This window comes from Carya illinoinensis, chromosome 8 (genome assembly GCF_018687715.1).
Source record: "Carya illinoinensis cultivar Pawnee chromosome 8, C.illinoinensisPawnee_v1, whole genome shotgun sequence".
Classification (NCBI taxonomy): Eukaryota; Viridiplantae; Streptophyta; class Magnoliopsida; order Fagales; family Juglandaceae; genus Carya; species Carya illinoinensis.
This window is the reverse complement of record NC_056759.1, coordinates 30,314,000-30,425,884: the sequence shown is the minus strand read 5'-3', so window position 1 is coordinate 30,425,884 and position 111,885 is coordinate 30,314,000. Positions and strand designations below refer to the sequence as shown.

Below are 111,885 nucleotides of genomic sequence, written 5' to 3'. Positions count from 1 at the left end.
GCAACTTCATCTCCACCTTCACCCTAAAAAACTTACCCCAATTGATGCCATCTTCAGCCACATCAAAATCAAGCGACCCACAAAAGCACCAATTCGGACTATCAATCTTTCATCGTAAGTCCTAGTGGTAAGTTATGAATTTGCAGCCAGAATGATTCACGTTCGAACTGCATCGTACTAGGTTGTAATACCCTATCATAAGGCAAGATCATGAATAATAGATTAACAAAAAGCCAGGATTTCCCATCCAATATTCGTTGTTTATCATCATGGTTGGTGAAAGTGATAATAAAAACATTTTTATCTACCTCTTGGAAAGTTGCACACTTAGTACTTATTCTTCAAATTTTACCCATGGTGTTAGTCAAATTACTCCACAAGTCTTCAATCCCTCATCCATCTGAGTAGGGCTATGCAAAATTTTGACATTTCCAATTCCATCCCAACTCTGCTCCAATTCTGATTCCGACACAGTCAGAATTTTTGGAAGTCAAAATCGGAGTCAGAGTAGCTCCGAGTTAATGTCCGGAAGTCGGAGTCGGAATCGGAGTGGAGAGTTGCTCCGAATTTTGACTTTGAATTTTGACTTTTTGCCAAATTAAAACAGGACGTCGTTTTGCATCTGTTTTAATTTTTTTTTTAATATACCTCTTCATTAAACGACATTGTTCCATTTAAATAGGAATGGTGTTGTTCGCTATGGCCCGTTGGCGTTGCATAATGCCATTTCACTTAAATGGTTCAACCTGTTTTACTTCTTGAATCTTCATTTCTCTTCAGTCTTCATTTACCCCTCCCCCTCAGTGCCGCTTCACCCCCTCGCCCCGAGACCTCACACTCACAGCAGCACAGCCTCGCACCGTCACACAACTTATCTCAGCCTCACATGATGGCCATCATTTGTCTTGCTCATACACAACTGAGACGCATCTTGCCAACTGGTCACTACTGACTCAATGTCGTCTTCGGTCTTCCCAGTTCCCACTTCCCAATCGGTAATTTTAGGATGTAGTTTTTTTCAAATAATGTAATGTAATGGTCCCTTTTTCTGCAATTTAATTTGTTGGTGTATGAATTTAATTCACTATACGTAATTGGGATGGAAATGCAGTAACAAAATCATTGTTATACGAATGTAAATGTGGTTGCATGCAAACTGTTTGTGCAAATGCCTCAGGCCTGAAGTACACTTTAATTCGGTCATTTGATTTTATTGGGGGAAAGGTTGAGAGAATTTGTTGGTTTGACATTATTGTATGATGCACAAGAAGGGTTTAGTTTGTTTTTTGAATATCAAGAACGAGTTGGGTTTAATCTTTTTTACTTAATTAAAAAAAATTATTCAACTTTTATTGTCTCATTTTTCAAAACTTAACATCAAACAAATTTTTATAATTCTCAAATATTTTCACCTATTGGTATGCAAACATGCCTGATTCTTCGAATGCTCACCAACATGATAAAGTACATTAGATCATTTTTTCTAACTTCTCTCCTAAGTATTTAAAACAATATTTGGATCTCTTTTATTTTTTTATTCAAATCAAGGAAGTATTATATCCTAATCATACTGTATTGCCAAGGTATGGATGTAGCTTTAATTAAACTTTAAACCCATGAACACATGTTGGTATATATCTGGCCACGTTCGAATCGTATTATTATCTGACACGATGATGTAATTGCACCGGATATGGATGCTTTAAGCAGTTGTTCCTAAGTTGGAGAGGTGACATGCAAAGAAAACGACAAGATGCACCTCATTATAAAGATGCACCTCATTATCTATGTACGTCAAATATGGGTGGCAGCCTTTACAAAAGTCGTTAGTCATAAAATGCCAAAGATCCAGTTCCTTCTTTATGTCATATCGATAAAAAAATGCACCCTTCTTTTTGAAACACAAGGGCCACTTTAGTTTAGTCACTAGAAAAGTTACATCCGATATGTTTTGAGATGCTAATTAATTCTTTCTATCCAAGTATAAGCAGGTTCTTTATAATTTCCCTAAGTCCGGACATGAATAAATGCTAAAATTATAATCACTATATTATATTATTACATATTATCCAACTGATTATATATATATATATATATATATATATATATGTATGTATGTCTATATCTATGTGTCATCATTCAGGTTTATAAAAAGCAACTTTTAATTAATATTACTTGTATTTACGGCTTTTCTTTAATTTTATTTTATTTACAGTACTTTTAATTTTTTATTTAGCAACTAACTTCCCGTTTTTAATTTAATTTTTCATTTTCTTTGATTTCAAATAGTATGGATGCTAGACTTAATGGAAGTAGCTAGAGATTGTGAAGACAATGCCAATCCTCCTACACTGGCAGGAGCTTCCACCCCAATGACGGTATGTACTTCCACCCCTAGAGCCACATCTAGGACAGCATCTAGACTAGCTATTTCTTGTGCAAGTAGTCGACTCCCAGTAGATATAAAAAAAGAAGATGAAGATATGTTCAATAAAGAGGAAGAGATGGCAGATGTGCCCATTGAACCTGATCAACCACCACGGCCTTCTAAAAAACAGTCATAGACATGGGAACATTTCACTAAAATTCCTGGTGATTGTGTGAACCCTCAGGCAAGATGCAACCACTGTGGAAAATATTGTAGTTGTCATTCGAAGAAGCAAGGCACCAGTGTATTAATAACACATCTTACTAGTTGCCAACAGTATAAGATCGCGAAGGGATTGGCGGCCACTGGCACTGATCAAATCAAGCTCAGTTATGAAACTCAAATGGCAACTGATGGTGGCCCTTTACATGTTAAGAAACTTATAATCGCTCAATATAATGGAAAGATGTTGTGGGAATTATTTGCAGAGATGATCATTACTGAGGAGATGCCTTTTACCACAGTTGACAAAAAGGCTTCAACAAATTTGTGCGCTGTCTTGAGCCACGTTTTCCCATGCCTTCACGGTATACGGTTATGTAAGATTGTATGAAGAGACATGTGAGGGAAAAGATGGAAATGAAAGAGATATTTAGTCGAACTGGCCAAAGAGTGTCATTCACCACTGATATATGGACGTCCATACAAAATGTGGGCTACATGTGTATCACAGCCCACTTTATTGACAGTGAGTGGACGCTGCATAAATGGATAATTGGATTTAAAGATATTGTTGATCATAAGGGTGCATCGTATTTAGGACTATGGTATTAAAAAAATTATTTGTATCACAGTTGACAATGTTAGTGCCAATGACACTGCAATTGAGTGGTTCAAGAGGAATACAACGGTAAAAGATGATATCCTTCATGGACACGAGTTTCTACATGTTCGATGATGTGCTCATATCATCAATCTCATTATTTTTGAGGGGCTGAAGGAGGTTGATGATTCAATTACCAAAGTTCGCAATATTGTAAGATATGTGAGGGCTTCCCTCCAAAGGCTTGGCAAGTTTAAGGCTATAGCATAACAGCTTCAGATTCCATCTTCCGCGATATTGTGTTTGGACATTCCGACTCGATGGAACTCGACATATATGATGTTGAAGGTGGTGCAGAAGTACGAAAGAGCGATCCAAAGAATGGAGGTCAAGGATGGGGGTTTGAGGTATGCTTTGATGGAGTCTACTGGGGGGAAGAAGGGGGTCGGTGCGCCAGATGCAGTTGATTGGAATCATGTGAAGTCTTTTATTGATATTTTGAAGTTGTTTTATGATACAACTATGCAAATATCTAGATCCAAATATTGTACTGTGAACTTGTACTTCGACAAGCTTTCGAGGATTCATGAACACCTGCAACAGAGTTATACTAACAGTGAGGGACTGTTATATGCTACGGCTATGAGGATGAAATCAAAATATGATAAATATTTGGGGGATATTGTAAAGATAAATAGATTATTACTTGTGGCTGCAATCTTTGACCCCCGATATAAGTTAAAAATTATATAATTTTTCTTTATTGACATCCTTGGGGAAGAGAAGGTTGAAGAGTTTATTAGAGAGCTGAGAATGGATATTGATGACTTATATAGCCACTATAACAATAATGGTCATCCTATTTCAGCAAGTGGTAGCCGTAGCTCCTCACACCCGAACAGTTCGACATTTTCTTGTGATTACACTGCTTCTACTGCAGCTATTTTATCACCATTGGTGCAGCGATATCGTCAAAGGCGTGCATCGAGAAATATTATGCAGTGTAGGTCTGAGGTTAAACGCTATTTAATGGAAGATGTCGAGTCACCTAGTGATACATTTTAGTTATTAACTTAGTAGAAGGTTCATTCCACTAAGTTTCCTATTCTTTTCCGAATAGCCCGAGATCTGCTAGCTATTCCTATCACTACGGTTGCATCTAAGTTGGCGTTTAGCAATGAAGGTCGTGTGTTGGATGATTATTAGAGTTCATTGTCAGCTTCAACTGTGGAGGCCCTCATTTGCACACAAAACTGGCTATGTGAAATGCCCATTGGAGTAGATATCATTGATCCCGAGAACTATAGGCTTAAATCAGGTAATTTTATAGTTTATATGCTTTTAAATGATAATTTAAATATTTGTAATGTTTTAATTATTAAACTTCTAATTCTTATGAATTTTTAGATATACTTGTGAACCCTAGCATAGTTGCGGATGAGTGATAATTGCGGATGAGTTACAAGTTACATGGATGAGGAGTTGTGTTCATGTATTGTAGTAATGCTATTCAGGTACTATATTAGTATTTTTAAATCATTTAAAAAATTATTGACCATTTCATAATTTATACTATATTTTTTAAAAATATTTTCATATGTATTATTTTGCAGATAAAAGTTTATGAGAACGAATGCCGAATAATAGTGGCTACTGGCTTCAGCTTTAAGAATCAAGACTTTGTTCCTTTATTGATGTTCAAGAATCAAGACTTTATCAATGTTTAATTACTAATTTACTGCTTTTTGATTTTATAATGTATGACTGTATAGAATTTAATCAATGTCATTTGTATTTAAGTTTTTTTTTATTTTATTTTTTTACATCATTTTTTTTTTTAATTTGGAAGTCAATTAGGTTCTTGACCTAGAATTTCGCATGGGCTTCGGAGTCAGAGGTGGGCTGAAGCCCAACAATACTCCGATCGGAATTCGAAATTCCGATTGGAGTTCCGACATCATTTCAGAGTCGGAGTGAAAAAATTTTCCCGACTCCTGTAGGAGTCGGAGGTCGAAGGTGACCATTCCGGCTCCGTCGGAGTCTAAGCCCACCCCTACATCTGAGCCATACTAAACACTCCAAGTCGAGACTAAAACCATACCATACAAGGATTATTGCTCACCACCTCTAGAATCGCTACCAGAGATTTAAGAAATGAATAGTTATTGTGAATGTTGAGGTATATTATGAATAGTAATGAAAAAATAAGTAAAAAATAATAATAGAATATTGAATGGCAGTAAAAAGTAATGAATAGTAATAAAAATAAATAATGAATAGTAATAAAAATAAATAAAAAATAATAATAAAATATTAAATAATAGTAAAATATGTTAAGAAGTGTTGAACTATCCTCAATATTCAAACACAACTATCTATCTCGCTCTTTGGCCCACCACTTTTTTAGGCCTCAAGAAAAACATCTTTATAAAAATTTTCATCTAAAACATTTTAATTTTGAGCAATACTACACACAGTTGTAGAATTATAAATGCTATGTAATCATTTTGAAAAAGAGTAGAGTTTACGATTAAAAAGTTAGTTTTTTTATATGAGTCTTATATTAAATTTTTTTTTAAAATAACTGTACGTTACTTGTTCAACTACGACTATAAATATTATTTTTTTTTAATTTTTTTCGTTGCAAATATAGTGTATAGATGCCTAATATTTGAAGAGTCTTGAGAAAAATGTTGCCTCGTTTAACGCATGCTTAATTTGGGCACATGTTCTCTACGCGTGGTTGGTCTCTAATCTCTATCTCGTTTTGAAGCGATATATGTCATATCGAAAGTGATTTGACAGATGTTGAATATCTGAAGGTTGTGATAAGAAAGACTTTTATCGTATTTTGGAGTCTTGATTCGAGCGTTTATATAGGGATTATATATGATAGCTTATACGGCCATTGCGTTTAGCATTTTTATTTGAGAAAAGATCATATAAAAATAAATTTATAAATTAATATAATTTAAATTATAAATGGGACTTACAAAAACAATTATTTCGTGAGATATCACGCGTTTTCCTTATTTGTAGTCTTTATCTCTGGCATTTAGGCTTTAATTGATTTTTGTGGCAAATAGTCTTTTTCGACCACCAAACATTGTGGCAAAAAATCCTTTTTTCTTGGCGCCTTTAATTGTAGTCTTTACTTATAGAATTACTTTTTTATTTACAGTCTTTATTTGTAGTCTTTAATTGATTATTTGAAATTTATAAATATATGTACTCTTTAAGAGAGCAAATCTATCTATATAATATTAGAAAATGTCTGAATTAAGATGATATTTAATGATATGCAATTGGCTAACGCCACCCACACCGACCAAAACTTGTTAAAAGGAAAATTACTAATGGCCTTTTATTGAGAAATAAAAGTCCTTAAATCCTCTAAAAAATAATATTGATATTTTAATTATTTAGAAAATAATATTAATTACAAGGCCTCCAAAGAAGAGACTTTCTGAAAAAAGATAAAAAGACTTTAAAGAAATAAAAACATCTAGTAATACTATTTTTGATTAATTTATATAAAAAATAATTAACGTTATAAGTTTATATATATAAGAGAAAAGAACTTTTTTGGTATTTACTATTTATGTTTACCATAATAATTTATTACACTATTATATCAAAATAAAAAAGCTTCTAAAACCTTTGCATTTGCCCTTAATTAATTTTAATTGGACCCTCCTAGCGCCGAGCTAATACAACCACCTCCGAACTGTAATGTTGTACGATGAAACACATGGCCTGTCTACGTGCGTGGTCAGTGACTCCTGACTAGACACTGGCCTGCGACTCCGGGTAGTGCAAAAAGTACTTAATGTTTTCAATTTCCACAAAACAAAAACGATGGAGAAATGCGTGGCTTCCGCAGGGCCACTGCTGGTTTTTTTTTTTTTTTTTTTGTCTTAATAAAATTCATGGAGAAATGCGTGGCTTACATGTTTTTATTATTATACATGTAAAAAAATTCAAACGAAAACTCCAGAACCATATCATGTAGGGGGTCCACCTGTATGCATGAATTTCTAATTGATATCTAAGAAAAAGCTACGAAATCGGACTTCTCGTTCACGTGATTAGCTCACTGAATACGTCATCCCCCTGCGGGTACTCCAAAATCCAAATGGCTTTAAACCCCTTCCACTGCCTATATATTATCGACATCGTCAGCATTGCATACTCATTCTAACGTATCTCTCTCTACTTGCTTTCTACGTGTGACAGATCAATAGGAATGGCGAAGTCACCAGAGGAAGAGCACCCTAGGAAAGCCTTTGGATGGGCAGCCAGAGATACCTCTGGGGTCCTCTCTCCCTTCAAATTCTCTAGAAGGTACTCTTTGTCGATCTTCATGATCAATTTGTTGGAGCCAAACATAAACGAAATCGGATAATTTTCTCATGACAAATGTTCTTGGCCAAAAGTATTTTCATGTCCACAACAGGAATATTATCAAATAGCAAAAATTCTTGTTTGTATTTTCAGATATTCGATCCGACGGTATAAAATTTGAATAATTACAATTTATCTTTTGTTACTTCTTTTTCATTCTTTCGTTGTTCTTAATTTTTTTTCTTTCGTTATGAATTCTTGGTAATTGGTACTAAAAATATGTTGTCTGCAGGGCAACTGGGGACAAGGACGTAACGTTCAGAGTTCTTTATTGTGGGATATGCCACTCGGATCTTCACATGCTGAAGAATGATTGGGGTTATTCCACCTACCCACTCGTCCCTGGGTATGTTCTCTTGCAATCCTTGCATGTTTTTATAGGAACTGAGTGGCCTAAAACAAATTCAACACAAACTTATCGCTTTTGATGCACGAAGTAATTATTTTTGTTTTCCTGAAAATGAAACAACATTGATTCTATGATTTTGCTAATTAATTTACTCTTTGCTGATATTACATGTGTCCACATCAATGGATTTTCATTCTTGTTCTCTTCTCTGGCTCTGTAAATCTTTTCCTTTTCTCTAAGTTTGCCAAGACCACGTAACCGCATAACTGAATGATTCGCTATTTTCTTCTTAAATTTACCAAATAAATGTACCAAATCAGATGCATTCTTGTCCTAGAAAAGGTTCTCAAGTTCTTTCCCCTAACTTGACGGTGTTAAGTGAAAGATCATAAATATTGATGTAAATCTCTTAACATTTATTTGTCGGATATGTGTCTCTAATTTCTTCACCGGCGCCATTTTTCCATCTACCTGTTGATATTCTGTCGATGTCTACATAGTGAATGGATTTGACTTCCGATTCTTTTTCGCCAAATTCATACTAAAATCATTTTAACTGAACTGCATGGTGCAGGCATGAGATTGTGGGTGTAGTGACAGAGGTGGGGAGCAAGGTAGAAAACTTCAAAATTGGAGACAAGGTTGGCGTAGGCTGCGTAGTTGGGGCCTGTCATTCGTGCAATAACTGCGCAAACAACCTTGAGAATTACTGCCCAAAATCGATCCAAACCTATGGATTCAAGTACCATGATGGAACCATCACATATGGAGGCTACTCTGATATCATGGTCGCGGACGAGCACTATGTGATCCGTATTCCGGACAATCTGCCGCTTGATGGTTGTGCCCCTCTCCTATGTGCCGGGATCACAGTCTATAGCCCCATGAAATTTTATGGGCTTGATAAACCTGGTATGCAAGTGGGTGTGGTTGGCCTTGGAGGGCTAGGCCATGTGGCTGTGAAGTTTGCCAAAGCTATGGGGGTTAAGGTGACAGTGATCAGTACCTCGCCAAAGAAGAAGAAGGAAGCCTTGGAAAAACTTGGTGCGGATTCGTTTTTGGTGAGCAGTGACCAAGATGAAATGCAGGTACATACAGAGTTGCTAACGATGTTAACAATCACAGAGTACTACATTTACTGACCCATGACGATATTTGTGCTTGATTGGTTTCTAACTTCATCAATAATTAATCAATTTTTATAGGCTGCCCAGGGTAAATTGGACGGAATCATTGATACGGTTGCCGCAATGCACCCTCTCGCACCTCTACTTGGCCTGTTGAAGTCAAACGGAAAGCTTGTCTTGGTTGGTGCACCAGAGAAGCCGCTTGAGCTACCAGTCTTTCCTTTAATCATGGGTAAGCATTATCATTAGGGGATTTGAAGTTTCGTGCAATGTGAAATATTGGAGAAAGTAATCCATGAGCCATTGACATGCTTGCTCTCTTTTTCATATTTTCTTTTAAGTGTTTCTTCTAAGTATGGCTGCTACTATGCATTTCCCTTCCGAAAGATCGTGTATTGATGAGAGTTTTGGATTGACAGGAAGGAAGACAGTGGGTGGTAGTCTTACTGGAGGAATCAAGGAGACGCAAGAAATGATTGATTTTGCAGCCAAACACAACATTACATCCGAAATTGAGGTTATTCCAATGGATTACGTCAACACTGCCATGGAGCGCCTCCGGAAAGCAGATGTCAGATACAGATTTGTCATTGACATTGGGAACACATTGAAGTCCAACTGACCTTCTGTTATGAGTGTGTCCAATATATTTTGTTGCAGGATAGACGTTTTTAATTTCTTAATTCACGTTGGCTTCGAATTGTAAGAGATATATTAGGTCTGAGTACTTGTTTGAGTCAATAATGTCGGTTGAGTTATATTTTAATAAAAACCATCTCTGCTAATGTATTTTCCAAAGTTTGTAAATACGAGTTATGTAGAATAAAATATTTTTAATTTTAGAATACATAACAAAATATGTTATCAAAATATCATAGCGAATAGTTTCATATAAGTATTCATATATAAAAGTCATTTGGTTTAACATAATTAAAAATCATCATATCATATCAGAGGATAATATCAGAATAGATGTCATGTTTAACTCATGTGATAAGGTTATGCATATCTACGGTTAGTCAAGCAGAACATTTAATTATTTTGCAACCAATGTGATGCACTTAAAAAAGAGATCACTATTATATTTTGTGGTAAGGCCGAAGGTTACTATTGTTTATTGAGTTATAAACAACTTAATAAACAAAAAATATATACTAGTTTATAAATATGAGTTATTACATAATACATAATAAAGAATAAAACATTTTTAGTTTTAGAATGTAGAATAAAACATGTTATCAAAATATCATAACGATAGTTTCATATAAGTATTCATATACAAAAGTCATTTGGCTTAACATAACTTAAAATCATTATATCATATCAGCAGATAATATCATAACATATGTCATGTTTAACTCCTGTGGTAAGGTTATATATATCTGCAGTTAGCCAAGTAGAACATTTAGTTATTTTGCAACTAATGTGATGCACTAAAAAAAGAGATCACAATTATATCCCGTGGTAAGGCCAAAGGCCACTATTATATTCTGTAGCAGAGCTATAAATCAAAACAAAACAAAAATGTTGGTACCAACACATTAGCAAAATCAAAAATATCAAATCAACCATAAAACATAAAACATATTTGCTTAACAGTATCAGAACCTAAACCATAAAATATTCACCAAAAAGTTAACATCCCAAACAAGCATATGCCAATAACTTTACAAATGAACCCCAAACCAGCACAAAACCCACTTCATTAACGAAATCCCACTAAACAATTAGCATGCATAAATTACTCACAACATCTAAAGAAATTTACTATCTCATGAAAATTAGCCCATCCTCCTCGTATTTGCTTAACCATTTACCTCTAACCTACTTTTATTTATAAACTCATTCCTACAATTGAAACAACCATAGTTGCTAGTCTAAATAGTCATACGTAACAGTCCAAACAACTATACTCATCAACCCAAATAGCCACCTATCAACCCAACAAATCACATATCAATCCAAACAGTCCACCTCTCAACCCCGGCAGCCAACAACTCAACCCAAACAGGAGCACAATCCAAGTCTCCTCCACTCAGAAATCTACAAATTTGAGACTTCTGACATATCAAACAAAAACTCAACAAGAATTAACACCATTTACACATTCTACCATTCAAACATAACACATTTAAAATTCTAGCAACTTCCAAACATTCATATCACACACATAACAATGTAAAAAATGTGCCTAATATTCTGAATATTGTAACTAATCACGTGCGATGACCCCTTGGAATTAGATAGTGAAACGATGCTGGTCTAGGGCGTTAGAGGTATCTTTGGCAACACTTCAAGCAAGGGTATGCAATGTCATGACCTTCATTGGTTTGGCACTAATAGATGAACATAAATTTTTAATTTTGAAAGAGTAAGAACAGTGAACAACAGAAAACCTTTGAGGGTAGAAACTCTAAACAAAGGACAGAGAAACTCACCAATGTTGGCAGTGTTGAGTGGTGTTGGCAATGGAGCCCACAGACCAAGGGGGTGGCTTATTAATTGTACTGTGAAAAATGTCACTAGGGCAGCAAAATACACACACCATGAGAGAGAGAGAGAGAGAGAGAGAGAGAGAGAGAGAGAGAGAGAGAGAGAGAGAGAGAGAGAGAGAGAGAGAGAGAGAGAGCGGCAGTTGGAAAGAGGAAAAATCATATGAAGGGTCGAGTGGCTCCTTACCAACAAGACGAGACAACCAAAACTGGCATTGGACAGCAGCGATGCACCATGTGGAGGGAGTATTCTGCAATGGTGAATTTGTGAATGAGAATTTATGGGCCACAGAGAGACAGAGAAGGGACAGAGGATGTAACGGAGATGGAGTTATCGTTGTGGCAATGTACGGTGGTGTACTACGGTTGGAGCAATGGTGGTGGTGGCAGATCTGTGTGAGGTTAAGGGGATGGCTGGTCTGTGTTCTCTTGTGGCGACTTGCGATAATGCTTAGTGGCTGAAGGCAGAGAACTCATGAGAAAGAGGAAAGGCAGATTGTGAGGGAAAAAAAAAAACAACAAGATGCTTGGTGGGATGGATTTCAATGACTCGCGGTGGTCTAGCATCATCGTGAGAGGGTGTAGTTTCATGAAGCGTCTTGACGAGGTGATGCTTGAGGGGAGAATCTATGGTCGAGTGGCGTATGGGGAACATGATAACTGGAAGGGGAAAAAACTATAGGGAAGAGAAGGGAAAGAACTCGAGAAGTGAGGCATGGAGAACAATTGTGGGGAATAAGAGAATTTGAGAGAGTGTGAGGCGTGAATGGGTGAGGAAGTATTGGAGGAGAGAAAACTAAAGAGGGAGGGAAAACCCCTTGGGGAGTGAAAGAGAATGAAGAAGGAAAAAAGGTTACTGAGAACATCCCTACATTCACAAAGCTATCGAGAATTTTATTTCAGAGGAGGTTAAAATCATACACAGTAATTTACAAGAGTTTCACTCATACAAATCTCAACTCTCTCTCTCTCTCTCTCTCTCTCTCTCTCTCTCTCTCTCTCTCTCTCTCTCTCTCTCTCTAGGGCCTTTGCTTTCTCACAATATTGCTCTACCCACATTTATAGTGTACAGTGCTAGAAACCCTAGTTTGGTAAAAACAGGATTCTTCACTCGAGCGGGTGTTGAGCGAGCTCAAGTGAACAACCAATCTAATATTGGCTTAATCAATCTATCGCGTGGCCCCAAGCGAACTAACTATTCGACATTCACTCGAGCTACAATCCAGTGCACCTAGAGCGAACCCTCTGCTTGAACTTTGCTCGAGTGTCAAGTCGAGAAATAGTTGAGCAAACAATCTATCTACACTTTTCCAACTCACAAAACTAATCAAACTCCACAACCCGACAATCTCCAACTCGGAGATTGATTCTCCACATGACAACCACCGTCTCCAACACAAGCCCTATCACCTATGCAACTCTCGTCTTCAAGTCAAAAGATGAACTGAGGTTGAACTCGACTCCAGTCTATCATGTACATCATCCTCAGTCAGCACATCTACTTGGCGACTCAGAACTCTTACTACACTGGAAATACTCGGTTGATTCAGCAAACATCAAAGACCTTGCTGTTGACGTCCCCATCTCTAATATGGGTGACTGATCTCACTTCCTATTGCTAACATGTTTTGTCTTTAGTCGATATGCTCATTTCTTGTGCAGTCTTAGCTTCCTTCCTGGAAGTACAATCAGCTTCTTATCAGTTAACTCCCACTTGCTTGATTTCTTGTCTCACAATATTTCCCATTGTACCATGGTTCACCACCTTTTGTCAGCAGGATATAGTTTACAATAGGTGATACATTCAAGGTCTGGTTGTCCTAGAAGCTCTGTGAACATCATTTGTTGGTGTAGAAATCGTTGGAACACAAGATGCATTGTCCCTATCTGTCTTCGCTCGACACCATGGTCTCGAGAGATTTCCCTATGTTTACATGAGGAATAACAAAACAGACTCTCTTTTGCTTTCCCATTCAAGTCGCCGAATCAAGCCTGCTTCTTTGTGCCCATTATTTTTCGGCACATCACTGGACCTTAATGTCAAACACAAAGTGTTAGTTCTCTTATCATGTGTCAAGACCACTCACCTTTGTGAACATCCATATTCCTACAGAAAACACTATTACACGACTGCTATCGTCAAACTGTACCACATTGATTGGAATTTTCTTCAGATTTGGAATGTGTTTGTCTTCATCAGCCATGTACAACTGCCCAAAAGCACCAGTGCTGTGGAACGAAGCACCTAAATCCAACACCCAATCATCAACCATACTGGACATTGCAAGAAATAGAGCATCATGTATTTTTTCAGCCTTCACGTTCACAGTGTCATCCTCAGTTTGTTTCTGTTTCCAACAATCTCTTTTGATGTGGCCCAGCTTGCCATAGTTCCAGCAAGTGATGAGCTTAGGGTTGAGCACCGACTTTTCGGAGTCGATATTGTTGTCCTCCAACTCCGACTCAGACTTCTATAGACTCCGCTCCGACTCTGACTTTTATAGACTCCGCTCCGACTCCGACTCCGACTTGTCGGAGTTAGGCTTTTTTATTGGACTTTTTTTCTTAATCCATTTGATATTTTAATTTTACAATTTTGGACTCTAATTAGCTTTGGGCTTCCATATCAATTTTTTTTAAATATAATTTCTAATTTCTAATTTATTTAACCAAATTTGTAAAAAGAAATTATTTACACAAGGATCATTCATCCTTAGATCCTTAGAACTTGATGCACACATTAAAATCTTAGACACTACAAAATAAAAAAAAAAAAAAAAAAAAATTCAAACTTGCAACAAGAAATTTTCCAACTATGATACACACATTAAAAATACATAACCAAAATTAAAAATTAAAATTATTTATACAAAATTACAAATTAAAAATCCATAACCAAAATTACAAACTAATTATCCATCATCATCCATCCTCCCAAATTATCCAACCAACTCATGGCTCATCATCCATCAAGTTCTAATTCCATCAACAAGTTACAACTTACAACAAAAGAACCAATGCAAATTGTAATGAATTTCATTCAAACTTGTGCATGAAGAAAAAAGAACAAAATTAGTATTACATGTTATAAGTTATTATAGAATCATAGATTGATTACTATAGTCTATACATTAGTACTACATGGTATGTTAGGTACATTAGTGTTACATGTTATAATAATATAATTGTATTATTTTAGGTACATTTGTTCATAATAGTATTTAACTCATTATATAAGTTATAGTTATATAAAATATATATGATTAATGTATAAAGAATATAGATATTTTTATAATAATAATTAACTCATGCTAGTATATATATTATTGAGTTTAACTAATTATATAAGATATAGTTATATAAAATCTACATAATCAATACTTTAGTTATTATACATTAGTATTACATGTTATTATAAATTTATTATTTATATATTAGTGTTTATTCATTGGTGTTACATGTTATTATGCATTTTAGTATTCATACATTATTATTACATGTTATTATATTTATATGATTACTATATAGAAAAATACATATATTTTATTAAATATGTATAATGTCTGAGTGAAGTCGGAGCAAAGTTAGAGCGGAGTCGAAGTCAGAGCGGATCGGAGTCGGTTCACCTCCTCTTCTGACTCCGACCTTCATTGGAAAAAAAACTCTGACTCCGACGACTTCGACAAGTCGTCAGAGTTGGAGCAGAGCCAAAGCAGAGTCGGGGTCAAAGTCGGATCTTTAGATTTTTGCTCAGCCTTAGATGAGCTGCTTGAATCTCGACTTACTTCTGTACCAAACCTTTCATGTCCCTTTCCCTTATTTTCACCACTCAGGGTAGAACCAGTATCAAAATACTCCCCAAAGTCTTTCCTGAGTACCTCCTTAGCAAGGATCATGTTACGTATGTTATCGTAATTCGATTTCGTCTTGTAGGTTGAATTACTTACTACCATCCTTATGGCCTCCTAACTATTTGGCATCGATATCAATAGATCAATGCTCTCATCTCATCATTAAACTCAATGTCTAAATAAGACAATTGATTTGTGACTGTATTAAATTCACTCAAATGTTGGGCCACAGATGTACCTTTTTTCATTCTTGGATTGAACAGTTTCTTCCTTAGATGCACTTTGTTATTCGTTAACTGCTTTTCATATATACTTGACAAAAACACTAAGATTCGATGTGGTTCTCTCCTTAATATCATTGTGCATGAATTGGATAGGATGAGCTGAATAATCACCAGAACTTGTCGATCCAACAGATTTCACTCCACATCATCCATGCTTTCTAGGTTTTGTCCCAACAGAGGAAGGTTGAGCCTTTTTCTATAAAGATAATCATCGATCTGCATACTCCAAAAACTAAAGTATGTGCCATCGAACTTCTTAATTCCAAGTTCATGTCTTCTCCAACCATCGTTTAGCCTTGAACTCCAACGTTGAAGCTTTGATATAGTTTGTTGTGAAAAACACCACACACACACACAACGATAACGAGATATACAATGAAATAACTATGAAAACACAGGAATCAAGTGCACACACACGACATATAATATTTAACGTCCTTTGGCGATGTGCCTACATCTACCAAGTTGCAGAAGATTTTATTTCTGAGGAGATTACAATCACACAAAGTGAGTTACAAAAGTTTAACTCTACTCATTCAAATTTCAACAGTCTCTCTTTAGGTCTTTTGCTCTCTCACAATATTGTTCTATAGTGTTTTTGTTCCTCTTAGTTCAATGTGATACCATATAAACATAAACATAACATATTTGTAGTGTATGGCACTAGAAACTCTAATATAGCAAAAATAGGATTCTTTGCTCGAGTAGTTGTCAAGTGCTTCAGGAGAAGATAACCAATCCAACATTGGCTCGAGCAGTCAGTAAAGCGAGTCTTAGTGAACTCTCTACCTGGACTTCACTCGAATGTCAAGTCGAGTGAACAATTTGTATGCACTTTTCCAGCTTACAAAATCAATCAAGCTTCATAACTCAACAATTTGTTTAAAAAGAAAATAAACTATACTTAAACACAAAATATAAATCCATAATAAGATCAAACTGAAGTACTCTAAAAATTAAATGAATGGATCATGACCAACCACAACTCACTCAAATTGGACTCTTGACACCATAACCTGCAATTTTGCTTAGACATCAGTTTAATCACTAAAACCTTCTGCTAAATTTTTCTTCAAATATCTTTATTGACCCGGCCAAAAAATAAAAAAGAACATCTTTATAAAAATGTTCACTTAAAACATTTACTATCTGGAGTAAAACATTTAAAACATTTTCGTTTAAAACCTTTTTTTTTTTTTTTTGAAAGGTGAAATACTGTTTCATTCATTAAAGAAGTAGACAATTAGAACTTTTGACCTGTAAAATACAAATCAAATTCTAGCATTTTCTCGCTTTCCAGCCCACAAATTTCTTTGCAGCTGATAGGGTCTTGTCCAAAACTTTCAGACTAACAGTCTAAAAGACAGACCTCCAGACTAATCGTCTGAGAGACTTAACTCTTTCTGTCTAAGACAGTCCACACAACTCCCCCTCCTATGGAGTAGAGTACAAAACTCTACGGACCCTCGGTCCTAGAGACTGTTTCCTACTACTATAAAAAAAAAAACTAAAAATTGAAAATACAAGAAAAATATTCAAAAACAAGTGATACACTGAGCAAACTATAAATACATGGGCTGAAGCCCAGCCCAGCCCAACAAAAGCCCAGCCCATCGGGAGAGCCACTTAGGGTTTTATCGCTTATTCCAGCTGCTCCCTCTCCATGCCGCGTTCTCCCTCCAAGCAAGTGCAGAGGCCACGAAAAGAAGAGTTCTCCTCCAAGCTCACGGCTCCAAACACAACCTTATACATTAAAGCAAAGTTGAAGGAGCACAACGGAGCCCTCCTCCTTTCTTTTCTACTGTTGTGCAGTACATGAGCTGCTGTGCCGACCACCACGAAGCACTGAGAGCACCACGAAGCCTTTCCGATGTGACCCAAAGTCGCTACTCGTACCACTAACTCTCTATTCTTTCAAAACAGAGCAGCACACCTCTCTTTGTCTTCTTTGGCTACGGATGTTCCTCTTCTCAAGGCGGTGCCATAGTTAGGGAGCAAGAACCTGTCACCCTTAAACCACCATAACCCCCAAGCACTGACGGAAACTAAACCAAAACAAAAAAATTAAAAAAATTGATAAAAGAGAAAAACGTAAAAAGCATGAAAACAAAAGAGGGTCCCCCGGCTCCCCCCCAGAAAGGTTTTTCTGATAAACTTTCTAGAGAGAAGAAGACTTTCTCTCTATCGGATGGGATTCGAGAGTTTCGTTTAAAACCTTTTTAATCTTAGATTTTGCGAATGCAGTGTATTTCGAAGAAAATACCTAATATTTCGTCCTATCGGCTATTCCGAAGAAAATACCTAATATTCCGTCCTATCAGCTATCAGGTAAAAAAGTTGTCTCGTTTAATGCATGCTTAATTTAGGTGCATGTTCTGCACGCATTGTCAGGAAAAAAAGTTGTCTCGTTTAATGCATGCTTAATTTAGGTGCATGTTCTGCACGCATTGTTAGTCTCTATCTCGTTTTGAAGCGACATATCATATTAAAGTAATGGAAAATGCTAGATTCCCCGTTGGGGGATCCCGCTGGAAGTTACTATTCCTAATTTTTTTTTTCTTAATAATTAAGTAAAAATTATTTAATATTATTATTAATTTTTTATATTTTTTTAAATATTTAAAAACATTAAAAAAATGATGTGAAAAAAAAAAACAAAAAAAAAAAAAAACTTTTGGCCTAGCGGGAGCTCCCAGCGGGAGCCCCAGCGGTGGCCCTAGCACTGCCCTTAAAGTAATTTCACCGATGTTGAATAATGTGAAGTGATGATTACTTGCAAATAAAATTTAACATATAACTCATATGACGAAGATAATATTTTTTCAAAACACAAAAAAATATTTTAAATAATATAATAAAAATTTAAAATTATTTTATAAAACTAACAAATCAGACTTAAATAATTATAAAATTTAAAATTATAAAGATTTTTTCAAAATAAAAATTGAAATTATTATATGTAAAATTAATACATAAATAAATAAAAATTCTATCAAAATATTCTATAGATTAATTTTAACAAATAATTTACAGAAAAAGATAAGAGATTTATTCAAAATACATAGAAAAATTCTGAATAATATTGCTTAATAATAAAATTTAAAATTATTTTATGAAGTCTACAAGCTGGATTTAAATACCTGTAAAATTTAAAATTATAAAAAAATTTTTTAAAAAAAATTTTAATTATTATATGAGAAATTAATATATAAATAAATAATAATTGTACCAAAATTTGGTTACATTCAAATTTAGAATCAATTCTAAATTTGAAACTAAATATTCACTAACAAAGTTACAATGAGCATAAATATATGATTTAAAATAAAATAATTAATATTATTTTAAATAATTTTAGAGAAAGTAACCGATATCTCGTACTAATTTCGATCGGTACCATGAAGAATGTGATTTTGGAGTCTTGATTCGTTGCGTTTATACAAGGATCATATATGATAGATTATACGAACAATGCTTTTAGCATTTTTATTTGAAAAATGCTACGTAGGATTATATAAAAATAAATTAATATAATTTTATGTAATTTGTTAAATTTATTTTATAATAAAAATAATTTTAACTTATTTTAATTTATTTTTATATAATTTTTTTACTAGTTAAACCATTTTTTTATTTTTATTTTGGTTTATATAAAGCATTCAGCAGTTAGTTATTTTAAGATATCACCCGTTTTCCTTATTGGTAGTATTTTATCCCTGGCCTTTTATTTATTTTGTTGTCGCAAAGAGTCTTGTCGACTACTAAGCTTTGTGGCAAAAAACCTCTTTCCTTGTGGTCTACCGTCTTTAATTGAAGTCTGTATTTATGGCCTTTTTTTGTCTTTTCTTTTCTTTTCACCGTCTCTATTTATTGTCTTTAATTGATCATTTGAAATTTATAAATATTGTCATGATTCACTTTTACATATATTTTTACTGAAAAGTTATTTTTAATTTAATTAATATATTAGTTTATTTATTTTAAATTAATATATTTTAATTAGTTTTTAATTTATTTGATGTAGTGTTTAATTTATTTAGTCGTTTTGTGGTTTTTAAAATTATTTTCAGCAGATCAGTTTTGATTTTCAGAGTGAGGACTGGACCTCATTTCTTTTCCCTCATCTTTTCTTTTTCTTTTCTCTTTTTCATTTTTCCTTCTTTTTCTTTATTTTCTTCTTCTTTCTTCTCCTTTCTCTCCTGCGTACGCCGAACAGCTTCTTTTTCTCCTTCTTGTCGCCGCCCCTTTGACCGCCCAGTTCTCCGCCGTCTGGCCACTCTTTAGTGCACCACCACCACCATTCTCTTTCCCTTCCACCAGAGATCATCCCCACCAATTTTCAGAGCCATCGGACCAGCCGTTAGCTGCCACGAGCCCCTGGAAGTCACTGCACCTGCTCTGTTTTTTCCCTTGTCGCCGGTTGCTTTTGCAGCCCAGAACCGCCGCTCTCCGGCGGCGTGGCCTACACCACCTACCCAGTTTTCTTCCCCTCTCACCGGTGAACATCCCCACCAAGTTTCACCTGCATCCGAGCCACCGTTAGCCACCACGAGCTCCTCCAAGCCATACAGTTTTTCACCGATTCCGGCGCCGTCGCATCACCTCCGGCCACCATCTCTTCACAGCTTCTTCCCCTACCTCTTGCCGACCTAAACTACCCATTTCCGGCCTCGATCCATTGCCGGAGCAGCTCCCACGAGCTCAACTCCGTTCAGCCCCTTTTTGGCCTTCGACCGCCATTTCCACCACCACTCACGACCAAAACTCGTTTCCTTTAGCTTCATAAATATCTCAAGGCCATTCCCTATCAATCCCGAGCCTTGGTTTGTCCCCGTTCAAAAGTGGGTAATTTATTACCCACGGCCACAGTGTAAATTACACTATTATGTTGCTTTTCCTCCACCGTTTGCAACGCCGCGAGCTTTCTAAAAATACCGTATAGCGCCGTAAGTATTTTTCAAACTCTACTTTTATATTTAAATATATTTTGCTCATTCAATAAATATTTATCTGTTGGTTGGCTGATTCCGGACTGAGTCCGGGGAGTTCGGAGATCAGATGGTTTGAGAACGGAGTGCTTGGTTATGTTTGTTTGTGATTTGGTTAATTATTCATGCCATGAGGCGTGCGTTGCATGTTGCATATTTGTGCATTTTATTTTATTTGAGAAAATCCCGTTTTATTGGCGTAAATGGTTTTTGGGTGCGTGTGTCTCACGAGCCCAAGTCGGAATGGGTTATTATCTCGGTGGAGCTCCTCTGGTCACTCGGGAGTGGATAATACTGAGTGACATCCCTTGGATTGTCGTAGGGCGATGACCGGATCGCACGATACGGTAACGCTGTCGTGATGACTCCATGGTCCCTAGAGTGGCGGGGACTAGAGAATGGCCTGGCTAGGTACGCGCAGGGCGCGAGTCTGGGCATCACTCGTTTAGGTGTCACATGCGTAGTTGTTACCTGCGGTGTGGCATAGAGCCAGGGTGTGCGGATGATCCCTAGGGGAGATCATGGTGCATGCATAACCGGTTTGTTTTTATAGTTTTCGGATGTGGGCCATTTTCTGGAAAAATGGTGAAATTTGGTTTTCGAGACTTCTAATCCATTTTCTAGGAAAATGGTGGTTTGGGCCATTATCTAGGATAATGGCGAGGTTGTGTTGAGGCTTTTGATCTGTTTTCTGGGAAAATGGTGGTTTGGGCCATTATTTAGGTTAATGGCGAGGTTGTGTTGAGGCTTTTGATCCATTTTCTGGGAAAATGGTGGTAGCGGTTTTGGGCCATCATCTGGAATAATGGCGAGGAATGGTTTTAATGATTATGTTTTTGGGCCAAATGGGTTTTTGGCGTGCGTGGAAAAATTATAATTTTATGGGGCAGGTGCATTGCATTCTTTCATGCATATTGTTGAGTTTAATATGTTTTTATCTAGTGGTGTTTGGATTTTACTTACCTGCGGCACCATTTTTGATTTCGTAGATTTTGGTGCAGGGTTCGAGGATGAGGAGGAGGCTGAGCCCGAGGATGCGGCTCCGCCGGGGTTCCGAGTTAAAGTTGAAGTTTTGTTGTTTGGTTTAAAACTATATTTGTGTTTTGTAATATTTTATTACGTATGTTTTAAACAGCTTTGTATTAAACTAAGAAAAATTTTGGTACTTAGTTATTAACTTTGCTATCCGCTGCGTGTTTCTCGTGCACATTCGTTGTTTATATACACACTTGACACACGTCGATAGGGTGGTGACCCGTGATATCATCATCCAGACGTCTCAATTTTTCCGTGTCCGTGCGTGGGGATTTGGGGGCTTCACAGATATAATTACTCTTTTAAGAGTATTGGTATTGGATTAACCATCCTATTCTTCAAAATTTAAACAATATCTAACTTTTTTACTTTTAACTAATCACTCAAAACTTAAAAAGTACGTTAGATTATCCATCACATTCTTCATAATAATAAAATATTATTATTTTTTGTTATTTATATTTATTTAATTAATTTTTATTTTTTTAAATATTTTTATTTTTATTTTCATAATCTCCAATAACTCTTTTATAAGCAATATTGCTTAAATAAATACATCGATGACTCATATAGTAAGTATCACAATTCTTCCAAAATTACATGACAAATTAAGCATCACATACAAGGATACATGCTAAAAATATAACGATTTTGATGCATTTAGTTACACAGCAGTATTCACACCAAAAGTATCTACTGCATCGGCATTCACACCATAATTATCAAAGTCATGCTTCAATGCGTCATTCTCTACAAAGTCATGCTTCTGTTTCTCTCTTTTTTCTTGTTTGTCAAAGTAGTCTTCTTATTTCTCTAAATTAATCAAAAAATCTATTAGCATTTTCACAATGAAATCCAAACCATAAATGTGAAAAATACAATATGAGCCCAACCTCTAACTATGAAGTGTTACAACCCGGTAGAATAGAGTTGCTTTTTGTTACCAATACAATACAACTTTCATTTGGCAGGTGAAAGTAATTACTGAAGTCCAATTAAGGAACTATGAAAGGGAGAGCCATGACATGACTCATCTAAAAATACAAAAGAATGAAGATCATGCCATCAAAACACATAATTTTGAGAAAATACAAAATATAATTAAAATGTCCGTAGCCAAACCATGATGATGCTTAACTCATTAAGAAGAGTATGCCCTCTTTCCTCAGCTTGTCTGGCAGCTGTATCAATAAAAATTACAATGTCACCTAACATAAGCTGCAATAATGAAAATAAGTCAACTATTTTATCATTAAAGATAAAGCCTCACAACTGGAAGCTTAAGTTCAGGGGCATGTTGTGACATGGAGAGAACATCAGTGGGATGATCCTCATCCCTCCATTCTTTGTTGAGTTCGCGAATGAACTCATCATTGAAAAGAAGTAGAGACAACTCTAAGTTTTCAAATCCACCAACATCACTTATAGCAGTATCCCTTGTTTTATATGCTAAAAAGCAGAGACATCACTCAGAGTGACTTAAAAGATCACTAAGAATAAGAATGTGATTGTGAATTGAAAGATCACAGAGATTAGAGGCCCCTTTACCTTTCTTATGCATTAAAAGGAGGACTTGTTTTGGTGGAACATAGAACTTTGGCATATGCTCATAGCATAATTTTAGTTCCTTATTAAAAAAACATAAAAAAAATATGCCCATTTAACTTTCTTTGTGGATGTCTCTCTACAACACACTTCATGTTCACTAATAAAATTTCTAAAACATTTGTAGAAATATGGATTTGGGCTATTCAACGAGAAAATGATTTGGGCTGTACAATTTCTCTATCACCTAAAGAAAATGAATACGTTTTGTGAACTTCTTTCTCCTAGATGAATACTGGACATTTTTATCTGAGATTGTCAAAAAGTTTCAGTGACATCCACTAAAATTAGTATATGGATGGAGTTTTGAAGATCTGGGTCGAAAACATTTTCATATCTTTTGCACCCTTTTTCTACACCATTCGACCAAATGTAGAACTTTTCAAGTTTTAGTTAGTTTTTTTTTTTTTCAAGGTTTCCCGTCTCTAGATCAGCATTTTTTGGTTTAAAAAACGGAGCTTCAGAAACTCCTTTCTTGGAGGCAGCCATTACTATGCAAATGTTGCCTGAGAGACTTATCTAAGAACCATCAAAGAACCAAAAAATTAAGAAGATAAAATGAACCCAGATGAAAAATATACACGGCATGAACAATGTCACCAAACAAACCCAAACAACATCAACAAAAGTAAAATCAAGGCTAGGGTTTTGGATTTTACCGTGTTCTTGAAACTCAATGCTGGAGAGAAGCTGTCGCGGTGCCATGTTGGAGAGAAGGAAATGAAAAGGAAAGAAGAAAAGTCGCGGGAGAGAAAGAGGGAAGAAGAAGAGAAAGAAGAGAAAAAAAAACTAGAATGAGAAAGAAGAAAGAGACGCGGGAGAGAGAGGAAGAAAAGAAAGAAGAGGAAAAAAAAACTAGAAAAAGAGATAGAAGGAAGAGACACGGGAGAGAAAGAGGGAATAAAGAAGAGAAAGAGGGAGACATGGGGGAGAGCCGAAATTAATAAACAATCGATATGGACTTGCTACAGAACTTTTCATCTTTGAAGAAAAAGATAAAATTATTGTAGCTCATATTTGGGATGAAAAGGCATTAGCTAATTCAATGTGGGCCAATTTTGATGAAATGAATTAATTTTGAAGATGAAAAGCACTTTAAACAAACTGATGTGGATGCTTTAAGATGTAAGAAAGTACACTGCACGATTTGAATAAAAGTATTCTCCTTGATCTTTTCATTGACTGATCAGTACAAATATATACAGATCCTACAAAAACTATTTTAGGAAATAATTACAACACATTTAAACTATACAAGAATCTCGGCTAATATTTACACAATCAATTTTGATATGTTACACATCAGAGAATTATTCACATGGCTTGATTTGAGGGTAGAATCATGAACTTTTGATTTGAGCTTTATTTTGGCAATCTTCCTTTATACACCCCTGAAAGATTGCGCTTTTATCAGTAAGACGAATCTTGTTGCTAGCCTTTCGACCATTGTTGTGATAAGGCTTGGTCAACAGATCAGCAAACTGATCTTGAGTGTGAACATGAAGTGTCCCACTTTAAACAAGTTCTATTACAGAGTGTAGGTCAATCTAAATATGTTTCATTATGGAATGTTTGATCAGATTAAACCTTAAATGTGTGGCGCACAGGTTGTTACACAACAGCAATGGTGGCACCTTTAGTGGAAATCCAAGTTCATGGAGGAGGGAATTCAACCACATTGTTTCAAATGCTGCATTGGCAAGGGCACAATATTCAGCTTCCATCGATGATCGTGCAACAGGGAATTGTTTCTTTGAGCTCTAAAAAAATGAGATTTGAGCCGATGAAACTGATGTAAGCTTAGGTAGAGGTTCTGTCATCAACATTGCCTACCCAGTTTGCATCAGGAAAAAGTTTTTAAAAATGAATTTGCATTTTTATTAAGCTGAATACCATGAAAGATGGTTTGTTTCAAGTAACAAAGTAACCTCTTTGTAGCTATCCAATGTGTTGGGATCGGCTTATGCATGAATTGAGAGAGCTTATTAACAATAAACGAGATGTCTGGATTTGTCAATGAGAGATATTGAAGGCTACCTATAACATGTTGAAATTAAGTACTGTCAACTGATGTTGTGCCATCAATCAATTTCAGAGAATTAGTTATGGATAAAGGGGTGGATGCAACTTTGGCTCCAAGCACATTCATGGTGGACAGTAGGTCACAAATGTATTGATGTTGTGATAAAAAGAGGCTAGCTCAAGTGGAGATAACTTGCACTCTTAGAAAAAACTTAAGAGTGCCCATGTCCTTTAGTGAAAAATTTTCTCCCAATTGTTGAATAATGGAATCCACAAACAGAATGTTACTGCCAATAATTACAAGATCATCAACGTAGACTAGAAAATAGCATGTGATGGAGCCATTTCTATAGAGAAACAAATAAGAATCAGCCTTGGAATTTTGAAATCCAAGTTGGAAAAGAGAATTTCTTAGGGTAGTGTACCATGCCCGAGGAGCTTGTTGAATCTTGTAAATTACTTTTCTCAACTGACACACATGATTAGGCTTATTCACATCTTTGAATCCTGAAGGTTGCATCATATAAACTGTTTCAGTGAGGGTTCCATGCAAGAAAGCATTATTAATGTCCATTTGCCTCAACTCCCACCCATTCATCCTAGCTATAGTTAAAACACATATAATCGTGGCTAGTCTAATGATTGGACTAAAAGTACCATTGCAATCGAGTCCAGGTTTTTTATTATAGCCTTTTGTCACAAGTCTGGTTTTAAACTTATCTACCAAACCAATAGCTTTTCTTTTTACTCTAAACACCTAGTTACAGCCCACTGGTTTACAGTTTTTTTTTGGGAGGGAGGGTGTGGAACTAAATCCCAAGTTCCATGTCTCATAAGAGTAGTAAGCTCATTGGACATTGCGTCATGTCACTGAGGATGAGTCACTACTTGACTCACACAAATTGGTTCAATAGCATGAGGAGTGGGGTGTTTGGAAACCGAATGGAGTTGTTTGGGCTTAAAGATATTATTTATAGACCGTGTTACCATTTTGTGAAGGCGAGGCTTAAAATGCTTACCTAGAGGCGATTTGAGTTGGCGTGAGCATCTTCCAAAAGCCCAGGTGGTGGTGCCGAATCGTGATGTGGTAGAAATGAAGATGCTTGTAGGGGCACATGCATGGGTTGAGAGGGTAAGGAGATGAGGTATTAGGGTACACATGTAAGGCATAAGTATGGGCTATGGGGGTTGGGTTTTGGTCTGTCATGGACTGAAATGGGTTTTGGGTTTCATTAAACAACACATGCTGAGATATATATAGGTTTTTTGTGTCTTGAGGTGCAAAAATATGTAACCATTTTGGGTTTGGGAGTAGTCAAGAAAGAGACATGAAGTGGATTTGGGCTCCATCTTGTGAGTGTTGTAGGGCTTTGTGAGTGGATAATAGAGGGACCCAAATTTTTTTAGTTTTAGATAATTTGGTTTTTGTCTAAAAAGGGTCTCAAAGGGAGATTTGCTGTTGAGAAGATGAGTTTGTTGCCTATTGATGAGATACGTGGCAGTCTGAAAAGTAATGGACCATTAGGAAAGAGAGAGGGAGGCATTAGAAAGTAATGTGAGACCAGTTTCAACAAGATGGCGGTGACAACGTTCAAAAACTCCATTTTGTTGAGCTGTGTAAGGGGTTGTTGTATAGTGGCTAATGCCATGATTTGTCCAAAAAGGTTTGAGAGTTATGAATTCTCCACCATGATTTGTCCAGAAAGGTTTGAGAGTTATGAATTCTCCACCATTGTGGGAGTAAAGAGTTTTCATTTTGGCCGCAGAAAAATATTTGACACACCTGATATTTTGTAGCCATGGGGTAAAACCACATGTATTTAGTGTAGTGGTCCACAAAAATGAGGTAATAACGTAAACCATCAAGACTTGTAGAAAGTGCGGGTCCCTAAACATCCATATAAATAATTTCAATAGGACCATTGCTTGAAAGACTAGTGGCGTGAAATGGTTGTTTATGAGCTTTATTGATAGAACAAGAGCTACATAACATGGACATTTTATTTTTCGTTGTAGGAAGAGAGAAAGTGGTAACAAGATTTTGAATAACTTTGTAGGAAGGATGTCCAAGACGCTTGTGCCACCCATCAAGCAATCTCCATTCATGCACATTAGCAATCATTTTTGAAAAATTGTCCACTAGTGATTTCGGAAAGATGTAGACACTGTTCCCACATGAACCTCTTAATAGGATCACCCATGTGGTCAGTTGCTTCCTAAGAAAATAAGAGGAGTGAAATTCAATATAAACAATATTTTGTGTTGTAAAATGGTGAATTGAAATCAATTTTTTTTTTTTTAATGTTTGGAACAAAAAGAGTATCACACAAAATAAATGTCCGTTTGGGTCAGTGTATAGCTAAAGAACCAACGTGTGAAAGAAGTCAAACTTGAACCATCACCCAGAACCACTTCGTCAGTGCCATCATATTCGGAATGAATAGATAGATTTTGGAGATCACTCGTAATATTGTGAGACAGCGGAGTCAAGAAGCCATTTTTGCTCTTTTGTTGTAGAAGTGGTTGCACTATTTGTTGTAAATTCATTTTACTACAACAGAGGATAATTTTTGGCCGTATGGCCCAACTCATCACAGAGTTGGCATTTGCGCTTGTATGCTTGCTGGCTGTTATTGGGTCGACTAGACCCATTTTAGCAACGTCCATCACGGTTTCCATTTTGGGCTTGCCCTTACCCAAATTGGCATTGCTGCCTAGATTGCTTGTTGAAGCTCCTCTATTGTCCTCTCTATGAACCGGGCTTCCTAGTTGTATAATTTGCAGCTGCTACCAACTGCTAGGTTGCAACTTCAAGATGTCACAAGTAGCTTTCATGGCTGACAAGGAGATTGTGAAGCTTTTCAAAAGCAAGCAACTTTTTTTCGCGCTCGAATCGGCACTGCAATCTCCCGAAACTCAGAACCTAACCATTCAAGACATAAACTGTTAGGTCATCATCAGAAATTGGGTGATCTATAATGGCAATCTCATCTACCAAAGCCTTCAAAGTATGCAAATAATTGGAGATGAATCGATTTCCATACTGGATTAAGGTGAGTTCCTTTTTTAATTGCATGGCGCGTGTTCGTAATTTGCTAGCATACAATGTATTCAATTTCTTCCATGCCTCATAGAATGTTTTTGCGGTGGTTATGCGTGGGGTAATGGTGGGAGATGTGGAGGCAAGGATTACACTGAGTATAAGTTTATCTTGCCTAATCCAATGGGTTTTGTGTAAGGCAGATATGGAAGGGTCACTCGGAGAGGGGCATTTGGAGATACCTGTGACATAATCAAGCAAATCATAGCCTATAAGTAAGGCTTCAAATTGAGCGCACCAATAAGGAAAATTAGAAGGAGCCAATTTATCATTGATCTGAGCAGTGATATATAGAGCAACAAGAGTATTTTCGGTGGATGAATTTGGGTGAGTATTGAGGTGAATTTGGGGTTGCTCTGGGGAGGAAGACATTGTGGAGTTGGGAAGGGTTGTCTCGTTTGAGGTTGGCTCTACTTATACCATGTAAGAAAGTACCCTACACGATTTGAATAAAAGTATTCTCCTTGTTCTTTTCATTGATTGATTAGTATGAATATATATAGGCCCTTACAAAAACTATTTTAGGAAATAATTACAAAAAGACATTTAAGCTATGCATGAATCTAGGCTAATATCTACACAATCAGTTTTGATATATAATAGATTAGAGAATTATTCATGCGGCTTGATTTGAGGCTAGAATCATGAATTTTTGACTTGAGTTTGATTTTGACAATCTTCCTTAATATAAGAAAGCAAATATATCTATATAATCTTAGAAAATGTTGAAGGAGATGTTTACTGGTATGCAATCCTAACTCTCATGAATAATTCTAAAACTCATACACTATGTATAAGTTTAGTCAAATCAAGAATAAGGCTTAAGTTAGTCAATTACCTACGGCCACCCACATCACCAAGAAATTCTTAAAAAGAAAAGTCGTTAATGGCCTTATATGAAGAAATAAAAGCCTTAAAATCCTCTAAAAAAATAATATTGATAGTATGCAATCCTAACTCAAATAACCCATAAACTAACTCAAATACTATTGATGGTGGCTTGTGGTGGTTTGGTATCACTGTGAGAGGATGAAGTTTGATGATGCATCTTGACGGGAGAATTTGGGGTCAAGTTGCACATGGGAAAGATGACAACTGGAAGTAGAAAAAACTGCAGAGGGGATAGGGGAAAGAACTTGAGTAGTGGGGCACGGAGAACAATTGTGAGGAATGAGAGAATTTGAGAGAGCGTGGGGCGTGAATGGGAGAGGAAGTATCGAAGGAGAGAAAACTGAAGAGGGAGGGAAAAACTGTTAGGGAGTGAGGGAGAGAATGAAGAAGGGAAAAGAAAATAAGAGAGAAAAGAAAGAAAAGAGATCCGTGGGCCTAGGTGTTACAATATCCCCCTCTTACAGAAATTCCATTCTTGGAATTTGCTAGTACCTCAAGCAAGGCCTAAACACTTATTTGTCACATCCATTCTACACTTATTTTAATCCTCATTCGTGCACATAGTATTGGTTGTCATGCTCTCTAAGTCCAGTTCACATCTAGGAATATAAATCTCAACAATGAAATTAAAAACCTAATAATAATTCCACCCAAATCCTTAGCTTGACTACATATAGAAATAGTAAATAGAACTCTCCACATAATATATTAACCTGATACAAATATCAAAACAAAACTCTCCAAAGTTCGTGGCCTTTAATTTCACACTCGATTCATAAAGATATTCAACGCTTACCTTTATTGTACATCTCACCTAATCTCATACCTATATCAGCTCTATTTCCTCAATACCACATGCCCATGCTTTCTACTTTCGCTATCTTTTACCTCGGAATCCATAAAAAGCTCCCATTCTTAGAAATCCTCAAAGTTGAAATCTATAGCCACGAGATTTAAGTCCTAAGTGATTTCAAGTCACAGTTGATATTCAATCACCACTATTGTTTACTCTCAACTCATCGCACTACCAAAAACCACGCTTTCATTGTGCACTCAGATAACTTCACAAAAATGTCCAAAACTAGGATTTATGAATATGACTCTTACCACACTTTGATAACAATTATCTTGTCTTGATTTGTTGGAATGATGACTTGATTTCCTATTGAAAATAACGTTAAGAGATTTGGCTTGACTGTGGCTCGAGTGAACTTTGGCTCAATATTTCACTCGACATTCCGTTTCAGTGAACACTAGACAGATTGTTAGCTCATCATTAGCTTGATAGTCCGCTTGAGTGAACTTTAAGTAGATTGTTCGCTTAACACTTACTTGGTACTCAGCTCAAGTGAATGCCAAGCAGATTGTTTGCTCGACACCTTGCTAGAGCGAATGTTCATTAACTATGGTTCTTGTACCATTAAGTTTAAATAAACACGTTTTTGCACAGTTCTGAATAGTGTTGCAACCAAAATAGAGAGAAAAGATAGAGAACTCATTTTGTGAGATTTTGAGAGCCCATTGTTGTATTGGAGCTTTCGAGATTGAGGAGTGATTTGTGATACTCTCTTATACTTCATTTTTGTGAAAGTTAATTCCTTGAGACCGACTCTACTAGTGAATATAGTCTTGTTCAAGCTGAACTGCCAATGGTGTTTGCTTCCACTATTATACTTCAAATTAGTCTCTGATAACCAATTTATCCCAACAAACTAATATTAGAGTGATAAGCTCCTGAAGATCTTGATGGATGCCTATGAAAAAGTTTGAAGTGGAGAAGTTTGATGGTCAGAATAGTTTCTGTCTATGGTGCATCTAGATGAAGGCTTTGTTACAACAACAAGGCTTGGGAAAGTTCTTGGATGAGAATGTGTTAGATAAATCTTCTACACCGACAAAGGAAAACGAAGAGAAAGCACATAGTATTATTCTGTTGTCTCTTTCCGATGAAGTATTGTGAGAGGTCATTGATGAAGAGTGTAACGCTTCGATCTAGGAAGGGTTGGAGAGTTACTATGTTTCACTTAAAATCATATCTCACAATGCATATGTAAACTCCAATTTCTCAATTACAAATAGATCTCATTGTTTTAAACCAATTACTCCAAAGTAATTTACTAGGAACACCACAAGGTCTCAAAATTAACATCAACATTCCAAAATAACAAGTCAACATAGCAAAACAAATCTATTGAATAAAATTCTCCAATGCCCAATTTAACGCCTTGGTCCTGCAGGGGTCAGAGATCTACTTCCTGTAACTTAAAACACATTTTAACAATCTATTTATGACTCCAAATTTTCAATGCTATATAAAAGTTATTATTTCAAACCAACTACCTCAATATAATCAACCTCCCAAAATACGAAGTCATCAGAACATGACAAAATTACTTAACGAAAATTGCCAATACTTAAAGAAACTTTCTATGCTTAATCCATTGTGCTTAAATCATCTCACTCATGCTCCGTAATATTGATCCTCAACTAAAATATTTAAATTATCTGAAAAATATTATAGAGATAAGAAGTGAGTTGTCAAAAACTCGGTAGGTAGAGAATATATACTAAGTATGTAAACATGAGCATTTACAAAGTTCAGAATGCATAACAAAACATTTTTATTTTCAGAATACAGAATTAGAACATGTTATAAAAAATATTAGAGTAAAAGTTTAGAAATATTCTTATTCAAAAGTCATTTGGCATATATATCATCATCATATGCCCATTTGGTAAGGTTGTGCATTTGCTGATAGCCAAATACAACATAAATCACTTTGTCACCAAGGTGTGCACTCAAACAGAGACCACTATTATAACTCGTGGTAGAACTGTATATACTATTATCACCCGTGATTGGGCCGCATGCTACTATTATTACCCGTGGTAGGGCCGTAACTGAACAAAGTGGAAATAGAATAAAATTCAGAATTAGCAAGTCATGTCAAAGATTTTTCAGAAGTCAAGTCTTATAAAAACAAAGAACTGAACAGAATCATATCATCTTTATAATCAAAATAGATCCAAAGCATATTCACATAATCATGCACAAATATTTATATTCGCTCTTTTTGCATAGCTTAGAAATAGAATATAAAACATAAGCTCATCTCTACACTAGTAATAACAAAAATGCTTTTTCTTTCATAGAGTTCATGAGTAATGTAGAACAAATAACAGAGGTTGTTTTCACATTTCTTTTAAAAACAAACATGCATATTTTTTAAAATCAATCTCATTTCATTTTCTTTTTTTGCAAAATCTAATATAGGAACTCCACCTATCTGGACTCTTTAATTTCTCTGAATTTCCTTAAAATAGTGCTTAGGGAATTTCAATCATCACCTATAAGATAATCACTTAACCTGAGTAAATTTTCGATTGAACATATATTTTGTAATTAAAACTCGAGATATAAAATTCTATATTTTTTCCTAAATGTCTAAAATTCTCGAAACCCTAAAATATTGACTCTCCCCAAACTATTTTGATTTTCACATAACTTCTCCAAACAAAGACATGATTAAATCCTGTGATCGTATTACTACATTAATTGGTCTTATAATATTTGTCCATGCAAACATATGATCTTGACCCCAAAATATATACAGTAAACTCATGGTATCCCACCGTGGCCCATAAATCTGTACAGCCCATAATGGGGCATAACCCATAAAACTTATCTACAAGTCATGGCCCATTTCTATATGCACGGCCCAATACCTAAATACATACCACCCCGTGTGTGTATGATTGAGAGAGTGAGAGAGAGAGAGAGTGAGAGAGAGAGCTTACGTGGAGAAAGAGGACGGGGACTGAGTGAGTTAGAGGGAGCATTCCGTCAGCAACACAGAGGACCAGCGGCAGTAGTTGGGCAACGTGGGGGTGGCATTCGAAGAGGTTTGACAGTGGAAGGATCATGGTGGCTGAGTGGGGCGTTGGTCTGTGGGTGTTCAGATGGCGAAGAAGTACTCTGTTTTTGGTGAGGGAAACCGAGACTTTCGTGCATCGGTTGGGGCCGAGTGCGGTGATTTCCGTTTGGCGTTAGTGAGGTTGGTTGGGCACGAGGGAGCTTCGGTGCCGGGTGGTTCTCGCTGCAAGGTTCTGGCGACGGACAAGGTCTGGGCGGCTTGGGAGCAACTACCATGCATGGTGCTGTCCCTTGGAGGGCTTGCTGTCCGGCGTCGTATGTTGTTGATGGCGGTGCACGAGGGTGGTGGACGGTCTTGCGTGGGCAGGGCAGCGGTGGTGTAGGGCAGTGGCTTGAGTGCACGTTGAGATGGCATGTCGATTGCTTCCTGGACGTGGAGGGCAGTAGTGCAACTATAGCTTGTGCCATGTATTTGGGTGGCTGCCGGTTATGGAAGGGGATCAAGGCGGTGCTGCTGGACGTGCGTGGTGGCTTACAGTTGAAGAAAAGAAGGGCTGTTGTGCATGGGATTAGAGGGAGAGAAGGAGGGCCACGTGGGGTGGGAATGTGCTTGCTGAGGGTTGTGGTGGTTGTGCCGTGCTTGATGAAAAATTATGTAGAAGGTGCGACAACCCTGTAGCTTGGGGAGTTCTACGTACATGAGGCTATCCATGTGTATATATAGTAGACGAAACCCTAGGAAAGGCAAGGTGAAGGCATGACCGTGCATACACGCGTGCATGGAACTTACATGCAAGTAATTAAGACGTTGAGTATTTGGGCTTGGGCTTTTTAGCAACATTTCTTGTGGTCACTATTAAATTAAAAACAAAGGCCCGCTCGGCTTAAAATAGGCTTAAATAAGTGGGTTGCCCATACATATTAATAAAAAAAAATATAATAAAAATTCTAGAACAAAGGCTTGGTTTTAAGGCTGGGTGTTACACTCAAAGTACTTTCTTTGTAGTAAATTCATTATGCTCACATATCCTTACCCATACTTTCTATTTTTGATTCTATGTTGAATTATCTAAATCTTCTGAAAAATATTGTGGAGATAAGGAGTGAGATATGAACAACTCAGTAAGCAGAACATATACAAGTATGTAAACATGAGTTTTTTCACAAAATTCAGTATGCAAGACAACATTTCAATTTCAGAGTGCAAATCCAAAAACATATTATCAAAACATCAGAGTGACATTTCAAAATGTTCATATTAAAAAAACCTTTGGCATAACATGGCTTGACATCACTATCTTATCATGTTATATCATATCATATTAGAGATCATGTTTAACTCACATGGTAGAATTGTGCTATTCCTGGTGGCTAAACTAGGCATTATCAGATTGTGAATATTTTCCTTCTTTATTCTCGAAGCATTGATTGTGCACAAAGGAAAGACTACGTAGAAAAACCACTTTGTTTCCAAAGTGGGTGCATTAAGAACAAAGATGTTGGTACCAACTTGAAATTACCCAAGTACCACTGGTTCTACACGTTAACACTCAATACAAGTTGTTAGCATCGACTAGTAACCAATGTATCTTAATAACGTTAACACACTTATTTAGTTACGAAGGAAAGCTTTCTAAAGAACTTTTTAAAGATAAAACCCTACGGGACAACCAAACTCAGGAAAGTCAATTAATTGATTGTAAGAACTACAAGTAACCGTTTACAAAACCTTTGTAACTAGATGCGTTTACTCAAGACATGCGATCCGTTTGTCTTCTACCATAGTAGGTCTTTAGAACCTCTAACCAAATTCAGGAAAGTCAATTAATTGATTATAAGAACTACAAGTAACCGTTTACAAAACCTTTGTAATTAGATGCGTTTACTCAAGACATGCGATCCGTTTGTCTTCTACCATAGTAGGTCTTCAGAACCTCTAACACTCTCCAACCGTTGCCTTTTCTACTAAAACCTCCAGTGGTTGAATCTCAAATAAAACAACTCCCTCTTGGAATATACTCCCCCTCAATTCCACAAATTGAGCTTCTCGAAAAAAATCCTTTATATCGGAATTTTCCTTTGCACGATCCCTTGAAGTTCTACCCAGATCCTCAGTCTCTTGATCAATGTAAATATGTGCAATTCAAGTCTTGAGAATAAATCATCAGCCGACTCCTCTATAGATATGTAATGCTGTCATTCACTAGGAGAAGGACTTAGCTGACAGGTTTATCCAGTATCCCAGTCAGATATGTTTCTAACAACTTGCGAACACCTCGAACTGGATTATCCTTCTGGATTCTATCCAGTTCAGATCGGCTTCAGTTTCTTCAATACGACTTGCGTCTTTATCTCTTCAACTGATGCTTAGACTCTAAACATACTTAAGACTCTTGTTCACTCTTATCTTATAATACAAACAAGATGTGATAAGAGTTCCAATTCAAATACTTATTCTTATCGGATCACTAGAATCCAAATAGATTACATTTATGCCTAAGATCATACGCATATAATCCTAGCCAAACATAAATTACATTTACACAAACATGTAACAGAACCAGAACCATCGGATTCGAACCAGAAACAAAATCATAACAAAATCAGAATGTCATCCTAAAGGTTTTTTAGATGGCACATCATATCAAAATAGAATATTGAATAGATTCATATCATTTTCACAATGTTAACAACCATATTGCTGGTAAATTGGTTTATCACCAAAACAAAATCGCATACTAACTTCAAGAAATAATTAAACCTAATCCCACCTAAGAAATCAATTTCCTCATAGACTTGGGCTCATAAAAAACTAACACAAAATCATGCCTAGAGCACATGAACATCCAAACCCATTAGACCATAATACGCATAAATGGTCTGGAGGTAATTGCACACATTGACTAATGATAGAGGTAATTGCACACATTAACTTATGGTGACATTTACTACAATGGCACAATTACATACGGAGGCTTCTTAGACACTATGGTAGTTAATGAGTGATACATGCTTCGATTCCCTAAATACATACTGTTAATGTAAGTCAAGCTCCCTTAAATCAAGTAAAATCATATCAAGGCATGCATATCTTGCAGTAAATTCCTAGCAACTATCCTGGACAGTATATATAGTACAGCTGACTTCACTTTATTTCTTTCCTTTTTAGTTGCAGATATTATTTCTTTCCTTTTGAAAATATTTGGCCATTACTTGGCTGATTAATTTTGTGTACACTATATATATAAAATCATCTTCTTGGCTCTGGTAACATTGAAAAAGCCAGATCCTTCTTCAAACTTTCTTGGTATTAGAGCATTATTGCTCACGCTTGATCCTGCGGAAATGGCCTCTTCAAACACTACCACTCCAGTTGTTTTCAAACCACCAAATATAGCTCAACTCATATAAGTGAAAATGGATGGTGGAAATTATTTAAACTTGACCTCTTAGTTTTTACCAGCACTAAGAAGTTATGATCTCTTGGGCTTCGTGGATGGATTTGATCTGTGCCCGGAGAAATTTGCACTTGACACTCAAGGCAAACCATCAATTGAAATCAATCCTGCCTTCCTTCTCTGGAACAAGGACTAGTTCGTTCTTGGATTAATCAACTCCACACTTGCTAATCAAGTCCTACCATCTGTGTATGGTTTAAACTCGGCAACGTAAGTATGGAATACTTTGGCAAACAAATACATCTATCATGCTCGTTCTTGGGTTAGCCATTTGAAGCATATTTTACAAAACTTGCATCAAGGAGAACAAAGCTGCAATGAATTCTTGAACACTGCCAAGATGAGTGCCGATCAACTGGCTGCTGTTGGGCAGCCTGTTGGTGAAGAGGATTTGATCAACTACATTATAGGAGGTCTCAATCCTTCCTTTAATCCCTTTACTGTCTCTTGCTCTTTTGTTGTACAAGATAATATGATGAGCCTAGAAGATTTTCAATTAGAGCTCCTGTCTTATGAGATTCTTCTTGAGAATCAAACTCGGCATCATAGAACTATGGAGCAGCAGAATTTTGCTATGGTGGCAGCCTTTAGAAATCAATTTAGGAATGGTCTAAGGAAGTTTAAAAACAACAGCAAATTCCCTCCTAATCAGAATCAATTTCCATCGAAAACTACTCTTCTCTTGCATGTGTACCTTGTCAGATCTACGAAAGATCTAGCCATAATGCCTTAGACTACTATCACAGGATGGATTACAGCTATCAAGGGAGACATCCTCCCTCTCAACTTGCTGCCGTGGTGGCACATAAGTATGCACACCATGAAGACAACACATGGTTTCCTGATAGTGGAGCCAATTAGCATATCACGAATGACTTGGAAAATCTCACTCTTAAGGAGACTTATGGTGGAACTAAAACGGTAACTGTGGGTAAGGGTAATGGTCTTATAATCCAAAACACAGGTTCCTTCTCTCTAAACACTCCACAAACAAATTTACTCTTTAACCATGTTTTACATTGTCCCGATGCCATGACCAACCTTCTTTCCATAAACCAACTTTGTGTTGATAATGATTGTTTTTTCATTATAATGGATTCCTATTTCTTTGTTAAGGACAACAAAACAAGAACCACCCTGCTGGAGGGTTTGAGTAGAGACAGCCTCTAACCTATGCATCTCAACAAAAATACCATAAAAAGGTGTCGTGCACAAGTAGCTCTTTTTGGTGTTAAAACTAGGACATCCTTTAGCTCAAATTACTAAGTGTGTCATAGATTCCTTCAAGCTTCCTCTTCAAGGGTCGGCCTCTCAAGAATATCTTTGTTGTGCTTGCCAGTTAGGAAAAGCAAAAAAACTTCCTTTCAATGATTCTAATAGAGTGTCTCTAGTACCTTTGGAAATTATTCATTCCGATGTATGCGTATCACCTATTAAATCTCAAGGTGGTTGTCTTTATTATGTAATTTTTATGGACGACTACTCTCGATTTACATGGTTGTAGCCTATTTCTCATAAATCATATGTTTATTCTTGCTTTGTTAAATTCAAGCTTTTAGTTGAAAATTTGTTCTCATGCAAGATTAAACAATTCCAACCTAACAATGGTGGTGAATTAACATCCAATCAATTTTTCTCTTTTCTAAATTCAAATGGGATTCACCATCGGTTGACTTGTCCCTATACATCACAACAAAATGGAATTGTTGAGCGTAAACATCGACATATCATGGAGATTGGCCTCTCTCTTCTAGCTCAGTCTAATATCCCTTCCTCCTTTTGGGTTGATGCTTTCTCCACTACTATTCATCTCATCAACCGTCTTCGTACCCCTACTCTAAATTTTGAGTCAACCTACAGTAAGTTGTTTAAAAAACTGCCAGATTATTCCCAACTTAGGATGTTTGGGTGTGCATGTTATCCTTTGTTAAGAGCATATGCCGCAAATAAACTTGCCTTTAGAAGCAAACAATGTATATTTTTAGGTTATTCATCCAACTATAAGGGATATCGTTGTCTTGATCCAATATCAAAAAGAGTTTATTTGTCACGACATGTGGTATTTGATGAGCATTTATTTCCTACACAGAGAAAGATGGACGTCTCTCAACCCTCTAGCTCATCCCAACGTGATCCTCTTTATTTTCCCACAAGTCAAACTCTGCGTCTACCATCCTCACATTCGGCTGGCACAATCCTGTCTCCAATCATAGTAATCCGTTCCTCCATCTCTCAATTGCACCTTCCTTTTTCAAGCCAACATCTCATCGAAAATCCCTCACTCATAAATCACTCACAAATAAATAACTCACCTACCCCTCACTTACCTGTACCTCACTCACCAATAAATCACTTGCACATACCTCCCTTCACGTAAAATCAATCCATCGTACCTTACCCAAAATTAACTCACCTACCCCTCACCCAACCATAAATCCCTCCACTAAAAATCAATCCACCAAAAATCTATCTCCCCTCACTGAAACATCCTCTTCCATCCTTCCATCTTCGGATACAATCTCCCCTCAATCAAACTCTTCCCTCAATCTCAAGATTCCCTATCCTTCCACACTTTCCACACCTGACATTCCTCCCCCTGCATGCATGACCACTTGTTCCCAAACCGGCTGTCTATGCCCCAAATCTTTCCCTGATTACACTTCCTTTTATTCAACAAAACATCTACTTCTTGCTCTTAATACAACCATTTCCTTACCTGACCCCAAAACCTTTTCTCAAGCCATAACTTCTGATGAGTGGAGAAATGCCATGGACCAAGAATACGTTGCGTTGGTGAAAAATAATACTTGGACTCTTTGTCCATGTCCCACTGACCAAAATATTATTGATACTAAATGGGTGTGTAAAACTAAACAAAATGAGGATGGGTCTCTTGATCGTCACAAGGCTGATCGGTTGCTAAGGGTTTTGAACAAGTTCCCGGCATTGATTTCTTGGAGACTTTTAGCCCAATTATCAAACCTACCACTGTCCAGCTTGTATTGGCCATTGCTGTTGATTTTGGTTGGAACATTCATCAATTGGATTTTTCCAATGCATTCTTACATGGGACTATTGATGAGAAGGTGTATATTGAACAACCACATGACTATGTTGATCCCCACTTTCCTGATTATGTGTGCAAACTCAATAAGGCTCTCTATGGCCTTAAACAAACTCCGATAGCATGATTTAAACGGCTTTCTCAGTCTCTTGTTGATCTTGGTTTTGTTGGTTCTCATGTGGATCACTCTCTTTTCACTTTTCACCAAGGTGGTATTATCATTTACATTTCAATATATGTTGATGATATACTAATCACAGGTTCTAGTGATGCTTTCATTTCTTGTTTAATTACTATGCTTCAAACAGAGTTTGCCTTGAAGAATCTCGGTCCCCTTGCATTTTTTATTGGCATTCAAGTAGTTCGAGATGCTCATGGTCTTTATCTTCGTCAAAGCAAATACATCATTGATGTGTTTCGTCATGCTAAAATAGCCAAGCTCTATGCCTCCCCTTGTGTTGCAGGCAGCAAACTTTCCTCTCATTCTGGTGAACCTCTCCTTAATATCACCAAATATCAACAAATTGTAGGGGCTCTTCAATACTGCACTCTGACTCAGCCTGAGATTTCATGCTTGGTCAATCAATTATGCTAGCATCTCCATTCCACAACCACTGCACATTGGTCCTCTGCCAAGCATGTCTTACGGTATTTAAAGGGCACTATCGATCATGGATTATATTATACTCGGGGTTCTCTTCACTTATAGGCTTTAGTGATTCGGATTGGGCAAGTGATTTGGATGATCACTGATCTACTATGGGTTATCGTGTTTTTCTGGGTCCTTGTTTGGTCTCCTTGTGTGCCAAAAATCAATCCATTGTTTTCTAGTAAAGCACGGAAGCTGAGTACTGTGCTCTTGGCATAACTGTCCTTGAAGTTTAGTGGATTCGGATGGTTCTCAAAAACCTGTCCATTTCCTTAGTTTTTCCTCCTATTATTCATTGCGATAATCTTGGAGCTATTTCTTTAGCCTCTAATCTAGTTTTCCACACCCGTATGAAGCATGTTGAAGTTAATATTCATTTCATTCGGAAGAAAGTCCACAACAAGGATGTTGCTCTTCGTTTTATTTCCACTGTTGACCAGTTGGCAGACCTCTTTACCAAGGGACTTTCCTCCACTAATTTCTATTTTTTGTGAGACAAGCTCATGGTTTATGAGCCCCCTATTCACTTGCGGGGGGCTGTTAACTTAAGTCAAGCTCCCTTAAATCAAGTAAAATCAGATCAAGGCACGCATATCTTGCAGTGAATTCCTAGTAGCTATCCTAGACAGTATATATAGTACAACTGATTTCACTTTATTTTTTTCCTTTTTAGTTGTAGATATTATTTATTTCCTTTTGTAAATATTTGGCCATTACTTGCCTGATTAATTCTGTGTAAACTATATATATAAAATCATCTTCTCGGCTCTGGTAACATTGAAAAAGCTAGACCCTTCTTCAGACTTTCTCTTACCACTCAATGCTAGTGCTCTCCTTCTTTGTGCTGGTATAACACTTTACAGTCATATGAGATATTATGGGTTAGCAGAGCTAGGTAAACACATTGGGATTGTTGGACTAGATGGACTTGGTTATGTGGGTGTTAAATTTGCCAGGGCTTTTGGAGCAAAAGTGACTGTAATTAGAACCTCCACCAATAAGAAGGATGAAGCTTCAGAGCATCTTGGTGCTGACTCAATTCTTACATAGTCATGACCATGAACAAATGCATGTGAGTGTTAGCTAACAACATTTTTCTCTAGTTCTCCTCTTGAAAGTCTAATAATATTAGAGTGCAATTGTTAAAAATATTAAAATTGTATAGGCTGCCCAGAGTACGTTTGATGGTATACTAGATACCGTATTTGCTGTGCATTCCATTCTACCCTTAATTGGTCTATTAAAGTCTCATGGAAAGTTTCTTATATTGGGTGCATAAGAGAAGCTGCTTGAGCTACCAGTCTTCCTCTTCTTATGGGTAATTTCCTTTTAAGTCAGCCACTAACTTTTCCCTTTGTTATAACTTGAAATTCCATCTTGTTTATATATAGCTATAGAGATAATAAGACTTGCTTTAATAGGAAGAAAAATGGTTGCGGGGAGTGCCACTAAAGGATTGAAGGACACACAAGAGATGATAGATTTTGCTGCAAATCATAACATCATAGTAGGCATTGAGGTTATTCCAATAGGCTACCTTAACAAGGTAGTGGAGCCTCTTGCTAATGGTGATGTAAGATATAATACCGATTTGTCATTAACGTTGGAAACAGCTTGGCTTCTACCAACCATTGAAGAATACCTTGATCTACATGTGGAATAAGAAAACATTTTCCTATTTCTATCTTCTTAAACTTCTATTACAGTGTAATAAATCTAGTTGTTCTTGCATGAGATTTAAATAATTATTTTTTTAGTTTGTTTCTATAATATGGCGTTACATACTCTTTAATATGCTACATACGTTGAGTCATTAAATAAGTATAGGGTCCATAATTTATAAGTTCATCATAAGAATCAAAATTTGAGACCAACCAAAACAAAAAATTTTTCAAATATAATATATTAATTAGAAATAATGCTAAATGCGGTCCTAACTTGTACAAACCTTGCACATTTTCTTTAAAACATAGTTGGGTCCACATATGCATATTCTTTACAACCTACATATTACAAGACACTACAACAAAAATTCATTTTTGGGATGATTTGTTTTTGGGACGAAATGAAAATCATCTCGGAAAATGAGATGTAGGGACGAAATTCAAATTTCATTCCAAAAAGAAAAATGATGGAAGGTGTGTTCGAATGGTAGGGATGAAACATTTCGTCCCTAATAAAATAACCATTCGAACATAACAAAATAAAATGTTCGAACAAAATAAAATAAATATGCAAACGGATGTTATATATGGTTGAACGACAATTGATGCGTTAAGTTACAAAATTTAGCAAGACATTGACTTAGTGTTTGAACAACATAAAACAATGTTCAAACGTTAACATTAATCAATGTACAAACAGATATTATATATGATCGTATAGAAAATTGGTCGGCTAAGTCACTAAATTTTGAGGGAAATTGACTTATCGTTAATCAACAATGTTCGAACATAAAATACAAAGTTTGAACAATAATTTATTGTAGAAATATATATGGCGAGAATGGAGAAACGTTTGAATTGTATATATTCCGTTCGAATGGCGAAATTAATTTTATAAAAAATTTCAATTAAAGAATATATAATAGAAATCAACAATTAATTTAGGAAAAAAAAAAGATCATTCATAATTAAATTAATTTTACAAATACAAAATATTGCCTATAAAGAAAAGTAGAAAGATATAGAGATGGGCGTGTCTCAACTGACTTAACTCTTTAACGACATCTTCGACTACAGCTAGGTGTGTCTCTAGCTATGTTAGTCGAGTACTGATCATGACCTGAGTCATAGATATGACATCAATGTCTGTACATAAGTCAGAGATGTTAAATCCTCTTTGAAGCTTGGACAATAGAGCAGAGGGTGATTTAAATCCTCGTCCTCCATCTTACACCATCTACACATTGCCTCTGTCACCACCTTCTTAGGTTGGGAAATTTTCAAAGATGGTAAACTACTCTTGCATACCCTCTAAGCAAAAGTTTTTACTCTATTGTGAACCTGCAGCTTCCATATTTTACTCCACATTCTTCTATGCTCCTCTCTATATGACACTTCTCTAGGCTGCCTCTCATCACCAATGGACATAAATAATCTATAGGCATTCTTAACACAAAACTGTCCACTCTTCTCATGTTCCTAAACAATACTATCTGGTCTATTATCATAAGCTAGCATCATATTAAGAACCTCAAAAGCTTCCCTTGGAAGTAAGAATATTTGCATCTTCACCATATCCTACCTTTTTGTATGGCCATCTATCATGTCAGATACTTTCCAATTCAGCTGAGTTTGAGTAATTGAATCTAAACTGGGACTAGTTTATAATTAGGCAACCAATAGTCAAACTAAATGTTAATAGCCTTTCCATATTTTACCCTCCATCTGCGCCCTTGTAGTAATAAGCTCTTAGCTTCCCATATACCCCTCCACACATAAGAAGGTGTTGCTCCTAGCTTAGCCTCTCTGAAAATGGTAGAAGGGAAATACCTTGCTTTGTAAATCTTGTGAAGCAAAGAGTCTTCTACCTTAAGAATTAGCCATCCCTACTTTGCTAAGAGTGCCATATTAAAGGTCCTCAAATCCTTAAATCCCATACCCACATGAGCCTTTGAAACACACAATTTCCTCCAACTAACCCACCTTATCTTATTTTCCTCTTTCTTTGGCCCCTCCAAAATTTTTCTATTAAGCTCTCCAACTCAGTACACAAAGAACTGAAGTTTGAAACAACAAGTTGTGTAAGTGGGAATAGAGAGAGCTATAGCTTTGATAAGCACCTCTCTACCCCCTTGTGATAGAAGTTTCTTCTTCCACTCTTGTAGTTTTTGCCACACCTTATTCTTTAGCACAGAAAAAGCTTGATATTTCCCTCAACCCACCATGGGAGGGAGTTCCAAATATTTATCATAATTTTAGTGCTGCTGGACTCCCCAAAATTGCATGATCTCTGCTTGTTGACTAGGAGAGACATTTTTGCTAAATACCATGGAAGTCTTATCCCTGTTCACCATATGTCCAGAAGCTTTTTCATTTACCTCCAGCAGATGAAGAATATTCATATTGGTTTGTAAAGTGGCCTTGCAAAACAAGATACTATCATCTGCAAACATAAGATGGTTAACTTTTGGTGCACCCCTACACACATGAATCCCCTCCACTACATCTTTCATATCAGCATTCTGAAGAAGAGAAATAGGTCCCTCAGTACATAGAAGGAAAAGTTAAGGAGAAATGGGATCCCCTTGCCTTAAACCTCTAGAAGGATAGATTGCCCCATTCACTAGAATAGAAAATGAGATAGATTTCACACAATCCATTAACAACCAATCCACTTAGCTCCAAACCCCATTTTACTCAAACTGCTTTAAGAAAGTCCCACTTTATTCGATTGTAAGCCTTACTCATATCAAACTTAAGAGACATAAATCCCTTTCTTCCTTGCCTCTTTCTTCGAATAAAATGCATTAATTCATAAGCAATAAACATATTATCAGTTATTAACCTTCTAGGTACAAATGCACACTATGTAGAAGAAATCAGATTAGGAAGAACACCCTTTAGCTTGTTTGCTAGCACCTTTGATACCAACTTATACATGACATTATAAAGGCTGATAGGCCTAAAATTAAATGCCAACTAAACATTTTTCTTCTTAGGAATCAAAGTAACAAAAGTGTGATGTAACTGAGAAGGAAAACTGCCAGTGTTCAGAGCATGTAAAATAGCATGAGTAACATCCCTTCCAACAATAGACCAATATTTTTGATAGAATAAAGGAGCCATACCATTTGATCCAAGAGACTTTGTAGGATTCATTTCTTTCAAAGTTGCATCAACTTCTGCTGTAACAAAATCCATCTGGAGCTTTTGCTTCATCTCATTAGTAACTCTACCAACCAGATTGTCTAAAAATTGCAAACAACCCCTCTTAGTAGAAGCTGTAAATAGAGTATGAAAATAGTTGAGAGTCACTTCATCTCTTGCCACATCCACTTGCCAACTTCCAGTAGCATCCCTTATAACCTTAATCATGTTCTTAGCTTTTCTCTATGTAGCCTTATGATGGAAAAAATGGTATTTCTATCACCCTCAATCAACTATAAAGCCCTTGACCTTTGTCTCCACATGATTTCCCTCCTTTCCAACCATTTCTGAACCTTAGATCTAGCCCTTTTTAATTCCTCTCACCTATGATCCCTAAGATCTGAATCTTCAAGCATTTTTAGATGCAGCTTAGCCTTTCTTAGATTTTTTTGAACATGGCCAAAATTGTTTTTATTCCATCTTTCTAACTTTTCACCACAACTTTTGATCCATCTCATCAGCCCCTCCATTGTTCTCTCCCCAGAACTACCCACCCAAGATTCTCAATCACTGTTTTACAATTCTTATCCTTGACCCACATTTCCTAAAAATGAAATAGCCTCTTCCCTCTCCTCTAATATCTATGAAACTGCAACTGCAACTTAATTGGCACATGATCAGAATACGCCACACTACCATGACTTACACTAGCCATAATATACAAAGCCTTCCACTTTAGATTAACCAAACATCTATCCAGTCTCTTATTATACATTGATCAGGTTCCCTTTTATTACACCAAGTGAATGAATTGCCCTGAAAACCCAAGTTTAGTAGCTCACATTCATCAGTTACTTCACATTGATCAGGTTGACCATACACCCCAGTAAAGTACCAAGGTTCACAGGCAACAATAGAATCATGAATAGAGGCATGAATGTGACTTCTTGAAAAATTCATAATAACCATATTAACATCATTCCTCCACAAAAGAGCAATTCCTCTACTACTCCCCTCATTGCTTACTACCAAAGAGTTCTCATACCCCAACCTATACTTAAGTTTCTCTATAACGTTTTCATGTAATGTGGTCTCTTGTAAAAACAAGACCTTGGGACCTTCCTCTTTGACTAAATCAGAGAGAGCTTGAACTCTCAATGGGTTCCCAAGCCGATGGGAGATCCAACTAATAAGAATTGTTGGGTTTGACAAGGCTGTTCAATAGCCTCTACCGATATCACATTAGCATGATCAATGTCTTGACTCATACTCCCTAAAACATTTCCTGTATCTCCTTTGGCCACCTCTGTCAACTTAGTCCTCTTGCTTCCTTCATGAAGTAGAATAACACTACTACCGCCTTCTAAGGGATGTTTTTTTGCATAAGCTCACAAACTGAGTAATAGAACTCTTACTTGGATTACAAGCACGTTTTTCCAAGTATTTCAAAAGGACCTTCTATGTGGCAACACAGAAAGTTGATGGGCCGCACTTTCAGTATTAACTTGGGCTTGAGAAAACTTCTCATTCACCAGGCCCACCAAAACTTTTTCTACATTTACAACATTCACATTTCCGTTGAGCCCACCACCCTCTGAAATTTGAGTAACAGACATACCATAATCAAGTCTCTCCTATACTTCTTCAATCGCCTCCCTAACCTCATTTGAATTCAAAAGAACATCCACCTGATCTACTCCTTCAACATTGCCTAATATTCCACTACCTATAACTGAGTTCTCCAAAAAATCAGCACCATTACAATCTGAATTAAAAGCAACCTTATCTCTACCCTCCTCCACCACTTGCTTCCCCATCTCCAATGGGTTGCTCTTCACTGTCGAGCTATTCCCTGACTGAGAATAAACATGAAAGCAATGGCCTCCTACATTTGCATGAAGCCAACTTCCAAACTAGTTATTTTGATCCTCCTTAGAAGCAGATTTTTTACACTCTACTCCATCATGAATAGTTCTTCCACAATGTAGACAGAAATGCTGCATCTTTTCATATGTAATTGGAACCCAGGTTTCCACCCTTTCCAACTTAACAGTGCATCCCTTGGCCAGCTGCTTTTTCAAGTCCAATAATATTTTTACTCGTAGGAACATACCCCACCACACATCATCTGCATCCACCTTCACTTCCTCCACCACCCCTAAAGAATTTCCCAGCCTCAGACCAAACTCCTTTGACATCCCTACTAGAGGCAGATTATGGAACTGGATCCACAAGGTTGCCATATCAAAGGACATCTTACTCAATGGGGTATACCCATCAAACGCATTCATCACATACATGTTACCATCAAAACACCATGGCCTACCATTCTCCACCTGATTCTTATCTGCATGGGTAGCAAAAGTGATAATAAATATGTTCCTCCTCATTTCTATAAACGTAGCGGGTTTACTAAGCCTCCAAACCTTAGTGATAGTAGTTTCAACTATATCAGCCCATATCTTACTTATCAAACTATGCTCACCCTTCTGTATGACCTCTGGTATCCCCTCCCCCTCAATGTCAATAGCCTCACCTTCTTCCTCATTCAAGTGGAAATTCTCCCACATCTCCTAGAGTTCTTCCATTGTAAAATATCAAACTCATGCGTCAAAACTCTCAACACCACCTCTATTCTCTAGAGAGAAAATAGAGAGGAGACTTTTAGGATCTTAATATGTTTTGACAACTCACTTAACAAAGTACTTAACTTAAAATAGACGTATACAAAATCTAATGATGTAAAATTTAAAATATTCTCAAGAATAATATAGCACAATATATTAGATTTAAGAAAATCATATAGCACAATTGATTAGATTTAAGAAAATCATATAGCACAATTTATTAGATTTAAGAAAATCATATAGTATAATTGATTATATTTAAGAAAATCATATGGCACAATTGATTAACTTTAAAAAAATCATGTAGCACAATTAAATCATATAGCAAAAAAATAATACCTGAACAAGATGATTATTTTTTGTTTGATATATTATTGTATCAAGAATTTTTGTTATGTATTACTCTCGTGTCTTGTTTGTTGCATTGAAATAGACCTTAGACCCATTCGAGAGTTGTCAATCCCATTGAATGGTTAATTGATAACTTTTGAATTGTCCAAAGTGAACAGTTTGAGATTGTAAGATCATTCTCGCAAACTATATAATTGTATCTACTCGCATCCGACATTATGATTTTGGTAGATTCATCCCTTGTTGCTCTCCAGATATACTGTTTTGGCGATGGTGCATCAATGTGTTACTCATCGAGGCACACAACCAAATGAGTATATTTGGAGACATATAGGGAGATGCTACCAAAATTTTGTTGGATGTGACAAATAAGAGTTGATAGGTTGGCGACTATTATCTTACAATCCCGAACAAGATAGGACCAACTACTTGGTGAAAGGAAGAAATTACACAATATGTTAGATACATGCTTTCTTGTTTATGCCCACGCGACTGTTTGTAATAGGGTATTAGGCATGGATTAGAGTTGGATGTGAATAAATGATTGCTTGGGTGAGGATTACAATATATATGTTGAAGGTGTTAAGAAATTCATGGAGTTTGAATCCTATATATTTGATAGTGACAAGTGTATTAGATGCCCACGCCAACAATGCAAGAATTTGTGTTCTTATAAGATAGACTTGGTGAGAGAGCGTCTGTTTGTCAAAGGTAATGACTGTAGTTATATTGATTGGGTCTTACATGTTGAACCATATCTAACATCATTCGAGTCTCCACATGAAAAAGAAGACATCGATGGAGATGTACAGCTAGAGGCCGGTTGTTGGTGATGAATACGATGAGGATATGGAGCAAATGCTGGGTGATATTGGTGCAGGAATGTTTATGGATAAAGATGATACGGACACATCAAATTGAAATGATGCAGGCCATCATACTTTTGCACGCTTGTGGAATGATTCACAATATGAGTTATATTTAGGATGCAGAAGGCACAGTAAGTTGTCATTTACAGTTAGAATGCCTCACAAAATAACTATGTGCTGACTATCTATTAAGGCTATTAATATGTTACTTGAGCTGTTTAAAGAAGCATTTCCATCAGATAATATTTTACCTTGCAACTTCTATGAAGCAAAACAATTGAAACAAGGACTCGGGTTTGATTACAACGTAATACACACATGTAAGAAAGATTATATATTATTTTGGCGCAAGAGAATAAGCAATTGAATGAGTTTCCCATTTGCCATGAGTTAAGATGCACATTTGAAAAAAAAAAGTGCTACGAAAGGTTGTAGACCAGTTTCCATTGATACCTAGATTACAACGGTTATTTATGTTACATGCAACGGTTGTATACATGACATGGCACTCATAATCTAGGGTCAGGAATGATGGTGTTTTGTCATATCCTGCTCACTCTCAGGTTTTGATAGAATTTGATTTGCAACACTTATGGTTTGCTGAAGAACTTTGTAATGTGCGACTTGGGTTGGCAACAAATGAATTTAATTTATATGGGAACATGAGTACTAGTCATAGTACTTGGCTAGTTTTATTTATGCCGTATAAATTACGACCATGGAAGTATATGAAATATCCATATTTTATAATGAATTTGCTCATGCCAAGTTCGAGAGTATTGAAAAATGATATAGATGTACACTTACAGTAATTAATAACAGAATTGAATGATTTGTGGGAGAATGAGGTCCTAACATCAACACGCAAGTTGTTCAAGATGCTTGTTGCCATGTTATGGATAATAAATTATTTTCTTGCTTATGGAAACTTGTCAAGTTGGAGTATTAAGGGGAAATGACATATCTAACTTGTAACAAATATACCTAATCTGAATGGCTTACGTATGGGAGGAAACTATGTTTCATGAGTTATCGTTGATTTTTACCTTATAACTATAGATGGCGTGAAAATTTTAGAATGTTTAATGGCACTATTGAATGGGGGCACCCTTCACCATATTTGTTTGGAGAAGATGTACTTGCACAATTTATAAATATTAGTTGTAATGAATTTGGTAAAAGGTAACATAAGAGAAAACGAACTGTGAATGAGTTGAATGGGACAAAAAATAGTATATTTTTCTAACTCTTGTACTGGTCGACGTTAAAATTGCAGCATAATCTTGATGTTATGCATATTGAAAAAAATATATGCAAGTTGTTGGGAACATAGATGTCAATTGAAGGCAAAATGAATGATACATTAAACTCATGGAAGGATCTAAATCAGTAGGGAATAAGAAAGGAAATGCACTTGCAACACAATATTTGCCTGCCTGCATGCCAATCAGGTGGTATGCATTGTCAAGGAATGAAAAGACTACATTTTGTTAGTGGCTAATGAAGATTAAAGTACTGTACGGTTACGCCTCGAATCTAACAAGGTATATGCAAACAAATAACTAGAAAATTATTGGATTAAAAAGTCATAATTGTGGGTACTCGACGAGAGATGTGCGCATGGTTTTGACTGAGTTGGATGTATTTTTTAAAGTCCTATATGCTAGAATGTTGAATGTAGATGTTTTAGATCATATGGAATGAGAAATAGCTATAATATTGTGTAAGCTGGAGAGTATTTACCCACTATCATTCTTCGACATCATGGTTCATTTAACCGTTCATTTGTCACGTGAGACTTGACTTGCAGGACCAGTCTAATATAGATGGATGTATTCCATTGAAAAACTCTTTGGGAAGTTGAAACACACAATGGATAACAAGGCCCGTCCAGAATGATTAATTGCAGAAATATATATTGACAATGAGTGGCATACATTCTATTCCAAATACTTCCACAAAGTTGATATGAGGTTTTGATCGATGGAAAGAAACTTTGATATTGATCAAGCAAGACAACAAAATGGATTTTTTGTATTTTCCCAAGAAATATGTCCACTTGGTGCAATGTGTAGTTATGATTTGTGTGGAAGAGAGTTAAAAAAAACCTCAGTGGTACGTGCTAAACAATTGTCTTGAGATAGAGAGCCACTTGAAGTAAGTTATCATTTTTGTTAACTAATATTGTAATTTACTTCAAAAAATTATAAGAATATAAATTATTTGGTAATATTCAATTCCAGTAATCATATTGACGTACTCAAAGAACTGGGAGTAAATTATATAAACCAGGAACATGAACAGGAGTTCCTGAAATGATTTGAACAATGGGTAATGGCATTACAAATGCGAGTTTGAATTACCAAAAAGATATATTGATTGTTTATTTTTTTATGTTTATGCTTTATTTAATATGTAGGTTATACAAATACATGCTAGTAATCCAAACGATATATCAGATTAATTGTATGCATTGATGTGTGACCCTTCGAGACGCATTGCTCGATATTATACATGTATTTCTCGAAAAAGTAGGTATTATACAATAGACTGAGAATGCTATAGGAAACACAAATATTTTTTGATTTTTCATTTATTAATTATACTTTAATTATAAGGACAATCATGTTTCGCTCAAGATAAAAGCAAAACTTGAGCAATATTTGAAAAAATTCATTGACACAAATACAAGAAAACTAAGACAAGCCGATTGATTGAGGTAGCCTTCAGTTGGAAGAAGCCAAGCTATTTCCAATGTCAATGACAAATCGGTATCTGACATCACCCTTAGCTCGACGCTCCATTGCCAAGTTAACATAGTCCACTGGAATAACCTCAATATCTGCTGTGATGTTGTGTTTTGCCGCAAAGTCTATCATCTCCTGAATTTCCTTCATTCCTCTAGTCAAACTACCCGCAACCATTTTCCTTCCTGTTCAAGCTAATCTTATTAAGTACTCTATTGGTATAAAAGAACAAAACGGAACATCAACATCTATTAAATGAAATTACCCATAAGTAGAGGAAAGATGGGTAGCTCAAGCGGTTTCTCCGGTGCACCCAACATAACAAGTTTTCCATGAGATTTCAATAGACCAATTAATGGAAAAAATTGAATGCACAACAGATACTGTATCTAGTATACCATCAAATGTGCCCAGGCTAGCCTGCACAAATTTAATACTTGTCACAACCATTCCTTAAACGGTTGCATCTGGTCATAGGGAGCATCAATTAATCAATGGGAACAATAAGTCTTATAGTTTAAGATTTACCTCCAGTTGTTCTTGGTTAGAGCTAAGCAAAAATGAGTTAGCACCAAGATGATCCAAAGCTTCATCTTTCTTGCTAGAGGAGGTACTAATTACCGTCACTTTTGCCCCAAAAGCTTTGGCAAATTTAACACCCACATGACCGAGCCCACCAAGGCCAACAACCCCAATGTGTTTACCTGGCTCTGCTAACCCATAATATTTCAATGGGCTATAAACTGTGATTCCAGCACAAAGGAGAGAAGCAGCAGCATCAAGTGGCATGTTTTCAGGGAATTAGAGGATGTAGAGCTCATCAGCTACCATGGTGTCTGAGTAGCCTCTGTATGTAACTGTTCCATCGTAGTAACACGCACCGTAGGTTTCTATCATTTTTGGACAGTAAACTTCAAGGTCATTGTTACAGTTCTCACAGGAGTGGCATGCACCAACCACGCCTCCTACTCCCACTTTGTCTCCCACTTTAACTTTCTTCACTCTGCTCCCCACTTCTCTCACTTCCCCGACAAATTTGTGCCTGCAGTTGAATGGAAATTCAAATTTCATGTCAGTACTTACTTTCTGCTCCAAAAATGAACGTGTTTCTTGACATTGTTTTAGGCTAAGAATCACATTGATTTCCAATATGAACAAAAAGTGCAACACATTATACTCTTGTCTGTGAATTAAATCATGTTGTCTTAAACAAACACAAATTATTCCAGATAACATTATATTGGATCATTAACATGATCTAAAGTGTATACTTGTAGTGATGAGATAGAACTTTACCCAGGGACAATATTATGAAAAACGATGACAATGAATTGAAAAATAATATCGAACGAGAAAAACACACACACAATCACACACGACACAAGATGTACGTGGTTTGGCAAATTGCTTACGTCCACGGGAGCTGCAAAGGATTTTATTATTGAGGAATATCACACTACAAGATGGATCTTCAACACTGTACCTCCACAGTGTTCATTCATACAGTAATCGTATGGCCATATGAGTTAAAACATCATATATATAGTTACACGGCGGAAACCCTACAAAATTGTATGTTCGCTCGAGCGGTGTGTCGAGCACGCATCGAGTGAACTTCCCTTCCGCATCCTGCTCAAGCTCACTGTCGAGCTGACATCGAGCATTCCACTCTGTCTGACTTCGCTCGAGCGGCCAATGCCTTCGCTCGAGCGAAAGCTTCCTGCTTGAGCTCACTGTCGAGCTGACATCGAGCGTTCTACTCTGTCTGACTTTGCTCGAGCGGCCAATGCCTTCGCTCGAGCGGTGTGGACCAGACTCCACAGCACTCAACAATTCTCCCACTTGGAGACTGGTACACTCGTTGCATCACCGTCTTCCTCAAACATGATATCCCCCACCTCTACAACTCACTACTCCTGTCTTCATGCTAGAAGACCAACTGAAGTTGCGCACAACTTCAGTTTTTCAAGCGTAACACCCTTAGTCAATATATCTGCAGGGTTCTTGGTTCCACAAATCTTCTCAAGTAATAACTGTCCGCCATCTAACAATGACCGTATGAAGTGATACCTGATCTGAATGTGCTTGGTCCTGGAATGGAATGCTGGATTCTTGGCAAGGAATATGGCACTCTGACAATCACTGTAGAGAGTGCCTTTTTGATTCTTCTTACCCAACTCCTCCAAGAAGCCCTGTAGCCATACCATCTCCTTTGCAGCCTCTGACACTGCAATATACTTAGCTTCTGTTGTAGATAAAGAAATTATTTTCTGTAGATTAGAATCCCATGACACTACAGTACCACCAAGTGTATAAACAAAGCCCGTGGTACTCTTTCTGTTATCAATATCTCCAGCTAAATCAGCATCAACAAAGCCCTGCACCTCTAAGCTCTCTCCAGAGAAACACAAACAGGTTTCTGAGGAACCCTTTAGGTACCTCAAAATCCACTTCACTGTTTCCCAATGTTGCTTTCCCGGGTTACTCATGTATCTACTCACAACTCCTACTGTATGTGCAATATCCGGTCTTGTGCAAACCATAGGATACATAAGTGAACCAATAGCTGAGGCATAAGGAACCTTACTCATGTAATCTTGTTCCTCCTCTGACTCTAGTGACTGATTCTTGCTGAGTCTGAAGTGACTTCCCAAGGGTGTGCCAACTGGTTTGGCCTTGTCCATATTGAACCTGCTGAGTACCTTTTTCACATACTCAGCCTGTGAGAGTCTCAATGTACCTCTGACTCTATCCCTGACAATTCTCATTCCAAGGATTTGCTTTGCAGCTCCCAAATCCTTCATTGCAAAGTGCTCTGACATCTGCTTCTTCAGATTATTGATCTCATCAATACTAGCACCTGTAATCACCATGTCATCCACATACAACAACAAAATAATGTAAGAATTGTCAAAATGTCTGACATAGAAACAGTGATCTGCCTGACATCTAATGTACCCTGCACTGTGCATGAAGTTGTCAAATTTCTTGTACCACTGTCTAGGAGCTTGCTTCAGGCCATACAAGCTCTTCTTTAGTCTGCAAACTGAACCTTCCTTTCCCTGTACCACAAACCCCTCAAGCTGGTGCATGTAGATGTCTTCTTCAAGGTCTCCATGAAGAAAAGCTGTCTTCACATCTAACTGCTCAAGAAATAACTCTTCAGTAGCAACCATAGCCAGTACCATCCTGATGGTTGTGATCTTCACCACAAGAGAAAAGATCTCAGAGTAATCAATACCTTGCTTTTGCTGAAACCCTTTTACAACAAGTCTAGCCTTGTACCTCTTACTGTCGTCATGCTCAGTTTTCACCCGGTACACCCACTTGTTGTGTAATGCCTTCTTCCCTGATGGAAGTTTTGTCAACTCCCATGTCTGATTCCCTAACAAGGAATCCATCTCATCCTTCATGGCCAGCTCCCACTTGCTAGAATTTTCATCTTGCAAGGTTTCTTCGTAACTCTGCGGTTCTCCACCATCTGTCAACAAAATGTAATTCAAGGTAGGTGAGAAACGCTGTGGAGGACGTATAGTCCTAACTAACCTGCGAACTGCAACTGTAGGAGTGGACGATTCTGAAACTGCCTGCAGAATAATAGGAATGGGTGCACTGGACCCACTCTCCCCGTCACTCACATCTCTACATTGCACTGTGACTTCTGGTAGGTCATCTAATCCCACAAATTCAGACTCCTGAGGAGTTACTGCGGAAACTGTACTAGACTTATCCTTGTACATAATTTTCTTATTAAAAATCACATTCCTACTTCTTATGATTTTCCGACCCTGATCATCCCAAAAACGATAACCAAATGCCTCGTCTCTATAGCCAATGAAATAACATTTCTTTGACTTAGCCTCCAGCTTACTACGAGCATCAGAATCAACAAGCACATAAGAAAGACAACCAAAAGTTTTAAGGTGAGAAAATTGAACCTCTTTCCCGCTCCAAACCTCTTCAGGCAATCCACAATCCAGTGGAACTGATGGCCCTCTGTTTATCCAGTAAATGGCAGTGCTGACAGCATCTGCCCAGAAAGTGGGTGGTAGTCCAGCGTACAACCTTATGCTTTTAGCACGCTCATTTATGGTTCTGTTCATACGCTCAGCAACTCCATTTTGCTGTAGTGTCCTGGGAATGGTCTTCTCCATTCTGATACCTAGAGCTGCACAATACTCCTTGAACCCGCCATCAACATACTCACCACCATTGTCGGACCTCAAACACTTCAATTTCAAGCCTGTCTCTGTCTCAACCATGGCTTTCCAAATTTTGAAAACATTAAATGCTTCAAAAAATAAATCCATACCTTCCTACTATGGTCATCAATGAACGTAACATAGTAGCGAGAACCTCCAAGAGATGCAACTGGGGAAGGACCCCACACATCTGTGTGCACAAGATCAAGTCTTCTTGTCTTTGGCATCCTGCCACTTTTTAAGAAGCTGACCTTCTTTTGTTTCCCCATAACACAACTCTCGCACATACTGTGACGCCCCCAAATCCCCACGCCTGAACACGGGGAAATCGAGACGTCCGGATGGTGACAACCCGGGTCACCATCCCATCGACGGGTGCCAAGTGTGTGCAAAAGCAACATATGTGCACGAAGAAACACGCAGCGGATAACGAAAGTCATAACTAAGTACCAGAATTTTTCTTAACGTAATACAAGCTGTTTAAAACATACATAGATAAAATATTACAAAAACACAAATATAGTTTTAAACCAAACATAAAGCATAGCATCAGCAACCCGGCGGAGCCGCATCCTCGGGCTCAGCCTCCTCCTCTTCGTCCTCCAACTCTGCACCAAAAGCTACGGAACCAAAAATGGTACCGCATGTAAGTAAAACCCAAATATTACCAGATAAAAACACATAGAACTCAAACAAAATGCATGAAGCATGCCCGATGCACAAAACCCAAAAACATAATTTTCCACACACGCCAAAAACCCATTTGGCCCAAAAACACATCCTTTCCGAAAAACACGCCAAAAGTCACATTTGGCCTTTATCCGTCTCAAACCATTATCCATATTAACCGTATGCACCATGACCTCCCCTAGGGGTCATCCGCACACCCTGGCTCCAGTGCCACACCGCAGAGTACCACCACGCATGTGACACCTAACGAGCGATGCCCAGTTCCGTGTCCCGCACGTTCGTAGCCAAGCATCCTCTAGCCCTCACCAGCGAAGGGCCACGGAGTCGGTGCGTAGAGCAATGCCCGGTTCCGCGCCCGCCGCGTTCGTAGCCAAGCAACCCCTAGCCCCCGCTCCCGTCGTCTAGCGACAACTCAGGAGACATCACTTAGGGTCGTGATAATACCCCATCCCGGCTTGGGGTCGTGATACACACGCACCCGTAAGACCACTTACGCCAATACACAGGCTTTTCACACTTAAACAAAAACACACGTGCATGCACCATGTAATGCCATATCAATGCACAAAAATAACCAACCAACATAAAACAATAAAATAAGCAACTCCGTCCTCCATCCATCCGACCCCCGAACTCCTCGGACTCAGTCTGGAATCAGCCAACCAACAGATAAAAATAATTGAATGAGCAATATATTTTTAAATCTGAAAATAGGGTTTGGAAAATACTTGCAGCGCTATATGGCAATTTTAGAAAACACGAGGCGTTGCAAACAGCGGCGAAAAAGCAATGTCACAGTGAAAATTCACTGTGGCCGTGGGTTGTGAAAAACCCACTTTTGAACGGGGACAAACTAGGGCTTGGGATTGATAGGGAATGGTCTAGGGATGGTTGTGAAGCTATTGGAAGTGGTGGTTGGCCGTGGGTGGCGGCGAAATCGCCGGAAAGAGGCCGGATTTCCCAAAAAGGAAAGCTAGCTCGTAGGAGCTGTTCCGATGGTCGTTGGAGGCCGGAAATAGGTGGGTTAGGACGGCAAGGGACCGGTGATGAAGTGGTGAAGAAATGGTGGCCGGAGGTGGAGCGACGGCGGCGGATCGGAGCCAAAGCCGTGCGGGCTTTAAGGAGGATTTCCAGCCAAACGGCCGACCGGTTGGGGGTGAGATTCGGTGGGGAGGTGCGCCGGAGGGAGACAAAGCAAACGGGACCGGCGGTGAGCCGCACGGTGGCCGGATGGCGGTAAACCGGGGGTGAGAAGCTTCCGACATGAGGGAGAGAGAAGAGAGAGAGAGAGACCGGGGGGGCTCGAGCGGGAAGGAAGAGAGGAAAAAGAAAAGAAAGAAAGAAAAAAAAAAGAAAAAGAAAGGAAAAAGAAAGACGGAAAAAGAGAAAAAGGAAAAAGAAAAGGAAGAAGGGAAAGAGATGTAGGGAGAAGACGAGGTCTAATCCTCAGTCCGGGAAAAACAACACTAAACCGCCGCGAAGATATTAAAAACCACAAAACAACTAAAAGAAATAAAACACAACATCAATTAAATAAAAAAAACAATTTTAAAACGCAAATAAATTAAAATAAATAACTAAAATATTAATTAAAATAAAAACAACTATTTCAGCGAAAATACACTCAAAAGCGGGTCATCACATCCTCCCCTCCTTAAAAACAAATTTCGTCCTCGAAATTTGCAGATCAACCACAAACTTAAAACAAGCCACAAGAAAGCACATAAACCATCTGTGATCAAGATTAAGATACATACCTTCTCTATTCAAACAAATACGGGTACTGATCCCTCATGTCCGCTGCTCGCTCCAAAGAGAAGTCTTGAGCTAACGGATCTCCCGAAGCCACTTTAACCAAAGGTATCGTCTTGGACCTCAATTGTTGCTCCTTCCAATCCAAAATCTGCGACGGAACAACTTCATAAGTGAGATCCGGTTGCAACTGAATACCCGCTGGGTCGACAAGGCGTGGTTCTTGCTGTCCAAATCTCTTCTTCAGGGATGATACGTGGAAGACATCATGAACATCCCCAAAATAATCTGGCAAAGCAACTCTATAGGCGACGGACCCTACTCTCTCCAGAATCTGAAAAGGGCCGACGTACCTCGGATCTAGCTTCCTCTTCTTACCAAAACGCTTAACACCTCTCATGGGAGAGACTTTAAGGTAAACCCAATCACCAACTTCAAACGACAACTCTCTCCTCCTGGTATCAGCGTAACTCATCTGGCGACTCTGAGCTGTCGCCATTTTATCTCTGATGATCCGGACTTGGCTTTGCATTTCTTGAATTATTTCGGGTCCAATTATCCTACTCTCCCCAACTTCATCCCAACACAAGGGTGACCTGCACTTTCTCCCATAAAGAGCTTCATAGGGAGCCATCTGAATGGTCGCATGGAAGTTGTTATTGTATGCAAACTCGATGAGCGGCAAATGGTTTTCCCAACTTCCTTGGAATTCCATGACACATACTCGCAACATGTCTTCCAGGATCTGAATGGTGCGCTCTGACTGGCCGTCTGTCTGCGGGTGATAAGCAGTACTGAACTTCAACTTAGTACCCAAAGCTGCCTGCAAACTCTTCCAGAACGGCAACGTAAACCTCGGGTCTCGATCCGACACTATACTCTTTGGTACGCCGTGTAGCCGCACTATCTCTTTGACATACAAACGGGTCAACTTACCCAAAGAGTCGGTGTTATTAACAGGCAGAAAATGAGCACTCTTCGTTAACCGGTCCACAATCACCCAAACAGAATTCTTCCCACTAGGCGTTCTCGGCAAACCCACTACGAAGTCCATCGTGATGTCATCCCACTTCCACTCAGGAATAGGGAGGGGTTGGAGCATGCCTGCAGGTCTCTGATGCTCGGCCTTCACCTGACGGCATGTGTGACATCTCTCCACATATAAGGCAACGTCCTTCTTCATTCCATCCCACCAGTAATTTTTCTTCAAGTTCCGATACATGTTTGTACTGCCGGGATGAACTGAATACGGGGCCGCATGAGCTTCTGCCATGATCCGTTCTTTGAAATCTGAGTCCTTCGGGACTACTCTGCGATCTCGGAACCGAAGTATCCCATCATTATCCATGCTATAATGCAACGGCCCTCGAGATTTTCTGACTCTTTTCCTGATGTTCAGCAGCTTCGGATCCTTTCTTTGGAGAGTTTTCAATTCTTCAAAATCAGTTACCCGAATATCAAGAACTGAAGACAAAATCTCCACTTGCTGCGAACTCTCTATAAGGAGCCTTCTCATCCCACAAAGCAACGAATCCAATTCTGATGGCTCGGCTTCACCTTCCAAGTGTGACTTCCGGCTCAAAGCATCAGCAACTATATTAGCCTTCCCCGGTTGGTACTTGATCTCACACTGATAGTCACTGATTAGCTCCAGCCATCGTCTCTGCCTCATATTCAGATTTTTCTGGGAAAACAAATGCTTCAAGCTCTTGTGATCAGTAAATACCTCGCAAGCTTCCCCATACAAGAAGTGCCGCCAGATTTTGAGGGCAAAAACAATCGCAGCCAATTCTAGATCGTGCGTCGGATAATTCTTCTCATGGTCCTTTAGCTGACGAGATGCATAGGCTACAACCCGTCCTTCCTGCATAAGGACACAACCCAAACCAAACTTAGACGCATCACTGAAGACTACGAATGGCTTATGCGGTTCTGGGAGCGCTAGCACTGGTGCCGTCGTCAACCTGTTCTTTAATTCCTGGAAGCTTCTCTCACATTTCTCTGACCAAACGAATTCTGTATCCTTCCGAGTCAAAGCTGTGAGAGGTTTGGATAGGCGAGCAAAACCCTCTACAAATCTTCGGTAGTATCCGGCGAGCCCCAAGAAACTCCTGACCTCGCGCACTGTAGTCGGGCACTGCCATGACAAAATGGCTTCTACCTTACTAGGATCAACAGCCACTCCGCCCCGGGAAATTACATGCCCAAGAAATTTAACTTCTTCCAACCAGAATTCAAACTTGCTGAGCTTGGCGTATAGCTGGTGTTCTCTCAATCTCTCAAGTACCAGACTAAGATGATACACATGCTCTTCCACATCTCGGGAATAAATCAGTATATCATCAATAAATATTACCACAAAGGAATCCAGATAAGGTCGAAACACTCGATTCATCAAATCCATGAAAGCTGCAGGGGCATTAGCTAACCCAAACGGCATCACTTTAAATTCATAATGCCCATACCTCGACCTGAAAGCAGTTTTAGGCACATCCTGGTCTCTGATTCTCAGTTGGTAGTATCCCGACCTCAGATCAATCTTAGAGAACACGGTTGCTCCTTGAAGCTGATCAAACAAATCATCTATCCGCGGGAGAGGATATTTATTTTTGATGGTCACCTTATTCAATTCCCGATAATCAATGCACATACGGAGGGTTCCATCTTTCTTTTTAACAAATAAAACTGGTGCACCCCACGGCGACGTACTAGGCTGAATAAATCCCTTCTCTACCAGTTCTTGCAACTGAGTCTTCAACTCTTTCAATTCAGTCAGTGCCATGCGAAAGGGAGCTTTATGTACAGGAGCCGCTCCAGGTTCCAAGTCTATAACAAACTCCATCTCCCGAATAGGGGGTAGTCCGGGCAAGTCATCCACAGACACATCGGGGAATTCTTCCACAACTGGAATGTCTGCCAAAGACTTCTTCTCAGACGGCGTGGACACCATCTGCACCAGGAATGCATCCGCTCCCCATGCAATCTCTCTTCTTGCCTGAATCACCGATATAATTATCGGTTTTTCTTTTAATCTACTCCCCACAAATTCCAGACAATCACCATCTGGAAGCTGAAAGCTAATTATCCGACTTCTGCAATTAATACTCGCGGAATATCGGTATAGCCAATCCATCCCGAGGATGATATCAAAACCCAACAGCTTGAACACCACCAAATCAGCATCCAAGAACCTTCCCTCAAAATTTAACAGGCATCCCAAAGCAACCTTGGAACACCACACCATCTCACCATCGGGTAGAGCCACTACCATAGACTTCGGCAACGGTTCCGTGACCAAATTACACACCCGAGCAAACGTGGAAGATACAAACGACCGTGAAGCACCGGAATCAAACAAAGTACAAGCATAAAACTCATACAAACGGACTCTTCTTGAACCAAACACATCAACCCATGAAATCCAAAAAGCAAAGAATAAACCACATACACCAAGAATTAAATCCAACTTAAAATTAAATTAAACCATACCTGTAATTACTCCAGCATCACGGGTCGCTGGTGCCTCATCATCCACCTCTCCGGGTGTGACAGCATAAACTCGGGCTTGCACTGCTTGTCTCGGGTTGGTTCTTCCACCGTGTCTACCTCCACGGCTTCCTTGAACTCTGACGGAGCAATCCTGAGCGATATGTCCCACTTGGCCGCACCGGTAACACTGGGGTCTGCTACTCATCCGACATTCGCCCTCATGAGCTCTATTACAAGCTCCACAAATAGGCACCCGTCCTCCCATACGAACACCTGAGGACGTTTGAGGTCGAGTTCCGGTCCGCTGAACAAAATTCTGGGGCGAACCCGATCTGCTTCCCTCACCAGAAAAACTCCGCCTCTTATGCCCTGGAGGGGAGCCCACACTCAGATTATTTTCCCGCTCCATAAGGGTGGCCACATCCACCAATTCCTGAAAAGTGGATATCCGATGGCTGACCACCATACGGCGTATGTCATGATGTAGCCCCTCCTGGAAACGATCTGCTCGCATCTCCTCAGTGGCGACAAGGTGAGGAGCAAATCGCTCAAGTTCGATGAACCTCCGAGCGTATTGTTCCACTGTCGCGCCCTCTTGGACCAGATTTGAGAACTCTCTTGCCTTTTGCTTCCTTACCGATGCGGGAAAGAAGCGGTCATTGAACTCCTTCTTGAAATGCTGCCAGGTCACCGCAGCGAAAGATCTCAGTTCAGATTCCAACAACACCCTCTTGGTATCCCACCAATCAGAAGCGGTACCTTGCAAGAGATAGCTGGCGTAGAGTACTTGCTGTGCCTCAGTGCATCCACACACCTCAAAGGTTTTCTCCAGATCTTTGATCCATCTTCCAGCCTGAAGTGGATCCTCATTTCCAGCGAAGTGTGGAGTCCTATGTGCCAGGAAGCGCTCATAGGTGCATCCAGCTTGCACCATGCTACTGGCCCTCCTGGATACATCCAAGGCCCTCCCTGATATGGCCAAGGACCTCCTGGTTGTGGCCAAAACCCTCCTTATTGTGGACAAGGCTCTCCTGACGGTGGACAAGGCCCTCCTGATGGTGGCCAGGGACCCCCTTGTTGTGGTCAAGGTCCTTGTTGTGGCCAAGGCCCTGTCTGTTGAGACCTCGCACTCTGCTGCATAAATTCCGTCATTTGCCGTATTGCTTCGGCTATGGAGTCATCCCGGGAGGTATTGTCCCGTGGTTCCTGGGTAGATTTCCTTGGTCTCCCCATTTTCCTGCCACAACACCACTCTTGACCCTCCTTTAAGAAAACAAATAAAACCATCATAAAACCAACAAAAAAAAAACCAACACTACACAGCAAAAAACAAAAGAAACCAGCTTGCAAAAACATAACCAAATAAATACAAACAAACAAACAAGCTCAAAAAAATAAAATAAATAAAACAACTGTACTTAACATAATTTTTAAAACACAACTTTAAAAAAGCGTTCTGGTACTGCCTACGGGACATGTGGTTTTACCTAGAGCCAAACCGCTCTGATACCACCTGTGACGCCCCCAAATCCCCACGCCCGAATACGGGGAAATCGAGACGTCTGGATGGTGACAACCCGGGTCACCATCCCATCGACGGGTGCCAAGTGTGTGCAAAAGCAATATATGTGCACGAAGAAACACGCAGCGGATAACGAAAGTTATAACTAAGTACCAGAATTTTTCTTAACGTAATACAAGCTGTTTAAAACATACATAGATAAAATATTACAAAAACACAAATACAGTTTTAAACCAAACATAAAGCATAGCATCAGCAACCCGGCGGAGCTGCATCCTCGAGCTCAACCTCCTCCTCTTCGTCCTCCAACTCTGCACCAAAAGCTACGGAACCAAAAATGGTACAGCAGGTAAGTAAAACTCAAATACTACCAGATAAAAATACATAGAACTCAAATAAAATGCATGAAGCATGCCCGATGCACAAAACCCAAAAACATAATTTTCCACACATGCCAAAAACCCATTTGGCCCAAAAACACATCCTTTCCGAAAAACACGCCAAAAGTCACATTTGGCCTTTATCCGTCTCAAACCATTATCCATATTAACCGTATGCACCATGACCTCCCCTAGGGGTCATCCGCACACCCTGGCTCCAGTGCCACACCACAGAGTGCCACCACGCATGTGACACCTAACGAGCGATGCCCAGTTCCGTGCCCCGCACGTTCGTAGCCAAGCATCCTCTAGCCCTCACTAGCGAAGGGCCATGGAGTCGGTGCGTAGAGCGATGCCCGGTTCCGCGCCCGGCGCGTTCGTAGCCAAGCAACCCCTAGCCCCCGCTCCCGTCGTCTAGCGACAACTCAGGGGACATCACTTAGTTTATTCCGCTCCCGAGTGACCAGAGGAGCTCCACCGGGATAATACCCCATCCCGGCTTGGGGTCGTGATACACACGCACCCGTAAGACCACTTACGCCAATACACAGGCTTTTCACACTTAAACAAAAACACACGTGTATGCACCATGTAATGCCATATCAATGCACAAAAATAACCAACCAACATAAAACAATAAAATAAGCAACTCCGTCCTCCATCCATCCGACCCCCGAACTCCTCGGACTCAGTCTGGAATCAGCCAACCAACAGATAAAATTAATTGAATGAGCAATATATTTTTAAATCTGAAAATAGGATTTGGAAAATACTTACAGCGCTATATGGCAATTTTAGAAAATACGAGGCGTTGCAAACGGCGGCGAAAAAGCAACGTCACAGTGAAAATTCACTGTGGCCGTGGGTTGTGAAAAACCCACTTTTGAACGGGGACAAACTAGGACTTGGGATTGATAGGGAATGGTCTAGGGATGGTTGTGAAGCTATTGGAAGTGGTGGTTGGCCGTGGGTGGCGGCGAAATCACCGGAAAGAGGCCGGATTTTCCAAAAAGGAAAGCTAGCTCGTAGGAGCTGTTCCGGTGGTCGTTGGAGGCCAGAAATAGGTGGGTTAGGACGACAAGGGACCGGTGATGAAGTGGTGAAGAAATGGTGGCCGGAGGTGGAGCGACGGCGGCGGATCGGAGCCAAAGCCGTGCGGGCTTTAAGGAGGATTTCCGGCCAAACGGCCGGCCGGTTGGGGGTGAGATTCGGTGGGGAGGTGCGCCGGAGGGAGATGAAGCGAACGGGACTGGCGGTGAGCCGCACGGTGGCTGGACGGCGGTAAACCGGGGGTGAGAAGCTTCCGACGTGAGGGAGAGAGAAGAGAGAGAGAGAGAGACCGGGGGGGCTCGAGCGGGAAGGAAGAGAGGAAAAACAAAAGAAAGAAAGAAAAAAAAAAGAAAGGAAAAAGAAAGAAGGAAAAAGAGAAAAAGGAAAAAGAAAAGGAAGAAGGGAAAGAGATGTAGGGAAAAGACGAGGTCTAATCCTCAGTCCGGGAAAAACAACACTAAACCGCCACGAAGATAATAAAAACCACAAAACAACTAAAAGAAATAAAACACAACATCAATTAAATAAAAAAAAAAAAATTAAAATGCAAATAAATTAAAATAAATAACTAAAATATTAATTAAAATATTAATTAAAATGCGAAAATACACTCAAAAGCGGGTCATCACACATACTGAGATCAACTGTCTTCAGTTTTGGTAGCTTGCCTCTAAACAGAAGTTCCGTCATGCCCTTCTGACTCATATGGCCAAGCCTGCAATGCCACAAATCTGCTGTGCTTTCTGCAACTATAGTAGCAATAGTGTCAATTAAACCAGTAGTCATATATAGTGTACCAGTTTTCTTACCCGAGCTAGTACCAATGCCCCTTTTGTGACCTTCCAGGTGATATCTGAGAACACCACTGAATGACCACACTCATCAAGCTGCCTAACAGAAATGAGGTTCTTCTTCAACTCAGAAATGTGCCTAACCTTTTTGCAAGGTCCATTTGTTCTTGCCAGGGAGTGCAATATCAATGTCTCCCATCCCCACTACGTTCAAAGCCTCTCCATCAGCTAGATACACCTTCCCAAAATCACTTGCAACATAGTTTTGCATTAGCTCCTGGTGGGAAGATGTATGGAAGGAAGCCCCTGAATCCAGTATCCAGTCATCAACTGGATTGTGAACTGCAAGCAATAGTGCATCCTGTACTTCTTCAGTTACCACATTAGCACTATCATTCTCCGTCTTCTTAGGGTTTTTGCAGTTCTTCTTTATGTGGCCAGCTTTGCCACAGTTCCAGCAAGTTGCCTGCTGACCAGGCCTCGACTTGCTCTTGCCCCTGTTCTTTGATTTTGATCTTCCTCTGTTTGAGTTCCTGTCATGTGATCTCCCTCGAGAATCAACATTTAGGGCTGAACTCAAACCCAAGGTCTTGCCTGAATCTTTCCTGTGCATCTCCTCAGCCAAAATCAAATCATGAATATCATCATATGTCAGTTTAGTTTTACCAGCAGAATTACTAACAGCCATTCTCATTCTCATGGCTTCCCAACTATTTGGCAGTGAAGCCAATAGTATCAGTGCACGTATCTCATCATCAAATTCAATTTCAATAGACGACAATTGATTTGTGATAGCATTAAAATCATTCAGATGTTGTGCAACAGACGTACTATCTACCATTTTCAAATTGAATAACTTTTTCATCAGATGTACCTTGTTATTCGCTGACGGCTTTTCATACATACCAGACAAAGCCGCCATGAAATTCGCAGTCGGCTTCTCCTTGATGACGTTGTGTGCAACGGATCTTGATAGGGTTAATCGAATAACCCCCAGAACCTGTCGATCCAACAGGTTCCAATTAGCATCATCCATCTTTTCTGGTTGCTGCCCCAATAGTGGAAGATGAAGTTTCTTCCCATAGAGGTAGTCCTCTATCTGCATCCTCCAGTATCCAAAATCCGTGCCATCAAACTTCTCGATCCCTGATACCTTCAAATCATCTCCAGCCATCGTTTTTCCTCAAACCCGAACCTTGGCTCTTGATACTAATTGTTGTGAAAAACGATGACAATGAATTCAAAAATAATATCGAACGAGAAAAACACACACACAATCACACACGACACAAGATGTACGTGGTTAGGCAAATTACCTACTTCCATGGGAGCTGTAGAGGATTTTATTATTGAGGAATATCACACTACAAGATGGATCTTCAACACTGTACATCCACAGTGTTCATTCATACAGTAATCGTACGGCCATATGAGTTAAAACATCATATATATAGTTACACGGCGGAAACCCCGCAAAATTGTATGTTCGCTCGAGCGGCGTGTCGAGCGCGCATCGAGCGAACTTTCCTTCCGCATCCTGCTCGAGCTCACTGTTGAGCTGACATCGAGCGTTCGACTCTGCCTGACTTCGCTCGAGCAGTGTGGACCAGACTCCACAGCACTCAACAGGACAAGTGGGTATATGGATGTGCCCCATTCGTTCTTGACCATGTGAAGGTCCGTGTGGCATATCCCACAATAAAGAACTCTGAATCTTACATCTTTTTCCCCAGTTGCCCTGAAACATACCATTTTAGCACAATACGAAAACTCACAAACATGAGAAGGGATAAAGAGGGAGAAAAAAGCAATAACAATCAATGAAGTAGGAGCGTAAGAAGAGAGAGAGAGAGAGCGTACCTTCTCGAGAATTTGAAAGGTGAAAGGACGCCAGAACAATCTCTGGCTGCCCATCCAAGGGCCTTGATGGGGTGCTCTTCCTCCGGTGTTTTTGCCATTGATTTTCTTTGTTTTTTCTCTAAAGCGACAATGAACCCATAGAAGTAGTACTAACAAACGTGGGAGACTTTATGCAGGGACCTTGGGTGTAGAACGAGGGAAAGATGTTTCGTTTGTGGATGTCCAAGCCGGTGATCATGAGTCAAAAGCTTTTGATATGTTTAAGTAGGCACTAGGGAATGTTGGGATTTGGAATTTAGGATGGGATGACGTATTGGGGGAGCGAAAGCTAGTGAGTACGTGAGGTAATGGCTTTCGTAATGTTGGGGTGATTGTGCGTCGTGCCCAAGGCAAGGAGTGCTCTCATTGACCGTACTCATGCAGGTGGATGGCTGACGTACGCGATTCGCTATTAAGAATGTGACTACGTCTGTCCCCCATATTCGGTTCATGCATCTCTAAGCGCGACTCCAATCGTTGACTGAACTAATCACCATTCGTTCAGATAAAATTAAAAATCATTTTCAATCGCTGCCCTATCTTTTCGCTTTTTCTGATTAAAGATCGGGTGAAAGGAAATATATAGTTACTCCCATCTAATTCAGCCCAATACCTTGTGATATGTCTCTCTTTATTGCGGTTTTCAGCTATATTTTTATAGGGATCCATTCATTAGATTATTTAAAAATCATCACCAAATAGTCTTCTTTTGAGAGAATTGGATTTGAGCTAATCTTTTAATTCCGATCACCCTCATTTATTTTTTGCTTTTTTTGTTTTTTGTGTTATAATGTGTATTGACTTTGAGAAGATTATAGAAGACTTCTACTCTATCGAACTTGTATTTTATATCCACTAATTTATCTATAAATGTCTTATTTGTTGACAAAAAAATTAAATATATTATTGATTACATGTATATAATTTATTACTAGTTACTTAATATTATTTTAGGCGTCTAAAGATTTGTACTCATATATGTATATGAATTAATATTCTATTGATCTTTTTTAATATAATAATTAGTTACTTAAATGTATAAATTTATTAATTTATATTCTATGCTAAATTTTGTATTTGAAAAGGATCTTCTTGACCTTTGCGATGAAAAGTTACTAATTAATTTTTTCAATTCCCTTCCATGCATTTGTACGTAATCTTTAAATTTAAAGAGTACAACTGTTTTTGTTGGAAAAAACTACATGCGACTTCCCTACCTAAACGTGGTCATAGTCCACCTACTGGAAGCGAGGCAAGAGGATCATGCGTTATATAATTTATTTTATTCAAAACGGGATGTAAAAGTTTTAGTACTTAAATTAATTCTAAACCAAAAAAAAAAGATTAAAATAAATTACAAGAAAAATGACTCTTTGGATCTAAAGGATTTTGGTCGATGCTCAAATTGAAGTTAAAATATATAGTATGCGGCGAAAGTCGGTCTTGCGGTATATAAAAGCGATGAAAATATATTGCAAGAAAAATAATTTTTTATGTCAAAAGCATTTCTGCCAATGCTCAAATTGATGCCAAAAGATATAATTTGCAGTGAAATTCAGGTAGCTACTAAATTTCGTTGTAAATGGTGCCATACGGTGATACCAATGACATATATTTTTATCGAGGCAAAAATTTAAGTTTTGCGACATTTATTGGTAGCCACAAAAGCCACAATAAGAAAAATAATTCTTTTGTGACAATTTTAAATTGGTTGCATAAAGATAATCTTTTCTTTCTACTTTTGACGATTTTAAATCCATCGCTTAAAGTAAATGTTTAGGGCCAATTAAAATTATCGCAAAAGATATGGTTGCCAAATGTCACATTTAACTATTTTTTCCCTTAGTCTTCTCTCTTTTTTCTCTCTAGGGAAAGAATGAGGTGAGGTGCAGTCCACTCAGATCCTAATGGTTCCGAGGGTGGTTAGAGGTTAGGGAGGCCGTGGGAGTAACATGAGGAGGGAGGGGATTCTTAAAACTCAATACGGTTGCGTGGTGGTGAGTCAGTGACGGTGGAGATAAGGGAGTCAGTGACGGTTGAGTATTGTGAGCCAGGGACGACAAATGGGTGGTGGAGCGCGGTAGAGATAGGTGGATTCAAAAGGAAGGGGAATTTTGATGTTTGTATTGGAAGGAGGAGGAATGGAAGGTCTGGAGGAACAATGGGACAATCTCCGTCTGACGGAGGAGGAGAGCGTGAAGATTGAACTTAATGGCATGGAGGATAATATTAAGGATAAAGGGGAGAGGAGTTTAGTTGGACAAGTCTATTTGGAGGGTGAGTAGACCAGTGCAGTTTAAAGAGATTGGGAGTAATATATTCATCATTACATTTGCTACTCATGCGGATAAAATAAGGGTATTGGAGGGTCGTCCATGGCTGTTTGATAGCCATCTACTGGCACTCTAGGTGTATGATGCAGTTACTCAACCACATAAGCTGAAATTTAATAAAGAGCTATTCTGGATACAGATACATAATCTGCCATTAGGTTGCATGAATGAGCAATGGGGCACACAGATTGGTGAGTCGGTGGGAAGGGTGTTGGAAGTGGATGTTCCTAATGATGGAGTTGGATGGGGGAGATACTTGCGAGTAAGGGTTGAAATACAACTTCAGAAGGTAATTGCAAGGGGGAGACTGATCTCTGTGAATGGTGAGGCCTTTTGGGTGCGATTTCAGTATGAAAAACTCCCGTGTATGTGCTTTAGATGTGGATGGATAATTTGTAATGAAAAAAGGATGTGGAGCTGAGGGGAGGATCATTTCTGAGAAGGCACAGTTTGGCTCCTGGTTACGTGCTGAAAGGAATCAGGGAGAGGGCCCATGGCAAAGGGGGAATATGGAGAAGGAACAGAAAAATGGGACGCAGGTTGGGAGGGTGGCAAGAAACGATTCAGGGGGTGTTAGAAAGAGAGGTGGTTCTTCGAAAACCTAGGAGAATGGAGGAGCTGGTGGAGAGATGCACAGAAGGGGAAAATAGCTGCAAAAAAATAGGTGTGAGCTATGTTGGGGGGGAAGGGGAGGGAGGTGGAGTGAGGAGTTTTCAGGAAGAATTGAGAAATAAGAAAAAAGAAAACATAAATGAGGGAAGGGATTTGGAGAAGGTGGGAGGAGATAAAAATATGGAAGGAGGTAGTAAGGAGGGGAGTATTTTGGAAGGGATCCACAATGGGGAAAAGGTGGAGGGTAGGAAAGTTTTGGAATAGAAGGTTGGTGAGGAGGATGTATGCGGTGGAGAAGGGGAAGGCTTAGTGAGGGGAAGATGGAAATGAAGGGCAAGAGGGAAATGTATGAGTGAAAACACTGTGTTGGAGTTGAGTGGAAAAAAGAGAAATAGACAAAGGGGGGTAGAAGGGGATTCAAAAAAGGGAGAGTTGAAGAGAGTTAAACAGGGTGAGAAGAGCCTGAGTATGGGTGAGACACTGGGATTGGCGGAGGCTGTTGAACAACCCCACCAAGAACAATGAAAATCTTAAGTTGGAACTGTCAGGGGTTTCGGATCCCTCGGATATTTCAGGTCCTTTAATTATTGGTGAGGGAGAAGAAGCGCGATGTAGTTTTTCTAATGGAGACAGAAATAAAAGCTAGTAAGGCCAGCTCATTGAAGAGGAGGCTGGGGTTTGAAGGGTGTTTTGTGGTGGATCCAGTGGGTTACAGTGGAGGACTGATAATGCTGTGGAAGCAAGAAGAAGATGTTGAAGTAATAAACTACTCTCAAAGGCACATTAATGTTTAGTGTGTGGAGAGGGGAGAGGATACTAGATGGTTGTTAACAGGTTTCTATGGAAATCTGAAACCAGTAAGAGATGGGAGTCATGGGAGCTGTTGGCATCCTTTAAGCCTACAGCAGATTTGGGATGGTGTGCAGTAGGAGATTTTAATGAAATAGTATGCCAGGGTGAAAAAGTTGGTGGAAATCTGAGGAGTGAACCTCAGATGGAAAAATTTAGAAGGGCTTAGAGAGTGGAAACTTAGTAGACCTTGGATGGACTGGAGACAAATTTACATGGAAGAATGGCCATGGGGATAATACCTTTATAAAGGAAAGGCTGGATCGAGCTGTGGCTAGCTGCAAGTGGATTAGCAAGTTTTCAGAAGCTAGAGTAGAAGTGCTGGTGGCAATTTGTTTAGACCATAGCCCACTTTTATTGGAAGCAAACAAAGGCAAAAGGGAGTATGTTAGAAGAAATAATTCTAAGTATGAGTTGAGCTGGGAATTGGAAGAGGGGTGCAAGAGAGTCATAGAGCAGGAATAGAGGAGGGGGAATGGTGGTGAGAGCTCTCTGCATAAGGTCCAAAAGTTGTTGTCTAGGTGCATAAGGGCCTTGAGTAGCTGGAGTAGAAGCTTAATAAAGGAGAGGGGAAAGGCTATTTTAGAAAAGGTTGAAGAGCTGAAGATTCTTCAAGACAGAGAAGACCCTGAACAGGTGCTAGAGACCAAGAGATTGCATCAAGAAATAGAGGTGCTTCTGAACCAAGAAAACTTGAAATGGAAGCAGAGGGCAAAGAGACATTGGCTTAAGAAGGGGGACAGAAATACAAAATTCTATCATGCATGTGCAAATCAGAGAAAGAGGAAAAATACTATAAGGAAGATAGAAGACTCAGGAGGAAGGATGGTTAAGGGGAAGGTGGAGATGGAAGAGGCTTTTAGGAGTTATGTTGCATATATATATATACATCTTTTAGGAGTTATTTAGGATTGTTTTTGTAAAATTGAGGTCAGAACTTCAGATGAGAGGAAAGTTATGCTAGAAAAAGATTTCAAGGTTGAAGAGGTGGAAAGAGCTTTGAAGCAAATGTCAGCTTTCAAATCACCTGGCCCTGATGGTTTGGAGATGGCTTCTACAAAAATAATTGGGGGATAATTGGAGAGGAGACAACCAAGGCAGTCCTGGATTTCTTGAGAGAGGGGAGAATGAAAGCAGGGCTTAATCATACTTACCTTGCCTTAATTCCAAAGGTAAAATCTCCTACTTCAGTAAAGGATTTTAGACCAATCAGCTCGTGTAATGTATTTTACAAGCTGATTTCTAAAGTTCTAGCAAATAGAATCAAAGCGCCCTTAAATGAGATTATTTCTAAAAATCAGAGTGCATTCATCCCTGGAAGACTTATATCTGACAATATTATGATTGCATATGAGTTGTTGCATAGCATGAAAAGAAGTCAAAGGGGTACCTCAAGTAGTATGGCAATAAAATTAGACATGTCCAAGGCCTATGATAGAATTGAATTGCCTTTTCTAGAAGCTATGTTGAAAAGAGTGGGGTTTGGACAGAAACTAATCAATTTGATTATGGAGTGTGTTTGCTCAGTAAAATACTCAGTTTTATTAAATGGAATCCAAGGGAAGTTGAATACCCCATCAAGGGGACTGAGACAAGGAGATCCCTTTTCTCCTTATCTTTTTATCATTTGTGCTGGGCTAAGCCAACTACTAAAGTCAGGTGATGCAATCGGTGAAATAAAGGGGGTGGCTATGGCAAATTGAGGTAGTAGGGTAAATCACCTAATATTTGTAGACGACTGTGTGATTTTCTGTAAGGCAAGAAGGGAGGAGTGGCAACAGGTCCAATTAATCTTGTAGAAGTATGAAGGGGCCTCAGGTCATATTATTAATAGTCATAAGACTTCCATTATGTTTAGTTCTAATATAAGCAGGGCAAACAAAAATTTGATTGTGCAAGAGGGTAGGGGTAGAGGAAAACTATGAAAGATATTTGGGTCTACCAGCTATTGTTGGAAAGGAAAAATATAAGGCATTCAGAAGTATAAAAGGGAAGGTATGGCAGAGGATACAAAGCTGGAAGAACAATTTCCTCTCTAGAGTAGGGAAGGAAGTTTTAATAAAGGCAGTATTACAGGCCATCCCAACGTATTCAATAAGCATGTTCATGCTTCTAAGAAAATTATGTAGAGATTTGGAGACTTTGTTCTCAAGGTTCTGGTGGAGAAATAATTAGAAGGATAGAGGGATACACTGATGGAGTTGGGATAAGGTGAGTTGTTCAAAAAAGGAGGGTGGGTTGGGCTTTAGAAACATGGAGTGTTTTAACGGGGCGATGGTGGCAAAGCAAGGCTGGAAATTTTTGAAGGAACCGAAGTCATTAGTGGCCAGGATATTCAAAGAGAAGTATTTTAGATCAGTTTAGTTTTTCGAGGCAAGGATCGGGAAGGCCCCTTCTTTGATATGAAGGAGTATCTGGTCAGCAAGGGAGGTTTTACTGAGGGGAACAAGGTGGAGAGTGGGAAATGGAAGGGAGATAAAAATATGGGGGCAGAAGTGGCTGCCAACACCCACAACTTTTTGTGTCCAATCACCTATAAGAATTTTAGATGTTGATTCAAAAGTAAGTGAACTGATTGACCATGAAGAGGGAAGATGGAAGGAACAACTAGTCCAAAGTATTTTTCAAAGGGATGAAGTAGAAATAATTGTATCTATCCCTATTAGTCGACTGGGAGTGGGGACAAACAATTTTGGGGTCTTACTAAGTCTGGCAAATGTTCAGTGAGGAGTGCTTACTACAGCGAGATGTAAAGGTTAAAGATGTGCAAGGGTGAGTCCTTTAACAAAAGCAAGAAAACAGAGCTATGGACACATATTTGGGAGCTTGAAGTTTATGGTGGATGCAAGCATTTCTTATGGAAGGCTGTAAGTAATACGCTGCCAACAAAAGTAAACCTTTGTAAGAGAAAGATAATCGAAGACCTTTTATGCCCAATTTGCCTAAGGGAGTAGGAAACTGTGCTTCATGCCCTCTGGTGTTGTCTAGCAGCCTTTGATGTGTGGGGAGAAAAGTTTAGCCCAGTGCAGAAGTGGTTATCAGAGGAGAAGGATTTTCAATAGTTGTGGAAGAGGATGGTTGAGAGTCTCACTAAGGATTAGATAGAGAAGACAATAAATATGATGAAGAAAATCTAGGGCAGGAGGAATGAGATTATCTTTGAGAAAAAATTCATGAGCCGTGGGAAATTAGTGCAGGATGCCATCACTGGGTGGGGAGTTTTCCTTGAAGCAAATAACAAGGCCTGTGACAAGGAGAGATGGGCATCTTCTAATAGCAAGCATAATTGGGAAAAGCCAGTGGGTAATTGTTGCAAAGTGAACTTTGATTCTGCTATGGACAAGGAAAAGAAAAAGATAGGTCTGGGGATTATAGTGAGGAATAATTCAAGAGATATTATGGTTGCAAAATGCACTCCAAGGAGGCTGGTAGCCTTCCCTTTCCTGGCTGAGTGTCATGCTCTTTGGAGATCGATGGAGCAGTGTAGGGAACTGGATTTTTGGGATGTAATTTTGGAAGGAGATGCAAAGAATGTGATAGGTAGAGTTAATTCTGCAATAGAGGATGAATCAGAATGGGGACAAGTAATTCTGAATTTGAGAACAATATTGAGAAGGTGTGACAGGTGGTCCTTGAACTTTATACATAGGAAAGGAATGTAGTGGCACACTCTTTAGCAAAAATGACTTTAAATTTAGAAGATGAATGTTGCTGGATTGAAGAAGGTCCATTTCAAATAGAACATTTGATTGTAAAGGAAAAAACATGTAATACATTGAATACATAATGAATGGATGTGGATTATTTTCCAAAAAAAAAAAAAAAACTATTTTTCCCTTATATTTTCCCCAAGCCCTCGATGCCCAAACCTCACGTTTTCCCTCTTGTGTAGGCACCCCTTGACTCCCACTCTCTCTGCACTTCCCCTGCTCTGTGAGGTCCACTTGCTACCACGCTAGCTCCCCATGCCATCACGCCACAGTTTTGCTTGGTGCCGCATGCTGCCACCTCGACCTTGGTTTTCAATTGCCGGCATCTCCATGGCCTAAAAGCTCGGGTATCGCTATGCACCTCTAATCTCTCTCCTACTTCTCCATAAGTTTGATGCCCCTATCCACACTGTCAGACTCTACCTTGTTGACCGGTAAGCCTCACTCCTCACATCTCTATCTCTTCGTCTCTCTCCCTCTCTCTCACAGCAGCCACACCTTGGAGCTAAGGTGAGTTTTTTCCAAGACCGATGTTATAACTGCATAGTTATTGTTAATTTTATATTTGAATAGAAATTATAATAAACTCACTTGGACTAGTAAAAATCTAGACTTGTTCCCTTCGTTCTGAAGCACAAATGTGACTGCCATTGCATGAGTATGTGAAGAAATTCAATGCAAAAGGAACCATGAAAAAGGATAAATTTGGAGGCTAAGCTAGGTATCAACTGGTTTTGGTTTATGGGCATCCGATGCAATGTATTTCTCAATTAATTTTGGGTCCAAATGGCAACAGTGTTATTGGAGCAAATGGGTTGGATATATGAATTTGGCTAAATTCGGGTCATGGGTGAATTGGTATTTAATTGTGTTTAATGTTTTGTGTCATTGGATATTTTGATGTGTTGATATATGGTTGTGGGTTGAATTATAAAGCTGTTCGAGATTGATGTGTTGAGTTGATGGGTTGTTTTGGTGTTGCTGGTGGGTTGACGTTGGTTATTTGGGCGCATCTTTTGAATGGCTTTTAATTTTAGAGGAGATGTGCAAGTTTGTATTGGTTTATGGTTGATGATGATGTGAGAGAGGATAGAGATGATCATAGACTTTCTCATCAATAATGCTATGTCAAAACGTGTATTGCATATAAGCTTGGTGGTTATGCTACCCAATAAGCTAATGCCTACCTTTTTCCAATATTTCAAATGGCTCTACGAGACTTGGATTTAGCTTTTCCACCATTTCAAGAATCAGGGTTCCTTTAATTGGAGCTATCTTGTTGAAATATACCTTCTCTTGACATAGAACGTCTTCAATTCTTTACATCAATTATTAGAGTAGCTCTCTGGTTGGCTTTAATAAATCCTGGGTTAGTTGGATCTTCTCACATGTATTTTACACAATCTTGGTTCACAAAACACTCGTTCTTTAAAATTTGTTCCAATAGAAATATAAGTGATCTAATTCCCTTTAAAGTATAACATGCAAGCCCTTAACTGTATGTTTTATAATATTTCTTTGTTTGTCCTTCAAATATCTGAGCTGGTTTCAAGGTGGTAATGAAGTGCAATCTTGTTCCTATTAAAAGTCATTGCTTTTATTAACCATTTGAAAATTTTATTGTGAAAATAGAATGTCGGTCTGAAACACTATTGGATGTTGGAACTCTTTACTATAACATGTTTTGTGGACTATAAATAAACTCAAGTGCATGTAACATAAAAAACATGCTCAAATTAATCTTAAGCAGTCCCTAGCTAATTATTTTGTATATTCATTCTTTGACTGAGGATTATCATATGTGTAATTGACTACAACCTCAAACACTGTATGTAATTCAAGCTTATCCATGATCGCATCTTAAATGAAGTTAAAGCTCCTTGGCTTAATTGGGTAGACGACGTTGGATTAATACACAGAAAAATGTTTGTCTGTGCATCTGCTTCAATTTCTTACAGGGTATTAACTCGTAATCCCTGATCATAGTCTTGTGCCAATAATGAAGCCCAACAGCACCCTATAAATCCCCCAAGATATGATTGATCGATGCTTCGAAGTTTGTTTGAAAATTTTCAATACATGGATGCTCACTTCATTGATGCATTCGATTTTTGTTGATGATGTTGTAAATTTGGTTTTAGTCATGTTAAACACATCTTAAAAGAGAGCACCTATATGCATGCATGTGAATTGTTCTAGTTTTGGTATGACTTCTATGTGGTGGGTCTCATTGTGTGGAAATCTAAGCAGGACATGATGTTGGGCTTGAGTGGTTGCGAAACACTGGTTGTGACACCAACAAGGAGATAAAAAATTCCAACGAGAAACAGAGGAGGAGAGAGATTGTGAAGCCGAAGAAGAGAGCTTGAGGAAAGGAGATGAGAGGGACAAGAGAATGGGATATAGAGGGAGGCATTATTGGTCTGATTAAACCGGACTAGAATAGGAGATTATTCTGACAGCTAGTTAAACAACAGAAGCTAGAGATTGAGATTGAGATAAATTGCAAATAAAGAGAAATTCTGAGATAAATTCTGATATTAGGGTTTTAATATAAAATAAATCAATCATCTCCTCAAACCCACAAGTCGGGCTTAAATTGCTAATGAAGAATGGCAACACTATCATTAAGGCCAAACAATAGAATAAGGAATACGAGAACTATGACTAAAATGTAGCCTAGGAATTCGAAATAAAATCGTTACTAAAGATAAACATTACCATAAAAAAATTAACAAAAAATGAAAGATTTGACTAAAGCTGACAATTCCATAATGAAAAATGGTTGATTTTGAGGTCGACAAGGGGCCCACTAGGTAGAGCATGGTAACCATGATGTGCGCGCCAAAGAGAGCTTTCCACATTGGAGTCATATGTGCGATTCTAACACATGGAGCCAAAGTTATAGTTAACGTAATGATGTCGCCACTTCTCTCCACCCAACTGAAGAATAAGTCAGTTTTGGATCCCCCTACATTAGATCTCCCGGGTTAAAAAGAACTCACTCTTGAGTTAGCACCATTGTTGACAAAGCAGGGGCTAATGTGCTTGACATTGAACACATTCGAAGTCTTCGTGTGACTAGGAAGACCTAATCTGTATGCATTGTTGTTGATCGTTTGGAGAACTTCACAAGGTCTAATCTTACTATCCTTCAACTTAATTTACTCTCCAACAAAGAAATGATCCTGGGTTAGTACAACCCAAACAAGATCTCCAACATCAAAAAGTACCTAGTGGCAACAATTGTCGGCATGAACCTTGTACTTTACATTGCTCGCCTGAATTGTTTTTTTTTTAATTGGTCGTGTACTCATCGAAGGTGCTCTACCATCTACCCAGCCTTAACTTTCAAGCGACCAATCCGTGGGACAAGGACCAAATAAAGGAATGCCCAGCGGATTATGATCGTACACAACTTCAAACGGGCTCAACTGAGTAGTTCAGTTTTTGGATCGGTTGTAAGCAAACTCTACTTGTGATAAGGTCTCATTATTTTGGCTTAGTACTTGTCAAAATTCTCAAGAGGTTGCCCAAACTTTGATTTAGCACCTCAGTTTGCGCATCCGTTTGGGGGTGATAGGCACTGCTAAAGTTCAACTTCGTTTCGAATTTTTCTCACAAACTCTTTCAGAAATTACTCATAAACTTTGTATCCTAGTCTGAGGTGATAGACTAACGAACACCATGGTCTTCCTACAATCTACAAAATGGGTCATCTTAAAAAATCAGTTGACCACAACGAAGATTGAATCCATGGTGCATTGGGTCTTAGGTAAACCTAAGATAAAATCCATACTAAAATCAAGCCATGGACCATCAAGTACAGGTAACGGAGTGTAAAGGCTAGCCTTGGTAAGGATTGCCTTCACTCTCTAGCACACAAAATATCTAGCATTGGTACAACATTGATCACTGGTTAACCTTAGGTCAATAGTAATCTGCGATGATTAAAGCCAAAGTCTTTTCTTGTCCAAAGTGCCCCTCGCCATGTATTTTTCATATAATGTGTTCTCTCAAGAAATAGTCCGGGACACACAATTGTTGGCAACGGAATAAAAAACTAACATGTAAAAGAAAATCACTTCACCAACCCTCAGTTACTTCCTTAAAAATCTTTCCAAAGGATGAGTCTTTAGTGTACAAATCCCCGATTGGTGTCTTAGCAAGAACTTCAACTCTTGTAGATAGGCGACCTACTTGGTGTGTCATCCACTCAGCTTGTGTTGCCCGTTGATATACTTCAATGCCTCATGGTCAGTAATCAATATGAACTACTTTTGTACTAAATAATGTAACCAATGTTTCAAGGACTGTACAATGGCATAGAACTCCAAGTTGCATGTGGAATAGTTTTTCTTCAATCTTGACAGTTTCTCACTGAAAAATGTAACAGGTCACATTGTGGATGACTCAAGAGGCCACCAATACCCACTTCAAAAGCATCACTACTCACCTCAAAGATCTTCTTAAAATTTGGGAGTGCTAGGACAGGTGCTTCAGTCATTTTTTGCTTGACTTGCCAGAAACTGGTCTCAGCTTCCTCGGACCACTAGTTTGACCGCCTTTTTAGACACTCTATGATAGGCCTGATTAGAGTGCTGACATTGTGGATGAATCGTTGGCCAATCCATGGAATCTCCACACCTCATGTAGGGTCTTGGGGGTTGGCCACTCTAAAATGGCTTCCACTTTGAACTGATCTGCACGGATGCCATATGTGGAAACAACAAATCCAAGGAATGTAACAGAAGTGGTGAAAAATTAGCACTTGTTTCCAATTGACAAACAGACACTCCTTTTGTAATGTCTCAAAAATAGCTATGAGGTGTTCTACATGTGCATCCCATACATGGGACTGTAGATAAGGATATCATCGAAGTAGATGACAACAAATTTTCCTATAAATAGCTGCAATACCTAATGCATAAATTTGGTAAATGTGTTGAGTGCATTGGATAACTCAAAAGGCATGACAAACCACTCATAGAGACTGTGTTGTGTCTTGAACACCGTCTTCCACTCGTCGCTAGGGCGTATTCGGAACTAGTGATATACGCTCTTAATATCAATCTTGGAAAAGATCTTACAGCCTGAAACTTGATCCAACATGTCGTCCAAGCAGGGAATTGGGAATCTTTACTTCACGGTGATTTTGTTAATGGATCTACTATCCACACACATAAGCCATGAACCATCTTTCTTGGGTACCAGGAGGGTAGGAATTGCACATGGGCTCATAGTCTGACGAATGTAGCCCTTCTCTAACAATTCCAGCACTTTTTTGGGTAAACTACATCTCGACACCAAGTCAATCTGGTGTTCTATATCGCTCACGGAAGGCCAGAGGGAAGGTCTTCTAGCATTAGATCTACAAAATCAGATAGTATTTGCTAAACTTCTGGCAGCATCTCACGGTACGTCCATCCTGCCATGGTTTTCACATGGCACCATGAAAAACACCATGCCTTGTTTGCCTCCTCCAATAATATAGCCTTTGAAAGAAGAGTGTGTCCCTTTTTGCCCTCAAGAGTAGAAGCACTTCCCTTCCTTCGGGGTGCTAGGGTAACCTTCTTCCCTTTAACACTAAGAGAATAGGTTTTTTTTACGCCCATCACGAATCACAGTCCGATCATATTGCTATGGCCTGCCTAGCAATAAATCACAAGCATCCATGGATGCCACATCACACCATGCGTTATCAAAATAATTATAAACAATTGAAAAGGAGACCAAACATTGTTGGTCAACAGTGACCTCACTACCCTTCTTCAGCCATGATAGTTTGTACGGCTTCAGATGCTGGTTTGCCTTGAGTCGTAGCTTTTGAACTGCTTTCTCAGAGACTACGTTCTCACAGCGACCACTATCTATGAGTAGTTTGCACACCTTTTTAGAAACAGTACAGGTAGTGTGAAAGATATTAGTTCTTAGCCAGTCCTCGCCTGAATCCTCATTGGGAGTTAGTAAATTCTTCTTGACAACAAGGGTTTCGTTAGCATCTCCATGCAAGATGACCCCTTCCTCACCATCTTCATCATAGATCAATTCTCCCCTGTTTTTAATATCCTCTATGTCATCCTCATTGATCATGAGGTATTTCCCCTTCTGGGTGGTAGACTTTTTGCCTTTTGTCGCCCTATGACCAAACTCCCTGCATCTGAAGTATCAAACATTGGCATTCAAACTTTGAACTCGAGTGGGCCACTGAGTAGGGCGAATCTCCTGCTAACGGACCCCCCATGTGCTCTGATCGCCCCTTGGTGCAGGTTGCCTGGTTTGTTGTTTCTTCACAAGTAGAGCATGTGGATAGGCTTCAAAAATAGTCCATAGAGAGTGGAGGTTGAGGACGTCCTGTAAGAGTGGTCGCAAGCCTCCCAAATAACGTGCGCCTACTTGCTCTTCAATTTCAAAAAGATCATTATGGTCCACTATTTGATAGAACTCCTTGGTGTACTTATCAATGGATTTCATTCCTTGCCTTAGTGTGTGAAGTTGCTGAAACAAGATTTGAGTATATCTAAAGGGCAAAAAGTGACCTTTCTTCATTTTCTCCCAGTCACCAATCTTGGTTTTACCCTGTCGCTCTCAAGACTGCTTCAACTGCTCTCTTCAGGCAGATGCTAAGCCCTTTAGTTGGATGGTGACTAGCATCACTTTCATATGATCTAGAACATCTTTGTAATCGGAGATATGTTCCACTTCATGGAACCAATATATGAAACCCTCTGCTTGCAAAGTACCAAAAAATTTAGGTAGATCCACTCTGAAGCCTAGGTGGACCTCGCTCATCCCTACCACAATACTCCCCAAAAGGAGCACGATTGTGATACAGGTTCTCAAAACTAGACTAAAACTCCTGATCATAAGTTTGACCCTCCAAGTTTTCCACCTCAAGACGCTGGGATAATTATACTATTTGGCTCTGCAAATCTGCAATCATTGCGTCTTATTTGTTACGATTGTGGGGAAGGAACTTTTCATGCAGAACCTATCCACGTCGACCATGACCTCTACCACTAGCTATGAAAATTGACGATAATTCACCCCAAGAAAATGCTAAAGGTTTGATACCCACCGATGCTGAACTAGAATAGGAGATTATTCTAACGGCTAGTTAAACAACGAAATTTAGAGATTGAGATTGAGAAAAATTACAAATAGAGGAAAACTCTGCGATTAGGATTTTACTATAAAATAAAGCAATCATCTTTTAAAGCCCACAAGTCAGGCTTAAATAGCTAATGAAGAATAGAAACACTATAATTAAGGCCAAACAATAGAATAAGGAATAAGATAACTATGACTAAAATGTAGTCTAAGAATCTGGAATAAAATCATTACACAAGATAAGCATTGCAATACAAGAAAACTAATCAAAATGAAAGAGTTGACTCAAATAGACGATTTGGAAGGAAAAATGGCTGATTCTGGGGTTGACAAAGGGCCCACCAAGCAAAGCATGGCTACCAAGACATGCATGTTGAAGAGAGATTTCTAGATTGGGGTCATATGTGTGATTCTAACACCTAGAGCCAAAGTTATAGTTAATCTTATAAGTACTCTATAGGTACCAACAAACAAAATGGAACACCGAGTACTTTGAATGAAATTATCCATAAGCAGGGGAAAGATGGGTAGCTCGAGCGGTTTCCCTGATGTACCCAACATAAAAGGTTTTTCATGAGATTTCAATAGACCAATTAAGGGCAAAATTGAATGCATAACAGATATTGTATCTATTATACAACCAAATGTGCCTAGATGATGTACGGGGATTGGAAATCGAATCTGAGGCTGATGAGGCTCAAATGATAGATGCAATGTTAAAAGTATTGGACTATGTCGAGAGGGTAGACCAGTGCAAAACTGGTGGAAAGGAATAAGTACTCCCAGGATTTGGGTGAGCAGAATATTTCCTTGGTTGGGTGAGGATACTTATCACTTGGTTGGGTGAGGAGACTTATTTTTCGGTTGGGCAGAGAGAAGTGGGATTAGTGCAATTGGAGGAATGAAAGACATTTAGGAGATGATAAACTTTGTGGCAAAATACAACATAGTAGCAAAACACAACATCACTGCACACATTGAAGTTATTCCAATAGGCTACGTTAACATGGCAATGGAACATCTTGCCAATGATGATGACAAATACCGATTTCTTGTTGACATTGGAAATAGCTTGGCTTCTTCCAACCGAAGACTACCTTAATCAGTGGCTTGTCTTAGTTTTCTTGTATTTGTTTCAAGGAATTTATTTAAATATTTCTTATCTTTTGCTTCTTATCAAGTAAAACATGATTGATCTCCATATAATTACAGTATAATCAAGCAATATCAAATAAGAAAGTATACGAGATTTTATGTGCATCTACTTAAACTTCTTAGAGGGTATTAAATCATAATTCCCAATAATCTTGTTTTAATAATGAAGCCCAATAGCACCTTGTAAATCCCCCAAGATATTATTGATCGATGCTTTGGGTTTTTTTTTTTTTTTTAGATTTCTCAATACGCGGCTGCACACAACATTAATGCATTTTTTTGATGAAGTCGTTAATTTGGTTTTAGTCACGAAACATGTCTTAAAATAGAACGCCTATATACATGTGAATTGTTTTAGTTTTGGTACGGCTTCTGTGTGGTGTCTCTTTACGTAGCAACCTAGGTGGTGACATAGTGTTTGGCTTGGGTGGCAATGGCACATTGGTTTCAAAATGAACTAGGAGATGAAAAATCACAAAAAGAAATAGGTAGAGAGAGAGAGAGAGAGAGAGAGAGAGAGAGAGAGAGAGAGAGAGAGAGAGAGAGAGAGAGAGAGAGAGAGAGAGTAGAAGAGAAGGGAAAGGTAAGGAGATTAGAGTTTGTAGGTTTCAGAGGACCAAAACAACGTCGTTTTAGTGGTGGGCTTGGCAGTCCTATACGGGTTTAGGCCTTAGTTGCTAGTTGGGCTTCACATCCGCCCCCTTTGTAAGAACTTTGTCCTTGAAATTTTCTCTACATGACTAAAACTTATCCCCAAGGACTTATAGAGTCAATAGTCTCTACCTTTACTTCCATAGGTTCTAGCATTATGACCATAACTAGTTCTCCTAATAGCACATCACATATAAAATCTCAAGCCATGCAGTCCAAAATCTCATGTTCCACAAATACATATCCTACAAAACCGGTGGATCCTAATGATTATTACCTCATAATTTAGATTATGTTGTCCATTGTTGATGCCTAAGCTTCAACTTCCCAGACTCCATTTTATTCAACACTTTGGTGACCTATTAATCTCTTCTTAAGTTAAACATTAATGACCATAAGTTTTCTCTACAACATGATCAACACACATTCTAAAGTCTACATAATCAATAACCTCAAATCCTTTTAGAAATCATTCCTTAAAGTCTACAGCTCTAAAACCTTAAATCAGACAAGGATCATTTGTTGAAGACTGCAAAATCTAAGACGTCAAGTTTCGTAAAACTCATTTCATAAATCTCTTGGGGGTAATCTAAAGATATTCAGTTCATGAATTCAATTTATGTCTCCTGATCAGGGTGGCTAGACCATGTTATCCTCACTCAACAATGGATACTGTCATGCTTTCCCTAATACTAGATTTCCTTCAAGCTCTGACATCTGAAATTCAAGCCTAATTGTTAATGGTACCAGAAATATTAAATTACATCCTGACCACAATATCCATAAGACACTTGTCCCAAACCCATAAGCAAAGAATATTAATGTTGTCCCTTTAAAATAAGAACAAACTTAACAATTTACTAAAATAGGGGAAGTCCCCAATCCTCAATCCGCTCGAGGTGCTAGATCTTCTTGCTTGTATCCACCATCATACCCTTCCTTCACATCAAAATCTATAGTTCCATGGAGCAAGACCATAGTAGAACTATCACAGTGAGATTTCACAAAATCTTAGCAAGTTGGATGAACACTCAAGAACACATGCAAGTGGAAATGAAAATTTTTCAAAAAATTTATAAACAAAGGAGAAAATGATAATTTGGCATTTCACAGTTAACCAAAATTTAAATATAACCAAACATTGGTCAACTTTACCCAATAATTTACTGCTTAACAATTTGAAATATTCATCACTAACGATCCCTATGTTTATCTCCCGTGATCAATTGCCTGAATGTGACACCGCATCAAACTCAAGGCTTCAGGAAAAGTCCCTTGACCTTAAGATTTCTCTATCCTCCACCAGTTGAGGGGTAACCACTAAACTTGAGACATTTATACCCTCTAATTCCTAGTTGGGTTCGCTTGGCCAGAGATATTTATAGGCTTTAAAACTTACTAGGTCACTAGGCCCAAGATCTTTATAACCCAAAGACCTTTATACCCTTTGAATCTCCAATGCATACATCAAACCTATATAAACCAGAGGTGAGGGGTATAATCGGTCCAATATAGTCTAGTTTTGTATAACTTTTAAAACCGTATTGGTATACATTGGTTTTGAAAATTTATACACCGGTTTTGAAAATTTAAAAATTGATACTAGACCATTTAAAAATTCAATTTTTTCGATTATCTATGTTAGTAATAATATGATATTTACATATATTAAACTATTAGTCTATTTATATTATAGTATAAGTATATTATTTTATAATAACTAACACACAATAGTGTATTATTAAATTTAACTATAGTTTGTGTAAGTTCTAACATTTTTATATGAGATATTTATACTCTCTGAGTCTTATGGGTTTACTTGGCTAGAGACGTTTATAACCTCTAAAACCAATCGTGCTAGTTTTTCGTAGTCAATTGGAGAAATTCCAATTCCAAACCCTTCATACGCATGAGAATCATGATACTCACACACCTACATAAAATCCATTTAATCCAAAAACCATCAATATAAGAAACGAAAGGGCCGGGGGGGGGGGGGGGGGGTGGGGCCTTTATGCATGGGCTGGGCTTTTTTTATTTATTTATATATATATATATAGATATATTTTACAACCTTCTTTACAACTGAAAAACAATGTGAATGTAGAAAAAATCCCAACAACACAATTAATAATGAAAAGAACTTACAACAAGAGATTTACATTGCCATATACATCAATAGAAAACCAGTGCAGCAAATACACAAAACTTCCCTAGGGCCCTTGGCCATAACATTGTAAATCAACAACCACAAGTTCACAACTCCCATCACACGGTTACAATAGAGAACCAATGCCACATATTCATAAACTCCTAAATCCAACAACCTTGATTTTCAAGGTTAGTGTAGAGAACCATTTACAACAAGGAGGTAAAATTTTTGGATAATCGAGGCATCCTAAGTTGTGTTGCTGGTTGTGGTCAATCACGTTAGTGGGTGATGCAGTGGTCTCTAGGGTGGTGGTGTGGGTGTCTCAGGCAGAGAGAGAGATAGACAATGTATGCATGTGTGTGTTGAGGGGACAAAGAGGCAAATGGTAGAAGAGGGAGATAGACATAGAGATAGAGAGGGAGAGGAGACCAAGAGGAGGGCAAAGTTGGGAGCTTGTGACCTAAAAATTTCAAGGAGAGAGGCAGCAAGTGGTGGAGACAAGGAAGGTGAAGGGGAGAGACTGCGAGGAACAAGGAGTTTAGGGTAAATAAAGACCAAGAAAGGGGGGATCCCATTGTAGCAACAATGAACAAGGGGGCACAGCTGGGGTGGTGGCTGAAGCTAGGGTTTTGAACCTAAAAGCTTTGAGCTTCTAAACCTAGAGAGGGGAAGAACAGTCAGATTAAGGAAGCGGAAAGGCTAACCAGTGTGAGCCATCATAACGGTGGCTGGAACATCGTGGATTATGGCAAATCCAAACTCCAGACAGAGAGGGGGTTTATATGAAGAGAGATAGGGAGAGAGAAAACCAAAGAGAGATTGAGGGGCTTACCATGCCAGCCTCAGTGTCGAAAGGCAGAATTAGGCGGTGGCATTGTGGCAAGGTTTGGGCTACAATGATGACTCATAGAAAAAGAGAGAGACGGGGTGGGGTATTCGACATAGGAGAAAAATGAGAGGGCGACAGATGAGCTTGTCTCTTTGTTTCATATTGAGGCGCAGAGGCATGGAGGGCGGTAGTGGCAGTTGTTGTGACGGCAACAAAATAGAGAGAGAGAGAGAGAGAGAGAGAGAGAGAGAGAGAGAGAGAGAGAGAGAGAGAGAGAGAGAGAGAGAGAGAGAGAGAGAGAGAGAGAAGGCATGGAGGGTGAGACTTGCCGCGTTTTCTTTCACAAATGAGATAAGATAAGTTGAGATAAAAGCTAAAAATTGAATAAAATATTGTTAGAATATATATTGTTAATATTATTTTTGTTTTCGGATTTGAAAATTTTAAATTGTTTATATTATTTTATATGGTAATTTAGGAAAGTTGTAATGATTTGATTAGATGAGATGAGTTAAGTTGAGAAGAGTTGTGAAAACAAACGAGGCTAAAATACAAGGCGCCTAGAGGGAGTCTTCTATCCTCTTGACATCTTATGTTGCTTGCTTATTCTAATGCATTTGTTCTAATTATAAAATGCAATTGTAGCGAGTGACAAAGCGAATCACAAAACAAGAAAGCTAGAAATCATTAATGTATCACAAAAGGACATCCTCGAGCCCGATATAAAATAGACAAAGCTCAGAAAAGAAAAAGACACAAAATGAATGACGAAACGTTTCTCTAATTTCAGGAGTATTTTATATTGTTTAGATTAGTTGGCGAGGTTTCCTATTTATAGAAAATAAAAGGATACAAATTTACAATTAAGAGAAACCTATTAAGTTTGTGCGATGGCCCAATAGTTATGGCTCCTAGTCTCAAGTGGTGTGCACTGGTTTGAAACACCACACTGCCACTTTCAGATAAAATAAATGGACAAAAATCAGCGATTTTCCCACGTCAGGACTCAAACCGCTTGTCAAGGCTTCTTAATTGGATTGTGATGCCCAACCACTGGAGCACCATGTCGTGTGTACAAAATGCACAAAATTTTAAAAATGAGATTTCTTTTCATCAGCCAATTTATCTAATTTACACCACACAGTACCCTATGTGGCAAACCGAGTTCACTAACAAATGAACCGGCTCTTCTCTCATGCCCCCAACATCTTTCATTTCATCTCTTCCTCCTTATTAGGTTTCGTCTCCTCTTCTCTGTGAATCTCCCATGCCTTCCTCCCAAAAATTTGTAGAATGCATCGAACTCTTTCATCTCCTTGTGCCTTCCTCCTCACAGTGCTTCACTCCTCTCGTTGTGATTCTAGGTAAAAGCCTTATGTGATCCTCTCTTTATCACTTCCACCATTTTATCTTATTCCAGAACCTCACTTGCAGTACTACAAGTATTCACCTATTTTGGCAAAAGCTTGATCTTCGTTCCCTGTTGATCTTCTTTAGAATTTTTATTTTTTAGATTTTGAGGTAAATCCAAATGCATACATTCATTCATACACATATAGCAGAAAGAGAAGCAAAATCGTCGTGTTCCATGATTAAGACAAGGCGTCTGCAAAATCAAATGGGATACAGACTTACCCAAAAGCATATAAACATCTCTCACTTTTGATGTGCATGAGGTACCAAATGCCTTCTAAATTAACACTATGTTTGTAACTTATATTGGCAATTAGTAAGAACTCAAATTCCCATCACCTGGAATAAATATTCCCTGTTTCTATAAGATATTCACCTGAATGGGCACGTCAATGAGCTTCGATCTATAATAGAAGCCTCTTCCTCAATCTACAAACTCCCACGTACAAACTCCAAATCCTAAATGTCCTTCCAAGTCTTCCCTCTGTCTCTCTCGGAATATTTCTCTCTCTCTCACTAGCACAGGTTGTAGAAGATGAAGGATGGAGGAGAGAAAAGATATGCTCTTCTTTTGGCAGCAAAGGATTTTGCGTACGTGAAGAAAGTATATGGTGGATACTTCAATGTGTTTATTGCATCTTTTGGAGAAGAATGAGAGATGTGAAAGAGAGGAGGTGCGCGTTTCTTTGGCAAGGAGGAAAAAAAAATGAGAAATACTAACATCATCCCACACCACACATTTTATATATTAAAATATTATTTTTTATTTTTTTATATTTTATTTTATTTTATTCTTATTAAACTAATTAAATTATTCTATTTATCATCCACACACGATATATTTATTATAGAAAAAATGAAAATAAAATTAAAATAAATGTAGTGTGTGAAGTGTGAGGATGACAAGAAGATTTTTCTAAAAAAAAATATCACGTTAAGCGTGTGGTGTTAGTAAACAAGGGCTGATGCATAGAAAAACTCATTTAACAATCATCTGAAAATCTAGGCAACCAACTAGTAAGCAAAAACGATAAAAAAAAAATTACAACTCTAATAGATTTAAATTTTTTTTATTAAAAGGTGAACAAAAAAATCAATAAAAAAAATTAAGAGGTGGCCGCCCTTGCTTCTACTACAGTCTACGCGCGGGTGGCGGCATGTCTAATCTTGGAATTGGCACAAGGAGAGGGGAGTCTAGTTCAAAGACGAACCAATGATTATAAGTACTTTGGAAGGGTTGAATATTTTTAGGCTAGAATAAATAGTTCAATTGAAAATTTTTGAGAATGTCATTAACAAATTAAGAACTACAACAAATAAATAAAATGGGTAAAAATATAGAAATAAACAAATAAAATTCGAAATTTCATTCTTCTAATAATATTATAACTTTTACATGTAAGATTTTCAAATGTCCGTTTTTTTTGTTTTTTTTGGTAAACTTTTCATATGTTAAATTAAAAAAAAAAATAGTTGCTAAACTTTGAAAACGAGTTATATCTGAATTATAAAAAAGACGGGAAATTATATATATATATGAAGGATACATTAAGTTTTAGGTTTTCTAAATATTGTACAACAGTAAATTCTTATATTAAAAAGTTTTACCCATAAGTAGCCTAGGTTGCCGAACGTGGGTTTTTTCTTTAAATATCATTATTATTTAAATCATTCGATATTGCTTAAAAATTATATGCTGATCATAATTTTTCAGTCTTGGTAGAAACAATTTTCTGTCAAACAATATTTACTTTAAAAAATTATAGTCGGACTTTTCTCATGATCCAAATCCGGACCCACATGTCTTTGACCCTCGACAACACTGACCTGAGACATTCAGGAATTAGCTAATCGAGTACGTCAGCCGAAAAGCAGTCAAAGAGATTACAAAAGCCATTACCTCCCGTGTTTCCCCCATTTGCTCACCCAATACGTCATCCCAACCCCAATTCAATACTCCACCACTCCCCCTATATATACATCGAACGCTTGTTTCTGGCCTCCACAATTCACATCCCATACTTACATCTCTCCTTCATTGTTCTTGCTTAAACTCTCACTCCATTGTTACTATTTGTTAGTTGTTTTTATAGTACGTACGTATTTAAAAAAGATAAAAATGTCGAAAGCACCCGAGGAACAGCACCCAGTAAAGGCCTTTGGATGGGCAGCTAAAGATTCTTCTGGCCTTCTCTCACCTTTCAAATTTTCCAGAAGGTCTCCTCTCGATCTCTTCCTCCCCACCTTAATTCCATTCTTATTTGATCGGTTTTTCGTTCCTTTTTGTTTTCTTCTCTTAGCATTTTAAGTTAATATCTTAATGTTTATTAGTTTCAAATTTTTGTCAACTAGCAAGGAAAAGGATCCATGCATTGTGATTGTCTCTCATTGGTTGTCATTATGTATTGTTTTCTCATGCTTATGAGTTTTCAATTTGTGCTTTAAATGGTATATCTATAGGGCAACCGGAGACAAGGATGTAAGGTTCAAAGTTCTTTATTGTGGGATATGCCACTCCGACCTTCACAAGATTAAAAACGAGTGGGGTAGTTCCAAATACCCAATTGTTCCTGGGTAAGTTTCCATTTCATTTTAAGCGATTGTTTAGTCTAAAAAAGTTCAACAAACACGTCAATAGATCTTTTGGTACACGAAGTAACTATTGCAGTCTGCAATAACGTTGGACTTTCATTTTAATTCCAGGCACGAAATTGTTGGAGAAGTGACAGAAGTAGGGAACGAGGTGAAGAAAGTTAAAGTGGGAGACAAAGTGGGAGTGGGATGTGTGGTTGGTGCATGCCATTCCTGCGAGAACTGCAATAATGACCTTGAAATTTATTGTCCCCAAACCATAAGGACATATAATGGCATTTATCATGATGGCACAATTACATACGGAGGCTTCTCAGACAATATGGTAGCTAATGAGCGCTACATCCTTCGATTCCCTGAAAACTTACCACTCGATGCTAGTGCTCCCCTTCTTTGTGCTGGGATAACACTTTACAGTCCTTTGAAATATTATGGGTTAGCGGAGCCGGGTAAACACATTGGGATTGTTGGCCTAGGTGGACTTGGTCATGTGGGTGTTAAATTTGCCAAGGCTTTTGGAGCAAAAGTGACTGTAATTAGTACCTCCACCAACAAGAAGGATGAAGCTTTGGAGCATCTTGGTGCTGACTCGTTCTTACATAGTCGGGACCAAGAACAAATGCAAGTGAGTGTTAGCTAACAACATTTTTCTCTAGTTCTGATCTTCTTGATAGTCTGATAAAATTATAGAGGGATTGTTAAAAATATTAAATTTGTGCAGGCTGCCCAGGGCACGTTTGATGGTATACTGGATACAGTATCTGCTGTGCATTCCATTATGCCCTTAATTGGTCTATTAAAGTCTCATGGAAAGCTTGTTATGTTGGGTGCACCAGCGGAGCCACTTGAGCTACCAGTCTTTCCTCTACTTATGGGTAATTTCCTTTTAAGTCAACTGCTAACTTTTCCCTATGTTATAACTTGAAATCGCATCAGATTTTTCATCTATAGCTATAGAACTAATAAGAATTGTCTTAATAGGAAGGAAAATGGTTGCGGGGAGTTTCACCGGAGGATTGAAGGAAACTCAAGAGATGATAGATTTTGCTGCAAAACATAACATCACAGCAGATATTGAGCTTATTCCAATAGACAACCTTAACAAGGCAATGGAGCGTCTTGCTAAGGGTGACGTAAGATACCGATTTGTCATTGACATTGGAAATAGCTTGGCTTCTACCAACCATTGAAGAATAGCAGCCTTAACGATCTGCATGTCTTCGTTTTCGTGTATTTGTTCCAATGAGTTTGTTTAAATGTTCAATACTCTTTTGCTTCTATCTCTAGCTGCAAAACGATGTTGTCCTTCTTGCATTAATCATCGTGGGATAAGAAAGCATTTTCCTATTTCGTTCTTCTAGTTCCATATATTAAACTTTTATTACAGTGTAATAAATATGGTTGTTCTTACACGAGATTTAAATAGTTATTTTATTTTCTTTTTTGGTTTGTTTTTTACTACGTTGTTTTCGTAACACGGCGTTGCCTCCTCATGTTTAATATGTTAATTAAGTACCTTTAATTTGGTCATTAAACAAGTATACATGCCATAATTTACACGTTCATCGTGCGAATCCAAATTTGAGGCCACCTAGAACAACAAATTCAAAATGTAATATATTAATTAAGAGTAATGTTCAATAGAGTCACAGAGCGTACAAGTCCTGTACACTCTCTTTAAAACATAATTGAGCCCACTATTAAAAATGAATTTTCTTTTATGTAGATCTCGAATTTGTCCACTTTTTAAAAGGGAGTGCGCATGATTTGTGTGGTGCCCCCGGCCTTCACTTGTGGTTTGGCGGTAGCCGTGACGCCGAGATGTTAGCCACTTCGGTCATACACCCCTCACACAATGTGAATACATGGTGTGTGTGCTCGCATGTTGATAAATGTGCATAGTTAATTAGTAACAAAAAATAAAGGTAGTCATTAAAATCTAACAGTACTAGAAGATTTAAATGCATCACAATCCTAATATCCATAAGTCAACAAGTCTTCAAACCATAAACAAAAGAATACTACAATCATCCAAAATTAATCTAAAGCCAAAAATAACACATAAATACATAGGGGAATTAGTTCCAATATGCACTCCTAAGGTGGAGCCGGACCTCCATACACATACCCTTTCTTTGCATCAAAATCTACAGTTCCAAGGAGCAAAACCACAAATCGAACTACCACGGTGAGATTTCACAAAATCCCTATAAGTGTAAAATAAGACTAATGCTCAAAATACATAAAAGTGTAAACAAAAAATATTGCAAACAAAGAAATATAAAGAAAATATAATGCTTGACATTTTGCAATTTATCAAACTCAAGAATGCATCAATCAATCACACAAGACTTTACACACCCCTAAAAATTACATTTTGTTTTCTAAAATCATCTGTTTTATAAAGATATGCACCATGATCTGCCCTATGGACCATTCGCACACTCTGACTCCCTTCGTCACTTCATAGCAAACGATGTCAGTTTTGTGTATGGCACATTCCTGACCAAGCATCCTCTAACCTCCATCAACAAAGAGGCAACGGTGTCTACACCAGAGTGTTAACATCTCGTGAGTGGGTAACCTGAGGAACATCACTCAATTTTATATGTTCCTGAGTGACCAAAAGAATTTCATTGAGATAATGCCCCATCTCGACTTGGGATCATGATACATACAGACCCACAAAATCCTTTGACACCAAATCCAACAATTTTACAAATTTCAACTTACAGACAAAACAAGAGCTCAATGGAAAGATTATCATAAACATGTGTCAATTATATTTAATTGAAAAATGTAGGGGCACGAGGAATGACTTAACAACAACAATATTTATTATGAAAAAAATCAAATTTAAACAGTAAATTCAATCCCAACACTTCACAAGGGCCCTCGGCCACCTCACAGAATCACAAGCAAACTAGCATTTTAATCCAAATGCTTCACAGAAGCCCTTGACCACCACACAAAACCATAACCAAACTAGGGGTGATAACATATGACATGACCCGTAAACCCAACACGAATATAATGCAAAATTAGAGGGTTGTTTGATCTTAACGGGTTCAAGTCAAAACGGGTTGAACTGTTAAGACACAATTTATAAACGGGTCAACCTATTTAATACGAAACCAACCCGTTTTAACTCGTTTAGAATATATTTTAAAATTAAAATTTTGTTATTGTTACATTATAATATTGATATTTCTCATAATGCTTATGTTTTTATTGTTAGAATTGTAATTTTAGACCTATACTCATATTTTTTATTGTATGGTTTGTAATATTGGTTTTATTATATGTTAAAATTTTAAAAATATTCATATATCTTTTAGATATTGTGGTTATTAATAAATATAGATTTTAAATTTTATTTGAAATTATGTTAATCAGGTTAAATGAGTTATGGGTTTTAGTTGAACCCATTTACTTGAAAAAAAGGGTTTAAATGAGTCGTGTCACGTTACCATATTTCTAATTAATTATTAAATAGGTGACATGACATTACTCGCTCTCTAACTGGATTGGGTTAGGGTTTGAAAGTTTCACACGTTTAGTTTAACAAGTTGAGTTCGGGTTAACTTATATAGTCGACTGTTTATAATTTTACCCAACCTAAAAAGACAATTTGCCACCCCTAAACCAAACTACAATTTCAATCCCAACGCTTCACAGGGACCCTTGCCCACTACATAGAGTCATAACCAGACTACACAAATCACAATTTTAGAGTTTCCATCAACAATTATTTTCAAGGTTAATACTGAGGACCACTTACAACGTGGAGGAAAACTTTCTAAATGATCGAAGCGTCCTGAGCTTTGCGACTGGTCATGGCAGCTACTGCCAACAAGTGAAATGGTCGTATGAATGGTAGTGTTGCTAAATGGTGGAACTGAGAATGTGAGTGGATCGTGAAAAATGACCTGTTGCTTTGAAAAATAACAATTATGATTCTAAACCTATGTTATGTTCATGCGATTGAGTCAAAAGCCGAGAGGTGGGATTACTGAGGAAGAATGGCCAACGGTCTATAGCTTCAGAGGGAGAGGACTAAGGGCTAGATAGATAGAGCTAGAGGGGCATAAAGGGACAAGGAAGAGAGGTTGGTGGCAGTAGAGGTGGTGGTGGTTGACTAGAGCCACAATAGTGGATCACAAAGATGTGGAGTCAAAACAGATGGTGAAAAGGAGCGAAAGAAAGCACAAGAAATGGATGAGGGAGAACTGAAGGATAACTGAGGCAAAGAGGGAAGGGAGCCTGCTATGGGTGGTGAAACATGGCAGAGTGACCTAGCCCTTTTGGGGATGGAAAAGAGAGTGTGGGTGTGTGAGTGGTGGTCAATGGGTCAGCTAGAGGTGTGGATCTACGATGGTGTATGAGTGTGTCAGAGTGGCGGACTGCAGTAGCGGAAATCATAAATGAGAGAAAGAGAGATTAAGAGGGATCTAAGAGAGGTGAGACCAAGAGATTTGACCAAGAGATGAGAGAGAGGAGAGTGGGTGGTGGTCGAAGGATCTATGGGTGGTGTGTTTTCCTACGTTTGGTGGAGACAAAGGAGCACTAATTGAGGGAAAGAGAGGATGAAGGGGAGAGAGAGAGAGAGAGAGAGAGAGAGAGAGAGAGAGAGAGAGAGAGAGAGAGAGAGAGAGAGAGGGAGAGAGAGGGACCAAGACAGTCTATGAAAGTGACCACCGGAGGGCAAAGGAGAGATGATTTGGGGGTTTTGACCTATTAATAGGCCGAACTACCCCGTCACAGGCAAGGCTCGAAATGAAGAGATGTGTGGTGGTTAGAGGTGGCAGAGGAAGGGTCGAGCTTGACGATGCGTGGCGCGAACCGATTGGTGCACAGTGGCAGTGTGCAAAGCTCATGGGTTGGGAGGAGGGTCACTGGAGGGAAAGCGAGAGTCTGGGGCGGAAGAGAGATATGAGAAGAGAAAGAGAAAGGGAGGGGAGGGATTTAGCTTTTCACTAAAGGGGCCAAAATGATGTCGTTTTGGGGGGATGGGCTGGGCATGTTTGATGGTATACTAGATATAGTATCGTATTCCATCTACCCTTAATTGGTCTGTTAAAGTTTCATGGAAAGCTTGTTATGTTGGGTGCACCAGAAAAGCTGCTTGAGCTCCCAGTCTTTCCTTTACTTATGGGTAATTTCCTTATAGGCCAACCACTTACTTCATGTACCAACCATTGAAGACTATTTTGATGATCTGCATGTCTTTGTGTTCTTGTATTTGACGTTCCAATGAGTTTGTTTAATTACTCACTCCTTTGCTTTTATCTATAGCCGCCATGCAATACCTTGTCCTTCTTATAGGATAATTGATCATTGTGGAATAAGAAATTATTTTACTTTTTCATCTTCTTAAATCTTTATTGTAGTGTAATAAACCGGGTTGTTCCTATATGACATGAGATGTCACTAGTTTTTTTTTCATTTCTTTTTTACTAGTTTGTTTCTGTAATAAAGTGATGATATGAAAAGAGTAATGCCACATGTTCTTATAATTTTACTTACGAGACTCATTTTATCAGTTTTCTTTTTAAATTCCTTTTTTTTTTTTTGGGCAGATGACAGCCTTCTCTTTTGTAAGGGCAATTCCTTGGAGTGGAGTAGGATCATCCATCTTATACAAACCTATGAGAAAGGTTATGGTCAAATGCTCAACAAAGAAAAGACTTCAACTTTCTTCAACAGGAATACTCCAAAGGATACTCAGCAAACTATCCTAAAGATTGCAAGGGTAAAATCACGAGGCTCTTTTAAGAAATATTTCGGACTCCCTACTATGGTGGTCAAAGCTAACGTGGCAGCATTTCACTCCCTCATTGATAGAACTTGGGCTAAAATCACAAATTGGAGAACAAAATTCTTATCTGCAACAGGAAAAGAGATTCTTTTGAATTCTGTTCTTCAGTCCATACCAACTTATTCCAAGGGAATTTTCCTCCTCCCTCATTCAATAATACAAAGGCTCAACAAACTTTTGAAAAAATTCTGGTGGGGATACGTACAATAAAGATCATTATAAGATTTAGTGGGTAAAGTGGAGTAAAGTGGAGTTAGTTGGGACAGTAAAAGGATCAAGAAGGCTTGAGATTTAGATATTTTAAATGTTTCAATATTGCTATGTTTTCAAAGCAATGTTGGCGTATCTTAAAAAATCCTGACTCGCTCTTAGCTCAAGTGTTCAAGCAAAAATACTTCCCTCAATCAAATTTTCTTGATGCCAAATTGGGAAATAGGCCTTCTTTTGCATGGAGAAACCTTTTGTTAGGTCAGTAGCTATTGACGGAATGATTGATTTGGAGGATTGGTAACGGTCAAAAGGTTAGAATTTTGGAAGATAAATGGATCACATCCTCATGCTCCCACGTGATTAACTTGGGCCTAAAAGCTGGCAATTATGAATGGGTTTCTGATATCATTGATCCTGATCGGAAGGATTGGAAAGTAAACATTCTCCATACCATCTTCGCCCACTCTAACATAGATCTCATAAGGATCATACCAATTAGCCTTGGTGGAAGAGAAGATCAGTTCGTCTGGTCATGTACACAAAATGAAGTCTTTTCGGTCAAGAGTGCTTACTATTTACAAAAAGAGCTTATTACTCAAAAAAATGGGGAAACCTATGAAGGAAGGATGCAGAGTGACGTCCAAAAGTTTATATGGAAGCTACAAGTGCCTAATACGGTATGTGGAAAGCCTATAAAGATGCATAACCGGCCTATTAAATTTGTGGAAAATGAAAGCGATAAAAGAGATGGAGTGTCCTGTGCTTAAGCAAGGTACTTAAACTATTATACATGTACTTTGGGATTGTGAAGCTACTAGGGACGTGTGGAGTCAAGGATTTATGAAGATTCAAAAGATGTAAAGTCACAAAATATCTTTTTTCGAGGTTTGGAGCCAAATGATTAAGATCCTACAACATGATGCATTAGATGAAGCTGTTGTTACTGCTCGATTGATATGGTTCAGAGTAGCATGTAATTTATGATAACCTCTATTATTATGAAGAATGGGAAAGATTACACATTCAACTACAGAAAATTGTCATATTGTTTGTCCAAGTACAAATTGATCAAAACATTGCCGTTAAACAAATTTAAAAAAAAGAAGAAGAAAGAAACTGAAACAATATACACCATGCATTGAGCAAAATGAATGACATAGATAACAATCAGAAATCACAGAAAGGGGGAAAGGTTATCCATTAGTTTTAATCCGATGGACATCAAGAACAGAGAAAAAAAAAATTTTGTTGAGACTTTGAATTTGCAAATGCATTCTAACTATTTGTGAAAAGACTCGAATGAAACATAGTGCCACAATTGCCAAAATATTTCTCTTCTCATTTCATAATTCATTTATAGTAGAGTATTCCTTTTTATACACAAGTGCTAACAAACTTAGAATATTCTTCCTAATCATAATATGACACATGTCCACAAGTTGTTACAAAGAAGTTTTCTAGAATTTACAGAATCTTTCTTTTGAGCTCCTTTCCTCTATCATTTGATGAGCAAGCTGTGTATCCTTTATTACCCTCTCACAAGTCAAGCGTCACATATGTAATGTGAGGCTTGACCGTAGTTGTTGAAATCTAACTGTGGAGAGTGGCTTGCTAAGAATGTCGGCAATTTGATCTTTGCTTGAAATGAATGATACCTAAAGTGTTTTGGTAGCAACCCCCTCCTTACAAAGTGATAGTTGAGGTCAACATGCTTAGATCTGGAGTGAAGCACCGGGTTGACCGAGAGGTAAGTGGCACCCAGGTTATCACACCATAGGATGGGAGGATTTTTTAGGAAGATCCCAAGTTCCTTGAGTTAGGATTGCAGCCATAAAATCTCACAAGTTGCATTAGCAACTGGCTTGTACTCAACTCTGTAGAAGACTGGGCTATGGTTGGTTGCTTCTTCAAACCCTAAGATAGGAGATGAGATCCAAAGTAAACACAAAATCCACCATTGGATTGATGGTCATCAGGGAATCCAGCCTAGTTAGTTTCAGAAAATGCAGATAAAGTTTGAGAAGAAGGTGAGAGGAAGTGCAAACCAAAGGACTTAGTATGATTAAGGTACCTCAAGATTTGTTTAATAGCTTGCCAGTGGGGTAGGCGTGGACTATGCATGTATTGACACACGATTAACCCCATAGAAATGCCTAGACGTGTGAAAGCTAGATATTTTAAGCTCCCAACTTGTGAAAGCTAGATATTTTAAGCTCCCAACTATACTCTGATATAGAGATGGGTCCTTAAAGCTATAATTTTGATAGAGGAAGACATTAGGGTATAGACTGACTTAGAGTTATGCTTGTTGGTTTTGACAAGAAGATCATGAATATATTTTGACAGGGAAAGAAATAGACCCAATGAGTCATCACTAGCCTAAATACCAAGAAAAAAATGTAGTGCACCTAAGTCCTTAACCACGAAATAAGAACTCAAAGATTTAATGCATTCAGTAATAAGAAAACTGCTAGAGCGAGTGAGAATCAAATCACCAACATAAACAAGTATATACTTGCAATTTTTGGAATTGTTGGAAATGAACGGAGAATAGTTTGATCGAGACCTATAAACCCCAAGTGAAATGTCTGTCTCCCAATTTAGCAAACCGAAACCTAGGTCCTTGTTTTAAATGGTAAATGGATTTTTGAAGCTTATAGACATGGGAAGGCTGATCTGGATTGACGAACCTTGGCAGTTGCTACATGAACATGTCTTTATTGAGGTCCCCATTGAGGAAAGTGTCATGCATGTATTTGGTGGAAAGGCCATTTAAAGCTAACGGCAAGAGAGAGGAGGAGTCAAATTGTGATTGGTTTGACTACGGGGATGAATGTTTCAGAGTAATCAAGAATGGGTTGCTGATGGAATCCCTTGGCTTGTGGCATGTAAGGGATCCATCAGCACAACACTTGGTTTTCAGAACCCACTTGGACCCAAGGAGATTGTAGTGAAGGGAAAAGGGAACAAGGTCCCAAGTGTTACTCAGAAGTAGAGCCTGAAATTCAAGGTGCATTGCAGACCTTTATTCAGGATGTTTAGAGTCCTCAGTGAATGGGGTAGGCTTCTCTGGGATAAGAGTGGTGCGATGAGGATGAGGGGTGGTGGAGATGGTGAGAGACAGGGTCGGTTTGGGTGGAGGCCACAGAATGGTGCCGTTTGAACAAAGTCTCAGTCACTGGATATTTGACTTTGAGTTGGTGATCATGGGGTGAGACGGAAGCAAGGTGGGCTTTGTGACTGAAGGAGGAGACAAAGATATGACTGGGGAAGACAACTAAGAGTGACTTGGGGAAGGGAAGAAGAGGAATCAAAGGTTGAAGATGACCTAGAATTGTTAATAAGGGATGACATATGGGTTCGTTGAGTGGGACTGATGAGTATAAAGGGGCCAGAGGTGACGAGGTAGCGGGAGTAAGTGGAGTTGGATCTGTATGGGCTAGTAAAGGAACAATTAATGTAGATGAAGGCCCAAGTGAGGATACTTGGGTCTAAAGAGGGGTGGATATGGGAGTGGGCTGAGGGGAAAAAGGGTATTGGCTCTAAAAAACTTGACACCAAGTCAATCTGGTGTTCTATATCGCTCATGAAAGGCCAGGGGGAAGGTCTTTCGGCATTAGATCTACAAAATCAAGTAGTATCTGCCAAACTTCTGGCAGCATCTCACGGTATGTCCATCCTGCCATGGTTTTCACATGGCACCATGACAAAGACCATGCCTTCCTTGTTTGCCTCCTCCAAGAATCTAGCATTTGACAGAAGAGTGTGTCCTTTTTTGCCCTCAGGAGTAGAAGCACTTCCCTCTCTTTGGGGTGCTAGGGTGACCTTTTTCCCTTTAATACTAAGAGAATAGGTGTTTTTACGGCCATCATTAATCACACTTTGATCATACTGCCACGGCCTGCCTAGCAATAAATCACAAGCATCCATGGATGCCACTTCACACCACGTGTTATCAAAATAATTCTAACCAATCGAAAAGGTGACCAAACATTGTTGGTCAACAGTGACCTCACTACCCTTCTCCAGCCATGACAGTTTGTACGGCTTCGGGTGCTGGTTTTCCTTGACTCGTAGCTTTTGAACTGCTTCCTCGGAGACTACGTTCTCATAGCTACCACTATCTATGAGTAGTTTGCACACCTTCTTAGAAATAGTATAGGTAGTGTGAAACATATTAGTTCTTAGCCAGTCCTCACTTGAATGCTCCTTGGGAGTTAGTAAATTCTTCTTGACAACAAGGTTTCGTTAGCATCTCCAAGCAAGATGACCCCTTCCTCACCATCTTCATGATAGATCGGTTCTCCCATGTTTTTAATATCATCTATGTCATCCTCATTGATCATGAGGTTTTTCCCCTACTGGGTGGTAGACTTTTTGGCTTCTATCACCCTATGACCAAGCTCCCCGCATCTGAAGTATTGAATATTGGCATTCAAACTTTGAACTCAAGTGGGCCGCTGTGTAGGGTGAATCTCCTGCTAGCGAACCCCCCCATGTGCTCTGATTGCCCCTTGGTCCAGGTCGCCTGGTTTGTTGTTTCATCATAAGTAGAGCATGTGGATAGGCTTCAAAAACAATCCACAGAGAGTGGAGGCTGAGGACGTCCTATAAAAGTGGCCGCAAGCCTCCTAAATAACGTGCACCTAATTGCTCTTCAATTTCGAAAAGATCATTACGTTCCACTAGTTGATAGAAATCCTTGGTGTACTTATCAATGGATTTCATTCCTTGCCGTAGTGTGTGAAGTTGCTGAAACAAGCTCAGAGTATATCAAAAGGGCAAAAAGTGACCCCTCATCTTTTTCTTCATCTTCTCCCAGTTACCAATCTTGGCTTTACCCTGTCACTCTCAAGACCGCTTCAACTGCTCTCTCCAGGCAAACGCCAAGCCCTTTAGTTTGATGGTGACTAGTATCACTTTCATACGATCTGGAACATCCTTGTAATCGAAGATATGTTCCACTTCATGGAACTAATATATGAAACCCTCCACTAGTAGAGGACCAAAAAATTTAGGTAGATCCACTTTGAAGTCTAGGTGGACCTCGCTCCTCCCTACCACAGTACTCCCCAAAAGTAGCATGATTGTGATACAGGTTCTCAAAACTGGATTCAAACTCTTGATCATAAGTTTGACCCTCCAAGTTTTCCACCTCAACACGCTGGGATAATTCTACTATTTACCTTTGCAAATTTGCAATCATTGCGTCCTATTCGTTACGATCGTAGGGAAGGACTTTTTCATTTAGAACCTATCCACGTCAACCACGACCTCTACCACCAGCTATGAAAATTGATGATAATTCACCCTAAGAAAATGTTGAAGCCCTTATACCCACTGATGTCGAACTAGAATAGGAGATTATTCTAACGGCTAGTTAAACAACGGAATTTAGAGATTGAGATTGAGAAAAATCACAAATAGAGGAAAACTCTGTGTGATACCCCGTATTTATATGTATTTTTATTGAATGATTATTTAAAATTATTATAAGTAGTGGTTCTTTTATTTTAAATAAAACATGTTTTTCATTATATTGTTTTACGATTTTTAAGTTGTAAGTTTTAAATAATGTGTTTTCTTGATATTAATAATTACTTCACATTTAAAATTACTCTCTAGCTTGAATTATTTTATTGTTAGGCTTTAACTATTTTATGTTATTACTATCGAATTATAGTGTTTTTATTTGGATTTTATTTATTTTAGTGTGCTCTTTATTTTAAATTAGTTTATTGTTGGATTTTATTATTTTATTTTATTAAGTCACTGTGTTTAAATTATTTCATTTAATTCTTCGTTTTAAAATTTATTTTCGATGGATCATTTTGAGTTTTCGAGTTGAAAAGACTGGACCTAACTTTCCTTCCCTTCCTTTTTCTTTTTCCTCTTTCGTTTCTTTTTCTTCTTTCCTTCTTTTTCTTCGTTTTCCCTTGCCTCCAGCCCGTGGGTGCCCCTCTCCTCTTCCCCCTTGTGCGTCTCTCTCTCATTACCATCTGTGTAGCTGTGCACCACCGTCCGACATCACCGCCTAGCCCACCGTCTTCCCCACTCTCCAGCGACCTCCCCTACATCAGCCACCACTCCCCACACGCCACTCTCTCTCTCTTAGTCGTTTATGGCCGAAATGGCCAAGATTTTCCTGCACCGCCGTGCGCCACCTTTCGGTGCCACCGCCACCACCACTGATATCAACCCCTAACTCGTCGTCATTTGCCCTCATGAAGTCCATCAAGTTGCACAGTCTTAGCCTCCCCACGTTGCGGTCATGTTGCCGTTGGCCATCACTTTTTCACCACATCATCATCGGCATCCCAGCTACCTAACACACCCAATCCCAGCTCCAATCTGCCACCGATAAAGCTCAACAAACGCACTTTTCATTTTGGACTTTTTGGCTTTCGATCACCATTTTCACCACCACCCATGCCCACCACTTCCACTAGCTTCATAAACACATCTAAGCCATTCCTTATCAATCCCAAGCCTTGGTTCATCCTCATTCAATAGTGGGTATTTTTACAACCCACGGCCACATTATTTTCACATTGTTACGTTGCTTTTCCTCCGCCTTTTGTAGCTCGTTGATCTTCCAAAAATTATTCTATAGCTTTGTAAGTATTTTTTAAACTTCATTTTAGATTTAAATATATTATTACTTTTACAATAAATTGTGATTGGTTGGTTATTCCGGATTGAGTCTGAGGAGTCGGGGGTCAGATGGATTTGAAGACGGAGTAATTTGTTTGTTGTTGATGTTGAGATTTGTTAGTTAAATTGTGTCTTGGTGTGTGCATTGCATGGAGCATGCATGTTCACATTTAAAAAGGAAAAAAATTGGATTTTTCGCATAATGACATACATGTATATGTGTTGAATTATGAAAACTGGGTTTTCATGTGTAAACGGATTTTTGGATGCATGTGTATCATGACCACAAGCCAAGATGGGGTATTATCTTGGTGGAGCTCCTCTGGTCACTCAAGAGCGCAATATATTGAGTGACGTCCAATGGGTTGTCACTAGGCAATAATGGGAGTGGGCGAGATTGTAACGCTCTCGTATTGACTTTATGGCCCCTTTGCTGGCGAGGGTTAGAGGATGCTTGGCTACATAATCGCTGGGCATGGAATTGAGCACCGCTTGTTTCGAAGTCACATGTATGGTTGTTGGTGTGACGAAGGGAGCCAGAGCGTTCGGATGACACCTAGGGGAGGTCATGGTGCATTTGGTTAAGGAAAAATGGAAATCTATTTGAGACTTGGATTTTGGGCCATTATCTGGGATAATGGCGAGGAAAGGTTTTAAAGAAAATATTTTGAGCCAAATATGACTTTTGGTATGAGTTGGAAAAGGAATTATTTTTGGGCCAAAAATGAGATTTTTGGCGTGTATGGAAAAACGTGAATTTTCAGGACACATGCATATGGCATCTTGTTCATGCATATTGTTGAGTTTTAATATATTTTATCTTGTGGGTGTTTGAATTATTACTTACCTGTGGTATCGTCTTTGGTACTGTAGACTTTGATGCAGATAAGGAGGAGGAGGTTGAGCCTGAGGAGGCGGCTCCGCCAGAGTACTGATTTCGAGTTGCTTGTATTATTGGAAAATATTTTCCTTACCTTTATTTTATGTATTTGGATTTATGACAATGTTAAACTTGTAGTATTTTATTACGCTTGTTTTAAGTGAGTTTGTATTTAAGCAAAATTCTGGTACTTAGTTGAAAGACTTTTTATTACTACTTCATTATTTTTATATACACGTGTTGCATGTACACACACCTGGCACTCGGTAATGGGATGCATGACCCGTGTTGTCATCATCTCGACGCCTCGATTTCCACGTGTCCATACGTGGGAGTTGGGGGCATGACAGATAGTATCAGAGCGGTTCGGCTCTGGGTAAAAACATATGTCCCATAGGTGGAGTACCAGAAAATTTTAAAGGCTTGATTTGAAATTATTTTAGTAAATTTGAAATTGTTTTATTTAATTTGACTTGATTTGAATTGAAATTGTATTATTTTATTTATTTGATTATATTTGATTTTATTTTGTTTTATTTTATTTTGTTTTGTTTTGTCCGGAATTGAGAAGTGGGTTAAAGGTTAAGCTATGATGGGAAGATGGTACAACTAAGAATGTCATTGTTAGGTTTGAACATTTAGTACAGTAGACTTAAACTTTTATCAATGTTGGTTGTTTTTATAATATCGGGGCTTGAAAGGAATGGCATAGTTTAGGTTACTTCTAAAGTAAGGAATAAATTTATAGCTGAGGAAGGGAATAGTTTTAAATTATTTAGAATACTTGAGGTTTTAGGTTCCGTAGAGTTTATAGAATGGGAGGCTATAGGTTCGACGAACTTTAAGGATAGATTTATGAGAATTTTGTCTAAGGTTTTGAAGCCCTATAGATTTGGGAAATAAGTTTATGGAAATTAAGGTGTTAGGTTCGACAAGCTCTAGGGGGGATTAATTAAATTTCAAGTTTTAAATTTCTCTAATTCGGATAAGCAATTTGGTAGCAATTGGGGCTTTGGAACTTGCAAGGCTTATATGTTGAATGTTTTATATTGAGGTCTTTGATCTTGAGGATTTCGGAAAATTATTTATTATCCATTAATGTTTTAGATTTTGAAAGCTTTGGGAGTCAATTGTTCTTTATGGGGTGTAAGTTCATTGATCTTAGAAATTCTAGAAGATGATTCTTATTTGATTTAAGGTTTTAGAATTGCAGAGTTGAAGGACCGATTTATAATAAGAGTTGAGTTCTTAGTTTTACAGACTTGGTGCGCTAGCTTGATCTACTCTGGAGAGTGATTAGTTTGTAACCATTAAATAGGATTGATCAGAGTTGAGTTATTAATGTGTGAAATTTTTTTTCAGGAAAGTATTTCTTTGGAGATTGAAGGTAATGATCTAGTTTGTGTATTTCTCTAATGACTGAAGATATCAATCTAGTTCAGAAAATGATTATTGTTAACTTGAGGTTGTAGTAGCAGATTTTACGAAATGATTTTTATCGATTTGGAAGAAATAGATTCATCGAGGTGTTGGAAAAAATAGTTTATGTGTAGGTATTTAATGTGATTGAATTTGAGGCTATATGTTCCGTAGACTTTTGGGGATAGATTATTAGCAAGTTTAAGGTTAATCTCGGTGCAAAACTTTAAGCAATAGTTGTTTGCTGATTTTAAGGGTTTAAGTTGAGCAGATTCAGGAATGATTCATACTGATTTAAGGATATAGGTTCGGATAATGGAAATGGTAGGAACTGAAATGGATTCAATACAATGGTATTAAATCAAGAAATCTTGACTTTGAGTTTTTGGTGAGTCGATTGGAGTGTACAATCAAAGCGGGTTACCAATGGAATGATGGTAGGCAATGATTGATGTGATTATCTTCAATAATTAGTAGTGAATTTCGTATAGGAATTTAAATTTCTGGAGGCTATACTTTACTTTGGAGATCGAGCGTCCAATTGGAAGAATTATGAACATTGTTGTTTAATTTGAAATGATATTGTTGGGTTGCCATGTATAGTGTGTGATAAAATCTTGGAAGTTGAAGCTTAGGCATCAACGGTGGTTAGCATAAGCAGATATGTGAGGTATTAAAGTATTAGAAGCCAAGAGTGTTGTGCAATAGTTATGATGGATTAGAGTTTGGAATAGCATGACTTGCTTTAAGGTTTAATTGCAATATACTATTGAGGAACTAGTCGTGCTAATACTAGACCTTATGAGAGTAGAAGCAAGTGGGAGAGTTATCAGGAAGGTTGCAATAACGTTTTGGTAAATTCGAATGGTGCTTCGTATTGAGTTTAGTGACTTAGTCACCGCTAGATTGGATGATATTTAGATGATGGAAATGGTAGGAATTGAAATGGATTCGATACAATGGTATCAAATCAAGAGATCTTGACTTTGAGTTTTTGGTGAGTCGATTGGAGTGTACAATCAAAGCGAGTTACCCAATGGAATGATGATAGGCAATGATTGATGTGATTATCTTCAGGAATTAGTTGTGAATTAAGGTCGTATAGGAATTTAAATTTCTGGAGGCTATACTTTACTTTGGAGATCGAGCGTCCAGTTGGAAGAATTATGAACATTGTTGTTTAATTTAAAATGATATTGTTGGGTTGCCATGTATAGTGTGTGATAAAATCTTGGAAGTTGAAGCTTAGGCATCAACGGTGGTTAGCATAAGCAGATATGTGAGGTATTAAAGTATTAGAAGCCAAGAGTGTTGTGCAATAGTTACGATGGATTAGAGTTTGGAATAGCATGACTTGCTTTAAGGTTTAGTTGCGATATACTATTGAGGAACTAGTCGTGCTAATACTAGACCTTATGAGAGTAGGAGCAAGTGGGAGAGTTATCAGGAAGGTTGCAATAACGTTTTGGTAAATTCGAATGGTGCTTCGTATTGAGTTTAGCGACTTAGTCACCGCTAGATTGGATGATATTTAGATGATGGAAATGGTAGGAATTGAAATGGATTCGATACAATGGTATCAAATCAAGAGATCTTGACTTTGAGTTTTTGGTGAGTCGATTGGAGTGTACAATCAAAGCGAGTTACCCAATGGAATGATGATAGGCAATGATTGATGTGATTATCTTCAGGAATTAGTTGTGAATTAAGGTCGTATAGGAATTTAAATTTCTGGAGGCTATACTTTACTTTGGAGATCGAGCGTCCAGTTGGAAGAATTATGAACATTGTTGTTTAATTTAAAATGATATTGTTGGGTTGCCATGTATAGTGTGTGATAAAATCTTGGAAGTTGAAGCTTAGGCATCAACGGTGGTTAGCATAAGCAGATATGTGAGGTATTAAAGTATTAGAAGCCAAGAGTGTTGTGCAATAGTTACGATGGATTAGAGTTTGGAATAGCATGACTTGCTTTAAGGTTTAGTTGCGATATACTATTGAGGAACTAGTCGTGCTAATACTAGACCTTATGAGAGTAGGAGCAAGTGGGAGAGTTATCAGGAAGGTTGCAATAACGTTTTGGTAAATTCGAATGGTGCTTCGTATTGAGTTTAGCGACTTAGTCACCGCTAGATTGGATGATATTTAGATGATGGAAATGGTAGGAATTGAAATGGATTCGATACAATGGTATTAAATCAAGAGATCTTGACTTTGAGTTTTTGGTGAGTCGATTGAAGTGTACAATCAAAATGGGTTACCCAATGGAATGATGGTAGGCAATGATTAATGTGATTATCTTCAGGAATTAGTTGTGAATTGAGGTTGTATAGGAATTTAAATTTCTGGAGGCTATACTTTACTTTGGAGATCGAGCGTCCAGTTGGAAGAATTATGAACATTGTTGTTTAATTTGAAATGATATTGTTGGGTTGCCATGTATAGTGTGTGATAAAATCTTGGAAGTTGAAGCTTAGGCATCAACGGTGGTTAGCATAAGCAGATATGTGAGGTATTAAAGTATTAGAAGCCAAGAGTGTTGTGCAATAGTTACGATGGATTAGAGTTTGGAATAGCATGACTTGCTTTAAGGTTTAGTTGCGATATACTATTGAGGAACTAGTCGTGCTAATACTAGACCTTATGAGAGTAGGAGCAAGTGGGAGAGTTATCAGGAAGGTTGCAATAACGTTTTGGTAAATTCGAATGGTGCTTCGTATTGAGTTTAGCGACTTAGTCACCGCTAGATTGGATGATATTTAGATGATGGAAATGGTAGGAATTGAAATGGATTCGATACAATGGTATTAAATCAAGAGATCTTGACTTTGAGTTTTTGGTGAGTCGATTGAAGTGTACAATCAAAATGGGTTACCCAATGGAATGATGGTAGGCAATGATTAATGTGATTATCTTCAGGAATTAGTTGTGAATTGAGGTCGTATAGGAATTTAAATTTCTGGAGGCTATACTTTACTTTGGAGATCGAGCGTCCAGTTGGAAGAATTATGAACATTGTTGTTTAATTTGAAATGATATTGTTGGGTTGCCATGTATAGTGTGTGATAAAATCTTGGAAGTTGAAGCTTAGGCATCAACGGTGGTTAGCATAAGCAGATATGTGAGGTATTAAAGTATTAGAAGCCAAGAGTGTTGTGCAATAGTTACGATGGATTAGAGTTTGGAATAGCATGACTTGCTTTAAGGTTTAGTTGCGATATACTATTGAGGAACTAGTCGTGCTAATACTAGACCTTATGAGAGTAGGAGCAAGTGGGAGAGTTATCAGGAAGGTTGCAATAACGTTTTGGTAAATTCGAATGGTGCTTCGTATTGAGTTTAGCGACTTAGTCACCGCTAGATTGGATGATATTTAGATGATGGAAATGGTAGGAATTGAAATGGATTCGATACAATGGTATTAAATCAAGAGATCTTGACTTTGAGTTTTTGGTGAGTCGATTGAAGTGTACAATCAAAATGGGTTACCCAATGGAATGATGGTAGGCAATGATTAATGTGATTATCTTCAGGAATTAGTTGTGAATTGAGGTCGTATAGGAATTTAAATTTCTGGAGGCTATACTTTACTTTGGAGATCGAGCGTCCAGTTGGAAGAATTATGAACATTGTTGTTTAATTTGAAATGATATTGTTGGGTTGCCATGTATAGTGTGTGATAAAATCTTGGAAGTTGAAGCTTAGGCATCAACGGTGGTTAGCATAAGCAGATATGTGAGGTATTAAAGTATTAGAAGCCAAGAGTGTTGTGCAATAGTTACGATGGATTAGAGTTTGGAATAGCATGACTTGCTTTAAGGTTTAGTTGCGATATACTATTGAGGAACTAGTCGTGCTAATACTAGACCTTATGAGAGTAGGAGCAAGTGGGAGAGTTATCAGGAAGGTTGCAATAATGTTTTGGTAAATTCGAATGGTGCTTCGTATTGAGTTTAGCGACTTAGTCACCGCTAGATTGGATGATATTTAGAATTTAGGTGATGAGCTTTTTGGTATAGGTTGTTGGGTAGAAGTTTATAGTCACTTTTGTTGGTTGGTTGAAATGGATTCGAGCCTTTTAAATGATGTTCTTTATCTTAGATGAGACGGGTGTATTTTGAGGTGAAATTACTTGTTTCAGTTTGGAGATGTTGAGGTTGTGTGATATTGGTTTTCTTGTAGTGATAATGGATGTATTTAGTAGAACATTGATTTTGATTAAGGCAATGAGAGCCAAATGAGGACTGAGTGATAATTCGTAGTTTTTGGAGGTATACTATTTTCTATCGACGTGTGGTAGAGGATTTTCTTATTTTCAGGTGTTGTGTTAGCTTGTGCTCATGGGTGTTAATTTATGAGAACATAGTCTTTTTGCATTTTGGCGAATTATCAGAGTGCACATGGAAGCGTGATTTTTGGAGATAATTATGTGTTCAAATTTTGTGCTGATTTTGAGGAATTAGTAGTGACTCAAAATTTTGAGAACATACTTGTAATTGGAGAGTAATCTTTTGATTGTACTAGTTATGCTTATTGATGGTTAATTTTGGAAGCGGCTATTAGGTTATCAAAGTGTAGTATGCAATGAAGTTTGGGAGATAAAGTATAGGGTTGATTGAGGTTGGCACAGTTTATCATAAGAAGATATTATAAATTTAAAATTACTTGAGTGTTGTATTAACGTTCTTGTGGAAATGGTGATTTCTGATTACATGGCCACCCTAAGAGTACTAGTCGTGATTTGCAATTGGAGTACTAGTGCAAATATAATGGAATCGCCTATAGGAGTAGATTTGGGAGAGCTTTACTTGTGCCTGCATGGGGTTAGTTAATGGTATGTTTTCTCAAATGTGTCTTGACTTGTACCTTATATCCTACTTGGACCTCACAAATTTCGATGAAGAAATTTATTTTAAGGGGGGAGGATATGATACCCTATATTTACATGTATTTTTATTGAAGGATTATTTAAAATTATTATAATTGGTGGTTGTTTTATTTTAAATTAAACGTGTTTTTCGTTGTATTTTTTTATGATTTTTAAGTTGTGAAATTTAAATAATGTGTTTTCTTGATATTAATAATTACTTCGCATTTAAAATTACTCTCTAGCTTGAATTATTTTATTGTTGAGCTTTAACTATTTTACATTTTTAATATCAAATTATAGTGTTTTTATTTGGATTTTATTATTTTATTTTATTAAGTCAATGTGTTTAAATTATTTCATTTAATTTGTTGTTTTAAAATTTATTTTCGATAGATTAGTTTGAGTTTTCAAAATGAAAAGACTGAACCTCACTTTCCTTCCCTTCCTTTTTCCTCTTTCCTTTCTTTTTCTTCTTTCCTTCTTTTCTTCTTTTTCCCCTGCCTTCAGCCTGTGCATGCCCCTCCCCTCTTCCTCACGTGCACCTATCTCTCACTACTGTCAATGCCGCCGTGCAACACCATCCCGTGTCACCACCCAGCCCACCATCTTCCCCACTCTCCTGCGACCTCCCCTACACCGGCCACCACTCCCCACGCCCCACTCTCTCTCGCTCTTAGCCATGTAGGGCCAAAATGGCCAAGATTTTCCTACGTCGCCGTGTGCCACCGTTTGGCACCGCCACCATCACCACAACTTCCCCTCCCACTGGCCAACATCCTCCACCGATCTCAACCCCTAACATCCTCCACAAAAGGCCCTGAAAGTTGTTTCCAGCCTTATAGGTATACACTCTGAACATATTTTTGGCACGCAGATCATGGTTTTTGATATTGAAAAAGACAATCTCAGAATTTGGGTCGTGCCAGTGCATTTCAATATTTCATTTAAGATTAATTGCAAGCAACTCAGGTGAAATATATCTATTTATTCCTGTTGTTTTTCCTACATATATCAGCTATCAATTGGAGCTATCAAACCTATTCCAAACACTGTCTAATTTTTCT

At 38.3% G+C, this 111,885-nt stretch overlaps 3 protein-coding genes and 2 pseudogenes across 4 annotated transcripts; 3 read left to right on the top strand and 2 right to left on the bottom strand.

The window, feature by feature from the left end:
- Positions 1 to 7,373: 7,373 nt before the first annotated feature.
- LOC122274147 (probable mannitol dehydrogenase) lies at positions 7,374 to 9,918 on the top strand. 2 transcript variants are annotated; one of them, XM_043083119.1, is made up of 5 exons: positions 7,374 to 7,535; positions 7,828 to 7,941; positions 8,519 to 9,032; positions 9,150 to 9,303; positions 9,491 to 9,918. In XM_043083119.1, exons 1-5 carry the CDS (start codon positions 7,438 to 7,440, stop codon positions 9,691 to 9,693), a joined length of 1,083 nt encoding a protein of 360 aa, XP_042939053.1. In that variant the 5' UTR covers positions 7,374 to 7,437; the 3' UTR covers positions 9,694 to 9,918. The 2 variants fall into 2 exon arrangements, with proteins under 2 accessions (XP_042939053.1, XP_042939054.1); XM_043083120.1 differs by lacking the exon at positions 7,374 to 7,535 and adding an exon at positions 7,555 to 7,703.
- A 13,055-nt stretch (positions 9,919 to 22,973) lies between these two features.
- On the bottom strand, positions 22,974 to 28,820 carry LOC122274594. The gene is made up of 2 exons (XM_043083620.1): positions 28,277 to 28,820; positions 22,974 to 23,170 (listed from the first exon to the last, which is right to left on the bottom strand). Exons 1-2 carry the CDS (start codon positions 28,818 to 28,820, stop codon positions 22,974 to 22,976), a joined length of 741 nt encoding a protein of 246 aa, XP_042939554.1.
- A 4,479-nt stretch (positions 28,821 to 33,299) lies between these two features.
- On the top strand, positions 33,300 to 83,280 carry LOC122274593 (annotated as a pseudogene).
- LOC122274148 lies at positions 51,769 to 67,840 on the bottom strand (annotated as a pseudogene).
- A 7,122-nt stretch (positions 83,281 to 90,402) lies between the features above and the next one.
- LOC122319299 (probable mannitol dehydrogenase) lies at positions 90,403 to 92,360 on the top strand. Its single transcript, XM_043137295.1, has 5 exons — positions 90,403 to 90,595; positions 90,839 to 90,952; positions 91,082 to 91,595; positions 91,692 to 91,845; positions 91,952 to 92,360. Exons 1-5 carry the CDS (start codon positions 90,498 to 90,500, stop codon positions 92,158 to 92,160), a joined length of 1,089 nt encoding a protein of 362 aa, XP_042993229.1. The 5' UTR covers positions 90,403 to 90,497; the 3' UTR covers positions 92,161 to 92,360.
- The last annotated feature ends 19,525 nt before the right edge of the window (positions 92,361 to 111,885 follow it).

What these genes read in the sequence shown, in the direction of transcription:
- LOC122274147 (XM_043083119.1), top strand. Translation starts at nt 7,438, where the DNA reads ATGGCGAAGTCACCAGAGGAAGAGCACCCTAGGAAAGCCTTTGGATGG. An exon ending in GTGACCAAGATGAAATGCAG is followed by an intron (nt 9,033 to 9,149) that starts GTACATACAGAG and finishes CAATTTTTATAG; the next exon opens with GCTGCCCAGGGTAAATTGGA. An exon ending in AGTCTTTCCTTTAATCATGG is followed by an intron (nt 9,304 to 9,490) that starts GTAAGCATTATC and finishes TTGGATTGACAG; the next exon opens with GAAGGAAGACAGTGGGTGGT.
- LOC122274594 (XM_043083620.1), bottom strand. Translation starts at nt 28,820, where the DNA reads ATGTCTTCCTCCCCAGAGCAACCCCAAATTCACCTCAATACTCACCCA. An exon ending in AACAGTTTATGTCTTGAATG is followed by an intron (nt 23,171 to 28,276) that starts GTTAGGTTCTGA and finishes TCTGCTTTTTAG; the next exon opens with CATATAAAACAAGGGATACT.
- LOC122319299 (XM_043137295.1), top strand. Translation starts at nt 90,498, where the DNA reads ATGTCGAAAGCACCCGAGGAACAGCACCCAGTAAAGGCCTTTGGATGG. An exon ending in AAATACCCAATTGTTCCTGG is followed by an intron (nt 90,953 to 91,081) that starts GTAAGTTTCCAT and finishes TTTTAATTCCAG; the next exon opens with GCACGAAATTGTTGGAGAAG. An exon ending in GGGACCAAGAACAAATGCAA is followed by an intron (nt 91,596 to 91,691) that starts GTGAGTGTTAGC and finishes AAATTTGTGCAG; the next exon opens with GCTGCCCAGGGCACGTTTGA.